At 45.7% G+C, this 144,179-nt stretch overlaps 1 protein-coding gene and 1 pseudogene across 5 annotated transcripts; one reads left to right on the plus strand and one right to left on the minus strand.

Moving 5' to 3' along the window:
• Window positions 1-31,694: 31,694 nt before the first annotated feature.
• Rpl27a-ps8 (ribosomal protein L27a, pseudogene 8) lies at window positions 31,695-32,139 on the minus strand (annotated as a pseudogene).
• Window positions 32,140-44,166: 12,027 nt separating this feature from the next.
• Window positions 44,167-109,193, plus strand: Ptch1 (patched 1). 5 transcript variants are annotated; one of them, NM_001389256.1, is made up of 24 exons: window positions 44,167-44,483; window positions 53,743-53,935; window positions 70,010-70,199; window positions 72,465-72,534; window positions 72,677-72,768; window positions 74,159-74,357; window positions 74,661-74,782; window positions 75,552-75,699; window positions 76,518-76,649; window positions 76,970-77,125; window positions 77,934-78,032; window positions 78,516-78,641; window positions 84,417-84,535; window positions 85,139-85,541; window positions 85,890-86,199; window positions 91,304-91,446; window positions 93,467-93,650; window positions 95,336-95,616; window positions 97,804-97,941; window positions 99,605-99,747; window positions 103,360-103,459; window positions 103,895-104,149; window positions 105,653-106,196; window positions 106,614-109,193. In NM_001389256.1, the coding sequence occupies exons 1-23, from the start codon at window positions 44,481-44,483 to the stop codon at window positions 106,193-106,195; spliced, it is 4,149 nt and encodes a 1,382-aa protein (NP_001376185.1). In that variant the 5' UTR covers window positions 44,167-44,480; the 3' UTR covers window position 106,196; window positions 106,614-109,193. The 5 variants fall into 5 exon arrangements, with proteins under 5 accessions (NP_001376185.1, NP_446018.1, XP_087447759.1 ...); NM_053566.3 differs by lacking the exon at window positions 44,167-44,483 and adding an exon at window positions 51,290-52,196; XM_087591633.1 differs by lacking the exon at window positions 44,167-44,483 and adding an exon at window positions 52,852-53,098.
• Window positions 109,194-144,179: the final 34,986 nt, after the last annotated feature.

Genomic DNA, 144,179 nt, shown 5'->3' on the forward strand with positions numbered 1-144,179 from the left:
GGCATTGTATGTCGAGAGAAATGCTTGCAAATAAAGCTGTTCCAAAACCTGGGAGGGTCTCGAGTCACCAGCTGTGTAGTTTCTAGCAGTAAACATGTGCTCTTACTTGTAACCATTACAGAACTCCTTCTGTGAACCAAGCACAAGGGAATTCGTAGCTTGTATTACTTAATACCACTGTAACCTCAAGGGCTGGACTTTTTTTTTTTTTTTTATCAACAGGGAAACTGAGACATAGAGAGGTGAAAATATTCCTAAGGGATTCAAACCCAGAATGTATTTAACTCCCACCACAGTTGGTCATAACTTTATAAGGTTTATTTTGGAATTAAATTGGATACTATATATCAAAGTCAACTTTTAAAAAGCAAGTGGTGATCAATAAATAGTAGCAAAAAGTGGGGAAAGGAGGAGATTAAGAACCAAGTAACCCGACTTTAGTTGCTAGCAAGTGGGTTTGGGGTTCAGGGTTTGTCAGGGCTTCAAGTGAAATTTGCCTATTGATCTTGTGTTGTTAGTAACACTGTTTATGAAGCCCTACCCAACAGGGCACATCTATGCAGAAAACTTCCAGTGTTTAGCAGTAGGGGCAACAGAATTTCCCACTTGTTCAAACCATTTCCAGCCAGCATTTATTCAATAGCAGGAGCCATCAGGCAACATGCTAGAAGTTTGTTTTCCCTGCATCTCCTGTAATCCCCTCAGGGTCCAGGTAAGAGCTTCCTTGGTCTCATGTAGCACACAGTAAAATCAGGGCACAGAGAGCTCACATTGTTTTATTGAAGTCTCTCAGCTGATAAATACCTGGGTCAACATTTACATTCAGATCCACTTACCCTGGAACAAGTGTCCTTACTCTCTGCCCCAGAATATCTGAGGTATCTTGGCATTGGGGACAACCCATGTGTGAGGGTTAGTGACTATCATCTTGACACAGTCTAGGATCACCTGGGAAGGGAATGTCAGAGAGGGACTGGCTAAATCATGTAACCCTGTGAGCATACCTGTGAGGGATTATCTTGATTAAATTAATTGATGTGAGATATCCTGGGGCACGAGCATGAGCTTATGAGTCACTCAGTCTGCTTTCTTGTATCCCACAGGACATTGTCCCCCCCACCCCCCACAATGGGTTGGCTCCTCCATTATCAGTCACTAATTAAAAAAATACTCTTTAGGCTTGCCTACAGGCCCATATTCTGGAGGCATTTTTTTTTTTTAAATTGATCCTCTGAGCTGAATGTAGCTTATGGTCAGATTGACACAAAACTAACCAGTACAATCAACCCCTTGTTAACCTGACAAACAGGGAACTGTTAAGCTACAACCTTTCCTTTCTTATTCATTCCCAAGATCACATTCACATCAGTGTCACAATGTAAAGCATTTTATAGACTTAAAAAGTCCCACAGTCTTTACAAATTCAAACACTTAGAAGTCAAGTCTCTTTAAAAATGTCTCTCAATTGTGAACTCTTACCAAATCCATAATAAATACTTTCTTACTTCAAGAGGGAAGAACCAGGCATAGTCACCATCTAAACAAAGCAAAAACAAACTCCAATGTAAATAACTTAATGTCCAATCATCTAGGATTCACTCATGATCTTCTGGGCTCCTCCACAGGACCTGAGTCACTTCTCTAGGTCTGCTCTCTGCAGCTGTTCTTGGTGGTTACCACATGGTATTAGCATCTCCAAAATGCTAGGGTCTTCTGCTGCAGCTGGGCTGTGCTTTTCCCAATAGCCTCTTCTGGATTCTCTTCTGGGACTCCAACCCCGCCACACAGTGCCAAGCCTCAGCTGGTCTCCATGACCCCTTCACACTGTCAAAACCAGCACCACCTAGTTTGGCTACCAGTTCGAGGTACAACCTTGGCCACATCTGAAGCATAGCTTCTGTGTGCTGACTCTGGGGAAATACTTCCCAGAAAATGATGTCAATCCCATGATGCTTGTTGCTTCTTTTTTTTCCCCCTACCCCACCCCCTCTGCTTGTCTCTTCTTAATCATAGCTAATGTCTCAGCTTTAGCTGACCAGCACTGAGTATTGAGCAAAGCAAAAATTTCACTTTGGTAATTCTTGTATCTTGTTGATCACAGCTGATTCTTCAGTCCCAGCTAATGAGACCACAGAACCTTAATTCAAAATAGCAAAGTGCCCTGATAGTCTTCATACTTTCTTATGAAACTTCACAAGTTGGGCTTCCATTGCCTGAAGTGGCCTCAATGTTATTTTCCCAGCTTCTACAGAATCTCCCACTAGATTTTTGATATTCAATGGCTTTCTTAGCCAAAGTTCCAAAGTCCTTCTGCAATCATTCCCAAATCACATGGTCAGGTCCCTTACAGCAATACCCCACTCCTGGTACCAACTACTTAGTTAGGGTTACTATTATTATGAAACACAATAGCCAAAGCAACATTGGGAGGAAAGGGTTTATTTGGCTCACACTTCCAGATGACTGTTCATCATCAAAGAAAGTCAGGATTGGAACTCAAGCAAGTCATTAAACTGGAGACAAGAGTTAAGGCAGAAGCTATGGAAGAATGTTACTTATGGGTTTGTTCTTCATGGCTTGCTCAGCCTGCTTTCTAATAGAAACCAGACTACCACCATCCATCCACAATGGGCTGGGCTGTTCTCCCTCAATCACTAATTAAGAAAACGCCCTGCAGACTTGACGACAATCCCATCTTATAGGGGCATTTTCTCAATTGAAGTTCCCTTTTCTCAGATGACTTTAGCTTGTATGAAGTTGACATAAAACTAACCAGCACAGAAGGTCCCCGCTATTTTAGAGCCCACTCACTTGGACAAGAGAAAAGAAAAACAGGCATAAGGTCTCTGACAGTGTTTCCCATATCCCACCCTCCAGTGAGTCCTAGGAAGTTATGGGAAGATGAGATCTCTCAGGAATATTTTCCTCCTTTCTGTGTGTTTGCCCTGTTTCAGGTTCAGATAGATGTGTGGGAGGAGCCTTGTGTTACAGCAGGTAGTTTTGACAGTCAAGTTTGTTACTATGACAGAGAGAGGCTCTCTTGGGAGGAGTAGAATCTTTGCGTTTCAAACAATAGCCTGCCAAGATTACTGAAGCAGAATAGAGAGTCAGCTCTCCTCCTGAGACTCCCACTTCTAGGGAAGTGAATGGGGAACCTTAGACCCATGCAGAGGCTTTTGGGGCTAACCTTGAAGCTATAAGGCCTTATAAAGTGATAAAGCCTTCTGGAGAACATCAATGAGGGCTGCCTGATACATGAAGGCCATTTCCCACTGACCCCTTATGGTATGAATTGGTCTGGGGAAATGCTATGTCATGTTACTCTCAGGAGTCCATCAGAAGATACTAACCTTTATAACCAGGAAAAAGACCAGCTTGATGCTGCCTTCTTCCTTTGGGGTCACTTCTATATACCACTTCTGGGCTTCCCAAAGGACCTCTGACTCCACAGAGCTGGCCCAGGAGGGCAAGTGATCCCATAAAGGCCACAGGCAGCCTGGAAGACCCTTTACATCCTGTGGACTTCCCTCAGCACTGGGGTTTGGTTTGGAGGATGGCTCTTATTTCCTTCTGAGGAGGGCAGAAGCCCCAGAAGTTTCTTTTGCTCAATTTGAAGACACTTCTTCACCACACCCTCTTTCAGAACAGACCTTCTTTGGCCACAGACAGGCGGGGATGTGATGCCGTTTCTCATGAACAATTTCAAATATGAAACAAAGAGGCATTAAAATGATTTGGACTTCAAAGACTTTAATTCCTAGTGGCCACATGAAATTAAATAAAAATCACTGTCATCCCCTCTCTCTTTCCCCCTCCTCTCTCCCTCCCTCCCTCCTCCTCTTTCCTTTCTTTTGCCCTCTCTCACACACTGTCTCCTTTAAGAAGAAAATAAAGCGAAGAGAGCCAGGGGCCCTGCAGCTCAGGAAATGCTTGCATGAAGCGTATTTACCTTCTAGCTAACATTTGTAACCAAGGATTAGCCCAGTGGCCTCTTGTAATTACCCTTGTTGCCCATTTGTGGCTGGCTATCTCCCTGAGACCAGTAAATCTTGAAATTACAGGCTGACCACCCTGGAGAAGTGAGCCAGTCAGCCCCATCTCTGAAAGTGCCTGCCCAGGGGAGGTGGGGGCTGTCTTCACCCACCTCAGATGGCTGGAGACCCCTCCCCCCACCTGGGAGTGGCTTCCAGACCTCACTGCAGCTTTGAAGTAAATAAAACCAGGGTGGCCTGGGCACCCTGCACCCCTGTAAGTAGAGTGGAGGCAGCTGCTCAGACAGTCCCCTGCCCAGCCTTCAGTCACCCCACCCAGCTAGACACCTTCTTGCTTCCTGTTTGGACTCCAGAGCTGAGCAAGAAGACTAAGACCCTCTACAGGAGTCTTGGCCTCTTAAAACCCTCTTCTGCTCTAGTGTCCCAAGGGACTTCCAAGACCCTGATTTAACTTGAGACTTTAAGCACAATCTTTAACACGTTAGAATGAGCACTGGTAATGGATCCTATGGCATCTTTCCACTTTATACCTCTCGACCTTACCAGAGTATTTAAAATCAAGTAGCCAGTGGATACACTTGAGTTTGTTTGTTTGTTTGTTTGTTTGTTTGTTTAGATGAACTGGCAACTGCATTCTTGCTGACACCTTCCTTCCATTTTTCTCTGCAAGGCCTTTAAACAGAGGCACCTCTTGTTTCCCTATGGTCCAAGAGCTTAAACACCAACAACCTTTGGAAGTATTAAGATACAAGTGGAGAGAGATTTGGCACCTGAGTGCCAAGAGCTATAAAGTGCATGGCATGTGGGTTATCGATACCTAGAAAACTGCTCTTGGCCGCATGTTATCAATTCTACCTAGCTCACAAGCCCTCAGCAGCAGTTAATTCAAATACATGTTGTGCTTGTTCCTGAATTAATAATATTCCTGGAGCTATTTAGTAGCCATGTGTGGCCTCCCACCCACTTGCTGTCTTGTTTCCTGCACTTATCCTCCTAATTCCCCAGGGACATGGGTTCCTTTCACTGTATCAAAAGGACAATGAATTCTGGGTGGCCCTCTTTCTCTTCCTTTCCTTTCCCTCCCCTCTTCTCTCCCTCTCTTCCCCCCTCCTCTTCCTTCTTTTTCTACCTTCCTTCTAACCCTTCCATTCCCTTTCTCTCTTCTCTCCCCTCCCATCCTCTGCTCTCCCCCGCCCCCCGCTCCCCAATTCCAAACCCAATTGGCATAACCAACTCTTGGAGTTCAAGGAATCACTCTTTTGTATTCTATCTAAAATGAAGCAGGGAAACCCATGGGCTTTTGCCCACTTACCAAACAAAGCAAAAACAAAGCCCAAACGTGTTTTCCCTTTAGTTCCTACTGATGGTCTCTTTCAATATTTTCAGCAATTCTGGGCTCTGAGCACAGGACGAGAGAGGAGTACCATTCGGATGCTGTGTATAAAAGCAAGAGAAAGCTGCCAGCCAAATTAGCTGCCATCTATAAAGAAGTATTCTATTCCCAGAAGATAAGGGTTTTATATAAAGCTTAATAAAACCCTAAATGGAAGTTAAAGACAGGAGAGAGAGAGGGAGGGAGGGAGGGAAGGAGGGAGGGGGAGAGGAGAGAGAGAGAGAGAAGGAGGAGAGAAGAGAAATCTAAAGAAGAGGGAAAGAATTGTAAGTTGTTACATCTATCCACAATCATTGTGTATCAACTTTTTAAATTAACGAATTAATTAATCCAGAAGAGGGCCTCTCAGAGGAGCTGTGAAAAGTCTGTTTTACAAAAGGAGCCAGTAAAGGGTGGAAACTGAAGAATTCTCTCACCACCAGGATGGCCAGTTTAGAATGGTTTCCAGCACAATTGCCTGAGGGATCTGGGCTGACCTGCCAAGGACTTCAAAGTACATCAGATATTAGCAGCCTGACCCCACACCATTCCCATCCACCACTATGAGGCCCAAGATATCAGTCTCCAGAGAGAAAACTGAGGAACAAAAAGATTTGGAGAAAAACCAGGGAAGAAACCAGGAATGACCCCCAAGACTCTATTGTTAACATTACCCACCAAAAAAATATGCCATTTGCTAACAGACTTGCATTACAGAATTCTCTCTGGGGTCAGAGATACACAAAGTGCCCAGTGACAAATCAAACTCAGTTTCCACTCCCTTCTACAGGAGGTGTGCAGTGTGGGGACCCCCTGCCTTACTATTGGCCTTTACTAAATTCCTGAGGTCAGGCATTGTGCTGGCCTGCTGACCACATTCACCCCAACAGACCCCAGAATCCACATCCATTCATTGGATGCTAGATGCTCTTCCCTTAGGGGAAAGAAGCTGCTGGAAACCCAGACACCCTATAGAAGGAGGGGACTGGTGCCAAGACGTCTGGGGCCCCTCCCCCAACACACACACACACACACACACACACACACACACACACACACACACACACACACACCCTACCCAGGAAACAGGAAGCACAGCCAGACTTGTCACTGTGGCCTAAAGTAGGATGGATGGTCCCAGTAAACCGATCCTACTAATGTAACCATAGGTGCTATTTCATATAAATACATCCACCCAGACATTCCCCATCAACACAGCTTCTTTCCCCTGAGATCTGGCTTCCCTCGCAGCAGCCTCAAACTTCTGAGTTAGTCAACAGCCTCAGTGGATGGTGACTGGAGTTTGCTGAGTGTCTTTGCCACAGTCCATACAGCACCTCCCCCCCCCAGCCTGCCTTTTCTTCATTTATCATTTTCTATAATGTACCTATCACATCCTCTGTTCTCTCTGGTCTTTGCCAAACTAAACAGCCTTGGTCTTACTAATCTCTCCTAGCACGAAGGCAAAGGCCATAAATCTAATCGCCATTAGGAAGATACCTTTCCAAGCGTGCCTTCAGGGCTCAGTACTGCACAGACTAGAAAGAACAGGCAAACTGTGGAAGGAGTGCTGTCGCAGGGTACATCTCAAAACACCGATGTTGCTACAAAGTATCCATTGAAGAGTTTAGCTTATAAATTTGCCTGCCTGTTAAAGAAATAAAGGTCATTGAATTTTCTGCTGCCCACATCCTCTCTAACATCTTTATCCTTTGTGTCAAAGGTACATTCATTTTAAAAGAAATACAGGGAGGAATTAGATATAGAGACATAACACTACCTTTGCCAGAATAGTATAAAATTAAATCTCATTAGCTTCCTGAACCAATATGAGGACATCATGGCTTCAGTTAAACATATTATCTACACAATTTTTTGTCTCACATATTCCAGGCTGGTCTGGAACTGTCTAAAGAACCAAGAATGACTGAACTTGTGATCCCGCCACCAGGCTTAGTTCACATGGTGCTGGGGATGAAATCCAGGGCTTCTTGCACCTGGGCAAGCATTAGTAGAAATGTAACCCTAGCCCCTTTAATACATTTGTTTCAAAGTAACAAGTAGCAGAGTGCAGGTTTAATACCCGAACCCTCTACAACAACTTCCCATTATCTCTTAAACACAGATCCCTGAACTCCATTTCCAACACACACTGACTATCCTAGGTCCTGTGCTTTCAGTGTGAGAGCAAGGGTCTTTGACACTTCTCTAAAGGAATAGCATCAAATGGGCTAACTCTCTCTTAGCATGTTTTAGGAACGGGAATACAGCCCTCTAGGAAGGCTGAGGTGTGGAGTGCATTCCCAGATCGCTAAGGAAACTAAAGTTTTTTCTTTTAATCTTTCTCTTCTCCCAAATGTCTTCCAAAGAGAACAGAAGTCCCCCAAAGACCAGAATATGAAAACTCATTACTTTCTATGTGTCAAACATGTGTGCAGGATAATGAGCTGAGATTGAGTTCTGAAAAGTAACGCCAGCAACAAACAACCAAATGCCCTGGTGCTACTCTTCAGAGCCTGAGTCCAGTTGAGAAGCTTAGCTTCTGGAACTTGAGAGATCCTGCCTAGCATCAGTACCTTGAATAAGTACCCTGGGAAAGACCAAGATTCCAAGTTACCTGGTGTCTAAGTCAGGGTTCTCCAGAGCAGCAGAGCCAGCAGGGTATTCATAAAGACAGGTTTATAAGGGAGATGTTCTGTAGAAACTGACTTGCTCATTGATGGTCATGAAGTTGCACCATGTGCTGTTTGCAAGCTGGAGACTCATGAAAGCCACTGGTGTGATTCAGTCTATACCCAAGAGAACCAAGGGCTACTGGCATAAGTCCAGGAGTTTCAAGGCCCCATACCAGGAGTTCTACCACTGGAAGGCAGAAGGCATGATATGTCTTATCATAAAAACAGAAAATTTGAGCTTCCCCTACCTTGTGTATGTATGTGTAAGTGTTCGTGTATATGCACAAGTACATGTGGGTACTCATGTGTGCATGTATATGGATCCAGAGAGTGACACTGAGTGTCTTCCTGAGTCACTTACCACCTCTCTTCTTTACTGAATCTGGCACTCACCAATTTGGGTAGACTGGCTAGACAGATGCTCAAGGGATCTACTTGTCTCCACATTCCTCCCACTTACTCTCCCTAGCTTCAGGGGCTCAGATGTTCTCAGCCATAACCAGCTTTTATATGAATGCTGGGGAGCTGAACCTCAAGTCCTCATGCTTGTGGGGCAAGCACTTTAACAACCAAGTTGTCTCCCTGTCCTCCCTCTCTTCCCCAGATACCCTCACAGACACTCCCATATCACATATCTAAGCATCCTTAACCCAGTCAAACTAACCATCACACCTGGTGATTTTTTTTCAAAACAGTCTCTCTGTCTCTGTCTCTCTCTGTCTCTGTCTGTCTGTGTGTGTGTGTGTGCGCGCGCACACACACACGCACGTTCACATGCATGTCACAGCACCAGTGTGGAAGTCAGAGGACATATTACCTAAGTCCCTTCTCTTTCTTCTTCCACCATGGAGGGTTAAGGATAGAACTCAGCTCCAAACATGGTAGCAGGCCTCTTTATCAGCTAAGCCATCTCACATGCCCCATATGTGGTGATCCTATTCCTCATTAAGGCTAAGGGAAGATGTCTGGGGAACCACTAAGAAATCCTCCTTCCAAGGACAAACAGAGATTAGCCCTTCTTTTCTTAAAAAGAACATTTCTTTTGTATTACATGCAACAATTGCATGAATTTTCTGGCAGGGGAACAGTGAAATGGCATCTTGCTGGTGTCAAGTCAAGGTGGAAAAGCTAAAGTCAAACTCTTTTAACAAGGCCAAAAGAGCCTAGATAATGATCAACTGCAGAGATCTATGAGGGAAAAGCGGCCCTGAGGGTTATAAAGTTACAGTGCCCTAGGGTAACAAGGTTACAGTATCAGGGTCCAGATTTGTAAGAAAGTCTTCATGAGGTTCAGGAGGCAGGGCAAGGTCAATCAATACTTGGAGTCTGTTCTTTCTGGTTATAGATGGAGAAACCTTTCTTTCACAGTTTTGGTTTATACTGCCTCAAATTAACCTATAAGTCCCACAGGACCAGGTAACTTCCTAAAATGCTTGGAGTTTCAGTTCTTGGAAACTAACAAAGCGTCATGGGAAAGTATGGTGGTCTATAGATTTGTTTTATAAACCCCTGCAGCACAGGTCTTGTGGCCATTTCAGCTGGGAATTTCCAGGGAATGATCCTGATCAAAGTCCATCCCTTGGTTAGTATTTAATAAAGCTTGCTTTAAATTTGGCCCAAAATAGCGGAAGTGGCTTTTCCCTCTGCAAATCTCAGAATTAACAGGTTCCTTCAGAGACCAACCCTGAGACTAGAATTGAAGTGTAAGTAACTTGTTGAGAAAGAGAGGCAAAGATGGGAGAGCAGTAAGATAAAGACAGATGGGTAAGCAATCAAGGAGCCAGCAAGTTTCCACTGTGGTCACTTGGAACTGATTGCTCTAGGGCCTGAGAAGGATACTATGGGATGTGGCCTCAGATTCATCCCACCCATAGGGCAAGGGGGATAGGAGACTGAGACGCCCACTCTCTAGCCCTTGGTTGAGGGCAGCTTGGAAGAACGTACTCAACTTTCAGTGAGGAGCACCAGATCCCTCCATGCAAAGGCAGAGCAATCTCTCTGTGATGGCTTTCATCCGTACTCCCTCCACCGCTCATCCCACTTTGTAAATGCCAACCCTGCATCTCCTGTACTGAAGATGGGTCTACTGGAGACATGCTCACTCAAAACTGGTCAAATTACTGGGGAATTAAAACCACTCTGGACAAAGGAGTAGAGAGCTGACTGTTGCCAACCCAGAGCCCAGCATGGCCTGATTTGAAAAGATGGCCAGGGTTCTTATGCTAAGATTTTGAATTAATGGCTGAAGATGGAGGCAGTCAGCAAGGTGAAATAGGTGGACTGTTCTGTTGTGGGGTGGACTTTCATAAGCAGTGAATATTTCTTGGTTTATCTTCTTAGTAACCATTGCCTCTCTCCTTGCCTCATTTCTTCCTCTGTTATACTTGTTAATTATGCCGGTCCTGGTTGCATGCAATCCTCATATTACCATCAATCCAAATATCAAAACAGCGTATCATCTCTGCTTAGACTCTTCTCACCTGAGCTAGGACATCAGGACTCCGTCCTCCAAAAGACGGAAAGCCATTGAAACTAAGGCTCTAGAATCAAGTGTCCCCTTTCCTCTTCTCTTGATCCATTTAGGGAAGGGGTCTCATCTGAGTCTGGGTATCATCTCCCACCCCCACGAACAGTGCTGCAGCACTACTGTGTGTGTCACAGCTCCCTCACAGGGTTCCCAGGCATCAGGGCACCACTTTAAAACTTACCAGAAGAAAGGCCACAGTTTATTTTGGTCTATTGTCCTGGAGATTCACAGGATTGCCCATGGTTTTCAGATGCAGCTTTTAAATCAGAGCCCCTTGGGCAGATGCTGAGGCTAAGTTCTCTGGGGTTCAAGCCCCCAATTAAATGCTTTCTTTTATATGAATTGGCTTGGTCATGATGTCTCATCCCAACAATAAAACAGTGACTAAGACAATTGGAAATAAATGTCAGCCTTCCTCCTACTCTTTTGGGTTATGTGGTGGTTTGAATGAAAATGGCCCCAATGGGCTCATAGGGAGAGGCACAATGGAGCTGTGGCCTTGTTGGAATAAGTTGGCCTTGCTCAAGGAAATGTATCACTGGAGGTAGGTGTTGAGGTTTCAAATGCTCAAGCCAGACCCAGTGTCACACTCTCTTCCTGCTGCTTGCAAATTTTAATGTAGAACTTTCAGCTACCTCTCCAGCGCCATGTCTACCTGCATGTGCCGTGTTTCCCCACCTCTATGATAATGGACTAAACCTCTGAACTGTAAACCATCCCAATTAAATGTTTCCTTATAAGAGTTGCCATGGTCATAGTGTCTTTTCACAGCAATAGAAACCCTAACCAAGAGTAGCTCAAAGGCAGAGTCCCCAGGGGGATACTGCTCCTGTCCTAGACGATTGCCTTGACCTCCCTGACTCTACCACTCTTTTACCTGTTCTTCCTAAAAGCGCCTCTCAAAACAACACCTCAGGCTCAAATCTTCTCAAAGTCTGTTTCTGAAACAGTTCCTGTACCCATGTTCTCTGCAAATATTTTTTCCTCTGGGTAAATCAACTAGAGTTACTGTCTGTTGCTTACAACTGAAAATAGTCAGTGTGATAAAGCAGAGGGATTCCAAGAGATGGCTGAAGAGTCATGGCGTCAAGAATTAGCCAGTGTGGTAGAAGGATGGGCAGTGGAAGGAACTTCGGGAGAAGTGGCTAGGCTGTACTTCCTCTCCTAGTCTCCCTTGGCATTCTCTTGTTTTCTTATCTTCATAACTTTACAAACCTCTTCCTTCTTATATGAATGTGACTGAGCCCCTTCACAAAAGCAAGCTCTCTATGGGAGACACATCCAGGTAACTCCTCTCGGCCAACGAGGTGCCCATAGCACCTTCTCACTGTTAATGGCTTGCCTCTCTTGCCCCCTCATTCACTGTGAATTCAGTGACCAGGATATAAGAAGTGGTTGGTGGAAATTAGGGCATTTGTTTGGTTGTACAGAGCTACGAAGACAATAAAACAAAGAGAACATGAACCCAGATGAAGTATAGTGAGAGAGTAGAATGGTGAGTGTAATGAGAGCTGATAACAAAGGGCTTGTGGGAACCCAATGGACAGTCTGGGGACATTGTCAGTGTGAAGACAGAGAAGAGGTGATCCCTTGTGAGGCAGGAAGAGGAGGTAAAGAAGTAGGAAGAAGTGGAGGCAGAGGAGGAGGAAAAAGAAGAGGAGAGGGGTGGAGGGAAAGGAGGAGGGAGAAGAAGAGGAGACAGAGGAGGAGAAAGGGGGAGGGGAGGGGAGCAGAAGGGGGAGGAGGAAGAGGAAGTGGGAAAGGATCAAAGACCAGTTTGACTGCCCAGAAGCTGGGTTGCAATAGGCTGTGTGAGGTGATTCACAATATTATACCTCAGGGTAAGGCACAATTTATAGGATTTCTGGACAGAACTAGATGGTAAAGAATTACACATTGGCCAGGCCCCAATGCCTAACCAAGGCCTGAGAGTCTACATCAGGTATTTATATCAAGATCTGAAAACAAAACAAACAGAAAGTGCACACACACACACACACCTATTCATCATTGACGCACAAAAACTCTGACTGGAAAAACATAGAAAACCCCTGGAATGGAAAGGTTCAATGATTTAGCCAAATAAAACCGTTAAGGTCTGACCCTTTTAGGTTAGATTCAGAGTTGAGTGCCTATGCAATTCATCATGCAAACCAGGACACTTCGGAGAGGGAAATGGGACACTATTAATAATTATGCCAGACAAGAGGCATGAACCAGGGTAATCAAACGATGACCAGGGACTGGAGACGCAGAGCCCTCCCTGTCCCACCCGATGAAAGTCATGTTGGACCAGTAAGTAGAGTCTATGATCTTAACCAATTCACTTTTAATTGCCTGATTCCACCTTGGTGGACAGGGAACACTAGAAAATTTCCTAACCATGGGATTTAGAAGTCTGGATCCCTGCCCATCTGTACCCTTTCTGACCCAAAGAATCTGAGCAGATCTCAACCTCCATCAGGGCAGTTTCTTCCACTGGGAAATGGGAACAATTCTACCTATTTGTAAAGATGTTGAAAAGATAAAAGAGGATGTCCTCACTCAGCAACTGTGTGCACGGATCTGTCCTTTCTGCAACAAATCTGGGCTATTTCAATGCATAAAAAAAGGTTAGGCCTGACCCATGACTTCTTGAAAACTATCAAAGTAATTGTTTCACATTTCCATTGTAATAGTCAAGGAGTAAGCCCTGTTAATTTCCTTTTGAAAACTGTCCTATTCTGTAATAGGCTCTCCTTTCATTCAATTGGAAGCCTGAATTTGACCCTTGAGCTTTTAACACCTTTCTCGCTGGAGAAAAGGGGCAGTTCAACCATTAAGTGGAGAGGCATGTGTATGCCTTGACTCTGCCGGACACTGCTAAATTCCACCAAGAAGAGACAACAAGAGCAAACTGTGTTCAGCCCTCATCTGTCTCTGCGGCCAGAATGAGGAGTAACATGGAAAAACTCATAGGGCATGAGAAGAATAATATGGGGTTATTTTAACTGTAAAAGAAGACCACACACACGGTCCCATGTGGACTGCACCCTGGCCCATCTTCAAAAACATGGAAGTTGCGTTTTCTCCGGCCGTGCGTAGGCCTGGTTTAATTAAATGTAGGCCACGAATGGGCTGGCAACCACAACACTGAAGCTCTGTCAGTGGCTGCGGAAGAAGTTTCCCACAGTTCCCTGGTCCTGATAAGATAAAGGGAGCAACCTGAACACTTGGTAGACGGACCCTTCCTTGTTCCCACCCTTCTGGATTCAATGGGAAACCTCTGAGACGAGATCTTTTTTTTTTTCCCCCTACATTTTGAAATGGCTGTGTTTGAGGCTAATTAAGTCCACATGCTTCTGATTCATTTACACTTAACTCATCAAAATGTTGTTTTGTAATAGCCATTTGAAGTCCGAGGCGCCTCTGTCTTGAGTCTAAAAAACCAGGAAGCTATGGTTTGCCAGCCGACAGCAGAGTTCATGTACCCGAAGGTTCAAATCTGGTTCAAGACAAGACAGTGTCAAGAGTTAAGAGTTGTCCTGTATGTCAACATCAAGTGTGGACTGATTCTGAGTCTTCTGTTACTCACTTGCTTGGAATGGCAGAAAATAATTAGTAGAAGGAAACAGAAATTAGGCCAAGACCCTTGGATGGGACAGGAAATTTTAGCTTAAGTGGCAACTATATTTTTAAAAATATCTAGGATTTGGAACTGAAGACTTACTATTTTTGCTATAAGCACTTACTTACATCCTGTGGGGCTATGTTAAAGGTGAGAGCCAGGTGCTATCAGGAGGTAATGGACAAAGAGGGAAAGACTGAAGTCACTCAGGGCACATCCTTGAAGGGAATATTGGGCTTCCTGGTTGTCTCCACCACCCTCACCCCCACTTCCAGTTGTACGTGGTCATCACAGGACCAACAATAAGACCGTGGACTGAGACCTATAAAACAATAGCCCAGAATAAACCTTTCTGCCCTTTAAAGGGATTATCTCAAGCATTTGCCACAGTGACAGAATTCTGACTTAGACTATTATACATGAGGTCATACTTGGAAATGCAGGTCATAGTCTTTAAATGCCGTGTGAGAACACTCTTTAAGAGCTCAATACCTGACTTCATTAACCCCGGATTTGTATCAGTACCTAGACTGTGTAAAGTGGGATTTAAACTGTGGAAGTTGAAATTTGATTTCAGCCACTTGAAAAGCAAGTTCCTTATCTAGGAGAGAAGATGATTAGTCGTTATGGCTTTGTGACCCCATAGAATGTCAACCAATGTTGTACCTAGACTAATTTAGCATTTTCCTTGGTTAACTGCAGAAGCCAGCTTTTCACTTGATTCTCCACAGGTTAGTTCTCCCACTAAAACAGTGACTAAACCTTTGATTGGGACCCACTTAAAACGTGTTTGAGTAGGGCCAGGCTGTCAGGGCATAACCACAGAGTACCCATCAATTCATATTCACCTGCCACAAGTAAACAAAAGTTCCCCCATAGGCTCAATGGCTTAAAGTCTCATAGACTTCAATGCCAACAGCTCACACTATTTATATGCTGTACAAGGGCAATCTTTAAGAACCCATCGAAGTTACTTTAGTTCTGTGTGGGATGATGTCATTATACAGTTGAAGGCAGGTACAAGATAGAACAAGGCCTGTCATTGGACAAGAAGGAAGGATGGGCGGGAGGAAAGTTTGAGAGAAGAGGAAGAGACTGGAACGAGAAGAGAGAGAAACCACAGAAAGAACATGGAGGCTGACGTTAAGATTCCACTCTGTGCATTTCCAGGTTGTTATGAATATTCTTAAGGGACGGATGTGTAAAGGGCTTTGTATGTTTAGGTGGGCAATTATATCTTATCAATTGGATCAGAGGTTATTGTGTTGTGTGTTCTTTCTCGTGGTGGTTTGAGTTTGGGAGAGCGTGTGGCGGCAGAGACACTGGGCCGCCATGGAGTTGGGATGTGTATTTCTGACACGGTGAAGCCTGCCTTGGGGACTGGATGGGTAGAGAGATTGCTGCCAGGCTCAGAGAGAGGCCATCGTCAGTTTTATATGGGATGGAGCAAATCGGGTGAGAGGCTTTGCTGACTGAGATCAAGATATCTACCAGATGTCTTGGGGGCATTGCATGCTGGATCTAGAGGGGGTAAAAGACAGCCTTTTATTTTTTATAATTTTACAACAACAGTTCTGTTCATTATATTCCACAAAACAAGCAAGCAAACAAAACAAAACACCACCTACAAACCACATTTGGTGGGATTGTACTTGCTTCCCCCTCCATTTCCAGCGGAGGAGCATGCTTTGATTTGACCCCTGGAGCCCCCGGTGGCCCACAATTCTCAAAACCCTTTCTTAACTTGCTGGCTTAGCTGCAAAGCTTTGAGACCAGATGGCTAAGCTTCACTCTGGGGTGGCATGTGGCACCCCAGCACATCATGACGTCTAGTCTCTTTTTATCAGCCACAGAACTGGCATCTCCACCTGTCTGATCACAGATCTGCCAATGGCCGTGGAGAAGAGGAGGGAGTTATTGGCGTCACTACACAAGGTGGATCAACGCACAATAGAAGCCTAGCACAAATATACGCAGGTCTCCCGTGCACGAGGCAGGAGAATTAGGAAGGTTCAGTGACCAAGCTCGCTTAGATGCTGTGACAGATGATTATGCCGTCAACTCAAAATGAAAGGACTTTATTCAGGGGGGACATGGCCTTCAGTGAGCCCATGGCACTCCTGTTCTGATCTGGAACATTTTCAGGGCACCTCAGAGGCATTTTGATTCATTTATTATCAACTTGGTGTACCTCAGTTCTTTCCCAGTTTGCACAGGATGATTAAGATGTTCCTACTGATACTATCCTAAACACTAGAGGCAGGCGGCCATGAATCACACGATATGCTTCTAGGCAGTGTCTCTCTACTTTGGTTATTATCCACACAAGGGACTTTTAAAGACATTTCCCCCTAACTTCCGCTCTATGAATTTTAAGACCGTAGATACATCATAACTCATAGCCAAACTACGCATAAATTATAATTATGTCATCTGACCTTCAAGAATTATGCTTCTGCCCCCCAGGAGATCAGTATAGCCCCCCTTTGAGACTGCATGGTCTGTATCAATGCCTCTCATAGAAAATGTGCACCTCAGACGTTGAAGTCTTGTTTACCATGCACAAGGCTCTGAGTTCAACCCCCAGTACCACAGAAAAATAAAATAAAACAAAAAGAAAAACGGAGATTGGAGAAGGCAGCAGCAGGGAGTCTCCTGTGTTGGTAAATTTTCCGGCTGCCCACTTTGACTCTATTTGATATTAATTTGTTAGTTATGTCTCAATAAAAGTGGATTTTCCCCTAATGGACACATTAAAAAGTAAAAGGGGCAGGTAAAATTAATTTTAGTTATAGATTTTACTTGAGCTAATATGTCTAAAGTATTACTGTAACAGATAAGGAATCTCAAATCCTAGAAATGAAATATTTATACTCTTATTTTCTTATACTCTTATTTTCTTCCAAGTCCAGTGCACACTTCACACTTGACATACATCACAGCGTTGAAGGATTACATTTGAAGTGCTCAGTAGCCAGCTGTCATTGGTACTGGACAGTGTAATTATAAATGGCCCAGACTAATCTGTACTAATCATTCTCACTAACCTATTTCAGGAGGACTGCTCAAAGCTGTGGTATTCATCTCATCCTTAAGGGACGTTTTCCCATACCCCCTGTAGATTTCTGAAGCCACAATCAGAAAGGATGCCTACACACACACACACACACACACACACACACACACACACACACACACACACACACACAGGGATGCCGTCTGACACTGTGATGGTTCACAAGGAACTGGTGAAAGGTAGCAAATGTGGGGTGTGGAGGACAAGGTATTTTATCCTGCTCGTTAGAACGACATTCAGTTTAAAGCATCAAATATTCACTTCTGGAATTTCCCATCTAACGCTTTCAGACTGCAGCTGGCTGCAGCTAACTTTAACCACAGAAAGTAGGATAAGAGGGAAGGAAGCATGTTGTACTTCACTGTGTTGGCTCCCAAGTTCTGGCTTCTATTTTCTCGTACCTCATGGCTTGGGGTGTCTATTAGCTTTTCATTCTTCCTTCAGGGCGATCATTTGTGTGTGCAGTGCTTCTGTGTTAGCTGTCTGACACTATGACAAAATACCTCATAAAGCTCAGAAGATTGATTCGAAGTCATGAGTTCAGAGGTTTCAGCCCAGAGTGTGAGACAGGTGTCATGGAGTTGGAAAAGTGTACAGAGAAGACTGCTTACCTGTGGCAGCCAGGAAGCAGAGAAGCGTAGTGAGATCAACTAAGATACCAATATAGCCTTAAAGGTCCACTCCAGAACCTACTTATTCCATCTCCCTAAGCTGCCACCGCACCTCAGGAGCCACGAGCTGGGTGGGCACCACTGCCTCCATCTCTGGAGCCTTAGGAGAACATTCAGATCCTAACCCTCCCAAGTCCGCTAGCTGCTCTTTCTGAGCAAAATTTCCCTTCCGATCAATAGCTCTCATGGGGCATCTCTCTACCAACCATGGGATGCTTCTCCAAGATGAAACATTCCAGCACTTAGATCTTGATCCTCAACTGAACCACTTCTACAAGAATGTGTGGATGTGATCTCCCTCAAGGCTGAGTCTAGACTGTACTGCCCACACCACTATTACAAGCCTCTTCTGGCTGAACCTAGGCCATCTGTGCCATCTTAAGTTATTAGCCACGCTATGAGAAATAAAAACAAGAAAAAGGGTCAGAATAACTAAAGCAATCCTGAAAAGTTATAAGCCAGAACTCCACTGTGGGAGTATATTCTGTGGGTTCCAAATCAGCTCCACTCCAACATCCCCAGGATAATCTATAGCTCTCCTTCAGAGGATCCAACACAAAGACAAGCTTCAGAGAAGATTGAACTGCTCATTGCAGCCTCAAGAGAATTTTCATGCACCATCCAATCTCCTCATCCAGTTCTTCCTCCTGACTTCAGAGGGCTCACAGCTATCTGTGTTTCATCCGTCCTGACTCATTTCCAGACAATCATGGAGTCAGGTGGGAGGAGAAAAGAGAGGGGGACACACAGAAAGCTTTTGGACCAGCTAGTCTGTAATGCACAGCTCATCAGGAAACGAGAGAGACTTGACTTCAACAAAAATGGAAAGTAAGACCTGGCTGCCATATGCCTTCCGTGACACTCATGAACTCACACTCACATACACACATGCACACTAAATAACAGGTAGGTAGATAGATAGAAACATAGATACATAGATGATAGATACATAGATATATAGATAGATACATAGATACATAGATAGCTACATACATACATACATACATATTATAGGAGAAACATAATGACCAAGCTTGGATTTACAACCATTTTTTTGTGACACCCTCTCTTCACACACACACCTACATGCTCCTCAATGTTAGTGTTTAGCTAACATTAAAAGCAACAGGGGCTGTCAAGATGGCTCAACAGGTAAAGACACTTTTGCCTGACAACTTGAGTTTGATCCTCAGGCCTTACACATGGACGAAGAGAACCCACTCCTGCAAGTTCCCTTCTGACCCCCACGTGTATTCTGGACCATGCATCCCCTCACATACGTACATGTAATTCTTTAAAAACATACTATAAAAGAGCAGTGGGGGTGGGTGGGTAGAGAGACAGCTTCAAGGTTAGAAGTGCTTACTACCCTGGAAGACCTGAGTTCGGTTCCCAGCATCGATGCCTGGTGGCTCACATCTGTCCTTAAATCTAGCTCAGTTGTTATCCTCTTCTGGCCTCCACAGACACCCTCACACATGTGACATGGACACACACAGACAGCCACATAAGTAAAAATAAAAAACATTTTTCCTTTGTTTTTTACTCTTTCTTTTTCTTTTCTTTCTTTCCTTTTTTTTTTTTTGAGGGGGGGTTCACTGTGCAACTCTGTCTTTCCTGTCACTTACACTGTAGACCAGGCTTACCTTGAACTCACAGAGACCCACCTGCCTCTGCTTCCTTCCCGAGTGTTTAGGAGTAAAGGTGCACAGACAGGTGTTTCCAACAAGGGATACTTTTCCAATTTCTCTGCATACTTACTGTGTCTAGGGACAATTCTGCTCGTCCTGGCTGGGACTGAACATTCTGATCACATCTAGTGGGCAGAGGTCGAGAAGGCCACCAAAGAACCCACCCACAATGCACAGGACAGCCCCCTTGCACACAACAAAGGACTACCCAGGCCAAAATGTCGATAATGCCGAGAAATCCTCAATGTTAAAGGAAATAGATTCCGCACACATATCTACTGGTGATGGGAGGGGGAGGCCTAAAGGTAGGAGAGAGAAACTGGATGAGGCAATGGACTGTGGGGGGAGTCATGCCTAAGTTTGTGATGGGCACGGCACCGGATGTCTCTCCCAGTCCAGAGTTTGTGGCACACTAAGGAAGAGTTTATCCATACTCCCTTTGAATGACTGTGGAGAAAAGCAACAGCCCTCCATACTCACCAGTTTTGAGGTGGGTTGGAGGGGGAATTTGTAGTGTTTTGTTTGTTGTTTGGTTGGTTTGGGGATAGGGTCTCTCTGTGCAGCCATGGTTGTCCTGGGGTTTGTTATGTAGAGCCGGTGGGCCTTAAACTCATGGAGAACTGGTTGCCTCTGCCTCCAGATGCTGGGATTGAAGGCATGTACCACCCGGTTTATGGGGTTCTCCTTCTGTGGATTCAGCCTGCAGGCACCAATAGAAAATATGCAGAAGAAATGTGTCTGTCCTAAATGTGTGCAGACTTCTCTCTCCCATGTTCCCTTGAGAATACACTAAACAACCAACTGTAGGGCATCGACATTGTCTTAAGGATTTCATGTCACACAGGGGTGACTCTAGCCTCACAGGAGCAGGGTGAGCCACAAACGTGCTCCTCTTTATGAAACGAGCATTGGATTGTCACATCCACATGGATCCTTGGACCCAGTCCCCTGTGCACAGTCCAGGGCTATCTCAGAGGTAAGGCACAGCCACGGCAGAGGACAATGAACAGCCTGGTCACATTTCTAAAGCAGTCACCTGTGAGGGCCTCGGCTCGCTTCTGCTCTGAGTAGTTTTCACAAAAGGTGCACACGATAGGTGACGGCTCAGTAAAGTGCTTGCTGTACAAGTGGGAGGATTTGAATCTGATCCCCAGGGCTCACACAAAACACCAGGCACGGAGGAGCACATCTCTAATCCCAGCCCTTGGAAACCAGAGAATCTCTGGGGTATTCTGGCCAGCTAGTCTAGCTGAATTAGTAAATAAGCTTCAAGCTCAGTTGTGAGGCCTATCTGAAAAAAACAAAAGGTGGATGGGTTGACAAGATGGCTCAGTGGGTTAAGGTGCTTGCTGCCAAGCTTGACGATCTGGGTTCTATTCCCCAGGACCCACATTGTTGGAGAGAACAGACTCTAGAAAGTTATTGTGTAACACACACACACACACAGACAGACAGACAGACACACACACACACACACACACACACACACACACACACACACACACACACACAGACGAAGGTGTTTAGCAGCTTGCAGTCTCTGGTCATTTCCCCTGTGTTTGTCTATGAACCGAGTTCTCTTCTGAGCATACAGAAAGAGAAAGCTCAGATGTCATCATTGATTTGGAGGCTTTGATTGCAGAGATGCAGAGAGGTTAAGTCGATTGCCCAAGGCCAAGGTGAAGTGCAGAAGCAGAACTCAAACGAAGTTGTCAGCCTTATGAGGAAACACTGGACCATCAACATGGAGAACCAGGGCAATAAGACGTGATGCTTTCATGTTGTCAGAGCCAAGGCATTCGGGTGTTTCCATCTATGAATGTCTCCCCTCAGTCACACCAACCCAGAGAAACCAGAAGGTAACTAAGCCTCAGGCTACTTTTCCTCCCTTCCTTGAGCCTTCACCCTATAGTCCCTGGAAACTGCAGGCACCACGCTCTGTCTGCAAATTCAAAGGCACAAACAGGCAGGAGCAACCAAAAGGCTGGAGTGGATCCCCACCTTTCAGAGTCCGCCTGAACGAAACACCAGCATTTTAGAACACTCTTCCATGAAGGGAGGTGAGCTCACTTCCTGAGGAAATTACTGCAGGGGACGTCTGCAGGGGCCAGCCGGGCCAGGCGTGACAACATCTGAAACGGCCCCATGGTGTAACCAGGCATGAATATTGATTCAAATGAGTTATACATATTTGTGCACTCTATTATTTTGTTCACACCTTCTCTCTCCACACAGTTCGTCTGTGCAAGACACTGGGCTCATCACCTCGTAGACGCCATGTAACCAACCGCTTTGAAATTTGGTAACCGAAGAAGTCACTAGTGAAGAATTATAAGCAAAGTGGCAGAAAACTCATCTGGAAGGGGTCTGAGCATAGATCCTCAATGTCAGACACTGTCCCTTTCTCTGTCTTTCCCGACTCTGTGGAAGAGAGAACATGGCTGCCCGTAGCGGATCTAGCGATTGTCATTTGGATAAATAGGGCTCTTTCCTAATATCCACATTCTTTTCACATGGCCTCATGAAAACGTAAACATTCACTCCATCCTCAAAAAATGCAGGGCTCTGGAAAAAAGTGTCCCACTCAGCCCCCTGGCCAGGCAGGAGAAAAGTAACCACCATCCCCCTGGCGCCCCGCCTCCCCTCAGCCCCCTGGCCAGGCGGCAGGAGCCAGAAATGAGCGTTCCCTATGGGTTCCCAGCAGTGATGGCTTACTGTGCTGAGCTTTAAGGAGAGGCAGCCATGATTCTTTCCCGGACTCCGAAGACAGAGCTGGCCCCTCCAAAGCAGTGTTTGGAGAGTAAATGGGCCTCCCCAAAGCCCTACGTATCCTCTTTTTATCATCGTCTAATTAATTTCTTGAGTCTATTCTTAGCCTCCTGTCCTTATCAACCTCAAAGGGAAGCAGAATTAAAGTTTGTATTTCTTCACTGCAAGATAAGTAGAGCTTTATGCATTTTTTTTAATCCCCAAAACTTGCTGCTAATCACCTCAGTCGTCTGTTTGTCCCTCTGAGCCCTGGTTGGCAAGGTGTATCAGACAGAGGCTACTGGTCATCAATAACAGTGTCTTAAATGTTGTTATCCAAGAGAAATGAAATATGAAATAGAAAAATTCAAGAACAACAAAGTCATCTTTTACTTATCTTTTATTTATACTTCTGTATATGTGTTTGATTTTCTGTGTGTGTGTGCGTGTGTGTGTGTGTGTGTGTGTGTAGGTGTGCACACAAGTGGAGGAAGATGTTGGTTTTCTTGTATCCTTTTCACTAAGGGTCTGAGATGGTGTCCATCTTTAAATCGGGTATCTACATCTTGGGGTCCAGCCTCTGATGACAAAGGCAGCTCTCTGGACATTAGAGGAAAAGAAGCTTTTCTAATGGAAGACTCTATGTACCCGTGGAAGAGAAGATTGTCAAGTCCAAACCAAATTTAGAAAAAACCAATGACCAGGCGTAGTGGTGCATATCTTTATTCCCAGCACTCAGGAGGCAGAGGCAGGTGAATCTCTGTGACTTCAGCACAGCTTGGTCTACATAGTTTCAGATCAACCAGAGCTGTGTAGTGAGATTCTGTCTCAGGAAAGAAGGAAGGAAGGAAGGAAGGAAGGAAGGAAGGAAGGAAGGAAGGAAGGAAGGAAGGAAGAAAAAAGTTCATTGGTTTGGTTACATCATCCAAGCTGATCTCTCTGATTTCAGAAAACAGGTCTTTGAAGGTAGTAAATAATGAGGTCAAACAAGTATATTCTCCCATGGGGGGAGCTTCTTGCTGAAACTTCGTCAGGTACCCATCATCCTGCACAGTCTACCCAGAAGAGGGAAATGTGCATCCCCTAGTATTTGTCTGTCCTCACTTGGAACAATGGTTACAGGAGCCATGGAATGTGGTGAGTTGGGAAGCAGTCCTTCCTCACCACCTCATCTCTGGATAGACTGACCTCCTTCCCTAGACCACCTGCTTCCGGGAGAGTGGGTCAGGAAGTACCAAGGAGCAGGCTGGAGACTCTACATACCCTACCCAGCACATCACATACACCAAACATAGCAGCACACATCACATCACATACAAAGGTACACCAAAACACATAAATACTGACCCACGTAATAACACACACCATATATAACACATGAAAATACCCTAAACACTACCTATACATACACCACACCGCATATAGCAACATAACCCCTTCACACGCTACTTCATCCCACTACACACATACACCTCACACCTTACTTATCCTGACAATAGGACGCCACGGAGAAACATTGCATTGCATTACACACACACATACACACACACACACACACACACCACATAAACACACACACACACACACACACACACACCACATAAACACACACACACAAAGCTTTGCTTGCACAGGTGTGAGAATCTGTGCCGAGCCTTCGAAGAGGACAAGGATGTAAGAAACGCTTGGAGACCTTTGTGCCACCAGGTAGTCAAGTGTAACGACGTCCCAGGCTTCTTCCTAGAGCACAATAGGCTGGGCCTCTCTCGGCTGGGAGGCAGTACTTTGTGAGCCACTGATTTTAAAGAAACAAAGCAGACTACAGTCCACATTCTAGAAAGTGCCAGAGCTTCTGACTCTGTGGGTATGAAAGGGAACAGTAAATCTCAATCCTAAATGAGTACTCTTGTTGTTTGGGGGATTTTTTTTTTACATTAAACAGTAATAATGGTATGTTTTTGCATTTTTTTTCCCTGAGACTAACCCCAGCTTTCACCAGTAAGGCAAGAGCTAAAATGTAGTGTATAAGTAGATTCTGTGGGAGGAAAAGAGGGGGGGACCACAGAGTGTGCCATTCATATGAAGGAGACCTTCATTCCACATACATAAATACATGCTTCGGTGTTTAGAGCAAGAGCCTGGAGCCTCACAGAAAGCAATCAACAGTTGTTACCTCTGAGGCAGAGAGTGTTGTCAGCAAGGAGGTGACAGTCAGACCCTTCCACATTTGACTCTGTCATTCTAATTTACTGGAGTCTCTGAGACTGAAAATGCTCTGTTAACTTTAAACCAGTATTAGCAACAACAAGGAAAATGAAGGGAGGGCTGGAGAGACGGATTAAGAGTACTCATTGGTCTTCTAGAGGTCCTGAGTTCAAATCCCAGCAACCACATGGTGGCTCATGACCATCTGTAATTGGATCTGATGCCCTCTTCTGGTGTGTCTGAAGACAGCTACAGTGTACTTATATAAAATAAATCTTTTTTTAAGAAAAGAAAATGAAAGAGAACCATAAATCAAATTTATAACCGAAAGTAAAAAGTAGAAGCTTCTAAATGTTTGCCTCCACTGACAGGTCACTGTGCCTTACGAGCTTGGTTTTGTTTATAGGTCACTCATAGAAAGCAGAGCTGTGTGTCCAGCCTCTTGTGTGACCCAGTGTACTACAGAGCAGAGGAACTATAGGGCTTGAAGGCAGCAGATGCCACAGCCAGCAGAACTACCAGTGTGTGTGTGAGAGACCATTTCCAACCCTGTCTCTGGCCCTACAGGGTCGTTCTAAGTCTCTACTTCTCTTCAAACTGGAGTTAAAATGATCTATCTGCCCCTCAGTATCCATTGGGTTCTAGAATACTCTACATCAAAATGTAGGACAATTAATGCCTTCTATAAAATGGCCTAGTGTTTACATAAAGCCAACGCAACTCCTCTGAATACTGTAGTCTCTACCCTAGTTAGGATTTCTATTGCTTCAAGGAAATACTGTGACCAAAGCAACTTACTTGGGCAGGGAAGTATTTATTCATTTGGCCGTATGCCTCCACCACACTGTTTTTCATTGAAGGAAGTCAGGACAAGAACTCAAACAGGACAGAAATCTGGAGGCAGGGCCAGCAAAGAGGCCATGGAGGGGTGCTACTGATTAGCTTGTTCATCATGATTTACTTAGACTGCTTTCTTATAGAACCAAGGACCATTAGCCCAGGGATGCCATCACCCACAATGATTTGGGCCCTCCCATATTGATCACTAATTAAGAAAATGCCCTACAAGCTTACCTACAGCCTGATCTTATAGAGCCATTTTCTTAATTGAGGCTCCTTCTGCTTTGATGACTTTAGTTTGTGTCAAAATGACTCAAAAACCCAGCCACTGGAATCTCTACATTGCTGACTTTTTTTCTAAAGTTTATTTATTTTTATTTTATATGTGTGAGTGCTTTGCCTGTGTCTGTCTGTGTATCATATTCACGCAATTTCCACAGAGGTCAGAAAAGGGCATCAGATCTGAGAGTAGAGTTATAGATGGTTTTTAAGCCACCACGTATGTGTTAGGAGCCAGATCAGGATTCCTTGCGAGAACAGCCACTTAACTGCTGAACCATCTCGTTAGACCCTTGTCTTAGTTTGGGTTTTACTGCTATGAACAAACACCATGACCAAGACAACTCTTATAAAGGGCATTTAACTGGGGATGGTTTACAGGTTCAGAGTTTCAGTCCATTATCATCATGGCAGGAAGCACAACAGCATCCAGGCAGGCATGGTGCAGGAAAGCTGAGAGCTCTACATCTTCATACAAAGGAAGCCAGAAGCAAACTGTTTTCAGTCAGCTAGGAGGGGCATCTCAAAGCCCAACCCCATAGTGACACATTTCCTCCAACAAGGCCATACTTTCTAATAGTGCCACTCCCTGGGCCAAGTGTATTCAAACCACCACAATACTCTTCCCCCCCCCACCCCTATCTCTCTCTCAGATAGGGTCTCTCTACATATCCTTCTCTGTTCTAGAACTCACTGTGTAGATCAGGCAGGCCTTGAACTCAGAAATCTGCCAGTCTCTGCCTCCTGAATACTGGAATCAAAGGCATATGCCACCATGCCCAGCATCTGCCTTAATTTTTGAGGCCAAGTTTCTCACTGAGCCTCGACCTCACCAATATTGAGAAATCAGCTGTCTGTAGAGCCCTAAAGACCCAACTGTCTCAGTGCTGAGACGGGGTTATAGGTGTGTGCTACTACACTACTACGCTGGTGCTCTTAACCCAAGTTATCAGCCGAGCCATCTCTCCAGCCCAGCAGCTACCTTGTTAAAAGACACATTAGAGAGTGGTCCAGGCTTGGGGAAATAACAACTGACAAGCTCAAAGCAGGAAAGACTAGAGCATCACCAGCACAAGTCCTTCAGACTCCATTCCCCACACTTGCTCCCACCCTCTTTTGATCCCAGCAAGGCACCGTTGGTGGGAGACCAAGGAACAAATCACAGCTAGATGCTTATAACATCTCCCTTCTGCTCTGGGGTTTAGGTCAATTCTGAGACAAAGTGAGGGTGAGACACAATCTCATTTGCCAGAGCTGCCTGTCTCACGGGGAAATGCATCATTGCAAAATCCGACCACTCTGCTTTCACAAGAGTGACCGCATGGCCATTACTGGGATTCTTGCTGGTGAGCCGTCCTGGGCCAAAGGCCATTACTTTACAAGATAGAAAACTAGGCACCATCCTGATGTGGACATGAGATCCAGGGAGTGCTCACACGAAGCAGGACGGAGCGCTCAAAGCTCTTGACTGTGTTACTGGTAAGACACCTGCAAAGAAAGGAGAGCGGGATGCACAGACGCAGTGTTTCCTTGCATTTTCCACAGCTCACAGACTCCAGATTTCTCAGAAGAACCTTTCTCTCATGGGCCTCTGTGTTTGGCTGATTGTAAACACAGAGAAGGGGGTACCAGGGGCTGAGGCTGAGCTTCCTAGGGCTCTGAGCTGAGTCCTTTGAAATCCACTCAACCAGAACTTGACAAATACACCCATTCATTAGGATGATTTGTGTCCTAAGGTGAGATCCTCATTCCTAAAACAACAACAACAACAACAACTACTACTACTACTACTACTACTACTACTACTACTACACACACACACACCACAGAGAGAGACAGAGATAGAGACAGAGTTGATGTTTATACTTATGGTTTATTCCTTTTGGTGTTCATTTTGTTTAAGTTCTGCATTGTTTGATAATTTTACACATGAATATAATCTATTTAGATCATGTCTACCCCTAACTGCCTTCCCCCTACTACTCCAACCTACCTGTCTGTCAATTGATGGATGGGTAACGGGGCACTTACATACAATTTTATTGAGCTATAAAGAAAAATAAAATTATTAAATTTGCAGGCAAGCAAAGCAGATGGCTGGAACTAGAAAAATTACACTGACCAATGTAATGCACGTCCAGAAAGATAAACACCGTGGTTTTTTTTTTTCTCAAGTATGGATCCCAGCTTCAAATCCTTACATTTATGTGTTTAACTTGGAGCTCCAGTAGAGGACAAGACATTGGAAAAAAGACTACTGTGTGGAGGGGTACATTGAGGGAGAGCAGGGCAAACCTATGCTGTGAAGGAGATGAGGTGGGGTGGGTGGGAAGGTTTAAGTGAGAAGGAAGTGGGAGAAAAGGGCAGAGGAGAGTGTAGGTAAAGAATAACCAAACAAAGGATATTTGAAAAAGTCATATGGAAACAGACTATTTCATGTTTCCTGAAATAAGGTTTGATTGGAGTTATCATTACTGAGGGACAATTCACCTCAATTAACTAGAAGCCCAGGGCCAGATGTGAGATACCTGTCTTCAAGTGGTCCCCCAAATACCCCCAGAATAACACAGGCTGTTAAGAAGGCTCGTAGTTACCCATCAAAATGTGAGAGTAAGGCCTACTGCTGAAGACCACAAGCAGTTCATCACAGATACAAAGAGATGGAGCCTGACACGGACTGAATTGGAATGTCTCCCATACGGATGTGTTTTGAATTGTTTGAATGCTTGAAGTGAGCCCTGGGGTTTCTTAGCCTGGCTCTGTTCCTTGCCTGTTCTCTCTTCTGACTGCGCATGCTAAGTCCCTAGCTGCTTCTCACTCCGGTGGCCAGGCCTTTCCCACTGTGATCCCCTCGAACTGTAAGCCAAAATATACCCTTGCTTCTGTAAATGGCGTCTTGTCCTCTGTTTTGTTATGGCAATAAGGAAAGTTACTAGTGTCCTACGAAAGCAAGGTCTTCAGTATTTTAGTCGTCCCCCACCACCTCGGATTTTAGGAATGTTTAAGAAGCAACGTTGAGGATCCCTCCGATGTTGACTGAAAACAGACATGTTAGGAAATACCTGCAATCCCTATCTGCCTCCTCTAAGACCAGACAACCAGGTTTTCTGGAGCCCCCTGCTTAGCCATCTCACTTGCCACTGCTATTTACCCCCAACTTTGAGCCACAAGCCCCCAACTTCTCGGGCCCTGTTGTTTCTGACAGGAGTGTGTGGGCACCCCAACCTCCACCTAGAAACCTCTAAAGCGCAGGGAAGCTGTTACACTAAAACTGTGCAAGGCTTTGAGGAAAATGATCTCCAGGGACCCGGCTCCCAAGTTTATTGAATTTGGAACCTCTGTGGGGGGGGGTGGTGGTGGAAAGAATCACGCATGCGCAGGCATAACCTCTTCGCACGATTTTCAAAAACCTGCAAGGAAAATTTTTTCATAGGCAAAGAACGAGGCACTGCAGCTTTGTGGGTGGGATCATGGAAAAAGCCTTAGGCTAGAGGAGGGAGAAGCCTGTCTCCTTTCTGCCTTAAGCAAGTTGCTTGCTGTTCAGCTCTTCTAGTTTCTATAAAAGAAGGATTTGGGTTTACCCACAATTCTTTCCATTTCAAACGTTCTATAAGCCCGTGGCTGTATTTCATCCTTTGTATAATCTTCCACGTAAGGACCATGTGAGCGAGACCTTGACTCTGGGATATGACTCTAGCTTTTCCTTCCATTCACTTTTTTCTCTGTCTGTTCAAGGCGTTATTAAATATCCCGCAGGCCCTGTGGGTCAGGAAGGCCACCAGCCCTTGCTGGCAATGTAGTTAGTTAGAAAGCCATATTCCTTCTTCCTGCTTATTCCTGTCTTCATTGAGTCCCAGGGCACAGCATGGCTCGGCACAGCCTGCCTCACAGCGTGGCACAACATGTCAAGCAAACAGGAGTGGAAGGGGGAAGTGCAAAAGGCCTGGAAAAATCATGCTCAGAAAGATGCGGGCTGGAGAGATGGCTCAGTGGTTAAGAGCTCCAACTGCTCTTCCAGAGATCCTGAGTTCAAATCCCAGCAACCACATGGTGGCTCACAACCATCTGTAATGGGATCTGATGCCCTCTTCTGGTGTGTCTGAAGACAGCTACAGTGTACTTATATATAATAAGTAAAATACATCTTAAAAAAAGAAAAAGAAAAAGAAAAAGAAAGATGCTCTACAGAGTTGGTACTGTTCAGCCTCAAAATTAGCCTCAAGCTTCCTGAAAGCCAGAGAGAAGCAAGCCTGGTAGATAGTCCATTAGCAGCTTGGAATGGAAAAATACTCTAAAACATAGACTACAATAGCCAGAGACATGCAGCTTCCTGCTATGCAATTTCTAAAAGCCATGGCTTTTCCTACTGGTGACAGAACAAATGGCGTGCTCGTTAACATTTCCAAAGTGTCTCTGATGGGAGAAGGCATCTGACTGATTTTTCTATCATTTTTTCAGAAAGGCCTGTGGTACAGGTAGTCACTTATTCTGCATATCTGTCTGTGGGTAGCAAGTCAGGTGACAGTGCCAGACAGAGAGGGGTGTAAAGAGACATGGGTGGTGGTGGTGGTGGTCACCATGGGTGGCACCATTCCCTATGCAGGTAGCCCTGGACTGCATAAGATAAGTAGATGGTTGAGCCAGTAAACAGCATTCCCTGCTTTCAGTTCCTACCTTCAGGTTTGTGTACTGAGTTCCTGCCATGACTTCCCTCAATGATGGATAGCATCGGGATTTCTTTCCTTAGTCTTCTCCTCCCAGCCCCGACTCAAATCGAAAACTCTTTGTGTGTACATTGCCACAGGTGTGTCCTGAGTTCAGTGGACCATGAGTCCTGAGAAATGTTAACCCAGAATCTGTGTGGCTCCTTAGCTCAAACAGGGGGCAGTCTCTGGCGGGCTTTGCTCCTACAAGAAGTCAGTACAGTGAGCAACACTAACCATCATGTACATCGTCTGCACAGCCACACCTGGCTTTTTATGTAGAGGCTCTCTGACCTCAGGTTTTACATACTGAGTTGTCTCTCCAGCATCTACACAGCTTATTGATTTGTTTGTTTTATTTCTTTTTATATTTGTTTACCTTATCATTTTATATGTATGAGTGTTTTGTTTGCATGTATGTATGATCCTGGTGCCCGTGGAATTCAGAAGAGGGTGTCAGATTCCCTGGGGCTGGAGTTACAGACTTTTGAGATGCACTTGAGTGTGGTGTGCTCTATATGTGTGTGTGTGTGTGTGTGTGTGTGTGAGAGAGAGAGAGAGAGAGAGAGAGAGAGAGAGAGAGAGAGAGAGAGAGAACGCACACTGGGAATAGAACCCTGATTGTCTGCAACAGCAAAAAGGCAAAAAGTGCTCTTAACTGCTGAGCCAACTCTCCAGCTTATAAGTATCTTTTAAGTAACTTTTAACTGGATGTTTGTGTGCATTTTACCTGTTTCCTCAGCCACACACACACAGAGTCTTACTGGTTTTCTTAAGGGAGGATCAAAAGTCCTAGACTTGCCTGGATTATATGGCAATACCTTATTGAAAAAAGAAAAAGAAAAAGACGCTAGCTTGCCATGGTGTTACACACCTGTAATCCCAGCACTGGGGAGGTAGAAGTGGGAGAATGAAGAGTTCAAGGTCATCCTTGTCTACACAGAGAGTAAGCTGCAGACCAACCTGGACTACATGACAGCCCACCTCAAAACACAAGAAGATACTTACACTTAAAGAGACGCTGTCATCCAAACTTCTGAGACTGTGCCTACTCACACTTAATAAAATCCTCTGTTAAAGTGAAAAGATTGGCAAGTGGGAGATCTGGAATTCCCGCTGTAAAGGAGAAGTGTGTGTCTATGATAACCACTCCTGAACAATTAGCCTTTGGCTCCCCTGTGCTGATTAAGAAAAGGTCAGTTTTAGATTTGGTTACTTTCTTTTCTTTTGTTTTGCTTTGTTTTGTCTGTTTGTTTTTACTCAAGCCACGTGGAAAATGTTGGCATTTAATTAACCCCCAAAGTGGCTTTAAACCACCAGAACACAGGCACCTCCAACACCCTTAATCTCTTCAGCTCTTCTGCTGAAGACTTTGGCTTTCACGATGACAGGTCGCTTAGGGAGCTTTCCCTTCCCCGGAACTTTGTGGAAGACTGATCGAACAACATCAATGATGGGAACAGTTCCAGTCTTGTTTTTTTGCTGCATTGACCCGTGTCTGCTTGCTGACCAACGTCCATAACTATTCCAGGTTGACAGCTGAGCAGAAGCTCTGGTTCCTCTTCAAGTGGTAATGCCACATACCAACTTTCCCGAAGTAACCTGGATGGTATTGGTCAATGTTGATCCTATGGTGATGCATGCCTCCAGTGTTCCCACGCCCTCCTGGGTGCTTGTGGTGCTTACCAATACGACCATGGCCGTGGCTTACGTGGCCCCAGAGTTTCCGGGTCTTCCTCAGTCTGGATGGCATGGGGGTGGCAGAAAACAAAGAGGGGCAGATTTGGTTACTTAAAGACATCTTGTCTTACAGTAAAGTTCCCCGGTTTTTTGTTTTTTTGTTTTTTTCAGAAATGGCGCCTTATTAAGAGCGCAGATCCAAGTCCAGCGGCATCCATGATGCAAATCCTCTGGTCACTGTCAAGGAGACCGTCTTTTACAGGGTACCCTGAAGGATCTGAAGACAAGTTGTTGGGATGGCAAAACAGTTGATACAGAAGTCGTCTTTGTACATTACTGGACTCCCCTAGATTCAGGCACCAAGCACAAAGCAGGAGACAGAGTGACTGTAAGAAGCAGAAGGGTTGGAGGGCGTCTCCATTAGTCAGTCCATCCCGAAGGGGGCTTTCAGAGTCATTCCGGTACTACATCCTTCGAACCTGTGGTGACCCTTTAAATACAGTTCCTCAAGCTGTGGTGACCCCTAATCATAAAACTATTTCGTTGCTACTTCATAACTGTAATTTTTCAACTGTAATGAGTCACGATGTAACTGTCTGATAGGTGACCCCCCCCAAAGGGGTCATGACCCACAAGTTGAGAACCACTGTTCCAGCCTGTGTGTGAGGGCCAGAAAAGAAGGAGAAGAGAACCCTGAAGGAAAGAAATATAGATGCCAGGCCTGTATGCTGTAAGGGGGTAGGAGAAAGAGCCCTGCCACCCACATCTACTGCCCCCGACATGAGATATTCAAAAAATAATCACCACTTACCCAGTGCTGGCTGTGTGCGTCACACTTTTTTGTTTATTATTCCCTTTACCAAGTTATAACAAATCTCCGAGAAAGCTAATATTTTTAGGGCTTTATAATAAAAACGTGAGAGTACTAACCTCTCTCGGGTCACGTACTAGTAGTAAAGAACAAGATCCATCTGTTTCCCAAGTATCCCTTCTGGACCTTGACCCTGTACCAGACTAGCTCTCTCTGCCCCTCAGTAAATACACGGACCACCCATCCCACGCACAGCAGTACTCACGGAAAACCAGTGTGTCCTTCCTGGCTCCTGGGCACCACAGTCCTTGCCTTCGTTGTTTCTTTCGGGTTGGCATTGAAAGTGGTGCCAATTATTCAACAGTCAGTTGGCCAAATACAGGACAACTTTGTGCCGAGTAGCGAAGCTCTGAGGGCTTTTGACTGAACTTCCAAATGAACAGTGCCTGTGGCCAGGGCTCAGTGAGAAAGGAGGTTTAATGAATCTGCACAGAGTCTAAGACAGGCCTGAACCATCCGAGCTTAAATGCAATTAGAAGAGGGTTGTCTCAGAACTAAGGGGCACAGAGTATGGGCTATCTGGAGTCAGCAAGGAATTTTCTGAAATAGCTGAGTTTTTACACTGAAGCCCAGCAGAAAAATTTTGCTAGTCCCTCCGGCATTGTTCCTGTGGACCGGCAAGAACATTGTGTTAGACCCTGATAAAGGGCTTTGTTTTATGAAATCACTGGCTATACCGTTGGGATTTAGGCCATCCTAAAACTGAGGAGGCTCCTAGTAATCTCCTATATTTATACACAAATCTGTCACAGATTTCTCTTTAGGTTTTCAGTGTTTGGGGGTGGTCGTGTGGAGTTTAAAGGACAACTAGGGAGAGTTAGTTCTCTCCTTCCGGATTACAGTCAGTAATTGGGGGAAACCAAATCAGAAACTTCAAACAGCTAGTCACGTTACACCCACAGTGGAAAGCAGAGAGCAATGAATGAATGCACACTTGCTTCCTTGCTTTTGCTCTGCTCATTTTCTCCGCTCAAACAGTTCAGGACCCTGTCAAGGGAATGGTGCTACCCACAGTGGGCTGGGGCTTCTCATATTGGTTAACTTAAGTAAGACAATCCTCTACATACATCACAGGCTAATCCAATGTAGACTTTCCCTCATGGAGGCTTTCATCCCCATATAATTCTAGGTTTGTCGAATTGACAAAGCTACCATCACACATTTTTACCTTTGAGATGCAAGCAGAAGTCGTCTGGGGCTGGATTCATCCTGGATCACCTATCAGTAGGTTCAGGACATAATAAATAGAAGTCCTTTACCTTGATTACTACTTTTGGGGTTCTGTCAATGTGTTCAAAATCCTAGCTGGTGCAGGTCATGTCAAGAAGGGAAGAGGGCCAAGAATCTCATGACGGATGCTCCTGGATTTACAATGAACTCGGCACTAATGAGTATGTGGGACTTAGAAGATACTGTCTGGATCTCACTCGCCCACATCCCCGAATGTGGTTGACAGCTGGATGTGGATTTTGAAGCTCAGGGCAGAGAGACTATAGGGAACACTTCTTTTCTGTTGTTTCAAGACATCTACTATGTGGCACTTTGTCATTTTAGCTCTGGAGAAAGAACACATAGAAATACAGAGATCTATTTATTTTGCCATAAGATATGTCATTTTTTCAGTTAGGTTTCTGGTATAGCCCAACTTAGACCAGCTAAGGTAGACCTTGATTTCTGATCTTCTTGCTTTTTTCTCCCCAAGGACTGGGATTAAAAAATGCTGCTGCTGCTGCTGCTTCTTTTTCTTTTCTTTCTTTCTTTCTTTTTTTTTTTTTTTTTTTTTTTTTGGTTCTTTTTTTCGGAGCTGGGGACCGAACCCAGGGCCTTGCACTTCCTAGGCAAGCGCTCTACCACTGAGCTAAATCCCCAACCCCTCCTCCTCCTCCTCCTCTCCCTCCTCCTCCTCTTCTTCTTCTCCTCCTCCTCTTCTTCTTCTTTTCTTCTCTTCTTCTTCTTCCTCTTCCTCCTCCTCCTCCTCCTTCTTCCTGAATTTGATCCTCAATATATTGCCAATTTGACACAACACAGAGACACCTTAGAAGAGGGAAGTCAACTGAAGAATTGCCTTCATCAGATTGGCTTCTGTGCATGTCCATGAGGCATTTTCTTGATTGCTAATGATGTAGGAGGGCCCAGCCCACTGTGGATGGTGACGTCCGTAGGAAGGTGAGATTAGGCAGTAGAAACATTCAGACTGAGCATTAGCTGGTGAGAGCCCAGTAAGCAGCATTTCTCCATGGCTTCTGGGAAAGGCTATTGCTCAGCTTCCTGCCTGCATATTTCTTGCTGATGGATTATGATCTTGAGGTGGGAGTGGAAGTGTATCCTTTCTCTCCCAAGTTGCTTTTTGCCAAGGTATTCTATCAAGACAAAAAGTCACTAGCACAGCAGGAAAGGACTCCACCTTACCTAAGCTAAGTCCCTGGCACCAAGTTATTTCCAAATGATATCTGTCAGGTCACACTCGAGACTATGTATAAGCCATTTTCAGCATCAAAACTGGTATTTTAAAAAAAATGAAAGAACTCAAAATGTTTTTCTTTGGAAGTTTTACAGGAAGTTTCCATTTTAATAAGTTTTTAAAATGACTTTTAAAACAACAACAACAACAAAACAAACAAAACCCAAAAGACAGGGTCTCTTACTGTGTAGCTCTAGCTATCCTGGAACTCCCTTTGTAGACCAGGCTAGCCTTGAACCCCCAGAGATCCCCCTGTCTATACCTCCCCAGTGCTGGGATTAAAGGTATGCACCACCACACCACACCCAGCTCTTTTTAATAAGTAAATTCACAATATTAAGAATGTAAATGTTACACACATTCCCCCCAACATAGGTGCTTTCAAAGTTGAGTACTATAACTTAAAAAGTTAGGGAGCCCTAGGGGCCAGAGAGATGGCTCAGTGGTTAAGAGCATGGGCTACTCTTGCAGAGGACCTGGGTTCAATTCCCCTCACCCAGATAGTAGTTCATGACCATTTATATCTTTAGTTCTAGTGTGAGCCAACACCTGACCCTGGCCTCTGTGGACACTAACTACACACTACACACACAGACTTTCAGGAAAAAAAAATTCATGCTCATAAAATAAATTAGTTTTTTTAATGTCTTAATTACTTTTCTATTATTATGATAAGACACCATGACCAAGGCAAGTTACAAAAGGAGACATTTAATTTGGGCTTATGGTTTGTGGTGACTATTCTTGCTTGTCAACTTGACTTCATCTGGAATGGACTACAATCCAGAAATGGAGGATACATGTGCCAGAGATTAGTTTGGCATGATTTGAAGTGGGGGAATACACTTCTGGTCCAGACCTTTGAAGTGGGAAGACAAATACCTTTGATCCAGATCTTGGGGTTCAGAGGTGGGAAGATGCATGTTTAACCTGGGCCACATCTTCTGCTGGAAGTCTATATAAGGGCATGAAGGAAGAAAGCTTTTGCCTGTGACCTGCTTGCCCTCGCCTTGCTAGCATATCCATTCCTGCATGACATCATTAGCATTGGAACCTTCTTCTTTGGGATTCTAGCATATACTGAAGACCAGCTGAAACATTCAGTCTTGTGGACTGAGCAAATACTGGATTTTTGGACTTTCTGTTCACAGCCAGACATTGTTGAATTAGCTGGGCTATAGCCTGTAAGTCATTCCAATAAATTCCCTTCATATGCATATATATGAGAATATTATATGTGAGAGAGTATAAATAAATCCATGTGTGTGTGTGTGTGTTAGAGAGAGAGAGAGAGAGAGAGAGAGAAAGAGAGAGAGAGAGAGATTCATTCTATAAGCTCTGCTACTTTAGAGACCCCCTAATACATGATTTCAGAGAGTCCATAATGGCTGAGCAAGGGCATTGTCATAGAGTTTTACTGCTGTGAAGAGACACCGTGACTATCGCAACTCCTATAAAGGAAAACGTTTAATTGGGGTTGACTTTAGCTTCAGAGATTTAGTTCATTGCTGCCGTGGCAGGAAGCATGGCAGCGTGCGGGCAGACATGGTGCTGGAGAAGGAGCTGAGAGTTCTACATCTGCAGGCAGCAGAAGGAGACGGTGAGCCACACTGGGTGTAGCTTCAGCATATGAGACCTCCAAGTCTGCCCCCACAGGGACACATCTCCTCCAATAAAGCCACGTCTTCTAATAGTGCCACTCTCTATGGGTGAAGCATTCAAACACACGAGTCTACGGGGCCATTCCTACTCAAAGTACCACAGGCATGGTATTAGGATCAGCAGGAATTGCATGAATCATTTGAAACCTCAAAGCTTTTGCATTCTCCAGGGAAGTGGTTATCCATCACTGATTATTGCTAAAGCAATCTCCCTGTCATATCCTCCATGGCTAAACGAATTCATCAATGTGAACAAAGAGGCTAAGGACATGACTTCATGGAATTTTTTTTTACTATGTCTCATATTTATAACACCAAGCAGTATGCTCAATAAAGAAAATCACCTGACTCACACACAAAACCACTGATGTGATGTGATGTGATGATCAAAAGACAACTCCACTGATAGGCTGACTGACTTCTGCAATTCACACTTCTGACTCCACTGATAGGCTGACTGACTTCTGCAGCTCATACTTGTTGGCCCTCCAGTGTGAATATATATGCATTATTCCTTATATTGCTTATATATTATATTGCACGTTTCTCATCTCTTTTAGTTTGGTCAACAGTCTTCCATTCTTCTTCCTAGTATGCCTCTCACTCTATGACAGTATGGGAGATGGGGCTTGAGTGCATTGTTCTCTGCTCCTCTGGCAACATCTGTGCTCCTCAGCTCCTTTGCAACTCTTAGATTACTGCCTCACGTTCACACCTGGCTAGATCTTGCTTTGATCTAGGAAGAAAAGGAGGGAGCAGAAAAGAAGGAGGGAGAGGAGAAAGTGACAAGGATGACTTTTAAGAGACAAAACAAAACTTTCATTATGAAATAAATAGATCACACCAAATTATTATAACCAATTTATGCTTTTTTATTTATTATTTCTTTCCTTATTCGTTTTTTGTTTGGTTAATTGATTGATTGATTGATATTGTCTTGCTGTGTTGCTCAGCATGCCTTGAACTCACACTCTCCTCCCCTTCTGGGATATTCCAGGTGTGCACCACTGCGCCCACCTCAAAATTTTTAAAACAAACTACTTTTGAAGTCAGGAATGAGGAGAGGTGTCTGTAACCCTAGCGCTCAGAACAGGGAAAATAGGAAGACTGGAACAAAATTGAAGCCAGCCTGGGCCACAGTTGCAAGTTTCAAGCCAGCTTGAACTCTGTCTCAAAACATCAAGTCGATAATTGATAAATAAACAAATTGAATTACCTTTGATGTTCCACAAAAACACTTCCAGGGCTAATAGCTTTCCCAAATGAGTTTCCCAAATTCCTTGCTTCTCTCTAGAACTCTTACGCAATGGAATTTATGCACCTCTTCATGGGAGATAAGATGGCTACTCTCAGTTGACTACATCTGGAATTAACTAAAACCCAAGCTGCTGGGCACTCCTGTGAGGGATTTTCTTAATTATTTGAAGTAGGGAGATTTGCCCTACATATTGACCTCACTTCTGGAGGCAGCCCATATAATAAGACACGGAAGAAAGACTCTTTGGGGTTTTTTTTTGTTTGTTTGTTTGTTTGTTTTGTCCATTTACCCTCACTCTTGTTGGAAACTTTGTTTATCCTGTCACTGTGGCCAAGATGAAATCCAGCATTGTCAGGATCCCAAGGTAGACTGGACACTAGCTGCTCTCCAGGAATCCTCCAGAACTTCAGCACCAGTTCAGGGCTGCTGAGACATCCAATCTAGTAGACTGAAAAGCTACCAGATTCCCATCTTTTCAGTCACGAGACAGCCACTATTGGACTACCCAGACTACACCGTGCAAGCCCATATGATAAATCCCATATATGAATCTGTGCACACATGCGTGTTTGTGTGAGTGTGCGTGTGCATGCCTTCATTTTCTATTCATTCTGTTATCTCTGGTCCTGCAGGGAGCTCTGATTAATACAGGAGACTTGCTCCTGATCTATCTATCTATCTATCTATCTATCTATCTATCTATCTATCTATCTATCTAGTGTGTGTCTGTGTGTGGGGGTGTGTGTGTACATGTAAAGGTAAAAGAACAGTAAGCCAGAGAGTCACTTATCTCCTTACACCACGTGGAATTCTTGGCTCAAGCTCTGGTCATCAGGCATGGTTGGTAAGCACCAAAAATAAGTTTTTTCCTTCAATGACTGTGTAGCATTAGTACAGTGTGGCTGGCCTATAGTAGGAGACACCATGACAGACATAGTCATTGCATGGCTGAATCATCCGAAGGAGCCTTTTACCTTCACGTTGTTGTTTCATTATGAAAGCCTCAGACATATACCAAAGTGTCATCGTTTTACCATGGGCAACCATGTATACCACACCTAGCTTCTACCATAGTCATTTCCCTATGTAACTGCTCTAGAGGAAATTTGTTTTTAATATGTTTATGTCTGGGTCTGAGATTCTGTTCTACATCCCTAGGATGGGGAGAGCATGGAGAATAGTTGATTTTTGTCTTTATCTTTTTTTTTTTAAGCTCCTCAGGTCGTTTGTTTGATGAGCAACCAGCTTTGGAAGCCACTTAGTACTTGGTTAAAGAACTTACTGAAGTCAATGAAGAAGACGATAGTTTCATAACAAGACTTGGAGTGTTTTTTTTTTTTTTTTTTTTTTTTTTTTTTAGTTAAAAAAAAAAAAAGCTGTGTTGAATGCCTAAAGCCTAAATTTTCTTAAACAACGCAGCATTCCTAGGGAATGTGTCAGCTTCATGGAAGTGTGGATGGTTTTCAGAGAGATGGTGGACCAGTTCTTCAGCACTGGATATCAAGAAGGGCCCAATTGTAGTCTGTTCCAACTCCTCTCTTCAAATGAATTTGTCTTTCAGACCCAGTTTTAGGTTCTGCTATGGGCTGAGTTCTTTCTCTCAAAGGCACACATGTGAAGTCTTAACTATCATTAATTCAGAATGTGCTTTTAAAGATGGGGACTTTGGGAAGGTCAAGTCAAGATGAAGTCATTAGCATACCCCTTATGGTGTCCTTTTAAGAAGGATACACCTCTCTCTCTCTCTCTCTCTCTCTCTCTCTCTCTCTCCATTGGAGGACACAGGGCAAGTTACCATCCTTAGGTCTTCTTTTTCTTTTTGAGATAGCTTCTCATATATCTCAGGCTTTCGTTGAACTCTCTATGTACTAGAGGACAACCCTGACCCACTACTGCTCCTCCTGCCTCTGGGATTACAAGCATGTGTCATTAGACTCAGTTGATGCTGTCCTGTAGATCAGACCCAGGCTTTGTGCACACTAGGCAAGCAAGCACACACACTCTACTAAGCCACATCCCCGGCCCTACTAGCTTCTTCCTGCTGTGAAACCACCATGGATTGTTTTTTCAGTTAGTTTGTTTTGCACACTGCAGACACCTCTACCAGCTTCCTCCTACCCCAGGATCTACTCTCCTTTCCCAGCTGTTTGTCTTGGTTTTCTATTCACACCACACTATTGCTTGGTTGGTCAGAAATCTCGTTTTCCTTCTTTTTGTTCTTGGTGTTTAAATGATTCTCTTGACTCTTTTGGTAATTCATTTGTTTGTTTCCTCTGACTCGGGGTTGTGACAAACACATTCACCTTTGAACATTTCTTATCTACCCCTTTGGTCCTCAAAGCCTTCATTCTACCAGTTGGCTTAGCAGCTTGTGACTATCTCTTTCCCAGGGAAGAGGCTGCTATGGGGGTTGGGGGCTGTCACTGTAGAGTTGGGATCCGTGCACAGAGCAAGAATGCTTTCCAGAAAGCTTGTGAGGACATGTCTGATGCCAGAATCAAAGGGTGATGCCACACCCGTAGTGTGTCCAGTATGGTACAATCACCAACTCTGGGTAAGAGTGGTATCCATTCTGATGTGGGCAAGTGTCCCTTTCGGAACCTGTCAGTCACTTGAAAGCTTTCCAGGTGTTAGAGCTCACTCTGGATAGAGGACAAAGGGATAGGAGTGCTTAGGCCACGAGGGCATGTGCATGTGTGGATGTGGGTGCACAGGACCACAGCATCTCAATTAGCCAAAAATATTCAGAAAGACAGGCAGAGGTTTGACTGGGCCTCTGTGTGGTCTGTTTCTAGATCAGCTTCAAAAGTCTTCTTTGATGCCTTCAGTCTCCATCTGGCCCTGTGCTGGGATCTCCACTCTGTGAGTTATTCTTCTGGGTAGGTTCTAACAGACCAAGTTAACCTGTACAGCCTAGTAGCTCATCAGCCATTAACGCCTCCATGCCAGTTTCTTATCAGTCCAGACAAGCCTGAGTTGAGCTGAGACTGTCTGGTACTGTCAGTCATTAACACCTCCATGCCAAATGGGTTGTCAGACTGGGTGGCTCTGAAGTTGGCTTTCTGGAAGGGATGGGACATAGGCAATGTCAGATTTCTGAAGTAACCTGTTGAGGAGAAAGGCCCCTTTGCTGGGGCCTCAAGGATGCCAAAAGTAATATACATGAGTGAACTGCAGCCAACACTACCCTCCCCTGGACCGCTCTTGATTCCAAAGGGAAGAAAAGAGCAGGTAGCTCTAGGTAGTTGTGGGTTCACCTACCCCGTTCTCAGTTTGCTCTTCAAGCACCAAAGGCTTGCTTCTTACTGTCTTGCTATGTCATCCTTGCCCAGGTTCAAGTATCTTCACTGAAAACAGTTTTCCCCAATTTTTAGGTAGGAGACTAAAATAGGAACACATATATTTCGGTTAGATGGATAAAGGACTTGTGTTTTCACTAAGGTCACAAAAGCTGTGTGTCTGTGTCTTGCCTTCCACTCCCAATGGAGATGCTTTGCTGTGTCCCTCCGTGCCCAGACCTCTTCCAAGACCCTATGCTGACTTCTGTATTTGGAACTGAGCGCCAAAGAAGCCTCTAGTATCACACAGATCACTGACCATGCACTCAACACACACCACTCCCCACCCCCCACAAATGAGTGTGTCCTTAACAGCCTTAAGCAAATTTAAAAGGAGCAAGTAGCTAAAAGTGCTACAAGCAAAGGTCTGAGGGTCTTCATTTAACCTCCTCCCTTGAAACACCAACTGCATAACAACCCATACACACACAGAGACAGAATTTTTCCCACCAAGCTAGCAGAGCTGACAGCTTTTTACTAGGGGCACCCAAAGGCCCTTTACATAGCCCTTTATTTTTCTTAGCTCCTTTATCTTTTATATTCTAGATATTTCTATTTGGAAATAGAGCTATTTCTTCTGCAGTCTTCTCACAGATGAAGAGGGAGAGCCTTAGATACCATGTCAAGGGAGATACAGGTCTGCTTTTGTTGTCTTGTGGGGAAAGGGTTCCTCTCCCACCTTTCTTTTTTTCTTCCTCACTCCCTTCCTTTCTACTCCCCCATTTCTTATTTGATTTCCTTTCCCTCCTTTTCCCTTTCATGTTCTCTCTCTCTCCCCCTTGTTTCTTCCCTCTCCCATCTTTCCTTCTTCTTTTCCCTCTAATTTGTTTTCAGTTTCTCTCCCCTTCTTTTCCTTTTTTCCTTCCTTCTTCCCTCTCCTCTTCCCTCCCTCCCCTTCTTCTCTGTCTTATCTCTCTGCCTCCCTATCTGCTTTTCTCCCTTCCTCTTTCTTTCTTTCTCGTTCTCTCTCTTTCTTTCTTTCTTTCTTTCTTCCTTCCTTTCTTTCTTTCTTTCTTCTTTTTCTTCAGCTATGACTCAGAGTCCAGTGTTTAGTTAACACTCATTTTTAGTTCATTTTGACTAAAGCTGGTTGGCAGGAAACCTATTCCTACACCAGCCTTATTCACAGGTTTGTCCAGCATTCCGAACCTTAATTAAAGCTCTTCAAGTGCAAACATTCTGGGAACTCAAATGACCCTATTAAAAATATCTCGTGGGGAGGGATAAATGGTAACTCCCGGGATTATTATTATTATTTAATAATTTGTGGGCTTAGGCATGTCCCCACACACACCTAATCACAGTCAGCTTGAAGTAAGAGCCCACAGGCTGGTTTTGGGAGCCAGGGTGTGGCTCAATGGTGGGGGTTTGCCTACCTACCTAACATACAAAGGTTGGTCAGGTAGCTCTGCTGGAAGACCATCTAGTGAATTGTTAAGTTGTCACCTTGACCCCTTGCCTTCCCTTGACCCCTTTCCTTCCCTTGACCCCCTTCCTTCCCTTGACCCCCTTGCCTTCCCATCTATAATTCGTCTTTATAAACGCCATCCCCCAGCTCTATGTGAAACACAGTGTATCCAGGAGTTTAACAGACACATGCTGCTCTAATCTGAATCGGCCCTTGTAATTCAAGGGGAGAGGCAGGACCCACCAGCACCTCCACCCCAAACCAATCACCGGAGATTGCCCGGTACAGGAAGGCAGCGTGGGTGGGATCATTTGGGTGGTATCCCCCAAAAACCACAGTAATTGGAGGGGAAAGGAAGCAAATATCAATTATGATCCCTCAGCCAGTTTCCCAGCTTAGATTCCAAGGAGCCCCACCTTGGTGTCTTCAGAAGTGGCTTCCCCAGACAGACAACAAAAAACAAAACAACAAAACAACACCCCCCCCCCACATCCCAGTACTCTGATAGGTCACTTTTCCTATAGAGATAATGATAAACCCACGACCCTACTGTGGGCCTGGAGATTATTAACTGGATCACTGACAGCCTCTCAGCGCGTCCTGGCTATGCCAGCAGGGAAGGGTAAGGTGCTGTCTTTTGGTAGCCCTGGGAGCGCCCCCACCCCCCTTTGAGGCTGCGGAAGATGCTAAAACGCACTTCCTCGCTCGCTCAGCACATCCTCCTCCCCAAACCAGGGTTCTGGAACCACTGCCAAAAGGAAGGCAGCCACTCTGAGAGGGGAGCGCCGGCTGGCGACCGAGAGGGCCCCGGGGACCCCCCGCACTGCAGCCGCGGGGGGCGCTCAGGGGGCGGCCAGAGCTCGCTAGGGCTCGCCAGGCCGGGCGCCTCCCAGGACGGCTGGGAGGGCAGCCTGTTTACCCAGGAGGGCTGCGCTGATAGCACGTTCCTCCAGTTTACTTTGCCTTCCTTGGGTTTATTGTAAAGGGGTAAAGTTTTCGGATCCGTCACGTGACCCTGACAGGTCCTGCCTATGGCGCGGCAGACCACCCACGCCGAGGGCCATGGACCTGCTTAATAGAAACAGGCTTGTAATTGTGAGTCCGCGCCGCACTCCGCCGAAAGCCTGCGGCGGCCCCGCGCGCCGGGGTTTTTACACTTTCCGTTCCTTTTGTAAAGACGGAGGAGGAGGAGAAGACGAAGACGAAGACGGGGGGGGGAAAGAGAAGGCGACAGGGCAGACAAAGAGACCCGCGGCGACAGGGCCTTGGGGAGAAGAAGAGAGACAGGGAGAAGAGAGAGCCACGCAGCACCAGCCAAGGGGGGCTCCGGGAAATTAATAAAAGGAATTGATGTGAACCTCACGGCCAGCATCCGCGCCATCCGCAGCTGCGCTCCGGCCAGGGGCTGAGGCCGGCTATGGTAAGTGTGCTGGGTCTCCGGGGATGCCCCTCTCCTAGCCAGGACCCTACACTCAAGCAGGCGAGGAGAGCAGGCGGCGGGATGGATGCGGCTCCGGGGTGCAGTATAGGGGACCATGTCCACACAGTCGCCTGCAGCTCGCACGCCGGAACCCCTACCCCCACGCCGACTCGGCAGGGAGAACGGGCTGCGGCACACTAGGAGAACGGCTCCGGGGGGATTTCCCACGGAGGGGGTCGCCTGGGATTCCATTTGCACGCTTGAAAGGGTCGCCACCCTGGCTTCCGCTCTTTGAGCCGGGTGGTGGCTACTGACTGGCCGGCACAGGCAGCGCGGCTATCGAAGGGCTAGTAGCGAGACTGACAGCGCCGGGGGGGGGGGGCGGCGGCAGGGGGCTGCTCAAGGGTGCGCGCGCGCCGCAGACCCTTTTCTGGGCACAGGGGACGCCAGCTGGAGGGGACCCACAGACCGACAGGTAGAGCGGGCGGTGGCATGCGCAGACACCTGGCTGAACGCAACACCTAGAGTGGAGAGATGCACCTTCTCAAAGGCGCGGACTCCTCCCTGCTGCGGTTGGTGGGGAGAAAAGAGGCCAAGGGCGCTTTGAGTTCACCGCCTGGCTTGGGTAGAGGAGAGGGGTGTGTGCTGACTCCTGCGCCTACGGAATCGGGCACTCTGGTGCCTGCCACCCATTAAAGAGGTGGGCGGGTGGCGCAATGCCCAGAGCGCTGTGTGCGGCCTCAGGGGAGCCTGGAAGTGGGTCTCACTTATCCAGACCCTCATGGAATGAGTTGGTCCCAACACAGGGACCCTCCTGTTCCCAAAGATTGCTTTGGGTAACACGTGGTATGTCTGTCTTCATGTATTGAAGTTCATGTTTAAAATGCCTAGTGTGTTTCTGATGTCAGTGTTTGTCGCATAAGAGTCTTGTCCAGGAATGACATCAGAGACCCATGTTGTCTTGCACCAGGGTGAGACGATTATCTTTCCTTTTTATCCTTCTTCCCTCCCTCAGCACTAGGCAGAAATAATGAAGACCCTTACTGGGTGCCTCTAAATAGTTAATAATTTGACTACTGAGGTCTTGTGGGTGCCTCTAAATAGTTAATAATTGGACCACTGAGGTCTTGTTCTACAATAGTCATTTTTCATCCTTCTGTGTGTGTTCGGATTTTTTTCTTCTTCTTGGCTCCAGTTCTTCAACATGCAATTAGTTGCCTCCACAAAGCAAGACAATGCTTTCTGGTGTCATCCTTTGTTACTGTAACTTATTATTTCTGGGTGGTTCTTCAGAATACATTGTTGCCTCAGGTGCATTGTGTCCCATGTTGTAAAACAAGGGCCTTTCAATGGCGAATGTGTGTGTTCCAGTTGTCACCCAGCGTCCTTCTACCAGGCAATAAAATGCCTTTGAATCCATGATCTTTTAAAATTAAAATGTTGAACTAAGGTGACACCAATAGACCCTACCATCTTAATATAGCAATTCTCAATTTTGAGTATTAGCTTTACTTTTAAACTCATTGCGAAAAGTGTGTCTAATTTCTGGTTATAGATTTCTGTCATAATCTGACAAGCTGTTTGAACAGGAGTTAGCACCATTTGGAACTGTTTTGTGAAGAGACTGTTTAACAGATTGCTTTCGATTGTCTACAGATAAGAAATTTGTAAGATAAATATGGATTAAAATGCCTACCTTCCCTGTCCCGCTCCCCCCCCATACACATACCTTTTATTTTCTACAGCCTCTGTCACAGTGTATAATGCCCCATTGAGACATGTAGGCGTGATGTGTAAACCGGATTAGGAGTATGAAAGAAAGACACACAATAAGCTGGAATTGTTTTACTTCCCTTTCATTTCTCATGCCTATATCTCTAATAAATTTGCTCCAGCAGTGGGTCAAAGGGATCATGTTGCTCAGCTTCTTTTTCACCCAGGATCCAAAGACAGGGAACATTGAAATGCACTGTGTGCTTTTTTTTTTTTTTTTTTTTTTTTTTTGCCAGAGTCAGCGCAGGGTGCAGATATATTAGATACAGACAGAGAGGTATGGAGGGGAGAGGAGAAATGCCTGGGATCTGAGTGTTTCAAGAACACATCTCTATCCACTAGAGTGGAACAATAGCAAAGGAGATATTTAGAGAGGAGGGGCGGGCACTCGGTATAGGGGTCCATACTGATCTTTTTGACAAGTTAGTTCATTGAAAGCTCTGCAGTTGATGACATGCTTAGCAAAAGAATATCAGTAGCTTTTTGGTACTGCATAAAGCTAATTCTTCAAGTATTTAAACATGCAGTGATTGACTGAGGCATTTCTGGGACCTTCTGCGGGCACCTCCTCTTGGCTACCCTCCCCATCCCCCAGCTCACTGTAGGCTCCTGGGTCTGTGCTGTGGACCTCTCTCATTTACTCCTTTGTGGAGTTGGGAGCAGCTTCCCATTAAAGGAGATCAGAGGTAATTAGCAGCATTATTTTGACAACTTGGCTAGGGCAGTTCCCCTTCCTTCAGCGGGGGGGGGGGGGGGGGTTGGTTGGGGGGTTAGTAAGGACAGGAAACAGGAGGTGGAGAGATGTGAGGGGAGTCAAGCCCAATGGTTTTACACTCTTGTGTTTCTGGATCTTTCTTTACCTCCTCCCTGAAACCTTTTTTAGGCTCATTTTCTGCCATCTCCTTGCACAATATGTATAAATAGACAGGCTGCACAGGGCTGTATAAATACACAGACATTGGTTTCTACAAAGAAAATGGGGGTGAAATGGTGGCAGATTGGCTTAAGATTTAACTCTTATCTAAGCTGCCTTAGAACTGCCAAGGCCCTATCCCATCACTCACATCCTGTATCCTGGGCTACCAATCCATACATAGAACACTACCCCCTCCCCACTTTCTCCTACCGTTGTGACATCCATCCACCAATCACCACACCCACTTTCTCTCTGCACCCCAATCCTTGCAATAAGGATACCGTAGGATTTAGTATCATACTTGCAATTCTTTGAATTTCTGGAAGACTCTTGAACTTGATGGGGAAAATTATGACTAAGCCTAGGGTCAAACTGGAACATATTTACCGCTATGTTCGCTCATATGCTGCAGAAATGAGCTACATGATAGTGGGTCTCTTAAAGATTGTCAAAGTTCTGAGAAGCCAGTGAAAAGTTAAACCTCAATATGGCTGGCACTCAAAGTTTCAAACCACTGGAACATCCCAGCTCGAAAGACAGATGTTTTATCTCAAGTGTCGTCCTAGCACTTGGACAATCTGATGTCATTTTTGGGATGTGTGTGGTAGGGCTATGGATATCTGAAGCACTGAAACAGAGGGGAGGAGACAGAGAATCCAGAGCATTGAAGGAATCTGTCCTGGACCGTGATTGGAGGGGGTAAAAATGACAGTTTATGTTTTCAGTTGAACTTGAGTTGGAAGCGGGGATGGTCACTCAGCGCTGGCTTCACAGAGACTGGCAACCCCTGCTGGTCAAGGCCCTAAGCTCTCGGTTACTTGGGGAGCCACCAGGCAGAAAGACCCTTGAAGGGGACCGTACTGCCAGACACCTTAGCAGGCCCGATTCCTCCACTCTGCCTCTCAGGTCTGTGGAATCCTTGCAGTTAGCTGGAAGTTAACAAACCCGGTGTGGCTCAGCAGTCCCCTGCACAGGGCATGCATATTAAAGCCCACAAAGCTTACAAATGTAAATAAGGGTAGATTGATTAGGAACAACATTATCGCTGAGAATGTCACACTGACATGCATCAGCAATGAGGCAAATTGGGGGCAGCCTCAGCCCTGACCACCCAAGTCGAGCAGTCTTTTTAGACTGGCTCCTCTTCCCTTTCTTAAAACGTTACAGAAACAAGGCCAATTAGATCCCCAAAGTAATTCATCTCTATGAAGAAAGCAGACCACAGGGGAAGCGGCGGGTGGGGGCTGGGGAGATTAAGATAGCGCTTGTTAGAGAGAGCCTGGGGATTGCGTCCTGAAACCTACGGGTAGAGTTTACAGGTCAGGACCATTGTCTAGGATGCTGAAAAGTTAACCTATCAAACTGCGGGCGTGGGGTCGCAGAGCGCTGCAAACCTCGGGGTTCCATGTTCAAAACGTTTAAGAATTAAGTCAAACGGAGGGAAAAGCGCCCGAGTGGAAGAGGCTTTGCATAGCTAAGCTATAGTTTCATCCTAGAATCCAAACAGCTATACTGCAACCAAAGAAGTAAAAACCTGGAAGGGGGAACCAGTAAATGGTTAAGAGTAAAATACAGTAAGGAATTTGAAAAGACAACTTTTATACATCTAGGTGGTTACTTTGCCATACATTCAGCCAGCTTCAAATTAAAAAAAAAAAAAAGGCTGACCTTTGAACTCCAGGTCTCACCCTCAAGTTTCGAAAAAACAACCCAATTTCCAAGATCACGAAATGTGAAAGCTTAAATAGTAGTAGTCTGCCCCTTTCTGCTTTCTGCTGATAACCAAACTACTTGTCAGAGAGTCTTAACAGCTCAGCACTTTACTCGCTGTTAAGGTCTTTCCCCTCACCCCGCACGCCTTTGCAGAATTTCTCAGTTCTTCTGAAATTCAGTCATTGGAAAATCACGTGCTTCCAGGTGTTAGGACTTTTCTAATTTCCGTACTGGCCAGGCACCCAGGTCCTCTCCCTTATCCTGTGAGCATCCCCAAATGCATCTACTTGGTCTCTATTCCCTCAGATTCATCACCCCACCTCAGAAACCGAACGGATTCCGCAGGTTTGAGATTCAGGATGGCAAGGCGTCCTAGGGAAGCCCGGAAGGAGACAAGGCTAGAGGGGAGGCTGACTGGGCAGCGATGAAGGACTGCAACATGATGGGGGTGGGGGAGACCTCAACTCCCACCCCCACCCCCACCCCGGGCCCTAGGAGCCGGGTGCTCCGCTGGTGGCCGCGCGCCCCTGCGCGGCCCCTGTCTAACCGCAGTCGGCGCCGCTGAATGGAAGGGCCGGAACGCAGCCATTGGCCAGCAGCGGAGAAGCCGCGCGTTCATTGGGCAACGCGAGGGGGCCGGGCCGCCTTCAGGAATGTACTACGGCGTGCCCAGCACGTCTGTCCGCGGCGGTAGGGCGCGCACACAGCCCCGGGCCCGGGAAGGTTGTGCGTACTGTAATGAGGGCTGGAGCGTGCAGGTCAGCGCGCGGACCCTGTTACCTGTGCGCCCTCATCAAGAGCAGGCCGAAGACTGGAGCGCGCGGACGCACACTCACGCGGGTGCGCGGATGGGCCTCTTGCTCCGGGTCACGTGGTGGAGTAGGCTCCGCCTTCTCCCCGCTCCTCCCCCTTTCCCTCCATCTGGGTTCTTTCTTTCCTTTTCTTTCTTTTTTTTTTTTCAATGAACACACACCGTGTGCATCTTAAAGCCACACTGCCCCATTTCACGGGTTCATTTGGCTCCTCACTACTCCGGTTCCCTCTGCATTTCAAGTTGGAAAAAAAAATAGGACGTAACAGAATCTGGTGTTCCTGGGTCTGGTGTCTACTGCGGGAAGGAGGAACTTCAAACTTACAGGAGAATGGAATGTGCTTTCTTAAGAGTTGTTATTATTTTTCTTAAAGAGCGTAGTTGAGTAGACAATTTAAAGTGTTGCTGGCTCCAAGATTCACTCCCCTCCCCCACGTCGCATTTTTGTTGTTGTTTTGTTCAACAGTAAAGTGAATCCCCTGGATGTCTTGGTGACACTGGACGCAATATCAGGACAAATATTAGCGATCTATGAACAATATGTTTAAAATGAATTCCACATCAAAGCCTTTATTCTCTCCTACGTCACGCTATTAAATGTTACAGGATGCGTATCGAGCTTTATTTTTTAAAAAGCTTAAAACTTTCTTTTAAGAATGTGATTAATTAATGGGGGTCCAGATGAACCCTAAATAATCAAGAAATCTCTCATTTACATTTCTCTGGCCTGCTGAAAAGATTTGCTTCTTTTTATATGTTCAACATTCGAATAAAAAATCAGACTGTGTCTGGCTTCTCCTTATAGACGTGTTCAAATTGGACTGTGCTGTTGTGTATTTGGGGGGGGGTGCTAGGGGAGTGTGAGGGGTTTTAAAAAGGGGTGGCTTTTCCCAACATCTTTGCTCGCCTCTTTAACTTTCCATTTTGTTTATCTTAATACAAGGCGTTGTTCCCTGCAAGAGTCTAAGTCTTGCCTTTGGTTATAAAAGAAAAGAGGAGAAAAAAAAATTGGCACACATTGGCGCACTATCCACCACCCTGTCATTATTGGTGCAGGCCTGGGAATTCAAGCCGGACCTCCCAGTATTCGCTGCAGCTTGAGGCCAAAGTGCCTCTAAAAGGGTTTTCTTTGAGGAATCTCAGAAATTGTTTAAGCGCTTAAAAAAATATTACATATCCCCCCTGTCTATTACGAGGCAAATGCTCCTGTGTGAGCGTGTGCGTGTGTATGTGTGTGTGTGTGCGCGCGCTCGCTCGCAAAAAGCGTCTCAAAAAAAGAAGACACTGTTGAAAAGAAAAGAAATAAGAAAGAAAGGAGGGGGAAGCATTCCTTAATGGAAGTATTGCATGCGAGAAGGTTGGCGCTGGGCGAGCGCCCCCCCACCCCCAAGCCTGGGATGCACACACGGGGGTTGCCTACCTGGGTGGTCTCTCTACTTTGGTGAGCTGTTGCTAAGCAGCTAATAATAGTCATGTTTGCTGAGTAATTTCTGCCCTCCAAGAGCCAATCGCGTCGCAGAAACCCAAGCCATCTGACAGCCCCGGGGGCGGGAGTTCCAGCCTTTTTCTCTTTCGCTCGCTCTCTCCCCCTCCACCCCCTCCCCTCCTCCTCCTCTTTCTCCAAATGGAGAGAGTTCTTTTTTTTCTTCTTCCATCTCATCTATTGAGTCAAGGAGCTGCTGCGGCCGCTGCCCGCTGCACACACACAGAGCGGAGTCCTCAGGTCCCGGTAGCGAGAGAGGCGCGCGGCGCGGGGGCAGAATGGTCCAGCGGGTCGGTGAGGAGAACAAGAAAGCAGAGTCCGGGACCGAGCAGCCACCGCGAACCCAGCAGCCCGAGAGCGAGCAGCCGCTTCAGAAGCCGCCACCGCCAACTCCAGCCGCAGCCGCACCAGCAGCAGCAGCGGCGGCAGCCCCGGCCCGGCATCGCTGAGACCCGCCGGGCACCGTCGCGTCGCCCGCAGCGGGCGCCGAGGGAGCCGGCGCAAGCGGCGGGGGTCTGCGCGCGCCTTCTGCCGTGAAGGGGTCGCGGCGCGGGGCGGGGACGTCTGGGGGGGACTTGGGGACCGCGAGGCGCGCCCTGGAAGTGCCGGCTCTCGCCTTCCCGCGAGCTGGATGTGGGCAGCGGCGGCCGCAAAGACCTCGGGACTCACGCGCAATGTGGCAATGGAAGGCTCAGGGTCTGAGTCCCCGGCAGCGGCCACGGCCGCAGCACCCGCAGCGCCCGCCGTGTGAGCGGCAGCAGCGGGTCTGTCACCCGGAGCCGGAGTCCCCGGCCGCCAGCAGCGTCCTCGCGAGCCGAGCGCCCAGGCGCGCCCGGAGCCCGCGGCGGCGGCGGCAACATGGCCTCGGCTGGTAACGCCGCCGGGGCCCTGGGCAGGCAGGCCGGCGGCGGGAGGCGCAGACGGACCGGGGGACCGCACCGCGCCGCGCCGGACCGGGACTATCTGCACCGGCCCAGCTACTGCGACGCCGCCTTCGCTCTGGAGCAGATTTCCAAGGTGCACTTCTGTCCCCTCCTCCCTCTTCACTTTCCCCTCTTCTTCCTCCTTGGAATCCCTTCCACACAGACACACACACACTCTCCTGAGAAAGCAGCAAAGTGAAGGTTGAAAATTTCAAACTCTCCCTCCGGACTCCGGAGGAAAGGGCTGTCTGAGGTCCGCAGGGGGTGGAGGGGTGCGTGTGTGTGAGTGTGTATGTGTGTGTGGTGTGTGCGCGCGCACACGCCCTCCCTGGTGTGCCTTTTCCGGAGCTTTGGAAACCGTCCGGAGTGGACCACCTCCAGGGCGGCCGCAGTGCGGCACTGCCCCGGGCCCCAGCGCCCTTCTCCCGCGCCCCTGCCCACGGTTGCAACCTAAAGTTCGGCGTTGCCACATTTCTTAACCTCTTTGAGGGGGAGGCGGAGTGGAGAGAGGCGGAGAGAGACAGAGGGGAGGGAGCCAAAGTAAAGGTGGTTTCCTTTTTTGGCAGCCGGTTCTGCTTTCGTTGAGCTTGAAATCTTTGCTCCCTTAAAAATTATTCTCGGGAGAGGACGTCCCTTCTCTTCTAGGTCTTGGGCCGCCTCTTCTCCCAGCCTGCCGGGGAGAGGGGCAGTTGTAAACAAGTTGCCACCTTAAATCTTCGGTACGGGTGTGCTGAACCGCCGGGTTCATTGTGTTTACGAGGCTGGCTGAAATGTGTGGAATCCGGGGAAGGCAAGCACCTAGCCTGGGGCCCGCAGGGGCCCTGGCCAGCACCGGGGCTCCGCCGCCCCGAGAACAGCCTGCGCCCAGCCAGAACCCCGGTCGGCGCCGGCCTGGGCCTCTTCCCTGTGCACTCGGCATTTTTAAAGAGTTCACCAGGAGGGAGTGGGAGAGGAGGGAAAGATCCTTGTGGCCGCCCACTTCCGAGCACAAATAGTGTAAGTTGCAGATGGCTGCCGCACTTCCTAACTGAGCTCCCGCGGTGTCTCCCAAGGCTGTGGAAAAGTGTGTAGAGCGAGCTCTGGCTGCGGGGCTTACCACGTGGACCTCGCTTACAGCCACACCAGGCCGGGACCAGATGGGCCACGGTCGCTGTATATTGTCCCTAAGTGCGCTTGCGCCCTTTACCCGGCCTCCGGGGCACCGGAGGAAGCCACAGGCTGGAGCAGGGGAAGGGGGGACGTGTTCTGGGGGTTCTTTGGTGTTGGGCTTCTCCGCTAGGATCACTCAGGCCCTCCCTCTCCCAAGTCCCCGGTACTAAACCCTGGCTGCTGTTGACGGCTTCTCTGTTAGCCTTTCTCCCCAGCGTCCTAAGTCTCATTCAGGGTTAGTGCTCAGGCCATGCGTGGGGGCGCCCCCTGGTCCCTAGAGTGCAGTTCCCACGCTGCAGTCTCACAGATTTACAACCAAGGCCCCCACGCCTCCAGGGATCCCTCTGGACTGTCCTGGTTCCAGTCCCGTGGGCGAGTCACTGCACCACGGGCGCCCACGCCCCCCACTACTATCCAGAGGGGATCCCCTAGCGGGTGTGCGGAGACAGCGATTCCCCGGCGTTCACTCCTCCCTTCTGCTTCGTCCCCAGGGGAAGGCTACTGGCCGGAAAGCGCCGCTGTGGCTGAGAGCGAAGTTTCAAAGACTCTTATTTAAACTGGGTTGTTACATTCAAAAGAACTGCGGCAAGTTTTTGGTTGTGGGTCTCCTCATATTTGGGGCCTTCGCTGTGGGATTAAAGGCAGCTAATCTCGAGACCAACGTGGAGGAGCTGTGGGTGGAAGGTAAGCGACCCGGCGCCGCTAGTGCGTCCTTCGTCTTCCTTCCCTTTACTGCGTTTGATGAAGATATTTGCCAGCATCCACCTAGAGCCTCCCTGTAGCCAACGAAGTCCTTGCCCGCACCAGGGGCGACTGTTTATTGTTTGCATGGCTGGCCAGCAGCCAGGCCCGCCCGACAAAGGCCGCGCTGTAATCTACTCGGGGCGCTTTGCTTTGCTAGGTGTGGTGGGAGAGAGTGGCGGGGGCGCAGGGGCCCTGCGCGGGATGGACCACTCCGCAGGGCCGTGGGGGTGGTCCCCTAGACCCGCCACAGCCGCCTGCCTGGCTTTGGCCCGGGAGCCGCGGCCCGGGAAAGGCCTCTCTGATCCGGGCGCCTGGGCTCAGCTTCTTCCCCCCCACCCCCCACCCACCCACTGCGTCTGCGGAGAAAGGAGAGGGGGGTGGAGGGCAAGGCCACCCCTCTGGCTGCAGGGAGTGTGCGCGCCCCCGGGGCGCGCAGGGGGCGGGCGCCGCGCGGGCCTGCAGAGGCGGCCGCGTGTGTGGTCCTGTTTTTGGACCGCTTTCAACTCTGGGGGAAAAAAACATTTGTCTCAAGGTACAAAAGGCGGGGGGGGGGGTAGTTGAGAAAAATAGTAAAGCACAAACTGGAACGCATGTTTGCAAAGTAGATTAATGTTTTCTCGCGAGTGGGGGGCTTTTTAAATGGAATTATTCTTGGGGGAGGTTGCGTTTGTCAGGCTTGCAAGAAAGAGAGGTGTGTGTGTGTGTGTGTGTGTGTGTGTGTGTGTGTGTGTGTGTGTGTTTTAAAAGAGCGCAAGTTTGATGGGAGGGGCCATGGAAGCTTCCCTTGTGTGGGGTGTGTGTGTGTGTGTGTGTGTTTTATCCAAGTGTCTCGATTTGGGGGGAGGGGTTGGGGACCAGCTTTATAAAAGGACTTGTAAATTGAAAATAGGTTTTTCATCCCCCCCCCCCCCCACACACACACACACATCCACCACCATTGAAGCTTTTACTCTCTTTGTGATTTTAGGCTTTCCTTTTTCCTTGGTTCTTTGTTAGTTTCTCAGTTATCTCTTTGAAAAGTACCAGTCCCTTGTTTGAAAACATTGTAGCTTCTGGCAAACACTGTTTGGGCATCAGAGTAGTTGGGCAGATGTTTCAACCCCAGGTATCTGGTGCATGCCTACTACAAGCCACCCAGGACAGAATTTTGAAACCAGAGTTAATGAGTAATTCCTTAAGTGACCAGTTTCAGAATGTGCTTGGAAACTAACCTTCCAGAATATTCTGTTACCTTAACTTTCAGTGTTTTGCAAACTAGTGGTGGAGTATTTAGTTGGAAAGTGACAAAATAATAATGCTAATTGTTAAGACTAGAGCACATTCCTGCCTTAAGTAGTTTGGTTAATGAATACAAGTGCCTTTTGGATTGATTCCATTAGGTAATTTACCCTACTTTGCTTCCTTGTCATTGGTAGTTCAGAGAATAGTTTTATTGAGCACTCACTATGTCCCTAGCAACAAAATTTCTTAGTATCTATACTGTTTCTGAGCCTGTGCTAGGCACTGTGATGGAGACACTGCACAGTGCCCTTGTGCTTCAGACTACAGGAATTCAATGCATTCTCACTGAGTATAGGTTCACACTTGAACTGGTTCATGAAAGTTATATTAGGAGAAAAATGCCGTAGTAGAAGTCTTGAGGCAGGCCAGGGGTACTGGAGAGACAGGAAGCAGGAGAGGCTACCCCCTGCAAGGCCTCGGAAAGGGAGGTTAACCACCAGATCCTAAGGTCCTAGGCACAGAAACTGACCAGCAAGGCTGTAGAGTAGAAATTGAGCGAGTGGCTCCGTGGCTGGCGTTTTCCACAATGACCTTGTAACTGTTTGGTTTTCAGTAATTGGAAAAGCTGTTTCCAAAGATTTTAACAAGCTCACAGAGGTAGTAGAGTTTTCTTAACATTGTTTCAAGAATGACAATAGAGGAAGAGCAACTCCACCTGGCTAAGTGGAAGATGTTCAGTAAGGAGGACACACCTGAGGCATGCCCTGGCCTAGCTTTTGGCATCTTGATGATTTTTCTGTTTTTCTGCTAGTACAGCTATGGAACCTAGGGCACAATTATGCAAGGCAAATCCCCTTCCTCTGAGCCACATCCCAACTCTATCTAGGCTCAGGTTTTCTTTCTGCATTGCCATTTTAGTATGGCTCATTGGTTCTCAGGCCTGACAGTTTATATCTGTTTTTTGAGCCACCACCATATCCCATGTAGTATGTGTTTTCACCTTACAAGTCAATAAAATACCCATGAGTTTATTTTTCTTTCATATCATGGACACATACATACATATATATATGTATATATATATAATGTTTCACATAACAGTTGTCTCTTTCTTCAAAGAAGAATCAGATGATAACTAGGAGTATGGTCTGCAGGTCCCTTCATGTTCCTTTTGCTTTCCATATACTGCCTTGGCCTCATTCATTCATTCATTCTTGCCCTTGCAAGAAGCAAATATTACAAATGTAGGTAAACTTGACAAGGAGAGCATTTGATATGGTATATCAAATTTAGTGTTCATGTCAGCAGTCAGAACACTGTGATTCTTTGCTTTTAGCAATAAATGTCTGATGGTTGTGGTGGTCAGTGAATTAAAATGATCAGGAGGCCCAAGCTTAGGTTCCTGGTTCCTTTTTGCTTCAGTCTCAGATAAATTCTTTTATCACCGTCAGCGAAGTCATCTGCTACAGGGTGCTCTCTTCAGGTTCAGGGTGTGATTGCTGGAGCGGGGGGTGGGGTGGGGATGGGGGGCTGCTGTACACACAAACGAGGCAAGAAGAGTCTTACATGCCCCTAGTTAAGCAACAGAAGAGATGAGAGACTTAGGATTTAAGGGACAGGGGAAGCTGGGAAACTGAGGGACAGTTTGGAAAGTTTAGACCTGTGATGAGTTTCCTCTGTGCTTGTGTATATGTGTCTGCACACAAGCTTACTGGGTGTATTTATCTGCCAAAATGTTTTTAATATAGCCAGCAAATTAAGGAGCCTCGTTGACATTCATATCCTGGCCTCGCCTTTTCATAAGTTGACACCCTGAAGAAATGTAGCTTACGAATCTGTTCACCACAGGAAGAAGCCATTTTCCTTGTTCCCCTTGTCACAAATAACACCATCCATGCATGCATGGGTGATAGCTTTTTTTGTTCTGTTAAGATGTTGGTATAATGATTGCCTTCCAAGAAACTGACCGTTATATGTGAGGTACCACCCAGAGTTCTTAGGATGTCAATGGAAGCTTACTTGAGAAAGGACAGAAAAGGTTGGTAAAAGACCCCTGGTGTAGCTGGGCACCTAAAACACACACACACACACACACACACACACACACACACACACACACACAACCAAACACGGTGATTCAGAAACATAAACACATGAGTGGTTATTTTGAAGTAGAAGTGTTGGGTCAGTGTGGGTTCTCTGTGCCTACCCTGCACCAGGCACTGCCCAAAACTCCTGAGAAACATTGGTGGCAGTCTGTAGACCAATCAGTAAGTAAAATAGTTCATTGCCAGAATGTTGGTTAAATTGGGGCAGGCTTCCATGGTGGCCCCAGGCTTGGGAAGGTGGAGGTGAGGGACATTCTAGGCAGAAGGAAGAGAATGGGTGAAGGCTCAAAAAAAAAAATTATGGGTGGCCTTCCGTGTTCACCTTCCAGTGATAGGGTGAATGAAGTAAGGGGTGAGTGTCTGGTAACTTGGATGGGCTACAGGGGCGTGTGCCATGGACAGCGGCTGGGGCCTGCAGGCTCTTGGAAGATGCTGTCCTGGGTCTGTGGTTCTGGTACCCTTCCTGATACCAGAAGTACTTGCATTTGCTTCTCTGGGACCTTCCCCATTTGTCAGTGGCATTTCTTCCTTTTGGCAGACCTGTCCTACCCTCCTTAATAAATTTTTCATTGCTAATTCCCTTCCCCCAATCCCTCCAGGCTCTCTGTCACAAGTTTGTTGTCAAGGTACTCCTGTGACAGGATCTTCATTTATCTCCCCGAGATAAAAGCTTAGGCGGCCCCTGGCCTCCTTCTCTGAAAAGGGCAACAACCTTGAAATGACTCCATATTGCCTTAGTGTTTGGTTGTTAAAAGCTTTAAGGCAGTATTAGGGAGGAGGATGAGAGTTATTAAAGAGAAATGGAAGGATCTACTTTTTTAAAAAAAATACTCATTTGATGGGCAGTCACACGCTCAAGTCTGTACTGTGTGCTTTCTGTGTACTTGGCACAGTTAGAGCTGTCAACCTTCATTTGCTGAGCCATGGCACTCTTGCCATTTGGATCTGGATAATCCTCCACTGTCAGAGGCTATGCACCCTCTAGGGGTGCCCTGCAGAGCCCTTGGACTCTTCTCACAAGGTGCCAGCAGCAAGGATAACATCCCCATTCATTGCTAGATGCCCCAGTTGAGAACCACTGAGTTGAATGATGAATGATTGGGTAGAAGACCTGGGCTTTGCGGGTCTAATTGGGTCTTCAAAGGCACGGCTGTGTGTGCGTGTGTCTGCACAGTTTGATGAACAAGAGGTGGTCATTCCAAGAGCAAATGCACACACAGTCGAGGAGCAAGCAAGTTGTTGGTATTCCCTTTGTTCTTAGAGAAAAATAAATGACAAGTAAAAAGCATCAATTAAAAAAAAAAAAAGGGCAGGTGGCTCAAGTATCCCACACACAGGGCAGTTGGTGGGCTCTGAACCTATCCCTAGGCCGCCCACCATTCTTGACCTGTCACAAGCCAGTTTGGACCATGGACTGTTTCAGATGCATCCAGCGCTGCTTGGAGCTTCCAGGAGATGACAGCTTCCAGATGTATGAGCTGCCTGGTTCGTGTGTTTAGGTTATGCACCACAGCTGATGCTAAGATTAATGCTGGCTGGAGAGCTCGGGAGATTGGTCTGCTTTCCACGATACCATGTTTATATTTCATTTGGATTTCTCCTTCAATGCTGACCTGCCAATGACCCCCGGGTCCCCATGCTCTGGGGGTAAGGTACTCGCCCTTGCTTAACTTCTAGCTGGAGGGTAAAGAGAGGGGGTTCCAAGTTCTGTAGGGAGGCTAGGGCATGCGGAGAGGGGCTTCTTGTGGCTGCCTCCCACACAGTGAGTTCCCAAGAGTGAGCTCCTGAAGATTGTGCTGTGCTCAGGAGGTGATGCGCCAGGGTTTTTTAATACAGTAATATTTTACAGTTATTTTGAAGGAAACCAGATTTCATGGAAGCCATTTTGCATGAAAGTCTTTTACTTCTTAGCAACACTGTTTTGACAATGGGGAGAGGGGACGGGAAGTGAGGAGATTATCTGTAAAAATCACTATATCCCTAGTATTCTCATATTGAACTGTTATTTCCAGTGACTGCTACAGCCTCCTGACAGGTTGCTTTCTTTCCTCTTCCCTCTTATCTCTTGTCACCCACCCTCAGCCCCCTTGCTTCTACCCACTCACTCCTAAACTGCTCAAGTCCATTTCCTCCCAAGTGGATCAAATCTGAAAAGGTCTTCTGTTTGGTCAGTTAGGAAGGAATTAGTAGATGGGTTGTTTTGCACAGTGGGGTGGCGTTGGCCGCAAAGGCATCGTGTACTCTGGCTATGTTGGTCTCCATGGAGCATTTTGTTGGGTTCTGATCAGCAGAGAAGCATTGCTTTTCCTTTTGAGGATTCCTGACAGTTTTGCAGACTTCTAAGTAACCTTTTATAAGGTAACTTCAGGACCTATGAACATGTTCTTCCTGAGTGTATAAAATGGCCAGAGTATATGAGTGAATATATTAACCCTTGTCCTTCTTGTGGCATAGGATGTTAGGGAGAACTGGGACCTGTAGCATCTCTGAGCTGCTAAGTGAGACACACGGTGATATCTTACCCAGACGCCACACTTCAGCCTTTCCCTAAGTGGAACACCCACCAGAGCCAGTGGGAACAGGAGCTTGGATAGAGAGAGATAGAAGAGGACTGATTTTCTTATCCAAATTTTGGCTGACCCCGTAGCCTTACATGTTTCATCCTCATGAGGTCTCTGTTGACATCCCAGAGATCAAAGGTCCTTCTGGGGAAGGCAGTTCAGAATGGACAGAGGAGGAAACTCTTGGAATATTCTCAATGGGAACATTTTTTGAAGCACAGATAACAATTAGGATTGCCCTGGAAATAAATACAAACCCTTCTGTTGTTGTTGTTTCCTGCTAATCTCTGGATTTGGGCCCCTTAAAGGGTTTCTCTTTCAAATCAGATTGTATATCCTTTTATTTTAGACTGATATTCCCTTTGTGTTACATAGTATCAATTCTTTTCTGCATGTCAGCATCTAAGATGTAGCAGGAAAAAAATTAGCTTAAACAGTAAAATGTTGCTATTGAGAGACTGCCTGAATGTTGGCAGGTGTGCAGGAGCCTATTGTCCAGAAAGTTGCATACCATCCCTTTCCCCTGGGAGGGAAAGTGTTGGGATTTAATTGGAGTTTAGAGCATAGTTGGCAAAACAGTTGCCTTGTGTTAGGGAAACCATTTCTTGGTTGACAGTCAGGTACCTGCTAATGAAAGACTGACTTTGTTGGAGGGATTTAATGTGAGGAGGCAGGACCTTACTTGTAATCCTGAAGTCCAGGTGTGAATTGGCTTGAATAGTCCCCAGTGTGGAGGTGGGTCCCACATGGAGGACTCACATACCTGTGGGTCCCCATGTAGAAGTGAGGCTGGTGAAGAAGCAGGTCCCCATGCACATCACACTATATGCTTTATGGCCAACTTCGTGAAAAGCAGCAGCTGTGAATGTACTCCATTTAGCAGCTGAGATGGTTTCCAGCTCTTGACGAGACATGGACAGAAGAAAGCAAAAGAAACTGGAAATGGGCTTACAGTCAGTGTGCTTAAGGGCTTCTGGCTACTAGCTCAGGGATCCTGCCCAAAAAATGCCAGATGTATTACATAGTCAAGCATTGCAATGTAAACACTGCTCTGTGCCACGAGGCAGGGTGGTCCATCTCCTACTTAAGAAAAGCAGGAGACCCAGAGGAGCAGAGCAGGCCCTTGGCTCTCTGACCACCGAGCACAGTGATTCAGTTTGAGTTAGGGGCTGCACCATCAAGATTTTGAAGTCTAAAACCCAGATAAAGGAACACCTTGAAAGGCAACTGACAGCCACCTGTGTTCAGATGCCATAAAGAAGCAACTTGCCTCTTGCACAGGAGGTAGGAGATGTGGCTCAGTAGTATATAGCACTTGCTAGCATTCCCAAAGCTGTGAGTTCTAGTCCTGCCAGTGTTCTCCCCTGAAAAATAAAAGTTGAGTATGGGGGTTGGGAATGAGTAGGAAGAAAGCTGCATCCTCCAAGAAGTATCCTTAAGTTACTGTGGATATCATTCTACCCATCTGCTTAAATTGAAAGGTAAGGGGAAGCTAGGCCAAGAGAGGCCAGTTCTCTGGACCTCCTACAGTGTCAGAGAAAGCCTGCTGGGTTGGCTCATCTTGGTTTAAGCTCAAGATTTATCACAAGGCTGTTGTGATGTAGCAGTGGGAGGTGGCTCAAGATACCTTGTCAGATGCATGGCTTACCATTCTGCTGTGCTTTCTAGAGGGAAGTCAGGATACTGCAAAAGGCCAAGAGGGGGAGGTAACTGGGCACCTCCAGCTACTGTCCACTGAGGTGTGTTTTTACACTGCTGCAGACAGTTAAAGATTGGAAGGTCTAGAGAGACCACAGAATTTGTATTCAGCTGTCTTCTGAAGAACCAGACTCACAGTTAAGGGGGGGTTAAAAAAAAAAAAAAAAGAAACATGTTTTGTGAGTTAGGAGGAAATCGGATTTTGGCGATTGTTAAAATAACTGCTCTAATATTTTCCTGGTTTAGGAAATCCATCCGTAGCATGCTCGGAAGCGCCCCTTTAAGAAATGGTAATAGTAAAAACAGGAAATTTGAGATTACAGAAAATAGGGGCTTCTTGACTCCCTGCCTTTCCCTCCCCCACCACTCCCCCTACCCCCCAGTCTGCCAGTCTTCCCCACCCCCACCTCCCACACTCCTCAGTTTCTTTTCTCCTTTAGTGGGAAACAAGAAACCATCACAGGATAGAGTTAAACATCATGCTTGCCTCCATTTAAATATTCTAAGGAAGAAAATACCAAGATAATTTTTTCTTGTGCTGCCTACGAGATTATTTCTTCTAACCTGCTTCTCGGTGTGTTCTTGAAACAATATTAAGTTTAAAAGGTGTCAAATATGCTTCATCATTTTTAACCTATATATATATGTGGTCCAGGGAAAAGCATGTCTAATACCTTGGTCAATTGCAACCCACACTTGCAATTCGAGAGGCTCTGGATTAGGAGTAAATATCTGTTAGTTGCTCTTTCTAGAGATTTGGGGGATAGGATGACCCTTTTTTTTCCTTCTTTTTTCTTCTTCTTCTTTTTTTTTTTTTTTAAAATAGGCTACAGTTTCACATGGGCTCCCCAAAGAAACCTCTCTCCTTTTTTGTTCCCCATACCAATTGATTTATCATTTTGCTTGCAAGCAGATCCAGAATGTTAGGGCAAGAACACACTCACTTTTTTCTCGTAACTTTTTTGTTGCGGGCCGAAACCAGTTGACTTGAATAAATTTTTCTGAGGCCTGAATGTAGCCAGCAACGTGGAAAAATCTTGCCATTCAGGGCCGTCTGAATGTACATTTCAGCCACACAGTAAGCTGCATTGGTAGGCACTGGACTGCTAAATACAACCATTTTTCGCAGCAGCGAGTTAGACAGGTGATTAGCATAATTAGCACGGCGCAGCCATACATATGGTAATGTCGAGTGTGTAAGTGCCAGCTGCGGAGTAAAATTTATGTCAGGGGTCGGCAGGGCTGTGCGAAAGTATTGTGTCCCAGCTGCAGGTCAAGGCCGCCAAAGCTTACCTCCTTTTCTGTCCTTGGTGAATACGCCAAACAGAAGAGAAAGACAGAAATATAACAGATAGTGCTTTGATGGGACAGCTCAGTTCTGTGCAAGGGGGACTGTCCTGTAGCGTTGCACACGCACGCACATGCTTGCACACCCTAGCAGAAATCCCATTACTTTCCCTACCAGTGATATTTACCTCAAGCAGGTCTTCATGAGTGGGTATGACGGGTATAGGTGGGGAGAAAGCCCTGAGGGTTTCCTAGTGCTGAGCTCAGCTATAAAAGGAGTTGAAAGTTGTGGTTTTGTGGTTGTTTCCCTCAAGCCCTGCTCTGCCTTCTTACCCATCTTATTTTCCTTCATGTTAAATGTGGGGAGAATTCCCTGCTGGTTGGGGTACTGTTTTCATCTATAGGAAAAGGAGGATTGTCTTGGACTTTTGAGCTTTGACCAAAGGACAAGTTTTTATTGACGGGTCTCTGACAAAACTGTTTTGTCTGGTTAGAGAGAAAGGGGTGTGTGTGTGTGTGTGTGTGTGTGTGTGTGTGTGTGTGTGTGTGTGTATTTTTTACCCTTCTGTGGACAGTATAGCATTTCCTTTTCTATCTGTAATCACTGTCAGACCCACAAAAGTCTTCACAGATAAAGTAGAAAATAAGTAACTAAAGTCCTTGTTTGAAAGGACAGACTTGAGTGGCTCACATTTTGAAATTGGTTGGGGAATGCTGTGGGGTGTTTGTACATTCCCCACTCAAAGCATTTTTCCTCTGTTCTTCCCTCCCCCACTTTTTTGGTTGGTGGCTGAAAGCACTAGTAGTGTTGACAGAATATAGTTCACACACCACGCTGACCCGGTGATGAAACTTCCTCCTGGCACCAGGGGGTCCTTATGTACTGGCCCCTAATCCAGCTAATCCTGATGGCAACAAAATCATGAAAGTGGCCCCCAGTGCTGCATGTGTCCCTGCACGGATGCACAGGGATGCACAGCGAAGGCCAGTGTGGGGATTCCCAGAGGCCAGAGAGCCTGTCTGCAAAGGTGGGGACTGCACTCTCTCTCCTGCATGCCTGCCTGCTCAAGGAAAAGTGGCTAGATATGGGCTTTCAGAGAACTGGCTGACACACATGATGTCAGCATCACTAACAAGGGACTTGGGGTTGGTGTCATACCACAGCCATGGCCAGCCAGCAAATACTTGGGTTATGTTGCTTTCTGTTTGTATTTCATTGAGACAGAGTCTCATGCAGCTGAGGGCGTCTTTGAGCTTCCTACTCACAGGAGCCACCAGGCTCAGCTGTATGTGTGTTAGGTAGATACACTACAAACATTTCAGCCCCATTTTATTACTTAATTTTTTTTCATCGTCGTCGTCGTTGTTGTTGTTCTCTTTATTTTCTGAGGCAAGTGTCTTACTATGTTCCCTGACTGACCTGGAACTTGCTTTGTAGACCAGCCCAGCCTTATACTCACAGAGATTTGCCTGCCTCTGCCTTCCAAGTACCAGGGTTAAAGGCATGCACTACCCATGCCAGGCAACCCTTTTTATTTTTTCAAAATTAAGAACTCAGACCTTAATGTAATTACTTGTGTTGGTTTCTGGTTTGACTGCCTGGAGGAGTTGGACCTCCTTCCTTAGTGCTTGCTTTTCTACAGAATGATCGGACTTGATTTGTAGTGCGTTCAGGTGTTTGTCTAAGCTTGGGGGCTCTTCAGAGGCTGGCAAGCACACAGTGAGGAAAACAGGATGTATCTGGCCAGGCCCTTTAGGAAGTCAGGAAAACACTGTAGTTCGGTTTGGGTGAGAACGCATACACCCATGAAGAAGGGGGGCCACCAACAGACATAGGGTTGTCTTGGGAGCTGCTGCAGGCAGCCGGCCTGGTTGCAGAGTGCTGGGCTGACCTGATTGCATCCGACAGGGCGAGTGGGTTGGTCTCAGGGAGAGCCATTCAGAGGAAGCAGCCCTGGTGAGGCTGGTAACAGATGGCACTGCAAGCTGCTGGTCTGTGTCGTGGGGGTGGGGCAGGGCATGGATGCCTGCCCAGTGCTCTGGTGGGTGCCTGAACATTCACTACCTGCCTTCAGCTCTCCAAGCTGTGGGTGGGTGGGTGGGCGGGTGAGTGAGTGAGTGGATGCCTTTTGCTTTCAGTGTGGTTTTGTGAGGTTGTCCTTTCAGGAGGGACCAGTGTCTGATTCTAGCATTTTTTTCATATGCTCAAGATGAGAAGGAAATAAAAGGTCCCCAGCCTTTAAGCGGCACTGCCTCCCCCGTAAGAGAGGTAGATGGGGGAGAGTGACTAGACCTCACCCTGACTTTTCAGCCGGCTTACTACCAACATTACTACTGATTTTTTTTTTCCTTCTCCCAATTTAGACATGAACCAGTGCCAGTAGTTCTGCAGTTCTTCATTTTAGCAGTGTGCATCTTTTGGCCCTCTCGGTAACCAGTCACATCACTGAAAGAAGGACCTGAAGCAACCAGAGAAGGGAAAGAAAAATCTGTTTGAGACTGCTAGATAATTCACAGGATTAATCGAATGTGAATGTGCCCTCGTGTGCACAGACCTCCCCCCCTTTCCTAATTGGACTCTGAGTGGGTACTTTCAGGCTGAAAGGGTCATTTGTTTTGACTGACTGACTTTTTGGGGCTTTGTGGGGAATTAATATCTTGTACAGATGACTGCCTGTTCCCAGGGCTCTGTACTGAGGCCACTCATTCATTGATTTGTGCAACACACTGAGTGTGTGCCATGCTCCTGGTTTGCCCCTGTCATTCAGTCATGAAGATAAGTGGATAGGAGATGGGTCTCTCTTAAAGACGTGGAATTCTTGGAGGAAAACGCAGCACCTTGATTTGAACCTTCAGACCGTCTTTCTATAGCTCACAAGAAGTTCTCCCTGAAAGCTTTGACTGTGAATGCTCGGGGACAACTTCTATTTGGGCTGTTCAGCAGGGGACATCATGGGGAAGCATCTCACATCTACTGTAGACTGGAGGAGTGCCCATCCAGAGGGTGTGGCTTGATTGAATGCTCCACCATATGCTTCCCTTCGGAAAACCAAGCTGGGTGGTTTGGGGTGACAAGGATAGATGGAACCTGACTGAGAAATACTTTGCAGAGACAATGCTGGTGCCACCTCTTCAAAGTACTGGCATCAGCTTTAAATTTGCGGTGAACGAGATGTAGAATTTAAAAGAAAGAATGCTCAAGACCACCCAGGGGACTAGAAGGAAAGTGGAGCCATGGTCCATGGGGTCCCATAAAGAGTGCAGCCTCTCTACTGACAATAAAACATTGAATGTAACATTACTGCCTTTTAAGTGAGGTGGAACTTATTTATCTACATTCTCAAAGCTTAAACCATGAGTTTAGTATACTGTGGGGTATGGAATTCCTGCCACCTCTGAGGTACCCACACTCACTCTGTGTGAGAAGGCTGGCAGGGTAGGTGGATTCAATCAGTACTGCCTCTCATACCTTCTTTATGGCCTTCCCAAATCTCCCTCTTCCAAGGGCAGTGCTGGAAATAGGTTTACTGCTATGGTGCTCAGCACCTGTGTGATATACAACTGGCCCTGAGCTGGTGGAGGAACAGCCACAATCCTAGTCTCTAACCTAACAGTGATTTACATAGCTCTCTGCAAGTTACTGCCTCCTGCATCAGAGCCCCCAGCTCTACAGAGTCACTAAATACCGAATTTCTTTGCCCTTCACCACCTTCCCCTCACGACACTTGGTTTTCTTATCATTGCCTTTTCACGTCACTGGCCCTGCAGCCCTCTTAGAGCGGAACAATAGAGAGGAACGCCTGGTCCTGTCCACCAAGCAGTTCTACTTCATAACACTTATTACCACATGCCATACGCCATACGCCATACGCCATACGCACCCAGAGGTAGATGCTGCCTGGGTGAGTTAAGTCGTTTAAACAACTGTGGTTGTCGTGAAATGAGCACAAAGTGAAATGTTAGGACTAAAAAAAACATAGCCACCTTAGAGGGAGAGGCATCATCGGTGATCAGATAGAACATACGTTCTTGCAAGAGTTGTTCCACCTTATCACTAGTAGTTGTGGTCTCACAAGGCTGGTACTGATTGTCACATCGATAAGGTTCATTAACTGAGAGAGGGCCCATCAGTTAAGAGAACAGAGTGAACTCACATGCCCTGCACTAACATAGGGTGCAGAGGAGCTAAACTCAATACTCTGCTCCCACATAAGGTAGCTTACAACCACCTGTAACTCCAGCTCCAGGGCAGTCCCCTCTAGCCTCTGCCCGCCATCATGTGCATAGTACACAAGCACGCACACGCATGCACGCACGCACGCACGCACGATTAGGAATAATAAATCTTTAAAAGAAGACACTTGCAAATATTTGCCACTAGAGCCAAGAGAACAAAAACACGAACCCATAAAGAGAGCATGGATGTCGAGTTGCTTAAAATACACCGGTTTTAGCATACACCTTAGGCTGGTAATAGGACCCATGACTTACATGTTTCCTATTTTGAGACTATCCTTTCTGAAGCCCCCTGTGATGAGAATTCAGTTTGAAAGAGTACAGTGATGTCCTTAGTAGTGTGGTATGTGCCTTGCACTGTTTTTTTTTTTTTTTTTTTGTGAGCACTCATATTGGGTGCTATAAATAGTAATAAACTTCACTGCTACAGTCCCTGGGGTCAAGGGTAGAACTTGATCAAACTGCCTTGATTTGCGTGGATAGATCCTTGCTGTAAAAGCAGCTATGCATTGGGGAAGGACTGACTCCATTGCTTGAGTTTATTTTAAGTTATTCGTCGTTGTTGTTGTTATGGCACTTGGTTTGAAGTGTACACACACACACACACACACACACACACACACACTCACACCCCAGTTTTAATTTTAAAAGCAGCATAAAGCACTGTATGCTGAACAGGATCTGGTCACAAAAAAGTCAAAGGAGCCGGAGGGGAGTTCCAGGTTCGGGGCTTGAGGTGATGGAGAAATTAGAAAGAGTTGAGCAGATGTTGGGTTGCGGTCCCTCACGTATGGCACTGTAGTTCTTCAGAAGTGACCAGAACTAAACATTGACTATTTAGCTTCCGGCTGCTTCCACACCCGCAGAAGTCAAATTCAGCTGGCTAGTTGGCTGGAAGTCCATTCTGACTTTGGCCTCAGGAAACAAGAGGCTGTCTGGGTAGTTGAGGGGTGCATCCTCCGTTCCAGATTGTTTCCCAGAGTTTCCCTGGTGTTGAGGCTGGAACTTAGGACTTTGCCAGGCGAGTACTGAGCTGCACCCCCAGTCCTGCTTTTCCATAACTTGACATTGGTGAAGCCCTCACCCATTCTCTTTAGCATTCGTCAAGCTGCCTGCATGCACACTTGGAATACTTTTTATGAACCCTTTGCTGCCCACCTCCCACAGCCATACAATACTTTAGCCTCACCTCAGAGCTCCATGGTGGCCTTGGCGGCTCTGTGGGCCTACGCATAGGGTCCTGCCAGCTCGAGATTCTGCACTAGTTTTCCTAATGAGGGCATTGTTTGCTTTTTAGCCTGCCCCCTTGTTTATAAAATATGCCAAGAGAACCAAACACCCCTCTGTTCTCAGTACTTACTTACTTTCCCAAACCAAATGTTTATGTCCTTGAATACTAAACTTGAAGAAAAAGGATTCCTCCTCGTGGGAAAGTGACAATCACCGAGTTCTTTCCAAGTTGCAGCCTGAGGACTGCTTCTCAGAAACAGAGCTTATCAGTGACTTTGGGAACTATTCAGACAGTTTCCTGAGTCTTGGCGTGTGTGTGTGTGTGTGTATGCGTGTGTATGAGAGTGTATGTATGCGTGTGTATGAGTGTGTGTGTGTATGTATGTATGAGAGTGTGAGTATGAGAGTGTATGTGTGTGTATGCGTGTGTATGAGTGTGTGAATGAATGTATGTGTCTGTGAGTGTGTGTGTCTGTGGTGAGTGTGTGTGAGTGTGTGTATGTATGTGAGTGTGTGTATGTGTGTGTATGAGTGTGTGTGAATGTGTGAGTGTGTGAGTGTGTGTCTGTGGTGAGTGTGTGTATGGGTGTGTGTGAGTGTGTATGTGTGTGTATGTGTGTGAATGAGTGTGTATGAGTGTGTGTATGTGTGTGTATGAGTGTGTGTGAATGTGTGTATGAGTGTGTATGAGTGTGTGAATGTGTATGGGTGTGTGTGAGTGTCTGTGAATGTGTGTATGAGTGTGTGTGTGTATGTATGAGTGTGTGTGTATGTATGAGTGTGTGTGTGAGTGTATATGTGTGTATGTGTGTGTGTTCATGGAAGGCAGATCCTCTGTCAGCTGTCTTCCCAGGAAGCCTCCCAGTACAGGGGTGGCATTCTGAGTGTGGTTTGCTCCCAAAACTTAGTGTACATAAATACACAGAAAGGAGATCCAGAGTAAAAGTAGTTTTAAAACAGGGTCCACTGGAGCTGGTTACCAGCATGCCTAGCTTTTAGCCAACTTGTAGGAGATCCAGGCTGGTCTCCGTAGGTAGTGCACGCCTCCTTGGCCTCTGTAGTTGGTCCAACGTCACCTAAGAGCTTGCAGACACAGGTTGCATTCCAAGTGACTCAGAACCCGACACCTGTGTTTTCTGGATGCTACCCAGGTGATTCTGATGGAACCAGGTTCCAGGGGCCGAGTGAGAGAGCCATGGAGTTCCCCTGGCCCTTCTGACTCCAATCCCAGTCTTCATCTGCCCATGGGCTTTGTTCTGAACACAATGACCATCTTCCTGTGGCTTTTTACAAAGAGGAGTAACTTTTCCATGTTACCTTTGCTAGACTATTTCAGAGAAGAGCATAAATTGAAGCCATCATGAAAGGTGCTGCAGCCCACATTGTTTATGCAAGCAAAAGAGACTGACATGGTATTTCGGTCTAGTCTGCAGGGGAAAAGTGTTTTAACACTCCCTTCCCCCTTAGACCCATGGTGTCTGTCAGTCAGACTATCCAGTAGATCTGGGTGTGGCAAGCTAGACAGCTCCTGAGCTTACAAATTATCTTTACGCTTACCATTTGCAAAGCCAGCATTGCTGCCAACTCAGATTCCATTGCTGGTTTGTTTTAAGTGAAACAATGCAGATTTGAGGTGAGTTCTGTTCTGATCAGTACCTATCCGTGTTTGTCAGTTGGTGGACGAGTGAGTCGAGAATTAAATTATACCCGCCAGAAGATAGGAGAAGAGGCTATGTTTAATCCTCAACTCATGATTCAGACTCCAAAAGAAGAAGGCGCTAATGTCCTGACCACAGAGGCCCTACTACAACACCTGGACTCAGCACTCCAGGCCAGCCGTGTGCACGTCTACATGTATAACAGGTAAGGCCCCATGTCATCTACACAGGTATAGCAGGTAGGTCCCTTGTTTCCATAAATAATGTTAGTTTAGTTTAGTTAGTTAGTTAGCAAAGTTAGTTCCAGCAGTTTTCTGTTAAGCTTTGGAACCCAAGTTTTTATAGCTAATACACAGTGCTGCCACTGAACACTTCCCCATCTTAATTTGATTTTAGAGTTTAATTGCAAAGTACTGTACACTGAATGTTCGTTATCCAAGGTGCTTGGGACCCAGAAGTGTCTCAAACATTTAAAATTTTATTTTGGAGTATTTCCGTGTAGGTAATAATACACTGGTGGCGGGGGGAGATTCAAGACTGAAGACAGAATTGACTTATCTCTTAGTATGCCTTAATTAATATTTCAGTATTCAGTTTTTGTGCATAAAATGAAGTTTCATGGTATAGCGCGTCCTGTCTGTGGCACCCCGTTGGAGCTGGAGTTAGATGGTGAGATGCCATGTGGGTTGAGAACCGAAACCAGGTCACCTGCAAGAGTGACAAGAGTGACAAGTCCTCTTAACTGCTGAGCCTTCTCTCCAGCCCCTATAATGTATTTCAAATGAGTGTCTCAGTGTGGTCTACAAGTGAATATAATTCTCTTGGGGGCTTCTTTTTCCTAAATCAAATATGCTGCTAACTTGGCGAGTTACCTCTTATGTAGTCCTTTTTTTGGAGCAGTTACGTTTTGGATAGCCTCAGTCAACAATGTGTAGGGCAGAGAGGGCGATGAGAGGGATGATGAAGGGAAGAATTTGGTTCTCTGACAGGTCACAAAGCAAATGGAGGTGGGTGAGTGTTGAACCTCCCTGGGAATTAATTCTCTGGGATGTCTTGAGTGAGGTAGATTCATAAGAAAAGAGTTTTAAAACAAAATTAACATTTTTTTCTTAATACATCTATATTGTCTGTTACTTTAAAATAGGAGCCACTACATATGCCTGACCCCTGTTGAGCCAGGGACAAGGTCAATGTTTATAGAAAAAGGCTTTGGGAAAGATGGGACATATTCAGGAATTGGTCTCCTCCCATCTGTAGTATGCAGTGTAGAGTAACTGCCTGGTCTAGATGACAGAGTTTGAAGTCAGAGACGCTGTGAAGAACCTGGCTTGCCCAAGGTTATTCCACACACATATGCTAAGGCCCACTTATTTCTGAAGCACTTGTTACCCATATGCTTCAGGACAAGATTTAAGGTTCTGTAATGTGAAGTACACAGAGAGAAACCTTGTATAGTGAGCATTTGCATATTTTAGGTGAAAAAGAGTGAAAATGAGTACAGTTGGAGCTTTCGTTAAGGGTTAAAGATCAACTCAGGTTTCAAATGCCATTTTCTGGATGCCCGGTGAATGATCAGTGGTATCCATCTCAAACAAACTCGAGAATCAGATGATCAGATGGTGCTGAAAACCTTACTTATGTTGGGTCTACTCTGTCTGTGTGTGTGTGTGTGTGTGTGTGTGTGTGTGTGTGTGTGTGTGTGTGTGAGAGAGAGAGAGAGAGAGAGAGAGAGATTTTTATTTTCATTCCTTTGATTTCCCCATCTTTATTCTTTCCAAATATCCTTTTATTTTTGAGTAAAGCTTCTTTTCCTAAACATATTGAAAAAAGCCACGGGTTTACAGAACACCCTCTGAGAGATACTAAAACCAAACTAATTCACAGTCCATGTATTTAATATCATGTCTGCCAGACGGGGAATCTCCCCTACCTGGTAGAGCTTGCGTATAACATTAAGAGTAGGAAAGTTTGTTTCCAACGTGACCAAAAATAACATCTGCTAGTAAAAAAGAAAAAAGAAAAGCCGGCCCTACTCTCCCACCTGAGCGTATCCCAACACACGCCTGGCTAACTGGAGCTCCACTTATTCTGAATTTGTGATAATTCCACTGGGTTGCTGCAGGTTGTTTAATGTGTGTAGAAAAGCAGATTAATGGTGTAAACAAGATTATTGGTAGAACACTTAAGGAAACAAGACTTCAAGTACTTCGGTAGCATTCATTTACATAAACACCCCACACGTTAATTACGATCCAGTGTTATCTATTCATTAAAGCGGGCTTGCCGGGCTTTCTGCTTGGCAAAAGCTTTGCTGGTTTTGACAGATGCCTCAACGTGATCGAAATTACAGCCTTTTGATAAGTCCTGTTGTTCCTGTTTTAAGCTCATTTCATTGCAGTAAGAAGTGTTTTGTTTTACTTCTTTTTTTTTTCTCTCTCACTCTCTCTCTCTCCACTATCCATCCCAATAGGCAATGGAAGTTGGAACATTTATGCTACAAATCAGGGGAACTTATCACAGAGACAGGCTACATGGATCAGGTACGTTCTTATTTTGTTTGCAAAGAGGGGGAGACTTTCAAAATTTTTGGAAATCACCTGAGCCACGATTGTCAGCCTAAAGCACTCCTGTTGTTTTTTTTGTTTTGTTTTGTTTTGTTTTGTTTTGTTTTTGCTTCAACAGATAATAGAATACCTTTACCCTTGCTTAATCATTACACCTTTGGACTGCTTCTGGGAAGGGGCAAAGCTACAGTCCGGGACAGCGTACCTCCTGTAAGTGCACCCTCAGTGTCCGACTGCGGGGCTCCGTGACAGTTTCCGGTGTGGCTTATCCTTGTTTATTCTGTTTTGGTTTTGGACAAGAAATAAAAACATTGAAATTCCGTGTGCATTTTTTTTTTTTTTTGAGTGAATGGTGGGGGTGGGGAGAGGATTTCAGCAGAATGTTTTTCCCCCCTCTTTTCAGAAACAGTTCTGTAGGCATCATTAGATTTCATTCACTTTTACCAACCTATTTATATGCAAATAAAATGCAAATCATCGCACAGTCTGTACAACTTTTTAAAAAACTCTTTATAAAATGGTTGTAGTTATACAGACCAGCAACTCAGACATTTAAGAAGAGAATTTATTACTGGGTGCTTGTCACAGTGAAATATACTTCAGCTAAGGTTCAAGATCTTCCTGCAGAGAAAAATATTAACCCTGCTTTGGAACATGGTAATGATGATGGGGGGGGGGGGGTTGTGCTGTCTATAAAAGGATAAGGGAAGCTTGGTAGCTCAGCAGTTAGGAATTACATACACCACACCACTTAAAGAATGATGGTTACTCAGTGTAGACTTTCTTCAGCTAATTATGCAAGAGTTAGTGCTTGGGTTATTGTTTCCATCCTGGGCCGCACATATCTGCAAAAGCAATTTGCAGTGGCCATCCCCTGACCTTCAGTGTACAGTTTTAGATGGGAAATAAGGGGTTTTGTGTTTTCTGGTTGGGAGACTCTGAATAATGACTTCAGCCTGGTTAAGCAGCTACAGTACGGTTTGAACCACATAACAGGCAGCCAAAAGCCTTTCTGGTCTGTCAACAGCACAATTTCTAAAGTGAGGGAGTGGGGGGTGGGGTGGCTGTGATGGTGGTGATGGCAGAGTCCGTGGGGGGCTTACCCACCCCACTGCCAGCTTGTTAGAGGGGGCTGGTAAGAATGATTGTTAAAGGTAACAGATCAAATACTTGGATTGGTCACATTTAGAAAGCAGTTTTTAAGCTGGCAGGTGCTAATGTAATATTGTAATTCATTCTTTGGGTTTTTAGTTTTGGGTCTTGCTGTTCTGTTCAGAAGAACCCCCCTCCCTCCACTGGCTAATTTTTCAAAGATATTAAATACAATATTAGGGGATTAAGATTGTCTGGGTTTTTGGGTTTTTTTTTTTTTTCAACTTGTTAATTTGCAAGCTGTGCTTGCCATCTTCAGTCATGGATTCTTTTCCTGACTCAAGTTTGCTGATGGCTTGACTGGGAAAGAACTTTTACATTTTCTCCTTTATCCTCCAGTCCCAGAGTTTTGTGTTAATAGGCCTGTGTTGCACAAATGCAGCCATGCGCCCCCCTGCCTGTCTGAGCCACGTTTTTTCATAGCCTCACCTCTTAATTTCTTTCGCAGAGGTAAGCCTCCTTTACGGTGGACAAACTTTGACCCCTTGGAATTCCTAGAAGAGTTAAAGAAAATAAACTACCAAGTGGACAGTTGGGAGGAAATGCTGAATAAAGCCGAAGTTGGCCATGGGTACATGGACCGGCCTTGCCTCAATCCAGCCGACCCAGATTGCCCTGCCACAGCCCCCAACAAAAATTCAACCAAAGTGAGTTTCCAGAGGAGGGCTGGGGCGAGGGAGGGGGAGACTTTTCTGTTCTCACTTACAGTTCTCTCTCTGATTTTCATCTTGAAGATTTCATTTTCTGTGACTTTTTTCCTTTCTAATTTGGTGTATGGAACTCAGGTTGTTCACAGAGCTCAGTTTTGCTGTAAGATTTAGCATAACCCTCATTAGCCTTGTTATTAATGTTTTCTCTGAAACAAACAAGCCCTTAACGCACTGGATCTTAACGAGGCATGTGACCTGCCTACTAATTCCAGTAATTATGTGACTGTCTTTTCATTACAGCCTCTTGATGTGGCCCTTGTTTTGAACGGTGGATGTCAAGGTTTATCCAGGAAGTATATGCATTGGCAGGAGGAGTTGATTGTGGGTGGCACCGTCAAGAACGCCACTGGAAAGCTTGTCAGGTAATTCAGCACAGTACCCCCCACACTATCCTTGTGCCTCTTTTCTTCTTGTACACCGGCATTTGGACTTATGTAAATCTTAGCTGGCTGTCCAAGTTCATTGAGCCTTGGGGAACATTAGCACGCCAGACAAGCTTGCAGAGAGATCTCGTGTGCAAGTTTTTCTAGAATGTATTTGTAGTTTTCATGAGTTGTAGCTGTTGATTTCAAGGTTTTGGAAGGTCTGCCCTTACATAGACTAATGGGACAAGAAAATCCAGCATTAGTGTCTGAGTTGAGGGGTAGAAGCTGATCAGTGTCAGGCACTGTTAAGAGTCAAAGACCAGGAGCTGCAGGCAAGGCAAGAGTTAGCCTCTATGCAGCCAAGACTCCAGTCAGTCAAGTGTCAGGTGTTTCGTCTGAGGTTTCTCCCTTGGGACACTGTCTCTGGGATTTCTGCACAGAAAGAGTGTGTGGCTGAACCCAGTGTATCTGGTCAAGCTATCTACTCCCCTCTCCTTCCTGTTTCATGGAATAGGAACTGAGAAAGGAAATTGCTTATTAATTTAATTTTGGGGTCTATCTGTAAAAGGTTTGTAAGGTTACACCTTTAATATGGTACATCAATCTATTAAATACAATAACCATCCTGGTCTTGTTAGAATGGAAACATGTGTGCACAAAGGAGGGAAGAAATCTGAGGGAGACTTGGGGATATTTGCTTGGGACTTCACGTAGCACACACCGCTTGCAGTGCTAACCTGCCTTCTCTCCATTCACATTGACACAGCGCTCATGCCCTGCAAACCATGTTCCAGTTAATGACTCCCAAGCAAATGTATGAACACTTCAGGGGCTACGACTATGTCTCTCACATCAACTGGAATGAGGATAGGGCAGCCGCCATCCTGGAGGCATGGCAGAGGACTTACGTGGAGGTGAGCCCCTGCCTAGAAATCAGGACAACTTGTAACTTAGTCCAGTCTTCTTTTCCTGTTGAAACATTGTTTCCCTTTAGGTTTAGTGGGATTTTTGTTTGTTATTCAGTCTTACTTGTGCAGCCCAGGGTGCAGCCCAGGCAGTCTCAAAGCTGCTGTCCTCCTGCCTCAGCCTTCTGATTGCAGGGATTATACCACTGAACCAAGCCTCCATCAGGTTAATTTTCAATACAAATTTTAATTCTGAGCACTGCATGAGATACAAGCTTGATTTTTCTTTATATAGTCATTGAAAGTCTTGGGAGTAGTTACTGAAGAGACACTCATTCTTAGCTGGGGTTCCCTGAAACATGTCTAGTAACTATCGTGAACCTCAGAGCTCAGGCATAGCAGTGCAAGGGGGGTGGGGGGGTGGAGGACCCACACTGCGTGAACAAGAAAAGGTGTCTGGAAAACATTAGCAAAACAGAATCTATTCACAGCTGCAGGCCCCTTGGTCAGGTCATGTGACAGGAGGCTGGCCTTTGTTTCCCAAGCAGTGACCTCTATGGAGCTGCCTGTGACCTTTTGAAAGTGGCCAGCAAATGAAGTGGGGGGAGGTGAAGTTTATAAGAATGAGTTGTTTTGGATTAAAGGAACAATCTTCTGGCTGTGGGGTAGAGAGGGTACCTTAGAGTTACAAAGTAGAATACTGTGTTACATGGGATCCTGTGTTGATGTATCAGCAAGCTGTGTGAGGTACATGGTGGTGTTCCCCCAGTCTGTGCTCTTGATGCTTTGGTTCCTTCTGGGAATTTAGCTTTGTCTTGTGACCACAGGTGGTTCATCAAAGTGTTGCCCCAAACTCCACTCAAAAGGTGCTTTCCTTCACCACCACGACCCTGGACGACATCCTAAAATCCTTCTCTGATGTCAGTGTCATCCGAGTGGCCAGTGGCTACCTACTGATGGTAATTCTGGGCTCCCATGTTTGTAATTTTACTTTGACAGTACCTGGTTTTTAACTACCCCCAACATAAAAGTATGCCCAAGACAGAGACAGCTCAGCCTAGGAAGGATTTTAAAAGAGGTCCCCACCCTGTTGTGTGGTGTTCATAGTGTAAAGTTTTGTTGGGATTGATAGGTTGTTCTGCCTTTGGATATGGGGTGATGGGTGGGAGAAACGTTAGAATCATTACACACTCTGATGTTTGGCTCTTGTTTTATGTCCCTCCCCTTCCTTCTCTCTCTTATCCCCTTTGTCCCCCTCCCCCAATTGTTCTGCTTGCAGCTTGCCTATGCCTGTTTAACCATGCTGCGCTGGGACTGCTCCAAGTCCCAGGGTGCCGTGGGGTTGGCTGGTGTCCTGTTGGTTGCACTGTCAGTGGCTGCAGGATTGGGCCTCTGCTCCTTGATTGGCATTTCCTTTAATGCTGCAACAACTCAGGTACTTCAGGGGCCATTCATTGCTGCCCTCTGGCCAATACCTTTCCTGGCCTGCTGGCCCCTTTTTGTCTATCTTACCTAAAAAGTCTGTTAAAGCTTTTCTGTGAGGGAAAAGAGGGGGCAGTAGACCCATCTGGTCTATGGGCTAAAAGCCTGAAGGAGCTAGTGAAATGGGCCAGTGGGGTAAAGGCACTTGCCATGTAAACCTGGTATTTTGAGTTCAATCTTTTAGAGCCCACATAAAGGTAGAAAGAAAGGACTCTACCAAATTGACCTCTGACCTTTGTAGAGCCGTGTGGCAGCATATGCCCGCACACACATCTTGTACATATACACATACATTAATAATGCTCCTCCTCCCCCAAGGGTTGTTCTTGGTAGATAGAGACATTCGCTTAGAGTAGTTTATATCATTTACTCAAACCCTGACTCCCAAACTCTAATAGGTGTAAGTATCCTTGAAAACAAAGGTGACTAGGCCCAGTCTACAAGAAGGTACAATCTTAAATTTTCAGTGTTTCTCACTGATGCCGGTTCAGGGCTCGCCAGAAGCTAGAGCTTTAGGTATGAGTTAGCTAGCTTTTCACTTTTAATTCTAAAACAAGTTTTTGTACCTGGACCTCAGAAATAGGAGCTTATAAGAACATCTCTGAGTCATAACTGGAAGGTTTTTGTGGATAAAAGCCAACAGATAAGTAGCTTATCTACCAAATTGGCATAAGCTCCCCATTGGCACTTGCAGGGCACTGGCCTCAGTGTTTCCCTCTGTGATCTTATGGCTAACGCTGTCATTGCCTATGTTTCCATAGGTTTTGCCATTTCTTGCCCTTGGTGTTGGTGTGGACGACGTCTTTCTCCTGGCCCATGCATTCAGTGAAACGGGACAGAATAAGAGGATTCCATTTGAGGTAACAGCAGGGAAAAGCATGATATTTGGGAGATGTGATGAAAGCCCACTCGTTTCCTTAGTGTTTGTCCTGTAGTTTTTGCCACCGTCTGGTCGGTCCTAAGTCAAACGATGTGTTACTATGAGAGATATCGAGAGCCCCATTTAGGGTGCCTGTGGAAATATGGGTGCCTTGGCAGGTTATCTCATGCTCCTGTGCCACCTCTTCCCAAAACCCACATTTGCTTCCGTGGTTTTCTTTGGCTATGAATTTGCATTTAAATCATCATTATCTTGAGCTTTCTGCTTGGGGAGATGGTAACCATGAGGAGCAGGTGACCATGAGCGAGGAACCGACAAGGACCTGGTGTTGGGGTCAAGGTGGTTGGGACTTTCCCCTGTTCCTTAGACATGGTAAAGCCAAGTATTAGAAACCGCCACAGTGTGCTTTAAGGGGCAGCTGGTACACACTACAGCCCTCAGCACTGTGGTTTGTCATCCCCAGGACAGGACTGGGGAGTGCCTCAAGCGCACGGGAGCCAGCGTGGCCCTCACCTCCATCAGCAATGTCACTGCCTTCTTCATGGCTGCATTAATCCCTATTCCTGCACTGCGAGCGTTCTCCCTCCAGGTGAGTTTATGGTGGGCAGATCCCCGTGGCTTGGCTGTTTGGCATCTTTGCTCTGCTTTACTCGAGTTCAGCACTTAGGTTACAAATCAAGTGCATGGCAGCAGCGTTTGGGTCTCGGCGCTGCTACGCGGGTGCTTCAAGGCATGACCTTGGCACTCCTTCCAAAAACAGGTTCCAGGGTTCTTTGCCTTCTTAGACTTTATCCAAAAAGCTGTTAACTTGTGGAATTGCACTGTGCAGTTTAGGTCAGCCGGCCCAAGGATACTCCTTAAAGTCCTCTTTGGCTGGCCCCTACTTCTAGACTACTCCCCTTCCAGTCACCTCATATCTCCCTTCCCTAAACAGCTCCAACCCCATCTCAAGGCCTTAGAAGACCCCTACTGGTGTTGCTTGAACCCTGAGCCTGACAGTTACTGTCACTCACACTGTATGATGGTATGTCGGCCACTTGGCTATATCCTGCAGGAGCATCTCTCGGTGGTCCATGTCCGCCAATGCCTTTTCCTATGTTGGCCTTTGCATCATTCTCTCCTCTACCTTGGTTCCTTACTCATTACTTAGGATGTTTACGCAAGCTTAGAGTGTCTGCCCTTCACCATGTGCAAAGGCTGTGTTGCTGGCCTCACTGCTCTGCCTGATTCCTCCCAGCCAGGTCCTCTCACACCCAGGCACTCAGCCTGAAGAGTCTGTTCCTAGGTGTGAGAGGAGCAGGGCAGGCCATACCGGGTAGGTGTGGTAGTCCATAGCAAGCCAGAGTGGTCACTGTGGCAGAGGAAGCAGGCTCTCATGTAGTTGATGACACAGTGGAAGGTAATTGGAGATTAATATCAAGTTTTTAAAGCTACAGCCGAAGGGAGCATTTATCTCTTCCATTTTTCTAAGAGTAGGATCTACAATTCATGAGACAGCCAGCTGCTTGAAGAAATCGCTTTGATGTATTTGTACAAAACTGTTGTCAAGTTTGTACTCCTCTGTGCTGCCTGCTCAGGTGCTAAGAACTATGACCAGGAAGCAAAGGTGACAAGTGATGCCTTGTGTTCCTATTTATATATTTTTAAGATTTATTTATGTATTATGAGTATGCTGTAGCTGTTCAGACACACCAGAAGAGAGCATCAGATCTCTTACAGATGGTTGTGAGCCACCATGTGGTTACTGGGATTTGAACTTGGGACGTCTGGAAGAACAGTCAGTGCTCTTGACTGCTGAGCCACCTCTCCAGCCCCCTATTTATATTCTTAAGTAACATTTGATACTTATTTTTCTAAGTGTATATTCTAAGTAACATTTGTTACTTAGTAGAAACAAGCCCTCCTTAACATTTAGGGTAAGCTCTGAGACTATGAGAGGAGCACCAACTGCTGGGGAGGAAAGAAGTATCAGAAAGAAGCTTGAAAACAGAGATTGGAGTAGGTTAATGGATGAAGTCAAATCTGCTCCGGGACAGAGACCGGAGGAAATGAAAGTAGCCAATGAAAGTAGCCCTGTGTTTTGTAATAGCAAAAGTAAGGGAAAGATGTCCACTGTGGCGTTGGTGGTAGCACCGGTGTTTCGGGAGGCTGTTTTGCACAGGCATACATCTGCTGCATGTTCTTCCTGTGTCTGCTCTTGTTTGCGTGCAGCTGACTCCAGAATGGCGATGGTCCTGGAGTCTTTTAATAATTAGGACCCTCTCTGTTCATGCTGTCCTTTCCACTGCCTGTCCCCTTGCTGTGCGCTCCCTGCTCTGCTCTGTCAGCTCACACACACGTCTTCTTTCCCTCATTCTCTCTCTCCTCTCCACTCAGTACTGATGGTTCATCAAGGCAAACTCTCCTCCCTTATTGGTATGCCACCGTGTGGTCTCTGAAAGCTACGTTGAGTTTTCCCTGAGGATAGCCTTTTAGAAAATCCAGTACGCTAAGTTCTCCCAAGGTAAGCATCTTACAGAGACAAATGAGTTCTTTGTATTTTGGGGGTCTGTCAGAGCATCCAGAGAGATCCTGTGCTGTAATGAAACCTGTAACATTTATATTTTTCCTTGTGAAACTTTAGAGATTTTATTTTTACCCTGATTCAAATCATAGGGTTCCTGCTCTTAAATATCTTCAGTCTCCTGATCAGCCTTCACTGTGGTGTCAGTTCCTCAGTGAAAACCCCCAAACCAAGACCTTTACCCATTCTAATGATCAAGGGCTGCTTTTTAAATCAATCTCAATCTCTCTCTCTCTCTCTCTCTCTCTCTCTCTCTCTCTCTCTCTCTCTGTGTGTGTGTGTGTGTGTGTGTGTGTGTGTGTGTGTGTGTGTGTGTGTGTAGGGGGGGGAGGGGAGAGAGAGAGAGAGAGAGAGAGAGAGAGAGAGAGAGAGAATATGAATGTGTGAGCATATGCTTGTGTGCAGATGCCGGAGCAGGACATTAGGTCTGATCCTCCATTGCTTTCTGACTTGAGAAAGGGTCTTTCACTGAACCGGAAGCTTTTCAGCTACCTGGGCAGGCTGGCCAGTAAGCTCCTGGTAACTTCCTGTCTCCACCTCAGTGCTGGGATTATAAATATGAGAAGCAGAGAACCATTTAGCTTTGTGTGTGGATGCTGGGAATTGGTTGTATTCAAAACTTTTCCTGGGAAGATGCAGCACACACATCTACCCACAGCCCACAGGAAACCTATGACAGAACAAAGTATGGATACCACCAAAGCCCAACATGGTGAACCAGCGGTTTTTATTGGGTTTACTTATGGGAGTATGGGTGAGGGGCTATTTACAGGAGCAGCAATGACTCAAAGACAGCTGCATTGTCAAAGCCTACCCCAACATTCATGAGAGCTCACAAAAGTGGGAACCTAGAGGACACTGCATACATAGCCTGCAGGCAGCTCAACAAGTTGGAGTGTCTCTGCTGGCTTCTGCTTCTTCCAGGTAGCTGGTCTGATCTTAGACTTCTTTGCAGCTCAGCTTGTCTGAAAGTCTTCTTGGCAGCCTGGTTGTGCTGGTCAGTTTCAGGGACTTTCTGTTTAAAGAGCTTCCTGTAGGATACAATGTTGCAGTCTTGGAAGAAACTGTTACACAACAAAATTTGAACTCTCTTCCTCAGGTTTTCAAAGTGACTGCTCTTACCTACTGAGTCATCTCCCTATTCCCCCACCCCTTTCTGTTTGTGGCAGGGGCATTCAAACCCAGAACCCCACAAAAAGAGTATTCTACCACTAAACTACACCTTTACCCACCCAGTAAAAGGTTTTTTTAGGCTAGGATCCTGCTATAGCTGTCTCTGCTGGGCCACTGTGGATGATGAGGATGGCTCTTCTTACTCCTTTTTCTTTTTCTTTTTTCTTAAATTTTTATTTATTTAATGTATATGAGTACAGTGTAGCTAGCTGTCTTCAGACTCACTAGACCAGGGCATCAGATACCATTACAGATGGTTGTGAACCACCATGTTGTTGGGAGTTGCACTCAGGACCTCTGGAAGAGCAGCCAGTACTCTTAATTTCTCTCAGCCATCTCTCCAGCCTGGGGATGGCTTTTCTAAGCAGAGTAATTAGAACCAATCCATAGCCAAGGTCATTCCCCCCAGACTCTGACTTAACTGTTTTCCTTTGCAGAGACCATTCTGCCTTACTTGAGAAATCCTTGCTGGTTGCTTTTAAGGTTTTCACATCCATGGAGGATATCAACATTCATTTTCTTTGCACAAAATGGTTCCCCCTAAATATGTAACATATTGTCAGAATATAGGTTAGAGGGGACATTGATGGTGTCCCTCATCCCTCCACTGCTTCTGTCTATGAGCAAGAATAGCTGCCTGTCAGACTTTCTGAGGAGCCCCTGTAGAAAGCTTGTATTGCTGTGGCAGCTCGTGCTACTTACACGCTTTTGAAGCTTAGCAGCTTAGGAGTCACTGCCCTCCAGAGATACCTAGGGTTTAATCTCTGTATCCTGCACCTGAGCTTTAAACATCACTGGAAATAAAAAACTAATAGGATTCAGCCCCCAGTATGACTGTCTTCATGGAAAAATCTCCTGGACTCTTTTTTGTTTTGTTTTGTTTTTTGTCTTGTTTTTGGAGACAAGCTATTTTTTCTTTGTTGCCCTGGTTATCCTGGAACTCACTCTGTAGACCAGGCTGGCCTCAAACTCAGATCCACCTGCTTCTACCTCCAGGCATGCATCACCACCACCTGGCTTTTATTCTTATTCTTATTCCTCCCAGCATTCCCTACATCTAGTTGGTTGGCAGTTCATACCTAGTGTGAGTATACCATTTCTGGAAGTCACCAGCCCCCCCCTAAGAAGAGCTTCCAACCCAGTTAAGATGAAGACCTTGTATCAAGCCTCCATTTGAATCTAATTGACTGGGAAACCTCACAGTGCTGGTCTGTAAAGAGAAGGGAATGTGTGTCCTAAATAGTGTTCCAGTCTCAGTGCCGGCAGGAACTTCCCACACTTATGTGCTCCTTCATAAGGAAGCCTTCAGAGTCCTGCACATGCGTTCGAGCTGTAGTTAACCTGTTTGGTGAAAATTAATGAGGTCCTTTTACAATCACCTGAGGAAAGGAGTTGGGGTATGTAGAAGACTTGGCTATTTTATGGCTTTGTAGACCTAACAGGGGACTCTTTATTGAAGGGCATCTCTCCTGGCTTGCTGTTTCACCTGGAACATAAACCCACACTTCCTTCAAAACGCCCTTTGTGAAGTGTCTCTTCGTTTTTAACTTTTGGTACCAGTGATGGCTAGGCTCCCATTCCTTACCCCAATCCATCTTCCTATTTCGTGAAGTTCTCAGAGGCTGCCTTTCGGGAGCTTTACTAGGAGGCTTTACTTTTTAAATGAATTTCTGATTATCTTGGCTATTTAACATTCTCCTTCAATTTTTCTTCTCAGAACAGGACTGCCCTTGGATGTCCTGTCGGCTTTGCCTAATAACAGCCCAATTTTGCAATTTTTACTAGGTCAGCAGGAGATTTGCCCAAGTGCTGCAGAACCTAGCCCTGTGTTTATTCTAGGTTATGGAGCGGCTTTTGAATTCGTACTTATTTATTCTACAGGCTATAATCACACACTGGAATTTCTTTCTGCTTAACTCTCCTTGACCTTGGCCGTTACTCACTAACACACCCCACGAGCTGCTCCTGGGGCTATTTGGAATGTGCCTATTAAAAACCTCAGGGGGACACATGTGAAATTTTTATTTCATTTTTTTAAAGGTGACACTTTGATAGACCTGGTCTACTTTATACACAGATTATATTAGTCAGTATTGTGGGATCTCCTAGACACATTCTACAAGGAAAATGATTGTTTTCGTTTTTTTGAGTAAAACATTCCAAGTCCTTTCTGTGCCTGGCTTTGTAGAGAGGTAGCTTAGTCAGGTTAGTAAGTCTGTACTGGTTTTACTCCAACCTGTGTAGCTTCTAATGGTGGGAGAGTCTACTGTCTGCTGCCCACCCTCTACTGTCTGCCAGCTCGGAAGCAGTAGAGTGGTAAGAGAATACTGTTCAGAATACCTTTATATAGGGTGCTGGAGAGACGCCCCAGTGGTTAAGAGCATGGTCCTGCTCTTCCAGAGGACCCAGGTTCTGTTCACAGTACCACATGCCAGCTCATAACTGTTTACGATCCCAGGGATCTGACGCCCTCTTCTGGACCCATAGGGCACTGTTGTGTGCACGATGCACGTACTTTTCCCGCAAACCCTCGTACACATAAATAATTTTTTAAAAGCGATCTTTGCTTACAAAGCAACAAGCTGACTAGGAAGCATGTTGGTGACATCTATTGTTTTTCTGCTCCAGGCTGCTGTGGTGGTGGTATTCAATTTTGCCATGGTTCTACTCATTTTCCCTGCAATTCTCAGCATGGATTTATACAGACGTGAGGACAGAAGATTGGATATTTTCTGCTGTTTCACAAGGTACATTTTCAGGTGCCTGGGGCCTTTAGTCTTTGGGTTAGGGTTAGAAAGACTGTTTAGAGAAACTTTCCAAAGGGAATGTAGCTAATAATAGGGTTTGGGTTAGTGTGATGGGGTTAGGTAAAGGTATTAGACAGAGGGCTCTGGGACACACGTGAGCCCCCACACTTTCCCCGTGCCACACCTGATTTTGCCCAGAAACATCTCCTAGAGATTCTGCTGCATGCGGTCATTTTTCTCCATCATAAACCTGTGTCTGTTCGTCAGTGGACTGTTTGGTGGGTGTTGGGAGCAGAGCAATGCTGAAAACTACTTGTTTAGAACACATGCAGGGTGATGGATTTTTGTCTTTAGTTCTTTTTGTTCTTTGGCATTGTGCTTTGAAGGGGTTTATGGTCATTTCAGGATCAGCTACTCCTTGTCCTTGGTTTGGGCTTGATTGTGTCTCCGTACAGAGCAGTTAGGTGATGCCTGCAGAGCTAAGTCAGTGATGTCAATGGGTAGCATTAGTCTTCAGCAGAAATGCAAGCCCTCTCTCCTCCATCTATACCCCAGGTGATGTCTGTGCCACACACTACAGTGCATTCATCTTTTGTCTTTCAGCCCCTGTGTCAGCCGGGTGATTCAAGTTGAACCGCAGGCCTACACAGAGCCTCATAGTAACACCCGGTACAGCCCCCCACCCCCGTACAGCAGCCACAGCTTCGCCCATGAAACCCACATCACCATGCAGTCCACCGTTCAGCTCCGCACAGAATATGACCCTCACACACACGTCTACTACACCACCGCCGAGCCGCGCTCTGAGATCTCTGTACAGCCTGTCACCATCACCCAGGACACCCTCAGCTGTCAGAGCCCTGAGAGCACCAGTTCCACCCGGGACCTGCTTTCTCAATTCTCTGACTCCAGCCTCCACTGCCTTGAGCCCCCCTGCACCAAGTGGACACTTTCTTCGTTTGCAGAGAAGCACTACGCTCCTTTCCTCTTGAGACCCAAAGCCAAGGTAACCCTCTGCCATGTGTGGCTTCCTGCCCTATCACCACGTGCATGCATGTGTGCTATGGGACAGGTCCGCCAGAGTCGGACTGCAAAGCCCAGGTTCCACGTAGCGGATATTAATACAAATCTAAACAAGCTCCTCGCTTTGTAAACAAGTTTCTTCTTCTTCGTGAGATCACGTAAAAAGAAGATTTAGTGTGGCTTTATGGTTTTCCCTCTGGGAGACTGACTACTTAATCTGCCATGCTCAGCTTGGGCTGTTAATGTAAAAAGGAATAAAGAAGTCAGTTGGTACCACCCGTCTGGGGAATGTTCTTCTGGGTCTCACCCAGCGCTCCTTTGTCTGTTACAGGTTGTGGTAATCCTTCTTTTCCTGGGCTTGCTGGGCGTCAGCCTTTATGGGACCACCCGAGTGAGAGACGGGCTGGACCTCACGGACATTGTCCCCCGGGAAACCAGAGAATATGACTTCATAGCTGCCCAGTTCAAGTACTTCTCTTTCTACAACATGTATATAGTCACCCAGAAAGCAGACTACCCAAATATCCAACACCTGCTTTACGACCTTCATAAGAGTTTCAGCAGTGTGAAGTATGTCATGCTGGAGGAGAACAAGCAACTTCCCCAAATGTGGCTGCATTACTTTAGAGACTGGCTCCAAGGTAGGGCTGTGGCAGGCGGCCTTTGCTCTACACATTTCTGTCCTTCTTGGCTCTTACTTCTGGGATTCCCTTCTGGCCACCATATGAAGGTGTGGCCTTGTAACGGAGCAGCATGGGTTTCATGGTTTCCCTGTATAGCCCCGGTTGTCCTAGAACTTATTCTGTAGACCACTCTAGCCTCAAACTCTCAGAGATCCTCCTGCCTCTGCCTTGCCTCCTGAGTGCTGGGATTACAGGCCAGCGCCACTGCACCCAGCTAGTTTTTTAAGATATACTGTGTGTGTGTGTGTGTGTGTGTGTGTGTGTTTTGCCTGTGTATATGTATGTATGTATGTGCATCACTTAAGTGCCTGGTGCCTGAGTTCAGAAGAAGGCATTGGATTCCTTGGGACTGGAAGTTTTAAGTATGGATGGTTGTGAACCAAACCCAGGTCCTCTGCAAGTGCTCGTAAATGCTGAGTGCCTCTCCAGTCTTGTTTTATATGAAGCCCACTTCCCTGGCAACCTCCCAGCTCTGGCTTTTTGTAACTATTTGAGCAAGAGCCTGTTAACTCATTTATGAACACACAGTGGGGAAAGATACTTGGAAAGAGGGAACCTGGGTGCTTCTGTTGCTGTTTTCCTCTGAGTGGCAGCTGGTTTGGTGGCCAAGTGAAATTAGAGTATTTGGGATTTCTGAGCTGCCTGCTAAATTACAGCCTATTGTAGCAGCGGATTTTGGTTCAGCCGTTGTGTGTTTCGACCATCTTTTAAATTTTTCACTCATACACTTTGGTTTCATAGCAAATTTGAGTGGAAGGTATAGAGATGGCTTGCTCTCCCCAGGCCTCCGTGTGTCAGCGTCCAACACTAAAATGACCCTGGACACCATTGACTTCCAAAGAGCTTCATACGGGCCACCCTCCCATTTGGCGATGAACTTAAAAATGCTTAGCTACACATCCTGTCGTTTCACGAAGGGGCAAATCCACACACACACACACACACACACACACACACACACATACATTTGTGTGTGTGCGCCATAGTATGCATATTGAGACCCAAAGACAACTTTCTTCTTTCCACCGTGTGGGTCCTGGAGATCGAACTCATCCGGTTTGGTGACAAGCACCTTTTACCATCCTAGACACATCTCTAGGAAATGTTAGTCAGCTGGGGGCGTGGGGGGAGGGAAAATGGTCTGTAACCTGTAATTACAAACTGACTGAATATGAATGGCGTTCATTGGTTCCCAAAACATCTGTTCATGTTGACATCCACAAATCACAGTAGGACAATCAGGACCATTATCCACACCATTCAAGCAAAATTGCTTTTATTGGAGCACCCACATGATTCTGACTCCAGGATCCGTTGACTTACATTAATCCCAGTGGCTGTCTTAATTTCCCACCTAATTAGGCTTGTTTTAAACACATATTTAAGTCCCCTCTTTTTGCCTTAAGTCAGTAAGTACTCTGTATATAAAACCCAGACAGCCAGTTTCCCTTTGAGTTTGCATTAGGAGATAAACAACTTGATTTGACAGGAATTGGTGTTGAGCGGTGACTAAAACTTTGCTCTTATAGGTGTACCAGGTACAACTTTGGGGAATGGTGGAGAAAGCATGACTTTAAAATGTTGGAATTCACTCAACATTTTATTTTCTTACTCTTGGTCCTCAAGGCATTGTTTTTTAAGTAGTGAATTAACAAAGAGCCAAACAATTGAGGGAGTCTCTGCTTTTCGACACCCCCCCCACCCTCCAGCATTGACCAAAGACATGCAAATAACTTGCCACAAATGACAAAGAAGTCTGCTGTGCTGAGTAGAGGAGAGTGTGCTTTCCTGTGTCTTCCTTCCCTTTGGTGAGGTAGGCCAAAGTTGGAAAGGGTAAGCAGAGGCAGTTTGAGGGACACCCTTTTAAAGACAATATTAGTCTATAGTTTCACCTCTTGTAAGACCCAAAACATTCAGATGTGTAGGTATCTGTATATTTGAGCTGCATTTTGGTTGCTAAGCAAACAGCGCCTAGCCAGACTGCTGTGCCCATGCATGCTAAAATGGTAGACTCCCATGCAGTCGTGGAACTGTGATGCCTTCAGGGTCCTACAAAGCACTGGTCACAGACACCAGGGCTTTTACCCTGCAGAGACATTATTTAGGCCTAGTCAGTGGTTACTTGGGTCTTTGAACATTCCTTCCAAATACTTGTGTGTAGTTTTGAAATCCGTTACACTGTGCCCTGATCTTTGTCAACACTCCAATAGTTACTTTGTACTAAAAAATACTTAATGGCTAATCTAGGCCCTTTTGAAAGTCAGTCCTGGGTTAGAACCCAGGACAGCACTCTCTCCTTGAGAAATAATATCCCGCACTCTCACAGGACATCCATGCTTCATGTAGATGGGGGTGTTCATTTTTTATTCATACTGAATTACATGAACGAAATACATCATCGTTTCACTTCTAGGAGCTTATATATTTGGGTAATTTCCTTAGCCTAGACTGGAAATAATTTTCCATGTAAAGTGTTTTTAGTGAGAGAACTGCAGCTGAAATGAAGGTTTTGCTGTAAACTGTTGGAATGTAAATGTCATCCAAGGGGCAAGCGTTTGGTGTCCAGTCTGTGGAAGTTGAGGTTTTCAGTGGTCAGTCAGAAAATACTGAAGTGACTGTTTACTGTTTGTGACTGTAGCAGTCCGAGCACATTGGGCCAGCATTATTGAAAATGCTTTCTTAATTGGTGGCAGGGCACACATGCAGATCCCTAGGTATTACAGAAGTCTCTGAATATACCTTGCAAATGTACTCTCAGTTACCTACTTTGACACCAGATGCTGCTGGTACCTGGGCTGCTAAGCTTCTGGTATTTTCCATGTGTTTTGCAATTACTTCTAACAGCACACTGTACTCAGAGTGGGTTTTCACAATGAGTAATACATGTGGAGTCCCGCTAGCTTTAGGCTGCCTGGGCTCAGAGCTTAGCTCTGACTGTCACCAGGCTTAGTCCTCTCATCTGTAAAATGGGAATGATAATTGTTCTCTCGGGAGGTTAGCAGCTGAAGGTAGGTGGACTGCCTGGAGTAACACTGAGCCAAGAGGACCACAAAAGTCTGAAGTAATAAAAGCTCTCCGGTCTCCTGGCTTGGAAAACAGACCAGGACTCTTGTAGGGGGTTGGGGGAGAAGTTGTCCTTCTCTGTTTATTTATTTTTTTCATAGTGGGGGTGTGGAAGAGCTTTAGGTCATAAAACATCTGCTGGAGCTGCCTTTCTGTGTGGATCTTACTGTGAATAGCAGTCTGAGACTAGAGAGTGTCACCTCAGTGGTCCCTCTACCCAGGGCCCATGGGTGACCCAGCCTACTAACTAAAAACAATGCCCACAGCATAAACAATGCTAGAGGGAGGCTTTTGTTACTTGGGCTGCTCCACCTCTTCCCTCTCCCTATTCCCAAACACCTGGCTGGGCTAAGCATTCACGGACTGTGTATTTTGTTGTTTAGTTTTTTTTTTTTGTTTGTTTTTTTTTGTTTTTTTTTTTTAGTTTTTGTAGCGCCCAAAGCCTGTTCTGAGATGGAGTAAAATGTATCTTTCTGAGTAGATGTGTCTAAGGCAGTGCTCTCCTGAGGAACTGGGACTTGGGGGGTCTACTTGGGAGGTGACTGGTGAGCAGCAAGGCTGGTGGGGGTGTGGGGGAGCATACCCCCCAGGCAGTGCTCAGCTCCAAGTCTGGGTCACCAGGGCCCTGTCTTCTCTTCCAGCATGCTTACCTCTTTACAGCTGTAGCCAAACTGTCAGGTCCATAATGATGGTTTTGATTACAGCGGCCAAGCCCAGCTGTGTGTGGTGAGCTGGTGGGCTCGCCCATCCCCCAAGCCCAGAAGGCTCCCTCTTTCCCGCCCAGGGCTTGCGGTTTGTCATCTGTTCTCACAGAGCCCCACAGAGCCTCCCTGTGTCTGCCTGCGGCTTCCTGTTCTCAAACAGATCCAAATTTCCCCTGTGAGGTATTTCCTTGTGCTCCCTCTCCTCCACACACCCCTCCACTTAAAAGGAAGGGTGGCAGTGAGGAAGAGAGCAGGAGGAGAGCGAAGAGGTGCTGGCTGTGATCTTTACACAGCCTGGCAGCAGATCCCACAGCTTGTATTAGCTGCACAAGTCAAACAGATGGATCGGATTGACAGAGCTGTGTTCCCAGGGGCAGCCAAGTTGGGAGCTTGAATGTGATTTTACTGCTTTGGGTAGATTTTTCTCGTCTTGGTGAGGAACTCCTGACATAGCTCCCTGTGTGGCATGAAATGGTTAATGTATATGGTATGTGTCCTTTTCCTCTTGCTTTCTCTTTCTTTTGCTGGAGTAGACAGGAAGTAGAAAGAGAGAGAGATCTGAGCCAGCCTGGCACTCTGAGAGGCAGGTGGATTTCTGTTCTGAGGTAGCCTGATCTACATAGTGAAGTTGAGGTGTAGGCCAGGCAGACCCCCCTTTCTCTCTCTCTCTCTCTCTCTCTCTCTCTCTCTCTCTCTCTCTCTCTCTCTTCTCTCTCTCTCTTTCTTTCTTTCTTTCTTTCTTTCCTTCTTTTGGAGAAGACAGGGTTTCTCTATATAGCCCTGGTTGTCCTGGGACTCACAGGTTGGTCTTGAACTCGCAGATCTTCCTGCCTTTCTGCTTCCTGAGTGCTGCAATTAAAGGCATGAACAGCCGTGTCCTCCTCTCCCTCTTTTTGTGTGTTTTCTTTAAAAGATTTATTTTTATTCGTGTGTATTATGTGCCCATAGAGGCAGGAAGAGACAGTTAACCTCTGGAGTTTGAGTTACAGACAGTCGTGTGCCCTCCAGAGTGGGTCCTGGGGTCTGAACTTGGATCCTCTGGAAGAACAGCCAGCTCTAAGCTGTCTGTCTTGTTCTTGGACTTTCCTTCCTTAGTTTAAGTAAAGCGTGTGTGTTTTATTCTCCCCTCTGAGCATCGATTGGTTAGCACCACAGTTCATTCACTAGCAGATCAGGAGTCCTTCTTTTAGTGAGAGAAAACTGCAGACAAGTCCCCTGCCCTGCCTGCTGTCCTCAGCCTAATCCCTCCAGACCAAGGCTGTGTTTTAATGTGTTGCACATGTTTCTGTTTGTAGGACTTCAGGATGCATTTGACAGTGACTGGGAAACCGGGAGGATCATGCCAAACAATTATAAAAATGGATCTGATGATGGGGTCCTCGCTTACAAACTCCTGGTGCAGACTGGCAGCCGAGACAAGCCCATCGACATTAGTCAGGTATTCGTCAGGTATTTGCCGTGTTTCAGGACACTGAACAGTTACGGCTGGTCAGCTGGCCTGTGGACGTTGGGCTGGCAGTGTGTAATCCCACCTTGTGTTCCATGAGGACCTGAAGTGATAGGAGATGGTAGGAAGAAGCCCGGGCTGGCTGTGAGTCTTCTCATCCCAGCCATGTGACCTCAAGCTAGCCAGAAGGCTTCCCTTTCCCTGCCTGTCAAGTGAGGGGACAGGTGTTGCCCCTAACACAATTAGCAATGAGCAAAATACAGTGCTGACTTTCCCCAGTGATGGGAAGCGCAGACCCATACTGGACTAATACTGAAACGTGTATTATATGAAAATACATTAGTACAATGGTCTCAGTTATATTCAGAGATGGGACAGAGAATTTGCTGGGGAGTAATTATTTGAACAGAGGTGGGTGGTTTAAAAGATAAGAGAAGTCCCTAGAGTGGTTGAGGATGCATTTGTTATTTAGTGCTTTCTGAGGCCAACTTGGCCCCAACAGTAGATGCTAAATATAGACAGCTTGCTGCTCCTGAATATTAGCAAACGGGAGCACACATAGAAGCAAGCATCCTCCCCATGCTGCTCACCCCACAGTGTGATGGAAGCTGTCCTTTTTGATGGCATTCTGTATTTGAAGTACTCGGACTCTAGCGTATCCCTTTTGGTTTCCTCGGGCATGTTCAGGGGTGCTTTTGTGCCCCGGATTCGGGGGTGAGACCCAGGCCTCTTTGCCCTTGATAGTTTACTTTCTATACCTTTAGGCAGAAAACACCTCGTTAATGACCTTCTTGTCAGCTCTGCATATTATCCCCTCTCTTTTGCGGAGCACTAAAGGTGACAGATTTACAAAGTGCATTGTTCAGAGTCATTGTGGGGTGCGAAGTTTGGTGCATGCTTTATAGTGGCGTGCAATGAGCTGTTGGGCCTGACAAGGGCACTCTGCCTGCCTGAGAGGATAGCAGGGAAGGACTGAATTGGAGTTAGGGATCAGGAAGCCTATGGGACGCCTGCAGTGGGGGCCAGGCACTATCATTTCCTCTCTTGGGAGAAAGAAGAACACGCTGCATGCGTAGAGGCCAGGAGCTGTTCTATGTAATTCCAGAGACAGTCTGAGGACCTACAGTTGTTAGAGATCCCGTGGATTAATTGAATCCAGATCTCTGCCGTCTACTTTCTTCTCCCCCCCCACCCCCCCCAAGTCTCTTCCACACTCTGTTCCCCCACTCTTTTCTCTGTGAACTCCTGTCACTGGCATTCGTTAAGAAAGACCAAACGTTGGAAGGAGGCCTGGGTCTAAAGTAAACAGGAAATTTTTTTGATGTATCTACCATATATATAATCCACGCTGTGTCTCGCCGTGTCTTTGACCCAAGCAAAGCCCACAAGACCTACTGTAGAGGGAGCAGATGTGGCCACTGAATCTGACCAGGGTGCAGAAGTGATGTTCCTCAGAAGGACTCTGGCTTTGCGTCTTTGTCTTTCCCATTCTGGCAATGGGCTTTTTTTTTTTTTTTTTTTTTTTGAATGCACAGGTCATCAGAGGCTGTGTTAGCAAAATTTATACAGATGTTGTTTTATTTTATAGCTCCCTCCATTTACTGGGTGGTATTTCCTTCAGTGTTAACAACAGAGGTTAACTGCACACAGACGTGGATAGGGATGCTTGCCAGGTTTCCCCCCTGCCCCTCCTATAAATATGTTTTTCCAGATTGTTCATTCCCCGCCTTGGCTGCAGACAGTCTTTTTTAGCATTCAGATTTAATTGGTTCAGCCAATTCCTGGGCCATCTGCGGAACCGTGTGTTTGCTGTAAACACACTGGTGACTGCATCCCCCAATAAGTGTATTTTGAAAGACATCAAAGGTATTCTTGTGGGACTGGGGCACTGTGGAGGCATGGGTATTCTGTTTGTCGGGAATGTGGGTACAAAGCAGCGCTCTCCCGGCAGCAGTGTGTTTACCCCCACAGTCCGCTCTGAATGACCTCTGTTCTTCCCGTTTTTTTGTAGTTGACTAAACAGCGTCTGGTGGACGCAGATGGCATCATTAATCCGAGCGCTTTCTACATCTACCTGACCGCTTGGGTCAGCAATGACCCTGTAGCTTACGCTGCCTCCCAGGCCAACATCCGGCCTCACAGACCAGAGTGGGTGCACGACAAAGCTGACTACATGCCAGAGACCAGGCTGAGAAGTAAGTAGCGCTCCTGTTCGGAGAGACTGGGAGCTCTCAGGGGCTCCTTCAGTCACCGCCTGGAGCTCAGCAAAAGCCTCATCCGTTGACACTACCCAGGGTTCAAAAGTGTAAATAGAACAATATATTTCTCCTAGTTTAAGACTCTGGGAGACGGATGAGGATGTGTAATGGAATACAGCCCTGCACTCTCACATTGAGAAGCGAGCCTTTCCAACCTCCTTTTGTAGCTTTAACTCCAGGCATCTCTCCCGGTGCCAGCTGTTCTGTGTGAAAGCTGAGGACGCCTCCACGTTGAGTGTTATTTTACTATTGCCGAGTTTTATCGCTGGGGATTGCGTGTTTACCTTAACTCTGTCAACTGCGGTGTCAAAGGGATTTTTGGCACGTTGGGTCATTTCTATAAGCCACCAAGCACCTGCGCTCTCTCAGAGCTGTTTAAACCGGAGAGGAAAAGTCTGTATACATCAGTGCTCCCCTCTTCCCTCCACCTCTAAGCCTGGGGTTTGAAAGGTGGCTCTGTGTGGATTTAATTTGCATTTATGTTAGAGATGTTAGTAGCAGCATATGCCTTGGATATTGGGCCAAGAGAAGACATGAGAAAGAAGACGACGGGTCCTTTTTGCAAACAGGGCAGGCAGCAGTCTGAACTCCCCTGTACCTAAACCCCAGAGCCTGGTGGCAAGCAGCCAAGGCTTGTCTTAATGAAAATTTATAGTTGAGATTATAATAGGGCAAATCATGTTTAGCAAGTCAACTGAATGACCCCAAAGGGTGTGGAACACACAAGGGCAGTAACTAAACGCTTGTTGTGTGAGGATTTCTTCCCTTGTTGCTGAAGACTTAGCATTGCATTAGAGAAGTAGAGGTTTAAGTCGCTGGGTCACGAAAGGACAAGAAAGTGTAGTATTTTTTTTTTCCTGCAAGGCCTGACTCTGGAATTATTTGGGTCTTATAAATGGTCAAGAAGAGAGCAGATTGATGTAGGAACAAAAAAAGTATTTTCGACTTTTAAGTCTTAGAGCGTTTAGACCTCACAAATGGTGGTTGCTTCTGGGATAATAAAATCAAAGCCTTTTAAAAAAAAGAAAGAAAGAAAGAGCAGATCATAGAGGCCTTCCGCTGCCCACCCAACTCCTACCCCCCCCCCCCCGCCACTACCAAATAAAAATCAAAGGGTTGATTATAGGCTGGAGAGATGGCTCAATGGGTAACGAGCTTGCCGCACAAGCATGAAGACTGGATTTGAATTTCCAGAACCCACATGAAGCTGGGTGTGGTAGCGTATTGGTAATCCTAGTGCCCGTGGCAAGAGGAGAAAGGGGAATGGGAAACGTTCCGGGGAATGCCAGAGCCAGCCAGCCCTGAATGTGCAGCAGCAAACAGCAAGAGACTTTTCCCAAGGAAGTTAGGGAAAGATCAGCATCTAAGATTAACTTCTGACCTCCGCTTGTGTGCCCATCCGTGCACACGCGCACACAAACAAATGTTGAGAGATTTTTTTTAAACCAACTGTGAATGTTGCAAAGGCCCAGAGTCTTTTATTGTTTGTTCTTTTCGTTGGTAGAAAGGTAATGGGTAGACCTTTGGGAAGTTCTCTTTACTTCATATCCAGTGTCTGTGGGGTTGGGATGAGGAGGATCTTCACCGAGGTCCCTCACTTACCTGACGTCTCCTCTCTCCAGTCCCAGCAGCAGAGCCCATAGAGTACGCTCAGTTCCCTTTCTACCTCAACGGCCTACGGGACACCTCAGACTTTGTGGAAGCCATAGAAAAAGTGAGAGTCATCTGTAACAACTACACGAGTCTGGGGCTGTCCAGCTACCCCAATGGCTACCCCTTCCTGTTCTGGGAGCAGTACATCAGCCTGCGTCACTGGCTGCTGCTAGCCATCAGCGTGGTGCTGGCCTGCACATTTCTAGTGTGCGCAGTCTTCCTCCTGAACCCCTGGACGGCCGGGATCATTGTGAGTTTATTACAAGGGTCTTTATGGAAGTCAGATTCCTTTCAGCACAGCTCTTGCTGCAGCCGGGAAGTTTTGTTTATGTCTGGGCTTTTGGGGGAGGAGGGTATGGATTGCATCATCCGTAAGACATTTATTCTACTTGAGGTGGTGAGGTTCACGGGGAAGGTAGATCCTCGAATGCCAGGATCTGTGTCCCTCTCACACTGCATTAAAAAAGTGCACGGTGTGTGTGTGTGTGTGTGTGTGTGTGTAAGCACACTACATGGGAGCACTAGAAATTTATTAAGTTAAAAATAACCAAAATATAAATAATTTTCTAATTCTAAAGTCCTCATCCCAGAAAGTTCTTATGTGTATAATGCAGAAGCATAGAGAAGTTTGTACAGAAGTTAGTACAGGACGCGGGAGGATGACATTTGGGCTTTCGTGTACTGGGTATACTGTATCTCCTAGGGGAAATAGTAAACTGCCACTCAAAGCCAGTTTGGGGCAACTTTTGTCCAAATCACCCTCAGATTTGAAGCAAATACGTGTAGAGTCTGAAATCCTGGCATTGCTTTTAAGCTCCACAAACTGTCTGTCGTATAGCCTTTAAAATGCCAGAATTATAAAAAACAGGTTTCATTTCTGTGCCAAGTCTGGGCAGCAGGTACATTAAAGGTAAATGTTTAGTCTGCAAACGTCTTTGCAGCACTTAAGCTGTGGATGGCGTCCATCTTTGCACCGTTTCTCCCGACCTCTGCCACCACCTGCCGTCCTATCCCCATGCAGGAAAGACCATTTTCTTTTATTTCGCCATGTGGTGAGAGTGAAGGAGATTCACCACCAAAGCCTTCTGGGCGATGGACCAGTTTTCTCCTTGGCACAAGAAACTCCAAAGTCTACCTTGTTGGTAGATTTCCTCACCATTCCCCCACACGTTTTTCTAAGACGAAAGGTTCCTCGAAGCCTTTGGTTAAACCTGAGGATCTGCTTCGTGGCTCCCCATCTCTCCAGAGCACAGAGGCCCTGTCACTTACACATGACCACCAGTGGCCTAGCCCACTCTCAAGTCTCCAATCAAAGCACAACGTCTTTACCTATAAAAACCTTTACTCAACCTACCCTATCAGCTTTCTTTAGGCTGCAACCTTTAACAATGAAAGTCACTGCAGTATGGAACCCAGGGAGTTAAAGGACTCTTTCTGATACTTAAAGTTCAAAAACTTTGTTATGAACCACGGCTGTCCTAGGTAGTAGCTCCAGGACTCAGGTGTACCAGAGTCGCCCTGAGGCCTGAGACAGGTATATTAAAGCACTATAGTATTTATATGTAACCTTGCACATCCTCCTGTACACTCTGGATTATCTCTAGTAAGGTATAATACTCACCACAGTGTAAATGCTCTGTGGCTGATGGAGTAATAACAGGGGGAAAGTTGTGCTCCGTGATAGAACAGTTCTCCATAGATGGCTCCAGTCCCTTTACTTTTCTTTTTCTAGGATAGGAATATTAGAAAACTAATTTGCAAAGATTACTTGCTAAAGTGGTAGATGGCTCGGCCATTAAAATGCTTGCTGCACAAAGCTGCATGAATGTGGCATTAGGTGTGGTGCAGTGAGACTTGGGAGTTAGAAACAGGAGGATACCTGGCCAGCCAGCCTAACCAGTGAGCTTCAGCCTCAGTGAGAACCTTCCTTAACAACAAGGAAGTGTCTGAAAACACCTAGGCTTAACTTCTAGTACGTGTGCATGCATGTAGGCACACATGCCCAGTACACACACACATCCATGCATACTCACAGGTGAATACATGCATGTGTGTGGCTGCATGCACCCATACACACTCATACACACCCATACACACACACCCATACATTTACGCTCACACACTCACACATGCATGCGCACAGACGTGCATCTGTGCACACAGGTGATCACATACAAATGCTAAACTTTGCCCTCAGAAACACCTTTTTTGGCCTTATTTAGCCTGACAGTAAGTTGTCCAAACATCTCTATTCACACAGAAAATTTAAGTGTAAGGCAAGTTGTCCAGGGGTAAAGGAAGTCAGTACTTTACATAGTATTTAGGTGACAGGTGTATTGTCGTCATCGTCCCCCCACATTGGGACTTTGGATTTATTTGTACTGTTTGTCACTCTAGCATGCCATGAGCTGACTTACTGTGTGCTCCCCCCTTCAAGGTCATGGTCCTGGCTTTGATGACCGTTGAGCTCTTCGGCATGATGGGCCTCATTGGGATCAAGCTGAGTGCTGTGCCGGTGGTCATCCTGATTGCGTCTGTTGGCATTGGAGTAGAATTCACCGTCCACGTGGCTTTGGTATAGGAGATCCTTCGGGGAAATTGGCTCAACACTGACAGGGCAGAGGAATCTGTGTCTCTCATTTTCCCAAGGAGGTCTAAAGTGTTTCTGATGAGAGGTTCGGGAATAAGAAAGACCTCATGCCGCACACTGTAGTGTGTCAGAGAAGCCTGCAAGGCCCTCTGCACAGTGGTGTTGGTTTGTGACTAGTAGCACTCAGTCCCTAACTTGTCACCATTGTCCAAGGACATTCTATGTGCTTAGACAAACATCCACACTGTTTTAAATACCGTCATAAAGGGAGGATAAAGCAAGACCTCCCTCAGAGGCTTGGTGGGGAGAGCATAATTGAGGGTGAGGTAGCTGGCAGACACAGAAATACCCTCAGGCTTGTGAATGAAAGCTCGGGTGCACAGCCCTGAAGAGCCTGCTCTTCCACCTCAGCCCACCCAGCTCTGTAGACCTCCCAGCTTCTGCGTGCATCCGTGGCAGCAGAAAACGAGAACCAGGGTTGGTTTCACCAGGACATTGAGCCCTCTCTCTTTACACACTGCCTTGTTGTTGGAAGAAATTAACCAGAAAGAGAGCCTAGAATCCAAAAGATGGGCTGGTTGTTGTACACAGTGATGGGAAAACTACTTAAAAGCCTTGTAGTCAATTTCTGCCTGCAGATGTCCTCACAGTGTTAACAGGCATCAGATAAATAGTATTGCCTGAATAAATAATAGTGTTTGGAGTACCCAAGTCGGGGAAACCCAGCTCTGGGCCTAAACTGAGGGTTCTATCATTGATTTTTCCAGCGTTGCGCTTTTTAAGTATGGTTTGTGCCTTCTGTAGCCTCTCAGAGCTGTCATCGCTCTCACAGGCTGTGGACATGGATGTGCAGAAGGAACATGTTTTGAAGTTATTAGTGTAAGGTGATGATTTAGGAACGGCATCTTGGAATGGCCCGTGTGTGTGTGTGTGAATTGCACACGTGTGTGTCTGCATAGGTTTTGGAGAAGAAGTTGGAGGCATCATCTTAGCATCTCTGCCCGAGCTGAGGCTAGAGTGTCAGCTCATTTGATAGAGGCTTAACTACCACAGGCTCACAACCACCTGCTACTCCAGCTCCAGTGGGTCTAAGGTCCTCTTATCTCCTCTGTGTGCCCCAGGCAGGCACGTGGTGAACAAACATATGTGAATACATACAGACACAACACCTACACACACTCTTTATTTTCAGAAGACCTGATGAGCAATGTTTTATCATGACATTAAAAAGTCACGTCATCCTTTTGACCATATTGTTACATTTTGGATTTTTTGTTTGTTTGTTTGTTTTCCCTTATCAATAGAGTAGTGTCTTTGAGATGACTCCGCCCACCTACAGAAATTTAAGAATTACTTAACTTGTAGTGTAGGGGGTATAGGTACGGTAGCAATGTGCTTTCCTAGCCTGCAGGATGCCCTGGGCTCTATCCTCAGAACCACATAAAACCAGGCATAGCAGTGCACACCTGCAAACCTCGGCCTTCCAGAAGTGGAACAAGGAGCTGCAGGCTCAAGTTCATTCTTGTGCAGTAGTCAGTTTGAGGACAGTCTGAGGTACATGAGAAAAATCAACAAAACCCAAGTACAGACACAGCTCAGCACTTTACTACGTCTAGAACGTGACCGTCTCGATTTTTCCTTTGCTCAGGCCTTTCTGACAGCCATTGGGGACAAGAACCACAGGGCTATGCTCGCCCTGGAGCACATGTTCGCTCCTGTTCTGGACGGTGCTGTGTCCACTCTGCTGGGTGTACTGATGCTTGCGGGATCCGAATTTGACTTCATTGTCAGGTAAGCAGAAATGGAAGAGGAGGCTTGATACAGAAAATTATTAATTGTCTTTGTGGCTTATTCCTTCCCTGTCTGGTAGGGGATGAATCTCAGCCTGTCTCTTACAGGCATCCTGGTCTAGCAGTATCTTGGGTTAGAGTAGGGACAATTCCACAACTTAAAAGAGCATGTGGTGGCCAGCCCACGTGTTGAAATCCCAGTTGCAAACATCTATCGAGGGATGACTGTGACTTCCAGTAATTAATAACGTTCAGCTTTGGCTCCCCTTCCTTCAGAACCGTGGAGGGGATGGGGATGTAAGCTCACTGGGGTGCTAGGAGTGCGTGAAGCCTTGGGTTCCATTTTCTAGATGTATAAAACAGGTGCAGGTGGCTCAGCTCCCTCCATAGTCCCAATCCTTGGCTAGAGTTTGAGGTTAGCCAGGAATACACAAGACTCCCGCCTTAAAGCAAAAGTAGAAAGAAAACCTAGTCTGCCTTTAACATGGTCACCTAGCTCTGCGTGCACGTGGGAAATGAGGACAGTGTGCCCAGATTTTGTGTTTAGGTCTCTTATGAGGTTTCGTAAGTGCCGAACACCTGACTGCAGGGTCAAACTTAGAGACTGTAAGCTTGGCCTGTGTACTCCTTCCTCTTTGCATCACAAGGCAGGATTTGGTCCCTTTGGGTAAGATGCTGACTTTGCAAAGTAAAGGACAATGGGTTTTCATTTTGGAAAGACTCTTAACTGCCCAAGAAAGAAATAACTTTAAAGCAATATTTTCTTCACTGGGTGGCTACTGGATTAAAACCATGATCCACCGGAGAGGGAAAACCAATGTCTAAAGATACCAGAATGTCTTTAGAGTAAGAGGCTGTGTAGAGTGCTCCAGGTCTGGAGAGATGACCTAATCCAGCTGTTCTTGGAAGCATTGTTTAGTTTTTCTTTTATCAGTACTCTTTGAAACAGGATTGGCTGTGTGCTTCCCTGGCTGGTCTACAACTCCTGTACCTTCTGTCTGCTCTTCAGACTACATTTTAGGAAAAACAGTAGCGTGTATTAAAAGCAGGAAAATGTGAGGAAGACAAGAAAATGCTTTTTAAGGGGTCGGGTGTTTTGGGTTTTGTTTGTTTGTTTATGAAACAGGTCCCATGTAGCCCAGGCTTGCCTCAAACTCCCGTAGCAGAGAATGGCTTTGAATTGCTGATTGGCCTGCCTCAGCCTCCGAAGTGCTAAAATTATAAGCATGTGCTGCCACATGGCTCTAATCGAGCTTTACCCGTGTATACACACAGGCTACCCAAGTAGGGGAAGTTCACAGTTTCAAATAAAAAAAAAGGGAGGGGGGTTTACCTGGAAGTGTTAGCTGAATGCATGGGACAAGAGAATTCAGTCCCCACTACCAGAGGAGGGAAAAGAAAGGGCCTGAGTTCATTGACCAGTCTTGAGGCATAGCCCCTTGGGCAGCCAAGCTTCTGGCAGGTCAGTCTTTCTGAATGAGGGTAGAGTAGGCAGAGATTGACTCTGTTTCAATGTAAACTACCACTCCTATATAGTATGCTCCCTCACCATCTGGAACTGTTAAAGTACAGATTGACAGAGGCCTTTGCAGACAGATGGCTCCCAGGTGAGCCCGAGCATGCTGGTATTCACACAGCCTATTGGTAATTTGGTGAACTGATGAGAAGTTTCTCATTTGCCAAATATCATTGCGATAGTTGCTCTAATCTAGGTCCTGGTTTGGGAGTGTTGACTTGGTGGTTGTTTCTGCTGCACACTCTTACACAGATACTAGCTTTGTCTTACCTGGTGTAAATGCCCAATGCCAAATGAGACTGATTCGGTATGGTCTCTTGGCTCTGCCAACACAAAGGCAATGCCGGCCTCACAAGTGCCGTTTTTGTGATTACTGGCGAGTAGCGTGGAACCCGTCTCTCCTATGTGTCTCATGGTCTGCAGGGATTGGGAGATACAAGTCTCCACGGGCAGTTCAAAGCCAAGAGAAAGTTGGGTGTTGCTGAGACCTTGCAGGTCAAGTCAGCTGAGATGATGGTGAGCTGCTTTACAAAGGATACTAAGGAGCACAGCCTTTCCCCTCCTCCTGTCCTAGCTGGGCCTGCTCGTTCCCTCCCTGGGATATCAGGGTTTCTGTTTCAAGCACTTAGAAGGGCTTCCCGTTTTCTAAAATAGGATGGATAAAGCCCTCACCAGAGTCAAATAAATGAGCAGACACTGTATACATGAAGCCGTCAGAAATCTAATTGGTCTGTTTATGTTGCAGCTAGATGGATAGGATGCAAATGTCTTAATGCCTGCTGCTGATAGATGCCTGCACCAAAAGTTCCACAGTTTACGTTAGAGCGAGACGTTGGCGGCTTGGGTTTTTAACTAATGCAACTCAGCAGGTTTTAGTGTTTACAATAGCTCTAAGGTATTTGTATTTTTATAGGGATCCTCTCTCCTTTCATCTGATGTCAAAACATACGTAGACATGGCGTTGCAGGGTAGCTGTTCAGTTTTATGATCCAGGGGACCATTAACAGATAGAAATCTAGCCTTCCCTCTTTCCTTTCCAGAACATCCTATACCCCAGCCCCCAGCCCCAACCTTTCCATCAAAGTCCTAGAAATCATTAGTTCCAGAAAAGCATCCTTGCGTGGAGTGCACACCCTCCAGCTGTGCAGAGTGCTGACCAGAGGCGGGCCCTGGCTGACAGGTTTACCTTGGTATTCTTGAAGGATCCCAGACCTTTTAGCCCTCAATGGTGGGAACGCAGAACTCGCCGTTCACTCTCCCTCTTCGACCGTGGTGCTTCAGCCTTTATGTTTGAATTGGCTGACGCAAAACAAGAGTATTCAAAGATGCTAAATTGTTCAACAAAAGATTGGCCCGCAGAGCAGCCCTGCCATTGTGGAGCGCCCTCGCCCTGTACAATGCCCTGGCTCTCACAGAATGGGCAGCGTTTTTCTTTGCAGAAAGCTGGTTCCTGTGTTCTAAAAAAAAAGGTTGCAATTGGAGCTATTTGGTAAAACTGGAACCCAGAGAAACTCTAGGCAGAACGTTGTGCTTAATGAAAGCCCAGGGAAAGCCTTACCTGATGCACTGGAGACCTAATTAGAGATTCTGCTGTAAGAGGCAGGGGTATTTCACAGTGGATTAACTGCCTGCAGAAGCAGGCTGCTTTTCCTCCTGGGCCAAATTGTTTAAATTCTACACCCTCCACTTCATTGGTTTGCTTCTGCCGGGGTTTCGAGAGGGGCCCCTCCCTCGGTATTGTGTCTGTGCTTTCAGATTGCCCAGCCGTTCAGCACGCATTCCATATTTCTGTGTTGGGTCTAACACGTTCGTGAATAACAACATCATGGGGAGGAGATTGCAGCAAATTAACAATTTTTTTTTCCCCCTCCACGAGCTAACACTGTAGGGTGTGGAATGTAGTCCTCAGAGTCGTAAGGATGAAAAGGAGCAAAATCCCAAACTAACCTTGTGCCGAGTTTGAACTGGGGTTTCCTAGCTGACTTCTCAGCGGAATGGGTTTGTTGAGCGAAGTGGTGCGAAGTAACCTTTGGGTGCCTAGGGGGTGGAGTGCTTTCCTTCCACACTGACAGGTCCCAAATCCCTTTTGTCTTCCAGATACTTCTTTGCCGTCCTGGCCATCCTCACCGTCTTGGGAGTTCTCAACGGACTGGTTCTGCTGCCTGTACTCTTATCCTTCTTCGGACCATGTCCTGAGGTCAGTGATTGCTCCCTGATTGCCAGCGCCACCCCTGATTTAGAGATTCAGGTGCTGGCCCTATTCACAGATGGTCTGGGCTTTTCAATAAACATCCATTAACAGCGACTGTTTTTGTTTCACACCAACCGATGGGTAGCTTCTATCTTGAGGATGTGTAAAAAGGAAGGTTTTCTACAACAGACAACTGTTAATAAGACAAGATAGATAAAAGATACTGTCCGCCTTTCTGGTGTTGAAAGTTGGAGGAATATTTTTGTGCCCGAATCTTGAGCGTCTTCCAGATAGCAGGGAAAAGGGAAGTAGATACAGTATAATGTGTGGGGTTCCCTTATGAGGTCACAGAGGCCGGCAAATAATCCTAGGCTTTGAACTTCAAAAGTGACCAGCGGGTAAACAAACGTAACACTTTTAATTGGAAACCTCCTTAAACAGGTGTCTCCAGCCAACGGCCTAAACCGGCTGCCCACTCCTTCGCCTGAGCCGCCCCCAAGCGTCGTCCGGTTTGCCGTGCCTCCTGGTCACACGAACAATGGGTCTGATTCCTCCGACTCCGAGTACAGCTCTCAGACCACGGTGTCTGGCATCAGTGAGGAGCTCAGGCACTATGAAGCACAGCAGGGCACCGGAGGTCCTGCCCACCAAGTGATTGTGGAAGCCACAGAAAACCCCGTCTTTGCCCGGTCCACTGTAAGTCACCTGGGGGACTGGGGAAGATTCATTTGTCCTGTGGCAGTGGGCCAGGAGATTCAGGGGAGGCCCTTGCCTGCTCTGAGCAGCAGCAGATCTTGTAGACAGATGGGGTGTAAGGAAAAAAGTACACACACCAGGTCAAATCACCAGAAACTGCCTGCGTGCCATTCTTGGTAAACTGTAACGTGCTTCCTTTTATTCTTGTGGACTGAAACAGGGCAGTTCCAGCATTGTTACAGGGAGGCATAGTTTAGTGCCGAAGTGCTTGCCTAGCATTCTGAAAGCCCTGGGGCTCATCCCCAGCCCTGCCCTTAAGCAGAGTGGACTCAGCTTTAGGACCTTTATCTCCTTCCTCCTTTCTTGTCCCTACACACTGTCTGTCATTTCGGAACAACCCATGAGGACGTGTAACAAACAGCGGTGTACCACCACAAGAAGCATTTATTATTTTTTTCCCTGCTCTTGTCTCTAGTGCCTTTAAATGGCCTTGCCACAAAGTTGTTTTAATTAGTATCTAAGGCTTTCCCGTAGCTTTGTGGCTTCAAGCTCTTTTTGTTGTAGATGGCTGGAGATCCATTGAAAGTACTCAGAGGCATCCTGAGTACTTAATTCCAGAAGGTAGTGAGGAATCTATCTGCAGGCTCTTCCTTACCCACACCAGCCCACCCCCCACCCCCGCTCACCCCCGCTCACCCCCATCTTGAAGAGTTAAGGAAGGCTCCAAGGCTCCTATTGCTTGCCTGAGGCCCCCCACCCACCATGTTTACAGGAAATGTGTATTCCAGTTCCAGGCTAGAGCAGCCTTCCATGAAGGAGAGAGGGGCTGGCCAGTGAATTGTGTCCCGGTCTTCTGTCTCCCCCCCCCCCCCAACACACACACACACACCCGTGACGATGCCCTGCTGAGCTGCAGTGTGAATCTGGTTCTGTTCAGCAGGAGCCTAAAAATAGGTACAAGCTCACCGACTTTGAAGTTGGTCACGGTCCTTTTGATTGATGTGGCCACTGTGTTGCTCCGAGCTTTGTACAGAGACCCAGAAACCAGATTCCTAATAGTCAGGCAGAGATGTACTGCCTAACAGAAGTATCCGTGTGGAAGTTTTGGCTCTGCTCTTACTACAGTACATTAGCTTCTGGCCATACCTGGCTTGGGGCCGGGAACAGGTGACACAAAGCTCATATGACCCCCAGAGACGGGAGCCATACACTTCTAAAAGCTACTGTGTATGGTTGCGTATTTCCAAGACACCCAGCCTCTTGGCCATCCAGGACTTGGTAGTTTAGAGGCGAAGAACCTAGGCTCTGCCTGGACTGAGCTGGATGAGGCTGTTGGTTGTGGGAATGCTCCTGTACCTGTCTATGGGAAACAGTTCCGTGCCTCCAGCCAGCTATGCTGGAGCAGGCAGGATTCACATCCTGGAGGTTCCTAAAGGAATAGGTGTTTTGTGGGCAGAAGGTCACCATCCTCCCTCCCTATGTTAACCTCTATCTCCTCTGTAGGTGGTGCATCCTGACTCCAGACATCAGCCTCCCTTGAACTCTCGGCAACAGCCCCACCTGGACTCTGGCTCCCTGTCCCCTGGACGGCAAGGCCAGCAGCCTCGAAGGGATCCCCCCAGAGAAGGCTTGCGGCCACCCCCCTACAGACCGCGCAGAGACGCTTTTGAAATTTCTACTGAAGGGCATTCTGGCCCTAGCAATAGGGACCGCTCGGGCCCCCATGGGGCCCGTTCTCACAACCCTCGGAACCCAACGTCCACTGCCATGGGCAGCTCTGTGCCCAGCTACTGCCAGCCTATCACCACTGTGACGGCTTCCGCTTCTGTAACTGTCGCTGTGCACCCCCCACCTGGACCTGGGCGCAACCCCCGAGGGGGACCCTGTCCAGGCTACGAGAGCTACCCCGAGACTGATCACGGGGTGTTCGAGGATCCCCATGTGCCTTTTCATGTCAGGTGTGAGAGGAGGGACTCGAAGGTGGAGGTTATAGAACTACAGGACGTGGAGTGTGAGGAGAGGCCGTGGGGGAGCAGCTCCAACTGAGGTGTGTACCACAGGTATCCGGTGGTGCTTCCCGGGGCCATCTGAGCAGTGTCCCAAACTGGAACTTGGGGGGTGGGGGTGGGGAGACCTTTTATTCCCAAGGCAAAGCTGGTGAGGCCAAACTCTCATCCTTAGAGTAGCAGTTCCGTTCCAAACTGGATTTCTTTTCTTTCACTATTACTCTCTCGAATGCGAGTTTAACGGCTTTACCTGGTTACAGCAGAGTTCTAACAAGTCTGCGGATGACTTTACGGGGTGAAAAATTGATGAAATGTGTTTCTAGCACCACAGTCGTCCCCATTGCAAGGTTTCAGGGCTCTCGGCTGCCCATCCGGAGTTAAGAGCTGTGCTGTGTGAGGCACACAGTTCAGTGTGGTCGTGACCATAACGTGACCTCCTTTTTTGTTCTCTTTTAAAGGGTAATTAAAATCTGAAGCAAAGAGGCCAAAGATTGGAAAGCCCCGCCCCCCCCACCTCTTTCCAGAACTGACTGCTTGAAGACAACTGCTTGGAATTATGGGAAAGCAGTTCATTGTTACTGTAACTGATTGTATTATTTTGTGAAATATTTCTATAAATATTTAAGAGGTGTACACATGTAATATACATGGAAATGTTGTACAGTCTATTGCCTGGGGCCTCTCCACTCCTGCCCCAGAGTGGGGAGACCACAGGGGTCCTCTCCCCTGTGTACATTGGTCTCTGTGCTGCAACCAAGCTTAACCTAGTTTTTAAAAAAGAAATCTCCCAGCATATGTCGCTGCTGCTTAAATATTGTATAATTTACTTGTATAATTCTATGCAAATATTGCTTATGTAATAGGATTGTTTGTAAAGGTTTCTGTTTAAAATATTTTAAATTTGCATATCACAACCCTGTGGTAGGATGAATTGTTACTGTTAACTTTCGAACACGCTATGCGTGGTTATTGTTTAACGAGCAGACATGAAGAGAACAGGTTAATCCCAGTGGCTTCTCTAGGGGTAGTTTGTATGCGGTTCGCATGGGTGGGTGGGTGTGTGCATGTGACTTTCCAATGTACTGTACTGTGATTTTGTTGTTGTAGTTGTTCTTCTTTGTGTTTTTCTTTGCTTTGTATGATCTTAGCTCTGGCCTAGGTGAGCTAAGACGGTCTGGGTCTTTTTCCTGTCTTGATGCTGGTAGAAGGGTAACCCCAATCATCCGTCTTATTCTCTGGGACTGTTCAGAGAAAGCCAGATTTGCTTCATGCCTATGGCTGCTTCTGAGGTCATGGGTAGCCCTCCAAGCACCTCTCCTTATGTTTCAAAGACAAGATGTTCTCACAGACATAGTGTTGCCTATTAAGGCCTCTATACTCAGCAATCATCCCTGGTGGTGAAAAATTGGACAACATTGCCTTGTGGTGAGTCTCAGCTGGGTCATGAGATTACCCTCTAGGAACATGTGGTTGTCCCTTTCTGATGATCACACATGCACATAGCCTCCCAGATGCAGACCAAAAAGCCCTATTTCATTGAAAGTCTATATTAAAGCCTTTACAAATAAGAGTCCCTCCTTGCTGTGACTGCCTGGCTGGGGCATGCTAGTAGTTGTACAGTCTGCCATGTGGGGTGAGTTTCTAAGGACGCTTTCCTACATGTCTTACCCTGTGCACACTTCCTTCTCCACTGTTAGCATCCATCCATGAAAGGGCAGGAAGATGCCCCCCTGTAACAGTATATAGAGGAAGGAAACTCGTGCCTGTGGAAGCTGTCGTGAGGAGTGTATTCTGTGTGCAGCTTCCCTGGATCCCTCCTATCCTTCATGGAAAAATTTAAGGTGATGAGTCTCTAGTAGTACCAGCAATCTAGTGCCCTCAGACTCTAAAGCGTATCCCCCATACTGTAAGGTTCTAATTGGAAGCCACCTGTGACTACCGTGTGTGTGTGTGTGTGTGTGTGTGTGTGTCTGTCTGTCTGTCTGTCTGTCTGTGTGTACACCAGAGGCCCTGGCCATTGACTGCTACTGTCTTAATGCCTGTCAAGCCACTGTCTGCCTACCGAACACCAGCTCTGCTCAGGTATCTTGCACCCTGAGTCGAGGAGGGAGACGTAATTTGCCGAAGCCGTTTTTGGCGGTAGTTCTTGGTTGTGTCCCTTACCCCCGAGCCTTGCGCATGTGACAGAAGGAATTCCGTACAGCCTCTTGGCTTCCGTGCATCATGAATCACATCAGCCAGGGCAGGAAGGACACGGAGCTGGCAGGAGACTAAAGTCAGAGTGTGTGTCTCTTGTCTGTCTCTCTCGTAGTTTTATTTTGTCTGTATTGTTTGTTCATTTGGATGTTTTAATTTTTAAAAGAAAAGATCTTTGCTGATATTTATAATTTTGTATCATAAGAATGTCCTCCAGAATTTGTCATGCCAGTTTATAACAGAAAAAAAAATTGCAGGGATTTTATTTCTATTGGAAACACTATTGCAGTTATGTTTTACTTTTGAACAGAAGTTTTATTTGTATAGAGTGCTTACTAATGTTAAATAGTTCAGAGTATATAACATTTATGTTAAGGACTCAATGGTAGGTTTTAGTGTAAGGAGTTTAAAGGAAATAAATATTCAAACTGGGTCTCGTCTGCCAATTTGGGTGGAAATGAGTTTGTGTCATTTCAATTACAAAGACGAAAGTATGCCATATAATTTATTTATATGAAAATTTATTTTTGTAGTGTACATAGTAGTCATCAAGTCTTTTGACAGAAGTATATTTTTAAAGAATTTATATGTGATGAAATCCGTAATGTCTGGGGCTTTGCTGAGACATGGGTGTGAGGACACATTTCATTGCAAACGACAGCAAGGGAGAGGGAGTTGTGTTTAACAGTGTTAAGAGAGTCCACGTGATTGGAAAGGGTTGGTGTGAGCGTGGTGACCTAGTGTGGTTCTCAGATGAAAATGTACAAAACTCTCTAAATATTAATGTTCAAACACTGATAGAAATTCTAACATGAATAAAGATAATATAACTTGTCGGTTTATGCGCTTGTTTCTAGAATGTTTCTTAAACTATATACACAGGAAGTTCCCGGTCGCCTTGTTCATTTCTTCTTTCTTCAACTTTCTCATGAGAGATGTTTTATGTTTCTATGGGCATTGAGGAAGTCCCTTAATGACTCTTCTGAGTGAGTGTTCCCTTTCTTTATCTTCCCATACAGTACAGGCACTGGGGGGAGTGGAGGGGATGGGTAAGGCCAAATTCAATGTAAATACAGAAATGACCTGGAAAGGTCCATCCGTGGTTAGGAATGACAACCATTCTTACAGAGGGCCGCTCAGAACTGTTAGCTCCAGGGGAATCTGATGCCCTCTTCTGGCCTCTACTGGCACCTGTACACACTTGCACGCCCTACACACAGACACGCAAAGAGACACTGGTTTAAAATTTAGAAGTATTTTAAATACAGGACAATAGTATCACCATAGCCGATGATGTAGCGCTAATTGGCGTGGGACAGCGGTGATTTTTTTTTAAGTGTCCAGTGATGTGATTTCATCATATGCTCATCATGCATGAGGGAAAACACGAGTAGAAATAACACCCCTGTTTCTGGTCACCTCTGTTTTTGTGAGTGTAAGGGCAAACCATTCTAAGCCCGTGGTGAACCCTAGAGGGGGGGATCGGCCAGCTGCAGCCAAGACTGCCTCCTGGTTTTGTATCGATTTGTCAGAAGACGGCCATATCTGTCTATACACACTGTTCATGGCTGTTTTCACTCTCTAATGGCAGAGTTGTGTGGTGTGCAATAGTGATCGACTGGCCTGCAGACCCTTGAAATATTTAATCTCTGGTCTTTAGGAAGAAGCCTGCCAGTTCCTCTTAAGACAAGGAAGTGTTTGGTCAAGTGTGGTCCTTGAGTCAGCATGCCTTGGAAGCATGCTAGAAAACCCAGAGTCCAGTGCTGCTGAAACTCACAAAGTCAGGGTTCTGTGGGAGGGAAACCCAGGAGTCTGGTCTAAGAGTAGGAACAGTTTCTAAATTCCTCCAGGCTAATGTGGCCTTGGCACTCTTGGTCTCAGGCTGAATGGCCAGATTCTGGAAACAACAGATCCGTCCTGACTCTACTGTGTGGTCTTTCCACAAAAACACATGTTCCTCTGTGGGAAAGAGTTGAGACCTGTGAACTTTGCATTTGTGTGAGGGAATCTGGGCACAGGAACTCCCTTCCCAGTGTTGGGACCCACACAGCTGTGAGCAGGACCTCAGCAGAGGCTATGTGCCCCCGATATAACAGGCAGCGGATGTGGGGTCCTCTGTCTTCCCTTCCTGCCTAGAGGCTTTCCCAGCATCCAGTTGGTCAACTGAGGGCATGTCCCTTGAAACCTTGGAAGCCTGTATCATCCATAAATGAAATAAGAACTCATGTTTTCTGAGGGTGGTGTCTGAAGGTTAGAATGGTGGAGTCCTAGGTGAGTGAGGATGTGTTTATTTTTTTTTTTTTTTTTTTTTGGTTCTTTTTTTCGGAGCTGGGGACCGAACCCAGGGCCTTGTGCTTCCTAGGCAAGCGTTCTACCACTGAGCTAAATCCCCAACCCCGAGGATGTGTTTAAAAAGCATCCCATCTGCTCTACAATGACTGCTACCCTGGACCTGAGTTTGCATCTCAGGAGCCTGGGGCCATTGTATAGAAACCCAAGAAGCATATTCAAGCCCTGCAGTGAGCTCCAGCTGGGCTAGAGGAATAGCTCATTCTAGAAAGGGCTTGCTGTGCAAATATGAGGACCTGAGTTCAATCTCCGGGATCCAGGTAAAGCCAGGTACTGGCTGTACTTGTAATCTCAGTGTTGAGGAAAGCAGCTAGTCTAGCCAATCACTGCCCCAGGCCACTGGTTAGAAGACAATGTGTTCCTGAGAAACAATCCTGGAGCTTTGCAGAAGTATATATTCATGCACAGACACACACACACACACACACACACACACACACAACCAAATGCTCAGTTAATAAAAGAAAACAGGGGTTATCTTTTCTTCAGGGGTTATCTTTTCTTTTTTGGATAGAACTAACGATCTGTTCTTAAGTCTTCCGTAGTGAATATCATAAACCATGATAACTTGGCCGGTTCTGAATTCAACTCAAGGAGAACATGGACTTTCTGAATCTGAGCATGGGAAATATTACTAGCATTAATTAGAACCCTAACTGCGAGAAGCGTTTGTTGAGACATGCTTTGTCCCACAGGATGGTGGTTGACTGCCATCCAGTTTTACAGTTTGTTTGTTTTTCCCTGTTTGGGTTTTTGGAGGCCAAGTTATTCTGTGTAGCCCTAGCTGTCCTGGAACTTAAATCTATAGACCAGGCTGGCCTCGAACTCAGTGATCAACTGCTAGCTTTATGTTTTTTATTTTTACATTTACTGGACGTGTGTAGGTCAGAGGACAACTCGTGGGAATCAGTTCTCTCCTTCCACCATGTGGACCCGAGGATAAAACTCAGGTTGTCAGGCTTGGCAGCAGGTACAATCCTGTCAGCCAGTTTATATGTGTTATAATTAGTGTATAGCTAATAAGTAACTTCATTTCTAATCACAGTCTGGGACAAGATTTTAATTAAACTGTGTATCAAGAACTGCCATCTTTATTCAGGACCTAGGAAAATATAACCCCTCACATTCTTTTTCCTCCTCCCCCTTCTTTCCTGTCTCTTCTCTCTCTGTGTCTCTGTCTCTTTCTCTGTCTCTGTCTCTGTCTCTCTATCTGTCTCTGTCTCTGTCTTTGTCTCTCTTTCTCTCTGTCTTGTTCTCTGTCTCTGTCTCTGTCTCTCTCTGACTGTCTCTCTGTGTCTCTGTCTGTCTCTGTCTCTGTTTCTGTCTCTCTCTCTCTCTCTCTCTCTCTCTCTCTCTCTCTCTCTCCTCTCCTCTCCACTCCTCTCCTGTCCCTCCCATTTTTTTTCCACATTAGTTTTAGTTTTACCACAGCTACTAGAAAGACCCGGGCCTCTGAACTCCGGGCAGCAACCATGCTGATACAAAGACAGTTGCTTTGTTTGGATAACTGACCTCCCAAAAGAAGAAATGGAGGTCTACTTGTCATCCAAGAAGACCTCTGCCCCAGGTTTTAATTGCTCTTAATGAAGGTTGTACATAATGAGAACATATACTGTATGCGTGTGTCTGTTTAATCATTCACATAGCTGTAATAGAGGATGTGTCGGTCACCATTCTCTGCATAGGTTTACTGCCAGGAAATTAGAACCGTTGTCATGAACCCCTTCAAGGCACACTCTGGCCTGCTCGGATCCTGGAACTCCAGCAAACAGAGGGCTTGAGGCTCTGTTACAAAAAGAAGTGTAGCCAATGTAAGTGACCCAGATGGCTAGCAACATGGCCCAGCTGGGATGTTCCCAGATGACATGACTTCTTCAACATGAAATCAAGGCTTTTCTGTAGGAATTCCCCCTTGAAGCAAAGGGAACAGAGCTTACTTACGTGCTGCAGATGTCTCTGCAGCCTGTGGATGCCGCCTTGTGTGGCCAAGAAAAGCCATTCCTAGGGTCCAGAAACAGAATCCATAAACTTAAAACATGAGAGCTTTTTTTTTCACGAGGTTTATTTGAGAGGGGAGTGAGCAACTCAAATGTGCAGTTCTCCAGCATGAATTCTACAGGCGACAACGTCACGTTGCAATGTCGAGAAAATTTGAACACGCCGCTAGAGAGAGAACCACCACGGCTGAGACATGGGGACAGTCCTTTCCGTAAGACAGAGACCTCAGCAAGAAGCAATGTCTGTTGGGAGAAGCCTAGGAGGCTCCACGACTCCGTTTTCCTGGAGAGTGTTATCTCAATTCATCTCAAGGTACCAGCACGTGACGTCAGAGTGCACAGCAAGGGCAACCAAGCCGGGCAGGTTGTTCCTGAGAGAGCTGCTGCAGGAAATGCCTCTTATCAATGACACCATCTTTACACGCAACGGACAACAGTTTGTGTTCTTTCGGGAAGCTGGGCGGGGTGGATAATAACCTGGTTTATTTGTATAAAGGAAGAAATTATGTCGATGGGGGAGTACTTGATGAACAAGTTCTGACTGGCAAGTTATTATATAATAACGAGGACAGTGGGAGTAAGCCCGAGTTGAGATGCCTCCCTTCGCAATTATGAATGTGAATTGATGGCAGGGGCAGGTGGACTGGTGTTGAAAGCTTCTGCAGCCGGAGGAAAAGCAAGATGAGGCAGGAATGGAAAGCAGCAGGAGGCCCTCTGCTGCAGACCAGGAGCAACTGTCAGAGGTCCAGATCAGATGACAGAAAGCAAGGCCAGCATCTCAAAAAGGAACAACGTACCCTTCAAAGGAGGCGATGCTGGCAAGGATTGGAAATCATGTCAAGAACTGGCCAATGGCCAGCCGGTGGTGGCACATACCTTTAATCCCAGTACTTGGGAAGAAGAGGCAGGTGGATCTCTGTGAGTTCGAGGCCAGCCTGGTCTATAAAGCAAATTCTAGGATAGCCAGGCCGGTTACAAAACAAAAGAAAACAAAAAATAAAAATAAAAGAACTGGCCAATGACCTCCTACAGGGAGGTCTACATGATGGGAGAAAGGGCAGCCCTTCATGCTTGAACTCTGAGGTAAGTTTGTCCATCTCATGATAGACACTTTTGTCCTTCTTCACAGTTCCCATGGAACCAAGGTGGGAACCAAGATGTCTGATTCACGGAAGGTTAAAGCTGCCAGGGACCCTTTACACCTTGTAACCTGGAGGGTCAATATGGGTTGCTAACTCCCACAGCAATCGAGGAGTTTGTTGCCTCGTTGTCTTCACCTCCAACATTTGTTCTATGTGTTAATTTCAAAGACATGGAGGACTCCCATCCACACTGATGTTGAAGTCTTGCACCTCCAGGAGCCTACGTGCCACCCTGCACACCCAGCAAATGTTTGTGCTAGAGCTAACAGCAGCACCGAGGGAAGCAATTAGCAAATCTCTGAATTCTCCTTCTGATTACACCTAAATTCCAAAAGCTAATTGGCCGAAATGTCCTTCCGTAATTAGAAGCAATTAATACATGAAACTAGGTTTGCATTTCATGATTGAAATCTTCAACTTCATTTACTAATGGCCTCTAATGGCCTGTAATCATAAGGTACACACAATTACAAGGGGATTTTCAAAGTGTTGGAATGGAAGACTGTCTGAATTTATGTACTAGGTCTTCCATTACTGACTACAGAGCCAAGGTCTACTGTAAAACGTGTCATGTGTGCACAAGCTCAAACACTCCCAAAGGAGTGCATTTGTGACATTTGGCCCCCTGTGGATTTCCCACTCTGCTGCCATCCCTTAGCTTCCAGGACCCCACAGACACCTACATCCTCAGGTGTTCAAGTTCCTTGTAACGCCCGTTGTGGCGTTAGCATACAGCCTGTACACATCCTACTGCAGACTTTAAATCACCTTTATATTACTTACTGCTTTAAATCATCTTTATATGACTTATAATACAATATAAATGCTGTGAAAATTGTTATTCTGTATCAACTAGGGTGTAACAGAAAGGTCAGAATGTTCCATATGCGTACAACTTTTTTCAAATACTTTAGACTCAAAGTTGACTCAAAATTAATTCAAAATGGAATTAACCCATGGATGTGAAACTCACAGCTAAACTGCTCTCTCGTCCCCTCTCCCTGAGAAGATTTCTCTCTGTTTTCCTCAGTTAAGCTAGATAACTCCCAGCACCAAAGCCTTCTGAAATCCATCTGTAAGACACAAGGCCAGCGGATAGCTCAGTTCTTAAAGTGCTTGCTATGCAAGCATAAGGACCTGCACTGGATTGCTAGACCCATGTAAAAATCTGGGTAGGGTGGCACATACTTACAATTCTAGCACTGGGGAGGAAGGAGCAGGAGGATGACTCTGGCTCCCTGGCCAGCCAGCTTAGCCTAACCGGCAAGCAATTGGTTTTGTCTCCAAGGTGAAGAATTCCTGAGAAATGACACACAAGATTGTCCTCTGGCCTCCGCATGCACATATGCACACACACACACATGCATGTGCACATAGATAAAAGGATGAAGATGGTTAAGCCTGTCCCTGTGTAGCAGTGAAAGGAAAACTGTTTCTTGTTTGACAGACGCCCCAGGGTTCATCTGCAGAGACCATGAACCAGCAGCAGAGGTCTCTGTGGGAGGAAACAGCAAAGATGAGTGACAGGTGGATGATAGGGTTAGAAAAGGGCATCTGAGACCCAAGCATAGAGGTAAAGCAGGCCTAGAGAGGCGGCATCTGCAGGTGTGAGGCCTTGCAGAAATTCCCCACCTCGCAGCCAAGACTTCTCGTGAGACGGCATTCTAAGACAAAAGCAAAAAGACAGGTGAGTGAAAAGCAGAGCTCTCCTTCACGTTTCAAGGTTTGCCTTTATCTTTATTCACGTGTATGTGACTGTGTCGATGTGAGTATATGCTCTGTGTGTGGTGCCCTCGGAGACCAGAGGGGATGACAAATCGAGGGGCACCGTGCTCTTATCTGCCCCTTAAGATTTCTATTGAACAAGCTGGCTGTGGTGGTTCACAGCTTCAATCCCAGCACTTGGGAGGCAGAGGCAGGTAGATCTTTATGAGTTTGAGGCCAAACTGGTCTACATAGTCCCAGGACTGCCAGGGTCATGGAGAGAGACTCTGTCTCCGAAACAACAAAAATGATTTCAATTTAATGGATGTGCCGTATGCACTTGGTTCCGTCCGCCTGGTTCATGTCTCCACCCTTCCTATCGCTACCTGTTCTTGGAGGACAGGTGTTTTGGTTAGTTTTATTGTCAACTCGACAAACCTGGAAAGAGGAATTACTTTCACCACGTGGGCTTGTTGGATATGTCTATTCAGGAATTTTCTTGGCTGCTAATTGGTGTAGGGTTCAGCCCACTGTGGGAGGTGCCACCTCTGAGTAGGTGGGCTTGGGCTGTGAAAAAGCAGGTTGGGTAAGGCATGAGGAACACATCAGTAAGCAGTGTTGCTCCATGGCCTCTGCTTCAGTTCCTACCCCTGGGCTCCTGCCCTGACTTCCTCAGTGATGGAAGTAACCTGTAGACTGTTTCCTTTCTAGATGCTTCTAGTCATGTGTTTGCCATAGCAACAGAAAACCAACTGCAATAACAGGTAAGAAAAGAGGGTGTGGAGTTGGGTCCTTGGATAGTAATAAACACACACTTTGCTTGCAAGTTTACTTCACGGCTTCTGATAAACTGGGAGTTAGATTATGTTAACCAGCAAACAGCAGCATCACCTGAATGGAATCCGGGAGGGGAAAGTGGTGCATAAGACAGACAGATGTTGACTCAATAATCCTGGGAGGCCCGTGAAGGTTCATTCAACTTCAGGAGGGTTTCCAGAGTCAAGGTTGTGACAGGGCTCACTGCAGGGATAGGGTAACACCTGAGATCATTCCCTAGTAGGGTGGTCATCACCCCTAAGTAAACTCCCAAGTGAGAGGGTCTGAAGAGACAGCTCAGCAATTAAAAGCTCTGGTAGCTCTTACCGAGGACTCAGCACCAAATTCCAGCACCTATACGGCAATTCTTAGCACACACATGATGGCTCCTTACAGTCTATAATTCCAGTCCCAGAAAGTCTGATGCCCTCTTCTGACTTCCATGAGTACTAGGCATGCACATGGTGCACATGCATATGCACAGGCAACACACACACACACACACACACACACACACACACACACGAAATAAATGAACTCATTGAGCTGGAGAGGTGGCTCAGCGGTTAAGAGCACTGACTTCTCTCCCAGAGATCCTGAGTTCAAATCCCAGCAACCACATGGTGCCTCACAACTATCTGTAATGGAGTCTGATGCCCCCTTCTGGTGTGTCTGAGGACAGCGACAATATACATAAAATAAATAATTCTTTAAAAAATAAAATAAAAAATAAACTTAGAGGGTATTGGTGAGGAGTTTTAGTCACATTTGCAGAGTTCCTTTACAATAACAGCTGCGTCTGTATTCTGCTGATTGTCTGGAAGAAAGTACATGCATGCTGCAAAAACGGCCACTGCTTCCTTTTTCCTTCAATTATCATTTATTAAAGATTAATTTTTCTTTTGTGTGTGTGAGTTCTTTACCTGCAGTGTATGCACCAGAAGAGGGCATCAGGATTCTCTGGAACTAGTATTTTTTTGTTTCAGTTTGGCCTTGAACTCAGAAATCTACCCCTGTCTACCTTTATATATTGGAATTAATGGTATGCACCACCACATCCAGCTTCATTATCTCTCAAGGTCTCACCAAGCAAGTATATAAAACCCTTCCAGAAGGCCCCACAGGTCTCACCCCTTTGACATTCTATTATTTTCTAACAGCACCAAGCTTTTGGTACCCGCTGGCTAGCTTTTTAAATTAGTCACCTCGGAATAGGGATTCTCCATTGAGAAAAAAAACATCTTCATAACATTGCCCTGTGGGTGCTGAGCAGTGGTGCTGCACCCCTTTAATCTCAGAACTCTGAAGGCAGAGGCATGCGGATCTGTGTGAGTTTGAGGCCAGCCTGGTCTACGGAGCAAGTTCGAGAACAACCAAAGTTACACAGAGAAACCCTGTTTCAAGAAAAACATTGGCCTATGTGTAAGTCTGTGACATATGAACCATCGCTCCCCCAGGGAGCCACTCAGATTTCTAGCAAATGTCTTCAATATCAAAGTTCCAAATACAGGACATACAGCCCCAAATTTATAATACAGACATACTGCCCAGATCATTCTAGGATCAAATGACCAGAAAACATGACATACAACTCCAAATTTATAAGACACACTGCCTAGCTTCACTCTAGGGCAAATCACCACACCAAACCCTTGTTCAAGAGAAACGAGAGCCAAGGCCATAGCTGAGGAGGGACAAGGCCAGGATCTCATCCCTTGAACTACAAAAGAAAGGTAGTCTTGCTTTGTGTGTTGGCTAAATTAGTATGCATACATTAGACACAGCATACATCTAAGAGAGGCATGGGAATGCCACGTATATGATTTGTGGCAGTTTGATCACTGGGAAGATTAGGAGTTTGTCTATCTTCAGGGACTGTGTAAGATTTACTGACATCAAGAAGACCTTGTATGCTTCAATCAAAATGCAGATCATCTGTCTGGCAAGATAGTTCAATGGGTAAGGTAGAAAAAGAGGGGGCTTTATCCTATTTAATGGACACCTCAAAATTTCTAACATGCTCATAAGAAACAGAAAGCACCAGGTAGGAGAGAAGAAGAAAATGTCAAAAAAAAAATGGGGTCAATGTTTTTTAAGTAGGTAGAGGATTAGAGTATGATAGTCCAGTGTCTGAGGTGGGGAATGATCAGGAACAGAGCCCAAGGTCAGAGAGGGTATGAGGATTTTTGAATATAATCACATCATTCATTCAAAGAGAACTATTCTATGCTGCTGTTTATTAAACTGTCTTACAAGCAGTCTGTCCTGCGTACTTCATTTGGCATGTTATTCAGTGGTGTGTGTTTTGCATGTATGTGGTATTTTAAATTATTCCACTGCAAACAGTCTGTTTTCACGGGCAGCAGATTTCTGAGAGATTTGATGACTTCCTTCCTCTTCTTGCTTCCCTGCTCCCTGCCCCCTCCTTTCTTCTTCCTTCTCCAGCTGGCATGTCTAAGCAGCTTTTCTCCCTCAGTTTCTATCAGTTAGCAGAGTGTTGCCCTGTGGACAACTCTGTGGAAGATTCCTGCGTACTGCGTGGGAGATGGAGGCCTCAGAGCCCCAGATGCTGCACGAGGTCGGACTGGGCTCGCGCCTGTCGCTACAAAGGGACCGCTGCACATGGCAGGCCAGCAGATGCCAACAGACAGCTTTTGTGAGTCCTTCATGTTAATTAACTTTTGTGAGAACCTTCATGTTAATTAACTTTGCTTGGGCTTTCCCTCGACTTGAAAGCTTTGGAGTGGTTTGTTTTGTAAAATGCTTTGACTCTGAGGAGAGCTGCTTCAAGTGGGGGGGAAAGTGAGAAACAAAGAAAGGGAAAATTTTTTTAAGTGGGCTCTGCTTACCAGGAAATTTCTTCCCTTGTCTACGTCTGTCCCCTCCCCCACCAGAGCTGACTCCACCGTCAGAGAGAATTTTAATGGCCCTTTTCTTACTCTAAAACGCTAAACCAGAAGCAGACCTCCACGGCAGTGGGAGCCAGCTTTGACTCTTCTGGGCAACACAGGTGCAAGCGTGTGTGCGCGTCTGCGCATGCGCATGAGAACACACTTCAATACGAAGTATGAACAGCTTCGGGATAACTTAACAGAACTCAGAGGAAAAGGGAAACGGAGCTAGAATTTCGGGGCTAGTTCCATTACTTCTAAAATGTGCCTCTTAGAAACTAGGGTGAGGTATAGGTCAGCGCTCCTGGGAACTCTTTAATGGTGTTTGGACTGGTTGTTCAGACTCAGAATTAAAAGAAGAAAAGAAAGAAAAAAGAAAGGACAAAGAAAATACAGAAAAGTGGACGATCAATTCTTCTGCTCTCAGACCAGAGATTGGATATTTTGGCCTCTAATATTTTACTAAGAATTTTTAATATGTTTGTTAATTGAGACATGATATCTCTATGAATCTGTGGGTGACCTGGAACTCTCTATAGACCAGGCTGGCCTTGAACTCAGAGATTCACTGCCTCTGCATTCCCAAGCCTAGCAATAATGCTTATTTTTAAGATTTTTTATTTTTTTAAAGATTTATTTATTTTATTTATATGGGTACACTGTCACTGTCTTCAGACACACCAGAAGATGGCATCAGATCCCATTACAGATGGTTGTGAGCCACCACGTGGTTGCTGGGATTTGAACTCAGGACCTCTGGAAGAGCAGTCAGTGCTCTTAACCACTGAGCCATCTCTCCAGCCCCAAGATTTGTCATTTTTATATGCATGGTTGTTTTGCTTGTCTGTATGTGTGTGCAACGCGTGTATACCTTGTGCTGGAGAAGGCCAGAAGATGGTGAGAGACTAGAAATTAGGCAAACTGCCTGGTAGGCATATGGGGAGAGGGGCTGAGGCTAGCTAATAAAGGCAAATTTCCAAGATGACCAGCTTCTTCCTGGACCTCCTGACTTGAGACAAAAGCCTGGGAACTTTTGTCCCCAACCAGGAGGCTCCTGCTGATGGACTGGCTCACTAAGTTCAAGGCTAGATCAGGACATGTCACATAGTAGGTATGGATCAAACAACCATCCTATATGTCTTCAAATAAACCAACTCACCTATAAGGGGAAGAAAACTTGTCCTGAGGTTTACAGCCCCCAGCCCTTCTGCTTGGCAGAGGTGTCTTTTCCTCTGTGTCTGTTGCACCAGTGTTCCTCAACCCCAATAAACGCCTTTTTTTGACTGCCGATTCTTTGGGTGGTGCGACCCTGTTGTGCTTCAGATTTTTCCTGCCTTTCAATTCTTTAGCTGGCAGAGAAAATGAACCTGATCAAGACCCCTAGACTGTGTCAAGGTTGTGGATCCCTTGGAACAGGCGTTATAGTTGTGAGCTGCCTTATAGGTGTTGGGAAACTAAACCCAGGTCTTCTGGAAGAGCAGCCAGTGTTCTTAACCTAGTGAGCCATCTCTCCAGCCTTAAATCTCATCTTCATTTTTACTTTTGCATCCTACAGTTTTCTAACTCCTTTTCCATTTTCCCTTAACCCTTTGCTGTCTAACCATCCAGAGCATCTTCTAATAGCAGCATCCTGGGTCTCCTTTTTCCCCTCCTCCCTGTCTCCTCTCATCTCCAGTTTTGTTCTTTCTCTTCTATTGGAAAGTGCCTGTACATCCACGACTCATGCTCATCCTCTGGGCTTCCTGCCACCCAACAATCACTGTGGTTATTTTGCTGAAGCTTCCCTGATATCCCTTCACTGGGTGCGGTTCATTCTGTGCTGCATCCTGCAGGTCATTAGTATTTCAAAGTCTGGCTGGCTAGGTGGATATGCAGTACGCTTGTCTTTGAGTTTCGTGTGTGTGTGTGTGTGTGTGTGTGTGTGTGTGTGTGTGTGTGTGTGGTGTGTAGTACACTCTTGCTGTCTTCAGACACACCAGAAGAGGGCATTGCATTCCATTACAGATGGTTGTGAGCCACCATGTGGTTGCTGGGAATTGAACTCAGGACCTCTGGAAGAGCAGACAGTGACTCTTAACCGCTGAGCCATCTCTCCAACCCCCCACCCTTTTTTTTTTTTTTAAAGATCCTCAATTCTTTTCTTGGAAGCCTGATATTACACTTGACTTTCCCCCCAGCCCCTATGGGTTGAACCTGGGGTCTCATGCGCACTGGTCAACTGCTCTCCCACTGAACTTCATCCCTCAGCATCATGTCTGACTTTCTTGCAGGTAAGTAGCTGGATCTTTTTGCCTGGGGGTTCTGAGGGTTTCTTTCCTTTGCCTTTAAAGTCTAGAAGGTTTCACTAGGAGGAACTCTTGGAGAGCATCGTCTGCTCTCTTTCCCAGTTGTGTCATACTCCCTCTGTATAAAGATTGACATTTTCCTTGATTTGCAGAAAGTCATTAGGTTATAAAATGGAATATTAACTCCATCTCCATGTCCTGTTTGCTGCTTTATATGATGGTATTATCCTAATGTAGGACCTTCTCTGTGTGGCTTCTTTTCTAGGCCCTTTAAGACTGCCCATTTGATTTCATTATCTCACTTGAATTTCCTTTTTTATTGAGGAATAATGATTGTATATCTTTATGGGGTACAGAGTGATACTATGTACACTTACAGATAGTGCATTGATAATTTACTCTATTGGTGGCCTATCACCTCAAACATGTGATATGAACATTCTCTTTGTGATACAAACATTCAAAATCACTTTGTGGTGTTTTAAATAAGGATGGCCCCCTTACACTCATATATGTAAATGTTTAATCACCAGGGAGTGGTACTGTTTGGGAAGGATTAGGAGGTGTGGCCTTGTTAGAGCAGGTGTGGCCTTGTTAGAAGTGTGCCCCTTAGGATGGGCTTTGAGGTTTCAAAAGCCCATGATAGGCATCCAGAACAAGATAGCAATACCAGGAATGAGGAAGTGGTCTTAGGGACAAACCAGACCATATTGTTCTTTGGGCTTCTGAACTGGTTGTGGGAAGATGTTGAAATGTTTAGACTTGAGGGCTAGAAAAGACCTCATATACTTTAAGTACTGTGTGGTGGGAGTGCTAAACGTTAGGACAGCAACAGAAATGCAGTGTTAGTAAAATTTCCTAACATTATTTTCCTCAGCAACTGCATGTTTTCCCCCTCTCTTTCTGTTTCTCTGTGACTCTGTTTAAGAACAGTAAGTAGTGGCTCACTGAGTTCTGTCCTGTCTTGAAATTTCCTCCAGCAACAAAAAAGTGAATCTATTGCTCCTGTGATCAGCCTTACTCAGGTTCTTGGGACAGGAGCAGAATGCAGCCAGATTTCTTGTCAGGGTGGCCAAGTCACAGAACTGGAGAGTCCTTGTCCTCCCTAGAGTCATATTGTTAAGACTCTGTTGTCTATGTATTTTCTCAGTTTTCTTGTCTTCTAAACCCCAACAAGAGTGTTCCATAATGTTCTGCTTCTAGCATTCTAAGACTCAATAAAGACAAAAATCCCAAGCTCTTTAACAAACCCCCTCAAACAGTTTTTTTTTCTTCTTCTTTTTTTTTTTTTTCCGGAGCTGGGAACCGAACCCAGGGCCTTGTGCTTGCTAGGCAAGCGCTCTACCACTGAGCTAAATCCCCAACCCCCTCAAACAGTTTTGAATGCTTGAAAATCACATGGTTAGATTATCACAGCACAGCACGATAACAATTTATTTTATCAATTATGTTTCTTGTTGCTGTAACAATTTACCCAAGAAGAAGCAACTTAAGGAACAAAGGGCTTCTTTTAGTTCACAGTTTTTAAGGTACAGGGCATCATGGTGAACAGCTGGTTACATTGTACCCCCAGTCCGGAAGCAGAGAACATGCCTAACTCACTTTCTCTATCTGTCTCTCTGTCTCTCTGTCTGTCTCTTTCTCTTTCTCTCTCTCTCTCTCTCTCTCTCTCTCTCTCTCTCTCTCTCTCTCTCTCTCTCTCAACTCAGTTCAGGATTGCAGCCTACATCTTTGTTTTAGTGATTACTTATCATACAGTTTCCCATTCATTCACATCTAGCAAGAGTGAATAAAAAAAAACAAAACAAACAGAAAATCCCTCACAGACATGCTAATAAGTTTGTTTCCATTGTGACTCTAAGTTTCATCAAATTGTCAATCAAGATTAACCATTGTGAGACAACCTTTTGTTAACTCAAACACAACACGTTTATACCATCACCTTCCACCATGGTGACCCATGAACTCAAGTTAGTTTCTCAGACACAGTAAGTCTGTGCTCGTAGGGTTTCATAACGATTAAGGGTCCAGGGTGTGCCTGTTAGTTTTATGTGAGCTTGATAGAGAGGAGGGAGCTGAATCTGAGAAAGATGTCTCCATAAGATAGGGTTGCAGCACCAGGCCTGGTGGCATATACCTTTAATCCCAAAGCTCGGGGGGGGGGGGGCAAAAGTAGGTAGATCTCTGTGAGTTTGAGCCTGTCTCAAAAAACAAATAAATCAAATCAAATCAAAACAAAAACCCCTGAACAAAAATCAAACGAACAAAAAAAAAGAGGTTGCAGGTAACTCTGTAAGGCATTTTCTTAATTAGTGACTATTAGGGGAAGAACCCGTGTAGGTCTCAGGGATGGACTCAGTCAGCCTTGGTGGCAAGTGCATTTACCCAACTGGGCCACCGTGTTAGCTTTCGCTATTGGGAATTGGGGAAAGGGGCCATTCTCCCTACATTCTGGCAGAATTCTACCCATGTGCTGAGAATTTGAGTGAGGCAGAATTCAAATTTAACAGACTAAATTTTGGCAGAAGAAATATAACATAGTGTAAAATTCAAACTATGGCATGGTTGTTCCTTACTCAATGCATTGAGGTTTGTAATGAGAACTCAATGTTGAAAGATATGAAAAGTATATGTAATTTGTGTAAGAAAGAAAAAAAAAGAAGCATCAGAAGACAAGGTGGAGAGAGTGAATTTCACTGGGCACCTGCAACTTTTGAAGATTGGCAGCTTTAAGAAACAAACCTTTGTTTTAAATCAGAAAAAAATACAAAAGTTCTACTGAGGGCAAGCCCACCCATCACAGCCGCCATCTTGTAAAAAACATAAATTTGACTGCAAGGAAAGAGACTGAACTCATTAAAACTGCCACCAGGGAGAACATTTTCCCAGGTTCAGCACCAAAGGCACCAAGGGGCCATTGCAAGTGTGATCCAAAGCATCCAGGTGCATCTTGAGTCAGAAACAGAACTTGGGATCGTCTGCCTACTTCTGGGTTTGCAGACACTCGAAGTAAGAACATGGCAGCATGAAGGTTTGCCCTGAGGCCAGCCAGTATTCCACAGGGTTTGAGTCCTAGCAAGAAAGCTTTCAGAGATGATTGTGTGAAGGGGAAAACTAAATCAGAGTGGTCACTTCAAGGTATTGGGGATGCCAGTGTCGTGGGTCGTCCACTGTGAAGAATTGCAAGCATCGAGTAGAACCAGCCTCTTTCAAAGGCTGCATGTGTTGCAGACGGCAGAAGGAGGGGTGGAGCTCTTCAAGGCCACTGAAGCCCAAATGGTGCCACCTGCATGCCAGACAGGGAGCCGAGGGGGTCAGCGTTTACCCTGCTGTTACTATCCCTTTCCAAACAGGGGTTGTATACTGGACGTGCATACAACTTGATCTGAAAAACAGAGCAGAACAGAAGCTCCCAGCAAGGAGATTGCTTTGAGTCTCAGAATAGGTTTTATATTTTTGGACATGATTAGACTGGTAAAGTCTGTGGAGACTGTATTTTACCATTATGAGTTAAATATATATCTTTGGAGCTAAGCATGGCATGTTATGGATTCAAGTTATGTGTCTGAGTTTCAGGTTGTCAAAGGGTGAACTTATAATGGTTAATTCCAATAGAAACTCCCAGGACATTGATGAGGAATACCTTTGATTATGTTTGTGAGGACTTTCCGATAGAGGGTTAACTAAGCCAACAAGACCTGTTCTGAATGTGCGTGGCATCACTACTGGGCAGAGTCCTAAAATGAATAGAGAGAGAGAGGAGAAAGCCACCTGAGTGCCAGCATGCTGCCACTTCTGCTTCTGAATGACCCACAGAGATGTGAGTAGCAGCCTTCTGATACCCGGTGCAGAGCCTGGTCCAATTCCATCCCTGCGTGCCACGGTGGACTATAGTCATAGAACTTGAGACATGATAAACCTTCCCCACCCAAAAAAAACAGGTATGCAATGTTCCTTTCATGCAGTATTTGCACCTGCATCTAATGTTCAAAAACTAATGAATTTCACCCCAGTGTAAGGATTTGTGCCCACGTTTGTGTTTATCTCGATGTCTAGCACAGATTTATGAAGGAATTCATTAAGCTACTGTGGCTCATACCTCTATCTTTTGTATCTTTAGATGTTTCCCTCGGATGCCAAGCCATCGACTATTTTATGTATCAATGCTATTCTGATAGGCAATTTATTTTATACTGCGAAGCCTTTTGAAGTAGCAACAGGCATAAAACCACTAATCCCAGCAAAGCACATGCAATCTACAATGTGCAACCTGGCATAGCCTGTACTCTGTGGGTTCACCTATTCATCCAGCCACTCCGCTCAGTCTATAAGCAAACATTTTGAGTGCAAACTTTGGGAAGTCTTCTAAGGATTATTGATTTGGGGTCTAGTTCAGTGGTTGAATGCTTGCCTGATGTATAGAAAGCCCCCGGGGAATGACAAGGAAGGAAGGAGAGGGAGGGGAAGGGAGCAGAGGAAGAGGGGAGGAGAAATCTGACATGGACCCTGCCGTGAGGTACATGGACCCCCAGCTCCTTGCTGCGATTCTGCCTTCAGTGTTGATTTCAGCCTGGATCCTCATTATGTCTGTACTGAGCCAAAGCAAGTGTAGGGCAAGCTGCAAATCCAATTTGTGGTTTATACCTCTATCTTTTGTATCTTTAGATGTTTCCCTCGGACACCAAGCCATCAACCGTTTTAGGTACTGCAGCCATTCTGATAGCCAATCGAGGGTGTTTAGCTTTTCAGTTACCTGTTTTGATCCGTCTCAAATAACAACCATTGCCTCACAGACCTGGGAAACAATGTTCATTTTTTTCAGCTAACCTACCAGGGATTGTTTTCAGTAGGGTACATAGAAGAAGGCAGAACTTTGAATTTGATCTTCTTAAAGGGTTTGTTTGCAGAAAGGCTGTGATATCATACATAGATTTTTGTCCACAGTTACCTTCTGGTAATGGGAAAAATTAGTCCTTAAGGTAATTTGGCTTAAGGTAGTTTTTTTGGCATGGCGACATTCCATACATAGGAATTCTGAAACTGAAGGGGGTGATATAAATCTATGCACAGATGCAAACGCATCTTGGGCTTGTTAACAATGTGATTTTCTTGCATAGATTTTTTTTCTACAATACGATACAGGATCCATTCAGTGAACAGCCTGCTTTGAATTAATACACGATATTTGGCTCATCCTGTAGGTTTTTTTTATCTGCTTATGATACGTTGGCCAACATACCCTATAATTACAAATGCCAGTATTCTCAGTTTCCTTAGGTTCCCGGGTGAAGGTGAGCCAGTTCTAGTTCCTAACTGTATTGTCATTGAGAGGCTCTTTTCCACTCCTCAACTGAAACATCTAACTGTAAACTGTCTAGCTTGGGTTTTGGGGAATACACAGAGGAGCAGAACAACCAAAGCCCAGCTATTAAGGCTAAGGACAAGCTTCAAAGGTGCATGTTTCTTGATGTTTTTAATTTTTCTTAGTTCCTGTATGTTACTTTTTCCAACCACGGTTTTTGTTTTATTTTTTGGGTTTTTTTTTTTTTTGTATTTTAATAATACATAGATATATGTGCACAAAAAAGAAAATATAACAGCTAGGAGAATTGAAGAGATTTTTATATATTCTTTGTGTTTTTATAAATTTCTCCAAACTATTTCTTTCTTTTATTTATTTATTTTTGGGTGCCAGTGCTTGCCTGAATGTATGTCTGTGTGTGTGTGTGTGTGTGTGTGTGTGTGTGTGTGTGTGTGTGTGTATGTGGTACCTGCAGGGGCCAGAAGAGGGCATTGGATTCCTTGAGACTGGAGCTACAGACAGTTGTTAGCTGCCATGTAGGTGTTGGGAATTGAACTGGGTCCCCTGGAGAATAATCAGTCCTTAACCACTGAGTCATCTCTCCAGCCTCAGCCAAATAGTATCTTTCTAATGAGTAAAAATTGACGGGTTGGGGGTTTAGCTCAGTGGTAGAGCGCTTGCCTAGCAAACTCAAGGCCCTGGGTTCGGTCCCCAGCTCCGAAAAAAAGAGGAAATAATTGATAAAAAAAAAAAACTACAAAAAAGTATTTCTATTATGGACTTTTGTAAGTAAGTATTACAGAACAATCTTAAAACTTTTGACCTTTCAGCTTCTAGAGTATTGTTTTTTCTTTTCATTTCTCTTTTCTTTCCTTTCTTTCTTTCTTTTTTCTTTCTTTGTCTTCTTCCTTTTTTGACTCTCCTAAATTGTTTATTGGATATGAATTTTACAGATATTACATGTGTTATCGGTAATGGTGGAGGTAGAGAGCATTGTACCTTCTCTAGGCTGCACGGCAAGGCTACAGCTCTTGCAGCCAGCAGATGTCAGCCCACACATCTCTCAGTGCTTGTGGACTGGTTTGGTGATCCACTGGGTGTCAGGATTTCTTCTGATGGCTTTATAGAATGGATCAATGAAGATAACCTCAAACATTTCTATGTGGAATCTTCACCAACAAAGTAGGAACTTAGGTCTCAAAGCTCCACAATGATGACCAGCTCTCTCCTCAGCCACAGACTCAGGCAAAGTTCAGCTAGTTAACACCATGGTAGACAGGTTTGCCATAAGGTGCACCCTTTGGAACTGGGCATACCACCACACAGGGCCAACACGAATCCTGTAAATGACATAACTTTGCTTAACCTTTTATACCAGCCTTTATCAGGCTGTGTAGGGGGTGGAGCCAGCCGTGGATCTCAGAAGAAAGCACATCAGGTGGGACGGCTTCTTCCTCTATAATTCCTGGATGTATTTGTATGCACCCTTCTTGGCTCACCTGATGGCTGCTGCCAGAGGAAAGGGAATCTTGTTATTTTCATACCTTAAATAATATTTCTTGGGAAGTGTGAAGATTAACTTAATACCTTTTAGTCGTTTTAAAGTTGAAAATAAATTCTTTTTTTTTTATACAATACATTCTGATCATGATTTTAGCTTTTCAACTCCACATAGGTCTTCCTCTCCCACTGCCCCCCCCCAAACAGACAAATAAAAAAACCAAACAAGCTAGAATAATAAACAAAGAAAAAAGCACAAGGAACCTATACACAAAGGGAGACCACACATTAAAAACAAAAGCCATAAAACCACAGTGAGGAACCATAAAATACAAGCAAAGTACCAGTAAGCCAAAAACCAAACCAACCAACCAACCAACCAACCAACCAACCAACCAAAACAAAACAAAACAAAAAACCCCCCAAAACAAATAAAACAGTGAGACTTTACCACATAATGTGCACTGCCAACAAACACCAGAAGATGGCGGTGATCCCATGGAACTGGAGTAACAGATGGTTGTGAGCCACCATGTGGGTGCTATGAATTGAATCCTGGTCCTCTGTAAGAGCAGTCAGTTCTCTCTCTCTCTCTCTCTCTCTCTCTCTCTCTCTCTCTCTCTCTCTCATAATTTTTATTTATTTATTTATTTTTCATTAGATATATTTCTTTACTTACATTTCAAATGTTATTCCCTTTCCCGGTTTCCTGTCTGTAAACCTCTATCTCCTCCCCCTCCCCTATATGGGTATTTCCCCCATCCATCCCTTTACCACTCCCCCACATTCCCCTGCACTGAGGGTCCACCTTGGTAGGACCAAGGGCTTCCCCTTCCCCTGGTGCCCCAACAAGACTATTGTCTGCTACATATGCAGTGGGAGCCCTGGGTCAGTCCAAGTATAGTCTCTAGGTAGTGGTTTAGTCCCTGGAAGCTCTGGTTGGTTGGCGTTGTTGTTCTTACGGGGTTGCAAGCTCCTTCAGCTCTTTCAATCCATCCTCCAATTCCCCTAAAGGGGGTCCTGTTCTCAGTACAGTGATTTGCTGCTAGTATTGACCTCTGTTTTGGACATGCTCTGGATGTGTCTCTCAGGAGAGATCTATATCCGGTCCCTTTCAGCATGCACTTTTTAGCTTCATCCATCTTATCTAGTTTTGGTGGCCATACATATATATGAGCCACATAGGTCACATGTGGGGCAGATTCTGAATCAGCCAGTTCTCTTATCTACTGAACCATCTCTCAAGCTCCTTTTCAGTCTTAATTGTCTTAATATTTTCCCCCATTCTTTTCTATTTGCTTTGCATTGCCTCTAAAGGGCAGGCTTATCTTCTACACACGCGCGCACGCATGCACACACACATGCATGCATACACGATATCCGGGTAGCAGAAATATGCCCTCCACCCCGGTGCTGGAGCTTGAACATAAGTTATCAAGCATGCTAAGCATGTGGTCTTCCCCTGAGCTAGGCACTCAGCCCCTTGTTTAGCTTCTTCCCTTTCCCGACCCAGCGTTTGTAACTTCCTCCAGTATACTAGTGCTGCTTCTGCAATGATGAATAGTTTGCTTGCTTAAACAGTAAACCGAACATCTAACTCCCTCCCAGGCAAATATAGCATGGTTCCATTTTTCTGCCGTACTTGGTGCTGTGTGAAGTCTCTTGTGTTGTAGGATGTGATGAGTTCGCATGCACTGGTAGCTAAAGAGACGGCAGGTCCACCCAAACCCACCCTGTCTTAATTGCCGCAGCTTAAAAACAAACTCTTCAGACGTATTTTGCTTACATTGATTTTATCTCCACGTACTGCTCACTGGCTCAAGACTCCCAGTTCTCATCTGTCAGATGGGTCGGTTTGAAGCAGAAAATCATTACAAAACATTTTAGAGCAGGCCTGGCCCGTGCTTGGTAGGGGGGCTCTTTCCTTCTTAAGTCTTGCTCCTGCACCCCACTCTAGGACCCGTACCCACCAAGGCTCCCAGGAGCCAAGGGTCCAAAGACTGCTCTGAGGAAAGGAGAGGATCAGGCCCCATAGCTTTCTTTCTAAGATGCAGGGTGCAGCAGGCCCCCTGTGGAGAGAGGGCCTAGGGTCTCACCAGCCTCAGGGAAGCAATGAATTCAGTCCCTGAAACGAATCAGGAGCCAATCGGGAGAGGGCTGGGGCTGCCTCTGGTTCCCTTGGGAACTTGAGGGGGTTTGGGGATGTGTTCCTTCTGCTCTCAGCTGGGAAGAAGCCGGTGGAGAATTCACCCCTCTGCACAGACAGCATTCCCTCCCCTCCCCTCCCCCACCCCACCCCCCTTCACTCTCACAGCCCACCAGTTCTGGGGCAGCCCTGGGTAGCAGTTTGGGCCTTTCTTTCCGCACACAATTGACTGGAGGGCCCAAGTCTGGGCCATTCAGACACCACATGGAAGGCTGTTTTTGTCAGTGCTCTCATGGCTTCTAGATGCATCTTTTCCAGCAGAGGCAAAATCAACTGGCCTGCTGTCTTCCCAGGACAGCTGCAAGGCTTCTTTCTGGGGCTGGTGTGTTCCAAAACTTTAAGGTTTTAACATTTCGAGTGATTTTTTCCCCCGCTGTGGGTTCCTATGGACATTGAGTTCCCGCTACCTTTTTTTTTTTCCCTTCCCCAACCCCCTAAGCTGAAAGGTTCGATTCTTCCATCTATCCATCAACAAATCGTATTGAATGACGGTGCTCAGTGACCCAGGATGCCACCGGAGACAAAACACACCGTACATATTTTCTGGTCTCCCTGGAAAATTAGTGCGAACACTTTCATCAGAGCAGTGGAGGGAAATAAGCACAGAGCAGAGAAGACCGGCTTTGTTTTTGTTTTGTTTCCCTCAGAGGAGGTTTTGCCTCCCTCGAACAATGACGTTTATATTATTCTTTGCCTGCAAATTAAGCAGATGAGTAGAATTCCTGTGAGCGTTGGACTGGTGTTCTGCACACATCTCCTGGCCACATCTCCTCCTGGCCACCTCTCCTCCTGGGCTGTGGCAAATCTGGTCCATTTTTGCCCTGACTTGTTAAAAGTGACACTTAAAATATTTTAATTCCAATTCATGTCCCATCTGCCCCCCTCCTCAACTCCTACCCCCAGCTCCATTCTGACGTCACTTCTGTGTCCGATTCTGGGAGAAAATGGTTAGGTTGCTCTACATTTTCTCCTGTTAAATTTTCTCTTTTACAAGGAGATAGGACCTTGCCTTCTGGAAAGGAAGGCAGAGAAGAAGTGGGCACTGGAGTTTTCCCTGCCACCCCTCAGTAGAACACCCCATCTTCATCCCTGGCTTTAGGCTGAGGAAAACTAATCCCCAGCTCCACAGAGTGCAGAGTTTTAGATGAAAACGTTTGTGCAGTGGGTGGTCTATGCAAAAGCAGCTTCCATATGAGGCAAGGCAGTCCTAAGAGCAGCCGCTCATATGAGTCAGCAGGTAACAGGAGTAATTAATGCCGGGGATTCTCCTGAGAACAGCTGGTAGAGGTGTATCTTGCCAACGCCTTAAGAGTGTCCACACGTGAGGAGGTGACCTCAATCAGGACAACACACTGAAGACAGGCATAGACTTTTTTTTTTTTTGTATGAGTTAGGGGGTAGGAAGGTTCACAACATGGAAACCTGTTGTGAACCCGGCTTCTGGACTCTAGAGGACTTTGACTTCAGATGGTCCGCTGGTGAGACAGGAAAAGCATTTCCAGCAAAGGAGGCACCACTTCCTCCGTTCTATCATGCAGCCCATTTAGGACTTTTTTTGTTGTTGTTCTTGTTGTTGGTTGGGTTTTTTGTTTGTTTTTTTTTTTTTGTTTTTTTTTTGTGTTTTTTTTTTTTGTTGTTGTTGTTTTGTTTTGTTACAGGAAACAAAGTTTTAAAAATCGGGGACAAGGGACAACAAAGGTCTGGAAGTCATGCAAAATGCTCATCAGTAGAGTCCACAGCATGGGATCTGCGCCACTGTGGCGGTACAGCTATAATCCGGGAAGATGGGGCAGGAGGTGCTCCAGCATCTGACCGAGGCAGAACTGGGTCACAGTTCTTAGCTCCAGTGCCTTAGCTGATCATGAGCTGTGGCCTTGGGCAAGATGGGGATAGGGATAAATACTGATATAATTCATCTGCTTTGACAAGTGAGCAGTTCACACGTACCTCACACACAAGGCCCCGCCAGTTAAATACTCACGCTGTTGACAGGCGTAGTCAAAATGTGGCAGTCCCTGGAAGCACATAGGGTTTGTATGAAACTCGAGCAAGTTCCATGCTTAGACATATGTGTCTAAACATGTCCCCGAGGTACTTGGTGACGGTGTCTGTGAATATTCTAGAATCTGAATCTCGGGTCTCAAAAAATTTAGATAAGCCTAATCAACCAAGTTCCCATTTTCTTTCCTTTTACTTAAAATTTATTTTACATATGTGAGTACACTGTCGCTGCCTTTAGACACACCAGAAGAGGGCATCAGATCCCATTACAGATGGTTGTGAGCCACCATGTAGTTGCTGGGAATTGAACTCAGGACCTCTGGAAGAGCAGTCAGTGCTCTTAACCACTGAGCCATCTCTCCAGCCCTCCTGTTTTCATAAGAAGATAGCTTCTGGGGGCTGGGGATTTAGCTCAGTGGTAGGGCGCTTACCTAGGAAGCACAAGGCCCTGGGTTCGGTCCCCAGCTCCGAAAAAAAGAACCAAAAAAAAAAAAAAAAAAGAAGATAGCTTCTGTTTGTCTGCCCCAAGGCTTTTCTTTAAGTCCACTTGGCTGATACCCAACCTCCTAACCAGTACTGTTTGACCTCATAGTCCAAAGGGGCATCTCGTTACCTAGCAGATGATTTGGGGTAGCTTAGGAGTGAAAATCCTTGATAACAGGTTTGGCCAATCACAAGCCTAGAATCAACCTGGTGATAAGATCATTGCATTATCCCTGTGCCAATTGCCTGGGGCATGGAGTAGGTGAACTAGTTAATCCCAGCCCATCAGTTTCCTCTTCAGAAAAATGGCACCTTTCCTCCATCAGGCAGTTCAGAAAAGAAATGAAAGCGTCCTTTGATAAAGAACAAGACAGTGCTCACAACAATGCAGAATTTCAAAGCAGAGGTTAAGACTTTTGAACATCAAAATGTTCGTAGTCAAGGCTGTATTAAACGTGGCCTGCATGCTAGACCCATTGAGAAGACGTGTACAAGAAGACACAGACCAGTGTGATCATCATTTGGATCAAGGATCTTTCTTACCCATTTCCAGCCTAGAGCCTAGACCCTTTCAGGAAACCTGGAGTAACTTGATCAGCTCTCTAAGCACCCCCACTGCAAAACGTTCACCGGGAGCAAGGGCAGGCTCCTTACAATCCATCTAGACCAAGCAGTACTCGCAGAGCAAGGGAAGAAGGTGGTTGATATGTGGGTCTTCTTATCCTTGGAGACCTCGCTGGCCTTCTCTGCTCCAAGGCCTTTTGTTCTCTCTTAGTTCTTTCCTGAATCAGTTTTAGGTACCTTGTAACTTCTGCTTACCCTTCTGGCTAAGCCCCAGGTTTAGAACTCCAGTCAGCTTCCAGCATCTCATGTAGAGAGCAAATCCCATATGGAGGCTTCGTTTCTCCTGGAGATGCTCTCGGTGCTTGAAGAGTGCAGTTGAGATCTGAACTTTGAAGTGAGGTCTAGCTATGGAGGAGAGAACAGCTGTTCATTCAAGTGGGGTTTGTGTTTGAGGGGAGTTGGGTACTTGTGCAGGAGAGATGGTTCTGTGAATCAGTTCAAGTATACATGCCATTTCTCAGGCTGGGGGTATTACAGCAGCTGTCTGCTATAGATCCAAGCATACAGGACAGGGCCGGTACCAGGAGCAAAACTGAAACATCCAGAGTGCATTACGCACTGCAAGCAAAAACACAAAACAGCACCGTGGGCAGGTACGTTCAGACACAGAGGCATCCATGACCTCACTGTATACTCAGACCTGAAAATGATCACCTTGGCCACCGGCAAAATGGCATAACCGGTAAAGGTTGCATGTTACCCTGCTGGATGACCCGAATTCTATCTGGAACTCACATGGTGGAAGGAGAGAAATGACCGCCGAAAATTGTCCTCTGATCGTCACATGTTTCCTGTAGCATGTGAATGCACGTGTGCATATACATATGTGTTCCCACACGTTTCATACATGTAGCACCTTTCATACCTGAGGAACTCGAATGCTGGACTGAAGATGATGAGAGCCAGGTGGATGAACATCTGGACATCTGAGCAGGGTCCTCAATAAGGCACGGGGTGCCTTTTCCCTGAGTCACAAAATTCTAGGACCGAGGTTAGGCTCCACGTTTGGAGGGCTCCTTAGAATACATCTAGTCAGGGCAAGGGAAGAAGGTGGCTGATATGTGGGTCTTTCCTCTCCTTATGTTAATTCTCAATGCCATAAATGCTCTCTTGTTTAAGAGGACTGTGTGTTCCGGGCAATTCCTGGGCTGTTCTCAATGTTTCCATTTCCCTGAAAAAGTTTGAGGATTTACTCTGTGCTGCCTCAGTAGCCTCTACTGGGGCCACTTATGCTTTGGTTTATTGGTTCAGCTCTAGCCACTCCTGTCTGTAGAGGATTCCTTCTCTCCTGCCGCTGTCTTTCCTAGTCACCTAGCTCATCTACAGAAAGGCAGAATTCTCCATTCCTCTCTGGATATTCACTCATGGGTGGAGGTGAAAACACTGAAGGTGTTTATCTTTAAAGGCCCGCAGTAAACAGGAACAGGTGAAATACTACAAAATCAAACATTCCAGAGACATTGGCCCAAGCATCAACATTTCTAGATGGTCAGGATGTTTCACACGTACTTTCTGCTTCTGAAGGTTTAGGACTCCTACAGGATTTATTCTCACTTAACCAAGAAACATCCCATTTAAAGAGAATGGGAGGGGGAAAACACTTCTAAAAATTGCCTAAGTCAAGTATAGTGTAGTGTACAACTATAAGACCAGCACTTTGGAGTTTGAGGCAGAAGAACTGTTCAAGTTTGAGGTCAGGTTGGGGCTACATGATGAGATACTAAGAAACAATATTTCATCTTCTAATGCTTAAGGGAGAGCCTCTCCCATCACAGGCTAGCACACTGCATACTGTCCCATTGTGATTCAGACTGACCAACGTTGCACTTTTTTTTTCTCTTAGCTTAAGGAAAGCAATTCGATGAAAGTGAATGGCCCTAAGAATTAAGCAGGAAATGCAGAAGCCATTAATAACAGCAAACCTATTGACAACAAAGTGTCTATACATTGCTTTGCTGACACTAGCTGAGAGAATCAGATGTAGTCGTCAAGGGATGTTCACCTCATAAATTGCAAGTAAAGCATATACTACCAGGCTGTGATGCGTTCTATTTCTTCATTAAAATGTGCTGTTGAGGGCTGGAGAGATGGCTCAGACGTTAAGAGCACCAACTGCTCTTCCAGAGGTCCTGAGTTCAATTCCCAGCAACCACATGGTGGCTCACAACCATTTGTAATAGGATCCAATGCCTTCTTCTGGTGTGCCTGAAGACAGCTACGGTATACTCATATACATAAAATAAATAAATAATTCTTTTAAAAAATGTGCTGCCAATCAGATTGGAAATAAATGTCTAATTAACACTGTAGGGCGCCAAAAAATGTAACCGTCACCTCTCTAAGCAACTCCATCCCTCTTTCTCCACCCCTCCCCCATGCCACCACCCCTCCCCCACATTGGTCTTCATGATCAAAAGAATTCTAGAAATTGTAAAACTCACCACACTATACAGCTTCCTCTTTATAGCTTCAAACCAACTGGAACTAATGTTTCAAGCCACTTCCCACCCTTTCATGCCCTCAATCCATGGGAGGATCCCAATACAATGCAATGGAATAGAAACCACGAGGTTGTATCTTTGAGATCTGCCTCTGCAAGGCCTTAGAGGAATCTGGAAGAGCTTAGCTCCATAGGAGCATAGGAGAGATGGAGAAGAAAGCCTTATCTGCCTACTTCAGGAACAAATGGCAGATTGACACATGCAAGGTGTTTAATATTCTACTACTGTTACCCAAGTCTCAGCGGAGCAGGGAATAGTCCATAATTTTGTGGTCAATAGGGACCTGTGTGTTCTGATGTCTCTTGAAGAGTCATGGTCCCTCAGCAGTCCCAGGCAAATTCACAGGCTTCACATGGGATTAATTAGTGGTAATTGAGAAGGAATCGAGGGTTGGAGGAGGAACACATACAAAATATTAGATGTAGACTCAAGACTCTGAGAACTGTCTCCGCCCCCTGACATCCAGGCACCAAAACTTGTCTTTCTCTTCATCATGGTGCCTGCTGTCCCCTGTTCTCACGAATGTTTTCCGCTCTCTTCAATCAGGATTCCACACTGCCAGTTTTGCTGTGGAATTTCCATTGATCTTTATGCCACTCTCTTTTTTCTAGCCCCTCTACATGTGGCTACCAGATTAGTCCTCTTAAACTTCACTTAACACATGTCTCCCTGAAGGTCCAATGGTTCCATCATTACGTTGGTCATTAAGACCCCATGATAATGCCACTGCCTGCTATGCAAGCTCATCTTCCTTGACTTCCTCTTTGAGTCAGTTTGGTCATTTGAGTCTTTTGTTTCTTAAGGATATGTTTGTAACCTTTTATTTCTTCAAATATACTGTATTTTCAGTGTGTGATCTTTCTTCAGTGATCTCTTTGTGGGTGTTTTGCTGACTTGCTCATAGTGCCTTGTTTACTCCTGTGTTCTTTGGTGTTTATTATTATTATTATTATTATTATTATTATTATTATTATTTCACATTCTCTTTGATATTATCTAAGAAAATTCTTCAAAGCTTAAATTTAAGGTAAGAAAGAATTTTAGCTTGTATATACTAGTTATTTCAAATGTTTCAACTCTTTTTCAGTTGCAACTAAGTTCCTGGCTGAATATTAAACAAACTACACAGGTGGTATGAATTTGGACCATGCTCCTTCATACATGGCTACCCTATGGTTATGAATTCTCACAGACTAGATCACCTCATAGTTGAGGCAAAAAAAAGGTATTTGAGTTACTTTTTTATTGCTGTGAAAAGGCCCTAAGACCAAGGCAACTCATAAAAGAAAGCACTGAATTGGAGACTTGCTTATAGTTTTAGGGAGTGAGTCCATTCCTATCATGGCAGAAAGCATAGCAACAGACAGAAGGGCCTGGTGCTGGAGGAATAGCTGAGTGCTCACATCTGATGCACAAGCATGAGACTTTCTTCTAATGCCTGCTTGAAGTGGCAAGTTTTTGTGTAGGTCACTCATCGAAGGTTTATACAAGTCTTCCAATTTGATACCTCATGTTCTTTGTCACATATGTGCAGCTCTTTCTGACTGATGTTCTAGGCAAAGATTGATTAAAAACCCACAGAACAATAAGCTAGACCATGTAGTTCTTAGGCCTTTGTATTTGTGTGAGTGCGTGTGTGTGTGTGTGTGTGTGTGTGTGTTTGGGGGTATGGAAGATTTGGAATCGGAGGCTTGAAAAGTTTTTGAATACTGAGTAGAACTTGCTTGATGGGCCATTCAAGTGAAAGCCTGGAAGACAGGGATGCTGAAAGAAATGCAGACAGTAGTCTCTCAGAGGTTCCAGAAGGGAACAAGGACTCTATCAGAAACTGGGTTAGAGACCACTTGTGCAATGCTCTGGTCAAAAAATTCAGACTGCATTCTGTCTACATCCCAAGAACTTGAGTAAAATTTTAAAGAAAAACCTCACTTCAAAGAAAAACAAAGGGCCAATGGTTTTGTCTGATATTTTGAGGCAGGGTAGCCTCCAGACTGTGTCATGGTTACTGTTTGCTGCTCTCCTCTAGGTCTACAATGAGGAAGAGTAAAATGGAAAGCAGAAGATGAGAAAGTTTGAGGCAGAAAGGTATATGAGTGTAGTGGTTTGAATATGCTTGGCTCAGGGAGTGACCCTATTCAGAGGTGTGGCCTTGTTGGAGTAGGTGTGGCCTTGTTGGAGGAAGTGCATCACTGAGGTCATGGGCTTTAAGACCTTTGTTCTAGCTGCCTGGAAGCCAGTATTCTCATAGTGGCCTTCAGATGAAGATGTAGAACTCTCAGCTCCTCCTACACCATGACTGCCTGCTACCATGTTCCTGTCTTGATGATCATGGACTGAACCTCTGAACCTGTAAGCCAGCCCCAATTAAATGTTGTCCTTATAAGAGTTGTCTTCGGGGTTGGGGATTTAGCTCAGTGGTAGAGCGCTTACCTAGGAAGCGCAAGGCCCTGGGTTCGGTCCCTAGCTCCAAAAAAAAGAACCAAAAAAAAAAAAAAAAAAAAAAAAAAAGAGTTGTCTTTGTCATGGTGTCTCTTCACAACAGTAAAACCCTAACCAAAACAGCGAGCAAATTTAAAGTTTCAGACAATCACATTTCAGATTACAAAGCATCTGCTATTTTTTAAAGGAATCAGAACCACAGAAGAGAAACTGAACTCTATTCTTGGGCAATAAAAAAAAAAAAAAGACAAAAAAAAAAAAAAGACATTCTGAAGACTCAATCCATCATAAATTTCAATTTCTAAAAATGCAAATTCATCTGAGAAAGCCTGAACTCAGATAGCTATAGATGTGGTTCTCTATAGATGTGGTTCTCTGCTCATCAACAACTACCCAGAAAAGTATTTCTTCAGGGTAAGCTTACAAGGGCCAAGCACCCGCCCGTGGGTCAAACAGACTAGATTCCACTCATCCAGAGCTAATGGCAGAACTAGGCAGTACTGTCCACATGGTATTTGTCTTACAGGCATGAAATACACAAGACTGAGGGTCCCATGGATTCTTGAAACTCAGTTCCTGAGACTTCCTGCGACCAGATAGTATATGGCAGGACTTGATTTCCTGCAAGAAGTTCTGAGATCCCATTGTGTGAATCCATGAAAGAAAAGCCTAAGTAGAATTGGAGACTACAGGATGTTGGAGAGTCCAGGAACATGGAACTTCTGTAGAAGAAACAGACAGGCCAGAGCTGGGTAAGAGAGAGGCTGTGTGTGCTCCAAAGAGCAGAGCTAAAGGAGCAGAGCCCCTTTGGAACCCAGATGATTGTATCACTAGCCCCAGATGCCAGACATAGAGCTGCAGGCATTTAGTGTTTCCCAGGCTAGATTTTGGCTTGCATACATCTGTTCTTCCTTGCTGATGTTTGCTATGTGTTATTGTATGGTGGAGGTATGGATGTTGGTTTATGATGATATTTGTACACCATTAAGAGATTGCCTTGAGTCTCAGGGTAGAGTTTGTTGTTCTGTTCAGCAATGGGAAATGTTAAAGACTGAAAAGTTTGTAAGATGCAATAAATGTATTTTGCGTGATAAAATGAAAGGGAAACTTTAGGGATCAGGGGAAGAAGGTTATGGTTTAAAATGATGCATTTGGGGTGTCAAGGTGACAAGGGGTAGGGTTCTGATGGTTAATCTATATCGTCAACTTGATAAGATTTAGATTTCTCATGGAAACAAATCTCTACCCATCATCTATATGATTAAGTCGAATGATGACCCACCTTACATGTGGGTAGAGTCATTGTGTGGGCTGGAGTCCTTAACTGAATAAGGAAAGGACAAACCTAGAGCAGCAGTCCTTTGTTGTGGATGCCACATGACCAGTGTCTCAGGCTCCTGTCATGACTTCCCTGTTATGGTGGGCTGTAGCCTGGAACTGTAAGCCAGAAAGAACCTTTCCTTAAATTGTTTTTTGTATTTTGTCTTATCAACAACACAAGTAACTGATACAATAAGGTCATGAAGAGGAATGGATGAAACCAAGAACACAAAATAACTAGTATTTTTATGATCAGCAACTGAACTCTGTTACTTTAAGTGAGGAGCGAAATTACTGAAGAAGACAGTGGTTGGCTTATGGAGGGAATCAAGATGCTTAGAGAGCCCTGCCAGGTATCTGTGTGGGAATGCCACAGCCATAATCTCCCCATGAAGCTGATTCAGGAGTCTGCTGATACCGGTGCTAAGGACAGGTGTAGTGGGTTTGGCCTAATGCTGCTAATATTCTTTTGTTAATTTGGGTACCCAAAATTGTTTGCATGAGAATCTGAATGACTGCATGTAAGACACTGAGGGACCTTGCCCCTAGTTGGTTGCTATTGGTAAAGTTGCTGGCAGCCAATGGCTGGGCAGGGCAGACAGGTGGGACTTTTAGGCTTTCTCGACACAGGACAGAGGGAGAATGGGAGATCTGCCATGCTGAGAGAAGGAGGAGGAAGAGGAAAAGGAGAAGGAGGAGGAGGAGAAGGAGAAGGAGAAGGAGAAGGAGAAGGAGAAGGAGGGATGCCACTCCTGAGAAGGTGTGGGACAGAGAACATAGCTGCCATGTAGGAGCCAGGGGAGAGTGGCCCAAGAGAGCTACACATCTGGATCCAGGGCAACCAAGATATGGACTATAGGATTTAGTAAGTAATAACTTGGGAATATCAGAGGGAGGTGGATTAACCACGTGGAGGTTAGGAAGTGGCCTGGCCATTGAGCTGATTAATGCATATCAAGATATAAAGGCTGCGTGTGTCTTTCATTTGGGAGCCCAGAACAAGGAATGTGCTGCCTCTGGGATCAATTTAAGGTTTTTTTTTTTTTTTGTTCTTTTTTTCGGAGCTGGGGACCGAACCCAGGGCCTTGCGCTTCCTAGGTAAGCGCTCTACCACTGAGCTAAATCCCCAGCCCCTTAAGTTTTTAATGGGGTACTATTACAGGCAGGCTGTCTCCCTTATTTGCCTCTACCTCCCCTATTGAGCATTAGTCTAATGTTTAATTAGTCCTGAAATGCACCATGGCCTGTTGAAGATTCTCCTCAGAAGTGGCTCCTGATAAGTCAAACCTTTGCCATGTGTGCAAGGAGGCAGAAATAATATAGAGCCAGGAGCTTCAGTAGCAGGCTCAGACAAAGCATCCTACACTGAAGAAGGGGGGTTGCATTCGTTACCTTTGGACCTCTGGATCCAAAAGAACCCTGGATCAACTTAGAGCAGAGATTTATTTTGGATAATGGTCTCTTCTGGTATTGTTCATCATGGTGGGGAAGGAATGGTCAAGCAGCTCATTCATGATGGTGGGAGCATGTAGGTGAGGTTATACCCTTCAGGAAGCAGAGGGCATGCCAGGAACCAAGGCTATTCTAACCTTCATAGACATGCCTCTAGTGTAGTACTTCCCGTGGCTAGGACCCACTTCCTAAAAGCAGCACAGCCTCCCACAATAGCACCATGTGGTGGGGAACAGAGATAGAGTGTGACCTGTGGGACCTTTTGGACTCGATGAGGGGTCAAGTGGCAAAGACATTAGGCTTTTCGGACAGGTTAAAGGGGCTCAGTACAGAAATTAAAAAAAAAAAAAAATCCAGTGGCAAGAGTGAGGAAGTTCAGAATATTCAACTTTTTAACTGGTCTTTTTTAAAGCGAATGTCAGCTCCCAGAATAATTGTCCAGAATTGAATCCATCAATTTTGTTTAAATGAAATGATGGCAAACTATTTTAGTAAAATAAAAATGCCAGTCAAGGATTCAGAGACTTGGGAGGAGCTTCTGAATATCAGCATGATTACTTCGCTGGTCAAATAACTTTTCCTTATACAAGTGGGGAAGCATAATGGGTGAGACTTGCAGTGGGGCTCAGTGAATTAGAGATACCTACGACGGTGTGTTTACTGTAACAGGGTTTTGTTTGTTCTTGGCAGAGGGCAGCAATCTTAACAGAATCCTGTCCGTCTGCCTTGTCTGAACTCTTCCAAGGGGAGGTCTGAGATTCCAAAGCACACTCATCATTTTGAAATACAGGTCAGCCCAAAGATGGGATTAAGATAAGTAAATGAGTGCACTATCCACACTGGAATGCAAGTCTCTCATTGAAACAGTCCGGGGTTGGCTGTTATCTTATCATCTCGTTTTCCAGAATGAATTAAGCTGCCTGCAAAAGAGCCTGACTGACCACCGGGGTCATGGAAGATGGGCTTTAAGCCACAAAAACGTAATGATCCCTAAAACCAACTCTCAAGATTCCTTTTGGCTCTTTAGGCATAAAATCTGCAGATCTTTCCCATCAGCCTCAGCTACCTCTATCAACAACAAATGTCTGACGCTGGTAGGGCCAGCAGACAGGGGCAGGACTGTGGTGCACAGCTTTTGACAATGCTAGGGTTAAACCTTCCAATGTTGTCAGATATACCTAATTTTTTTTTTTTTTTTTACTTAGTTCCTCTGCAATCTTTTCATTTGTGTGTGTGGTCCTCAGATGAAAGCTAATCCTCTGAGCTTCTAGCAGAGTTGGATGGCCCTAGGAATATTATGAAGGAGACCTTCCCCTGTACTCAGATGCTGTCATGTCTTCTAGCTTTATTTTCCTTCCCACCTATCTTGGAGCACCCTGTACCCCTGAACCACCCTTTACCACCTTCTAAGCACTCCTGGAAATCTGAGCTTGGTTTTGGCACATTGCCACCCCAACCAAGCTACTGAGATTCAAATGTAATAGAGTTATAGATGAGCTTTTGTTCTAAATCAACTTGAAAAAAAAGCCAAAATAAAAAATATAAGAATCCGGGCTGGAGAGATGGCTCAGTGGTTAAGAGCACTGACTGCTCTTCCAGAGGTCCTGAGTTCAAATCCCAGCAACCACATGGTGGCTCACAACCATCTGTAATGGGGTCTGATGCCCTCTTCTGGTGTGTCTGAAGACAGCGATAGTGTATCTGAAGACAGCTATAGTGTATATAATAAATAAATCTTTAAAAAATATATATAAGAATCCAGAAAGATGCCTCCTCTCCTGGATGTTTGATGTAGGTTAGTTGCAAACTTGTCGTATGGTTCATGGTGAATTTCAAACATACAAAACTGTTTGGTTATGCACCTTCAGTGGACCAGTGGCTCTGCTGGCTACTGGGGCTAACAATAGAGATGATCTGTGCCTCTGGGCAGCTCACAGCTTATGCAGAACATGGGGAACCAAAGTAAATGTTACCACACTTAACTTGTTTCAAAGAAACTAAAACTCTCACTACAGACAGGTATCAAATACACCATGGAAAGATAATTAGTATCATTAGTTATCAGGATAATTTAAAGCAAACCAGCTAGATACTGTACCTTCCAACTAGAATGACTAAAATTGGAAAGAATGGCTTTTGGATTTGAACCTGGAGCATCCCTGAAGGCTCATTTGTAAAAGGCTAGGTTGCCAGTCCACCAGACTGTTGTTGGTAAATGATTATATCACGAGGGCTCTGAATTTATCAATGGAGTGATCCCTTGATGGGTCCATAATCTAATGACATTAAGAAGAGCTGTTGAAAACCAGGAGGGAACTCGGAAGGATGGTAGGAAGTAGATCACCAGGTTCTTGCTTTTAAAGGATACATTTTATCTTTGACTCTTTTTACTTTCTCAGTTTTCCTGGCTACTATGAGGCAAGCAGCTTGTTTAAGGTCATAAGACATCTCTTCTCCTTTAACTTTTACTTTTTCAGGTGTTTTCTCAAAGAAAAGTATCAAGTGGAATTAAAGGATCTGGAACAACTTAAACTCTGATGGAATGTAAAACCATACAGTTTTCCTGGGAAACAGTTTGCAAGTGTCTTATTGGATTCAGCATATACCTAAGGCCCAGCTGAAGCTTCTAGAAATCATTCACCTAAATAAAAGAAAATGTTTCTATAGGAAATGAGTCATAAACAAATGCTTGAACTTAGCAAAACCTGACTCGGACCTGGTTCTCCAGGGAAACAGAAGCAAATATACTTTTGTAGATAAATAGGTAGGGATTTGTTTTTCTTCTCTGGAGAATCTGACTATTAATTACATATATA

This window comes from Rattus norvegicus, chromosome 17 (assembly GCF_021556685.1).
Source record: "Rattus norvegicus strain SHRSP/BbbUtx chromosome 17, alternate assembly SHRSP_T2T, whole genome shotgun sequence".
In the NCBI taxonomy this organism is placed as follows: Eukaryota; Metazoa; Chordata; class Mammalia; order Rodentia; family Muridae; genus Rattus; species Rattus norvegicus.

Excerpts from the sequence above, each read along its gene's own strand:
- Ptch1 (NM_053566.3), top strand. The coding sequence starts at position 52,038 with ATGGCCTCGGCTGGTAACGCCGCCGGGGCCCTGGGCAGGCAGGCCGGC. Across the intron at positions 70,200-72,464 it reads CACGTCTACATGTATAACAG|GCAATGGAAGTTGGAACATT; the intron begins GTAAGGCCCCAT and ends CCATCCCAATAG. Across the intron at positions 72,769-74,158 it reads TCCGGGACAGCGTACCTCCT|AGGTAAGCCTCCTTTACGGT; the intron begins GTAAGTGCACCC and ends TTTCTTTCGCAG.